This window comes from Zalophus californianus, chromosome 2 (genome assembly GCF_009762305.2).
Source record: "Zalophus californianus isolate mZalCal1 chromosome 2, mZalCal1.pri.v2, whole genome shotgun sequence".
Classification (NCBI taxonomy): Eukaryota; Metazoa; Chordata; class Mammalia; order Carnivora; family Otariidae; genus Zalophus; species Zalophus californianus.
The window spans coordinates 81,855,518-81,995,631 of record NC_045596.1 but is presented as its reverse complement, the minus strand read 5'-3'; the positions used below and the strand labels follow the sequence as shown (position 1 = coordinate 81,995,631).

Sequence of the window (140,114 nt, the reverse complement as noted above, 5' to 3'; positions counted from 1 at the left end):
CATTTGCCGGGGGGGGGGGGGGGGGGGGGCGCAGCTGCATGCTATTCCTATTTTCCAGAAGAGTATTTCTTAGCAAGTCCTGAGTTATATATTTGCATGCTAACAATAGCTTGCTTGAACCTTGTGAAAAAAACGAGTATTTTCTGGTTGGGTTGAGTGGACCATTTTGATACTTGCTTTGCGGGAAGTTCCTGTCCTAATTTTTTAAAATTTGGATGTCCTTAACCAAGCAGTAAGTGGTCCCTTCCCCCCCATCAAGGAGACCCAACATGACATGGTTCAGCATTTCACGAGGAAGTGCCATGAAAATGGGAGAAGGGAGAAAATCCAACAAGTAGTCGTTTCTGCAATGCTAATGCATTAGGAAAAGGTGGCTCCTGCCTTGTTTTGGTCACAAAGGATTAGGACTAGGGCTTTTCACCAGAATAATTTGCAAACTGCAAATAAAGTGTTCATACCTTCTGGATGTACCGAGAGACAATTTAATGGAATGTGGATCAGGAAAATGGTGTGTAGCTGAAATAAAACTACCGTGGGTAGGGTCAAACGACGGTCTAATGTGCTTCTGAACACCTGTGCCGGAAGCGCTTCATAGGGACTGACAGCGCGGTGCTCACCTGACCGAAATCTCCCAAGGCTGAGGGCCTAGAGGCGGGCCCTTCGATCCCTGGGATTTCTCCTGGAAACGAGCGTCCCCAGGCCCCATCTGTCGCCCCGGCCGCCCGGAGGGCGGGCTCCCGGCTGCGCTGGCTGCGCTGGCCGCGCTGGGAGGTCAGGGGGCACGGCGCTGCTAAGGCAGGAGGCGGGGTCCCTACCTCGACGGAATACCCCGGCGGGCAGCCGGGCTGGTATCGCCCGCCTACTCCCCCCCCCCCCCACGTTGGTCGGTTCCGAGCGTGTCGGCGCCGCGCACGGACAGCCGAGTCGGCCGCGACTCCCAGGCCCGAGAGCTCGGTCCTGGGGTCCGGAGGGATGCGGCTCGCGCCGTAGGGGCCCGCGGGGGGCGGGGAGGCCGCCGTGAGGAGGCGGAGCTGTGAGCCCGCCTGTCCGCCCGGGCCGCCGCCGCCGCCACGGTCCCCTGCTCTCCTCCCCGCTCGCCACCGCACGCCCCCACCCCGGGCCGGCTCGCCTCCGCCGCGGCCGCGGCGTCCGTCCCCCCGTAGCTGCGCTACCGGAGGAAACGGAAGAAAGCGCAAGCCATGGAGGGGAACCGGGATGAGGCGGAGAAATGTGTCGAGATCGCCCGGGAGGCCCTCAACGCCGGCAACCGTGAGAAGGCCCAGCGCTTCCTGCAGAAGGCGGAGAAGCTCTACCCGCTGCCCTCGGCCCGCGGTGAGGCCCTCACTGTCCCTTCCTTCCCTACCTGCCGGGTCCCCAGACCGCCGCGTAGCCCGCCCCTGCCCCCACCATCGCTCCTCCGGGAACCGGCGGGACCCCCGGCCTGCCAGATCCCGCCGCAGGGCTCCGGGAGGAGCATCCCGACACACCCCCGCCCCGGCCCCGACTGTCCCGGGCCGGGCCTGGGGTGGGCTGCCCGAGATTCCCTCTGCACTGGCTTGCCTTCGAGATGCCGCCTCTCAGCTGACAGACGAGTGTTGCCGGTTCTCCGGTCCTTTCTGTAAAGGTTTAGCTGTCATTCTGCCAGGAGATTTCTCTGGCCCCGTCTTACCTGAGTGGGGCTTTATATATATGGCTGTTTGGTTGTGTGGCCCCCTCCCACCGCATCTTCACCCTCAAATAAGGCCTAGGCCCCTAATGAAGTGAGAGGAATAGGGAACTCAAGTGGCTCATACACAGGTCTCCATTCCACCACCTTTGGGGTAGAACACTATTCCCAAAGCAAACATTTCAAATACCTGAGATGACATTGCTTTTCCCTGGTAGAGAGCTTTTTTTAGAAGAGAAGAGCACAAATTTGGCAAGAATGATAGAGTCAGCAATGATTTCCTAAATAGTATCTGATTTGATAACACCGTAATTATCGATTAATTAGGCAAATCACTAAGGAATGGTGTTCTAGACTGACAAGTTGAATTCACTCTGTTCAGGTCCTGCTCTGGAGGCTTTAAACTAATAATAATAGCCAACATTTACTGAACACTTAAAGTGCCAGGCCTTGTGCCTAGTGTTTTATATGAATTATTTCATTTACTCCTCAGAACAGTCCTATGTAGAGATGGAATTCGTTTAACCGGGTTTACCCATGTGTAAACATTTTTTGATGAATGAATGAATAAATGAATGAATGAATGAATGAGTGAATGAATGAAAATATTTTACCGAAGGTCACAGAGTAATTAGTAGCAAAATCAGAATAGCACTTGAGCTTTTCAGCTCCAAAAAGCCTTCAACCACTATGCTCTATTGTCTTGCCAATTGAATACTGTTTCACTGGAGGTTCAAGGTGTTTCTAGGTTAGGAAAATTAATGATAAGTTAATAAGAACGTGAGGCTGTTTTATTTTATTTTCTCAATTTTTTTATATTGTTGTATTCTTTGCTTTATCTATCATTTTCATTACACTGCTGTTGAATACTTTACCAGAGAGGACAGGAAAAGGAAGTGAAAGAAAAGAAAGGAGTTAATATTTTTTAAAATGTGGCACAAATATGTGACAAAATTTACTTAATCATTTTTAAGCATATGGGTCAGTAGTATTAACCATTTTCATACTGTTGTGTAATAGATCTCTGGAATTTTTCATCTTATGGAACTGAAATTCTGTACCAACAAAACAACTACCCATTATCCCTGCCTGCCAGCCCTTGGCAACACCATTCTTTATTTTTCTAAAACTGTACTACTTTAGATACCTTATGTAAGTGAAATTATACAGTATTTGTCTTTTTGACTGGCTTATTTCACTTAGCATAATTCCTTTAAGTGCATGTTGTAGCATGTGATATGATTTTCTTTTTTAAGGCTATATAATATTTCATTTTACACCCTTCCCCCCACATTTTCATTATTCATTCGTCTGCCAGTAGACATTTAGGTTGTTTTTATATCTTGACTATTGTGAATAATGCTGCTATGAACGTGGGTGTACAAGTATAACATTGCAAGTTTCTCCTGCTTTCAGTTCTTTCAGATACATACCAAGAAATGGGATTGCTGGATCATATTGGCAGTTCTATTTTTAATTTTTTGAGGAACTACTATACTGTTTTCCAAAGCAGTTGTACCATTTTACATTCCCAACAGTGTGCAAGAGTTACAGTTTTTCCACATCCTCACCAAAACTTGTTTGTTTTTGATAGTAGCCATTTTGAAAAGTATGAGGTGATATCCCATTGTGGTTTTGATTCGCAATTTCTTTAATGAAAAGTGATGTTGAGCATATTTTTATATGCTTGTTGACTTATTTATATCACCTTGGAGAAATGTCTATTCAAGTCCTTTGCCCATTTTTTTAAAATAACTTATTAAGGTGCTGAGTTGAGAGTAGAACTCAGGTGATTGACAGAAAGTAGTTTTTTTTTTTTTAAGATTTTATTTACTTATGGGGGGGCGTGTGCGTGCAAAGTGGGGGGAAGGGCAGAGGGAGAGAGGGAGAGGTAGACACTCCAGCAGACTCCATGCTGAACACAGAGCCTGAGTGGGGCTCTATCCCATGACCCTTAGATCATGACCTGAGCTGAAATCAAGAGTTGGATGCTTAACGGACTGAGCCACCCAGGCACCCTTGCCCATTTTTTAATTGGATTATTTGTTTTGTGGTTGAGTTGTAGAAGTTCTTTATATATTTTAGATATAAACCCCTTATCATATGATTTACACATTTTTTCGCCTATTCTGTAAGGAGTCTTTCATTCTGCTGGTTGTGTCCTTTGATGTACAGAAGTTGTTAAGCTTCATGTAGTCTCATTTGTCTGTTTTTACTTTTAATAAAAGCCTGTGCTTTTGTTGTCATATTCAAGAAATCATTGCCCAGAGTTAAAATTTGCATACTGTATGAATACATGATTTCATTTTAACCATTATCTAGTACTAGAGGGACAGTTTTAATATTAAGCAAGTAACCACTCAAAACAGAATACCTTGGCTTTTGAAGCCTATCTTCTCCACCTACTGGCTGTAATCTTAATCTTGGGCAAGTAGCATAAACCTCTCTAGCCTTTGCTCTTTGATCTGCAAAATGGGACAGTAATGTGCTGATTTCATGGGGCTCTTGTGAGGATTAAAGGAATGAATACATGGAATGCATTTAACAGTAAGCACTTGGTTTTTTGGTATCACTTCTATTTAACAAGTGTGAAGCTCTGAGAAGCTTTAAACTTGTAGCTTGTCATTCTTATATAAACAATTTGTTGTTTTTGTTGTTTGTTTAATGCTTCATTGAGAAACTTTATATTCTTTCAGTGTTTGTTTTTTTCTTAACTAAACTCTGTGCCCAACATAGCTTGAACTCACAATCCTGAGATCAAGAGTCACGTGCTCTACGGACTGAACCAGCCAGGTACCCCTATCATATAAGCAATTTGAATCAGTCTGCTAAAGGATACTGTAAGATATAAAAGCACAACACAGTTGTTGCTCTTAAAGACATGAACCTAGAGAACATTAAGAAAAATAACAATGAAAATTAATAGTACAATGTTTTGTAAAGGCAGTCTGTGATTACCAAGGAAAGTGATAGTTTACAGTTGTGGTGTGGTCAGAAAATCTTAGTTCAGATGCATACATACTTTGCCTCTGACAGTTTTGTAACCAGGGACAAGTTACTTAGCATCTCTAAGTGTTCTTTAGTTGTGAAATTAAGATTTCATCCCAGGATTGAGGTGAGCTTTGCTGAAATAAAGTTATGCTCAAATACTTGGCAGAGTGCGTTTTACATAGAATGTTCTCAGAAGGTGTTTATTTTATTTTTATTTTTTTTAAAGAGTTTATTTATTTATTTGAGAGAGAGAGAGAGAGAGAGCACATGAGAGGGGGGAGGGTCAGAGGGAGAAGCAGACTCCCCGCCGAGCAGGGAGCCCGATGCGGGACTCGATCCCGGGACTCCGGGATCATGACCTGAGCCGGAGGCAGTCCCCCGACCGACTGAGCCACCCAGGCGCCCCTCTCAGAAGGTGTTTAATGGTAGGAGGGAGGAAGGAGAAGGTCTAGGACGTTTGTGTAAGTCCTGAGAAAATAATTAGTGTAGGAAGAAATCGAAGCTAGTGGTTAAAATGAAATTTTAAAATTGTATCCCTGAATTTCTCCTATTCTAGATTACTAATAAATTCCTACGCCTCGGGGTTTTGACTGAAGGTTCCTCTGGATGTGTTTTCATACTAACATAGGCAAAAGAAAACATTGCATATTGACTTTCATTATTCTTAGACAGTGAATGGGAAAATGTGAGCTTAAATTCTAACTAAACTCCAGAATTTTTATCCTCTTCACATTTGATTTTTGCCAGGTGAGCAGTTTGATTGATAAAACACTTAAAAAAGTTGGCAAGAGTTTTCCTTGAGGAAAAGCTTGATCTTCAAATGGATCTAGGACATTGTTGCTTTCTGTGTTTTTAGTTGAGGATATTATTTTATGGATCATTTATTTCAGTGGACTTCTAAGTGAATTGAATTTTGCAAATATTCAAGTATTTTCATACTATGAGTTTGGTTTATGTTCAAAAGGATTGGTATGTGTGACTAGCTACTACATATTCTGGAAAAATAATGTCAGCAGGCAGAAAAGTAAATTACTTTTTAGTTTCTTAAACTGTATATTTATTGAATTATTGATATGTTTTGGACTTTAACAGAGGGATACAATCTCACTGTTTTAATGCTTTACATTGCTATTTACTTAGTATTAACTGTCAGTGATTCATACTGATTGGGGGGCGATTAGTATAGATTGGTTTTTTTCGAAGAAAAGCATTTTGATTGTTTTCAAGAATTTCTTAGTAACTTGAACTAAAGTGTGGCCTACAACTTCAAAAAAGGCCATCCTGTGTCTGCTTTAATGAATGGATAACTCATGTGTAATTTGCAGCATCTATCTGCACAATAACAATTAAAATAGTCCCCTATTTTTTCCCTCATGTGAAAGATATATGTATAGAATTTTCCTTTTTTTTACTACATTATTTAAAATTTAAATCTAATAAAAAATTCAAAGTTCTGTCCCTCTTTTGCCTCGCTTAAAATAGTAAAATAAAGCTTTTCAAACTGTCATTACACATCTGGAGTATTAGCTACACTGTTCCTTTTAAGGCAATTCCATTTTCTATTTCTGACTTAATTAAATTTTAGTGACAAGTACAAATTATACATTCAGAACAAATATTCCATAACATTGAATTAAGGGTTATAAAATGATCTCCAAGTTTCAGCTAATAGCCAAAGTGTTTTATAGTTAAAGGAGGAATACTGAATTTAGTTTTGAACCTTAATTTTATAGTTGTGTGACCTTACATATGTAACTATTTTTTGGGCCCTCAATTTTCTCATCTCTAAAATGGGGATACATTTATTTAACACACATTTACTGAATCCACACTTCCTTGTGGCTACGGAGGAAGTGAATAATAAGTCCTTGTCCTCTTAGAGCTTACATTCTACAGGAATGAAATATGATGTATGTGCTGGACATAATAATGGCTCAATTCCTGTAATTCTCCTTTCCTTTCTTGAAACTTAGTTATCTCATCTGTAATTTTCACAGGATTATTATAAATATATTTTATTAAGTGCTGTAAGAATGTCATGTATTATTACTAAGCCAAAAGTATTTGGATACTGCCTTGGCGTCAACAGTATAATATTTGTCTCTTTTCTGTCATTTTTAGTTACTTGTTTGAGCAGAAAACAATTGCTATAAGTTAGGATTGCTTTCCACTTAGATTCAACTGCTCATTCCGTGCTTAGTTAACATGTGGTTGTCCCTATTTTGCTGCATTCATTCCTTGTGCTATGCTGTCTGTGTATATAGCTGTCCCTCTCCTAGATTAAAAAGTCTTTTGCCATCAGGAACCATTTTAATCTTATTATCCTTTTTACTCCCCTGGTACCTGACAGTATTTGCTTTGGCATATATAAGCCTGTATTTTCTGGAACGATACCTTTTTATATAACTTTATTCCCTTCAATAAAGATGATTTGCTAAACAATTAAATGAAAATCTTAGAGCTTAACATGCTATTCACAAATGAAGCTTTTAAATAATCAGGTAAGTATTCAAAAATGTATATATAAAAATTGTCACTAGCAAAACTTGGAAAGAGTGTAAATGTTCATCAGTGGGAATTGATTAAATAAATTACATTGCATTCAGATACTATGCATCTATTAAAAATGATAATGTGCCTCAATAATTTTCCATCTGCTGATCCCCTCACCCTGCTCATTGGCCATAAATCCCCAGCTGTCTTTGCTGAATTCGGAGTTAAGCCTGATTACTCCCCTACTGCAGTAGTCCTGAATAAGATATAAATAAATAAATAAATACATAAATACATAAATAAATGATGTGGACTGATATTTATTGATAAAAAATGAAATACATGATGTCTTATGAACTAAATAAAGGTAAAGCTATCATCATATATAGATTATTCTAATTTTGTTTAAGCATACATAAAAAACTCGACAGCTAACTAGAGTAACTAGAGTCAAATATACCAAAATGGTTGAGTGATTTTCTTGTGTGGGATTTATAAGTGATTTTTACTTTGTTACGCCTTTTTTAATGAGCTGAGAAATACTACTTTTATAATCACACAAATAAAAGCTGTTTCTGGTTTGTGAAGAGGAGGAAAACATCCATTTGTTTTTCAAATTATTTATCCTTATTTTAGATTTAGCTTATAGTGGACATTCTATATAACAGGTGTATAGTAGAAACTTATGAAATAAAAACAGATCTTGGTTCTTCACTTTTGGATGATTCACATAAACATTTTTAATACTGTATTTACTTTTTTACCAGTCCTAAATACGGAGTATTCTTAAGTGCAGAGTCTGTCACAACCCCAAAAGTAAAGCAATACATGTGGAAAGTGAAGGCATAAAATGATATTGTATAATTTTGAAAACCAAAAGTAAACGTAGTCTGTTTTATAAGTTTATAAGTACTGTATTTGATTTGTAAGTACTATATTCGCCCAGCTAGTGTTTGTAATACTGCACATTATTGCTAATGAGATCTCATGTGAAAAATCCAATGTGTTCTAAATTCTGGCGGTATTTGAACTGAATCATATTACCTTCTCAGGCATTGGTTCTAGAAATTAATACACACAGGCTTGCTGAGTCCATTTTTAAGATGGCAAACCTGGATATTGAGACCCAGAGGTAATGGAACTCATCCAAATTTTCACTCTTTGGAGCCAAAGAGTGTTTGGTGTGAGTGCATGTACACACGTAGCCATTGTTAAGCAGAAGCCCCTATGCATGAAATTGTAGAATTTTCAGTATCATAAAGATGTTGAAAATATAAAACAACAGTATGGTCCTGCTTCAGCAATATTCAGTGTCTAGCTATTAACCTGGAAGATGTCCAGAAAAACACTGGAAGATAATTTTTGTGCTAAGAATGAAAGGGAATGTACAGATAACTTCTAACTAGCATGCATAGGGACTTGGTGTCCACCTATAAATGCTAAACACATAAAATCATTTTCATATCTGGCTCCACAAGTTTTTAAAAATTCTTCATTTATTAGCTGAACTACTTCTATAAAGAGGTATTTCCCCTTTCCTGTCTTGGGGTTACATAGTGGTACAGTTCATACAGGAAAGACAAGTGCTTGATTGCTTTTATCAGTTTTCAAGAAAAGGAGTTGGTTCCCTTTTTTTCCCCAAAAGCAGTTAATTAGTATAGTTGACCCTTGAATAACATGGGTTTGAACTGTGTGGATCCACTAATCAGATTTTTTTTTTTCTAATTACAATACAGTACTATAAATGTATTTTCCTTATAATTTTCTTAGTAACATTTTTTTCTCTAGCTTATTTTATTGTAAGAATACAGTATGTAATACATATACAACATAGGTGTTAATCAAGTATTTATATCATTGGTAAGGCTTCCTTCCAGTCAATAGTAGGCTATTAGTAGTTAGGCTTTTAGTGAGCCAAAAGTTATGTGGGTATTTTTAACTGCATGTGGATTGGTGCCCCTAACTGCTGGGTTGTTCAGGATCAACTGTATTATTTTTTAGGTCTTTGGCCAGTAGGGAGCCCCTTCGCATTTAGCTCCTGAGTACAGACAGATTCCCAATAGTCTTTAATAGTTGGCTTGCTGTTTGGTGTAACAGAATGTTTCAGGCTCCTCTTGTACATTTTCTGTGATAGATCTGGAACCAATCATATCTCCAGTAAGTTTCTGTTAGTGGAAAATGGTGTTTCAACATCACAATCTGGCACTAAGGATGCGGTAGCTACTAGATTGTTCATTATTTCTGGGCTTTTTCAGTGTACAGACTAGGAAATAACTTTTTTTTTCCTAAAGCTAAAACAGCTTATGAGTTTATACTTTCACTTATTCAAATTAAGCACTTTGGGGTGTTAAATTGCTCTAGTTTATATTTCTTTTTTTTTTTCTAGCTTATATTTCTATTTCCTTCCTTCCACAGTAGTATGCTGGTTCTCAAGGCCATGGTAAATGACAGAATATGTCATAATTATTTTTTTGCTTTCTGCCACATCATATACTTACATAATAGTTTCAGAGTAGTATTACCAATACTACTCCCCTAATACAGTTATTGAAAAGTTAAAATTTTTAGCATATACTCTCCCCATTTTCCCTCCCCATTTCAAGTTTTTTAACATTTTGAAATAATTTAAAATTTCTAGAAAAGTCACAAGAATAGTATAGATTTCCCTTGTGTATTTCACTCAGGCTTCTATTTGATAAAATTTTACTACATTTGCTTTATCATGCCCTTCGTCTGTCCTTCCCTGCTGTCTCCCCGTCCCATGCATACATGCATACATTCACAATTTGTTCTTACTATATTTTTTCCTGAACCAGTTAAGAGTAAGTTGTAGACATGATGTCCTGTTACCCCTCAATAATTCAGTGTATATTTTCTAAGACAGGGACACTCTTATATAACCACAGTACAACCATTAAATTAATGAAATTAATGCATGTACCTCTTTCAGATTCTACCCATCTTCCCAGTTATGTCTTTGATAACAAAAAAGACACATGTTGCATTTATTTGACATGTTTTATTGTCCAGATTATCTTTTCTTTTTTCTCTCTTGACCTTGGCATTTTTGATGAGTACAGGCCAGTTATTTTATAGAATTTCCCTCAATTTGGGTTTGACATTTCCTCATATGAATTTTTGGCAGGAACACAAAGAAGTGATGTTGTTTTCTTAGTATAACATATCAGGAGTGATCTGGTCTTTATTGATTGATGCTAATTTTCATCACTTGTTTGAGTTGCTGATTGTCAGGTTTCTCCGTTCTAAATGACTTTGTTTCCCCTTTGTAATTAATAAATTTTTGGGGAAGATACTTGAAACCGTGTAAATGTCCTGTTCCCCAACAAACTTCCCAACTCCTTTTAGCATCCATCGATGATTCTTTCCTGAACAAATTTCTAATGGTTGTCAGTGGTGGTTTTCTAATTCTGTCATTCCTTCCACAATTTATTAGTTGGCATTCAACTTTATTTATTAGTTTGGATTCATGGATTCCTATTTAATCCATTACTATCATGTTTTTGAAAGACTTATTTATTTGAGAGAGAGTGAGCATGTGGGCGAGTGGGGGGAGGGGGAGAGGGAGAGGGAGAGAATCTCAAGTAGACTCCCCACTGAGCATGGGGATGATGTGGGGCTCAATCTCATGACCCATGAGATCGTGACCTGAGCCAATACCAAGAGTAAGACACTCAACCAACTGAGCCACCCAGGCACCCCCATTGCTATCATTTTTAATTTTGATGCTCAGATTGCCTCAGATTTAGTCAGGAGTCCCTTCAGACTGACTCCTGTGTCTTTTTCACTTTAACTTTTTGACATGTCTCCATCACTCTTTGAGCTTCCTTACTTTCTGGCACAAAACAATTTTCAGGTTCACTTTTTATTTTATTGTCCTGGGAATCAGCTATTTCTCCAAGGAGCTCTTACTCTTTTCAGTGGACAATGGTACTTGGAACCTAAGATAGACATACTAGATATGCTTCTTGCTACAGGGTTGTCATTGTCTTTGGGTCCTCTCAGTCGACAGAGCTAAGAAATTATGTGTGAATGTATGTATGTATATGTATGTGTATGTATATCTGTGTGTTATATGTGTTTGTATATGGACATACGCACATTTATAGTAATTTAATCTTTATTAATTTTGATATCTGAGCAATACAAACCTCCCTTTCTGTCCAACAGAGTTCATTCTCTGTTTCCATATTTGTAATGCCATTCTGAGGCCTGTTTTTGGCTATTGCTGCCCTCTTGGTTCCAGTAAGCTTCCTTCATCCAAGTGTCAGCTGCCAAAGGTAGAAAAGGAAAGGGAAGAGAAGACCAATAATTTGTTTTTTCAAGTAAAAGACAAGCCAGAAGAAGCCCACCATTTAAAAAATATTTGAATCTGTCTACAGTGTCGGAGCATATTATTATTATTATATACTATATGTGCTTTCTTTTAATCGTCATTTAGTCTTATCTCTGTAGGTCACTATACATTTAGTTCTCACCATCAGTCCTTATATCAATGTATTTATAATTATTTTGTATTCCTGAAGCTTGTTCTCTAGTAGATTTTTAGGAAGGGCTTGTGGGAACTATGCTCTTAAGTTCTGGAATGTTGAAAAACGTTCATCTGGGGACTTAGTGCTTGAAGTTAGTTGGTGCATACCAAATACTTGACTGAAATTTTCTTTCTTTGGATATCTAAATATGTTATTCCATTGTTTTCTGCAAATACTACTGATAAAATTTGATGACAATCTAATTTTCTTTCATTTATAAGTTGTTTTATCTTTTTGCCTAGATGCTTGGTTAATTTTACTAGAATATATTTTGGTGTTGGTTATTTTGGGTCAATATTCTTAGGTATGTGATTTGCCCTTTCATTATATGACTTTAGATGTTTTTATCAGAGAAGTTTTCCCCAATTATTGTTTTATTCCCTTGCTTTATTTTTCCTTTTTAGGACTCCTATTATATGTATGTTGGATGTTCTTTAACTATTTTCAGTATTTGCCATTTTTTTCTAATTTTTTGTCTTTTTCATTTTTTAATTTAAATTTTTTTCCTCTTTTTAATATTCTCTTTTGCTTACACAAAGTTATCTGTAGTTTATTAATTCCTTATTTCTTCTAGTTTAGTCTTTTTTTTTGAATTGGTTTTTTTCTTTTATTTCTTGTTGTTTCCTGAGTTTTATCACCTAAGCTCTGAATGAATAATTCCGGGGGTTGTTCTAATTCTAATTTATGGTGTACTTTTGTATTGTGTATAACTTTTTAAAATCTTTTCAGCTTGTTTTGAAGTAGTGGTTTATAGCATTTACCTGTTCTGTTGGCAAGTCTTTGTGGTATGTTTTCATTGTCTTCAGAGATTTATTTTATTCCTATTCACTTTTTTTCTCACAATAACTTTGTATCAGATATCAGTTCTACCATTTTCTTTTACTAATTTTTTATACTCATTTTTATGTGAAGTTAATTAGCCTTTCTAAATACACAGAGATCCTGCTCCAGTTTTTGGGTAATGTTTGAAAATCTATCACCTTGCTTTATAAGCTCTCTCTCTTTTCTCCTTCCTCACTTCATCTGGAGTTTCTTATTTCTTTTACTGCCCCTGTCCTCTTCAGTATGGGTCCTGTTCCTAGCAGGTTCTTGGTGTGGCTTTTGCTCTGGATGGGAGTTTTGACTGATTAGTTTTGAGCATTTTAGTGCCGGAGTTTCTATGCCCTTAGGAGTTTATTGTGGACCCTGTCACTCACATGCTACAATAGGAGCAGAACTCATTCTTTTTTACATACTTTTCTCAGTTTTGCCTGATGTGTTGTAATACAGAAAGTCCCTGTTGGTTATTTTGGAGTTCTTTTGTTCTGTGGACTGGCAAATGCCCTGTTACTGTGCTCTACTTCTTCCCACACAGATGGTAAAACCCACATAAATCTTGTAGCTTTATTGGTGGTTCATCCCCATCTTCTGGTCCTTTGGGATTTTGTGCATGAGGTTTTGATTTTGCTATCTAATTGCTCAGATTTTATAAGGGAATTGGCAGAGATTTAAAATTTTAGCTGCTGTCACATCCTTCTTCCCAGAATTCTTACAAAATTTTTGAGAATTTTTGTGAACCACTAACCTCTAGACCATGCTGGCTTCTGCTCTCAAAGTTAACATTATGTTGCATTAAATACAAACTAAATATAGTTGAAAATTAACTATATAACATATATTATACTTGTTAATAACTAATAGGTTGCTGTCTAAGAGCCTTTCTGCATCATCTACAACTAGATATTATAAAAAAAATTTCTTATGTCTTTGGTGACCTCTTGAATGCATTAGCTAGGGAAAAGATATGGTAGAAAGAAGTGTGTGTGTATACACACACTTATATACTTATATACATACGTACATATATACACTTATATACATGTATAACTGCATATATGATATAAATAATAAACAACTATATGTTTACAAATTTGCCAACACTGCTAGGATCTTTAAAAAATATATATAATAGCCTTACTGAGATATAATTCGCATATGTATAATTCATTCTTTTAAAGTATACCATTCAGTGGGTTTTAGTACATTCACAGTTGTGCAACCATTGCAGCAAACAATTTTAGAACACTTTCTTAATCTTAGAAAGAAACCCTATACTCATTAGCAGTTAATCCTCATTTGTCCCCAATTCCACCCTTTCCTCCCCACTAGCCCTTGGCAGTGACTAATATACTTTATTCTGTGTACATTTGCCTATTTTATACATTTCATATAAATAGAATCATACAATATTTCTGACTGTTTTTTTAACTAAGCATGTTTTCAAATTCATCTGTGTTGTAGCATATATCAGCTTCATTTTTTCCCCAAATTTTTAAAAAAAGATTTTATTTATTTATTTCAGAGAGAGAGAGAGAGAGCACGCCTGTGCATGCACAAGTGGGGGGAGGGGCAGAGGGAGAAGCAGACGCCCTGCTCAGCAGGGAGCCCATTGTGAGGCTGGATCCCAGGACCCTGGAGTCATGACAAGAGCTGAAAGCAGATGCTTAACTGACTGAGCCACCCAGGTGCCCCCTCTTCCCCAAACCTTTACTTAAATTCTAGTTAGTTAATATACAGTGCAATATTGGTTTTAAGAATGGAGTTCAGTGGTTCATCACTTACATATAACACCCAGTGCTCATCATAACAAGTGGCCTCCTTAATACCCATTACCCATCTAGCCCATCCCCCACCCACCTGCCTCCATCAACCCTCAGTTTGTTCTCTATCATTAAGAGTCTCTTATGGTTTGTTTCCCTCTCTCTTTTTTTTCCTCCCCCTCCCATCTGTTCTCTTGTTTTGTTTCTTAAATTCTACATATAAGTGAAATCATATGGTGTTTGTCTTTCTCTGACTGCTTTCACTTAGCATAATACACTCTAGCTCCATGTTTTACCATGTTGTTGCAAATGGTAAGATTTTATTCTTTTTGATGGCTGAGTAATATTCCATTATAGATTAGATAGATAGATAGATAGATAGATAGATAGATAGATAGATAGATAGATAGATAGACAGACCACATCTTCTTTATCCTTCATCAGTCGATGGACATTTGGGCTCTTTCCATACTTTGGCTATTGTTAATAATGCTGCTGTAAACATCGGGGTGCATGTACCCCTTTGAATCTGTATTTTTGTATCCTTTGGGTAAACACCTAATAGTGCAATTGCTGGATCGTAGAGTAGTTCTATTTTTAACTTTTTGAGGAAGCTCCGTACTGTTTTCCAGAATGGCTGCACCAGTTTGCATTCCTATCAAGAGTGCAGGAGGGTTCCCCTTTTTCTGAATCCTCACCAACACCTGTTGTTTCTTGTGTTGTTAATTTTAGCTTTCTGACAGGTGTAACCATCATGGTTTTGATTTGTATTTCCCTGATGACGAGTGATGTTGAGCGTCTTTTCATATGTCTGTTAGCCATTTGTGTATCTTCTTTGGAAAAAATGTTGTCTTTAGAAGACTTCTTTGGATAAATGTCTATTCATGTCTTCTGCCCATTTCTTAACTGGATTATCGGTCTTTTGGGTGTTGAGTTTGATAAGTTCTTTATAGATTTTGGATACTAACCCTTTATCAGATATGTCATTTGCAATTATCTTCTCCCATTCCATAGTTTTAGTTTTTTGCCTTTTAGTTTTGTTGATTGTTTCCATAGTACTTCATTTCTTTTTATTGTTGAATAATATTCCATTGTATGGGCATACCACATTTTATCCATTCATCAACTGATGAACATTTGGAGTGTTTCCAATGTTTTTCTATTATGAACAATGCTATTGTGAACATTTCTGAACCAGTTTTTGTGTAGATGTGTGTTTTTATTTCTCTTGGGTATATGTCTTTTTCAGATGTATGATTTCCTAAATATGTTCTCCCTTTCTGTGGATTGTCTTCTTACTTTACTAATAATATAATAATATTCCTTGAAGGGACAAAGTTTTTAATTTTTTTTAAAGATTTTATTTATTTAATTGACAGAGAGAGAGACAGTGTGAGAGGGAACACAAGCAGGGGGAGTGGGAGAGGGAGAGGCAGGCTTCCAGCCGGGCAGGGAGCCTGATGGAAGGCTCGATCCCAGGACCCCGGGATCATGACCTGAGCTGAAGGCAGTCGCTTAACCAACTGAGCCACCCAGGCGCCCCCAAAGTTTTTAATTTTGATGAAGTCTAGTTTCTCTATTTTTCTTTGTCACCTGTACTTTTATCTAAAAATGTTTTGCCTGACTCAAGGTCACAAAGATGTATTCCTATCTTTTCTTCTAGGAAGAAATTTTTCTTTACTTCTGTATTTTCTTCACACACACATTTAGGTGTATGATCTGTTTTAAGCTAATTTTTGTATATGGTCTAACAAAGGGGTCCAAATTCATTTTTTTGCATGTGGATATTCACTTGTCCCAGCACCATTTGTTGACCCACATTTTCTGATATGTAGTACATTCATTTTTCTTCAGTTCTACTTTTTCATTTCTATTATGATTATTTCTTTGGTATACGAGTTGTCTCAGTTTTTTTTCCTAACCCATTTGTGATCTTTCTACTTAAGTTTTTAAACTGGTTTCTTATTTAAATGCATTGTGCTCATTTGTAGAATATATGACTACTTCTTAGAAATTCAAAGAGAATAATATTATGGTTTAGCTATAATGTAGTCAGTGTTTTCATTCCTTGTGTGCCTGAAAGGATGAATATTCACCAGTTGTTGGACATAATGTTATATCTCTTAGATCAAGCTTGATAAATTAGACATTTATATCATTTGTATCCTGGTGATTTTTTTCATCTACCCAATGTTAGTTAATAAATGACATTGCATTGTGTTATATTGAAATGTGTTAAAATTTTCTCCCACCATGGCGAATTTCTCTGTTTCTTCCTTTTAGTTCCTTTTTCTGTGTTTAGTTTTTCTTAAACATTTATTAAAAGATTTTATTTATTTATTTGTGAGAGAGAGAGAGAGCGAGCATGTGCAAGTGGAGGGAGAGAGATAGAGGGAGAGGGAGAAGCAGACTCTCCGCTGATCAGGGACCCTGAGATCATGACCTGAGCTGAAGGCAGATGCTTAACTGACCCAGCCACCCAGTCCCCCCTTATGTTTAGTTTTAACTTAATGGAAAGTTTCAAGCATACACAAAAGAAAGAATAGTGTAATTAATTCCTATTGCCCTCTCATCTTTAACCCTTATGAATGTATATGGCCAATCTTATTTTATATATATTTTATCTACCCTTTCTTTTATGTTCCTCCAGTATTTTAAAGCAAATCCTAGACATAACTGTATTACTGTTTTATAGACTCAATGTTTAGATTTACTCATACATTTACCACAGAATTTGCTCACCATTCCCTTTTACATTTTCACCTATCCGGAAGCATTTTCCTTCTGCCCAAAACCTATATATTACAGTATCCTTTAGTGAAATCTTAGTGGTAAATTTTATCCATTTTTGTTTCTTTGAAATGTTTTTAATCTTGAGCATTTTTAGAAAATAAGTGCAGAATTCAAGTTGACAGTTATTCTTTCTGACCATTTTGAAGGTATTATTTCCATGCCTTTTAGCTGCCATTGTTGTTGAGAAATAGAAAGTCTAATTTCTGTTTCTTTGTAGATAATCTCATTGGCTTTTTTAATGACTCTCTCTTTTTCTTTGGTATTCTGTAGTTTCACCATGATACGACAAATGAAAGTGTGTCATAGGAATTAAATGATAGTATTTTTGAGTTATTAGATTTAACTTCTTAATATTCTAAGTGATGTGGTCTTAAACAGGCATATAAGGGAATATATTTTATTTTAAAAAGCCATATGGTGAAGACTTTTAGAGTACATGATTCTTAATTTTTCAGCTTTATAACTTTCTTCTCAAGATCATGTGTATATACATGATGTAACATGGTATAGTATGCTTTCTGTATCTTTCTACAGCACTGTTGGAGATAATTATGAAAAATGGAAGCACTGCTGGAAATAGCCCTCATTGCCGAAAACCATCAGGTTGTGGTGATCAAAACAAGCCTAATTGTACAAAGGACAGCACATCTGGTAGCGGTGAAAGTGGAAAGGGCTACACCAAAGACCAAGTAGATGGAGTTCTCAGGTAGGGATAAATATGACATATCTCAACTAGAATTGATACTAACGTCATTTTTTAATGTTATAACACCTAAAAAAATGTGTGAACTATAATTCAGTGGAAGAACAAACCCAGAAGAGTTGAACTCTGGGTGTCTTATGCTTTATGTTATTTATCAGATCAGTCTGTAAAGTACCAACTCTATGGAAGGTTCCATCTTTTAAAGTAACTATAAGGCAAAAGTTGCTTCCAGATATTTTTTCTTGGGGAATATTATTTCAATTTTTTGACGCAGTGTAATATTTAGATAACTATATTAGGAGAGGATAATAGAGGAGAAAGAATTGTTTTGTCTTTGTATACAGGAAAGTAGGAGAATTTCATATGAGAGGAAAATTGAGGGCAATAGCAGCAACATGTTCAAATTCACTTGTATTAATGTAGCACAATTTTTTTCTATTTCTTTAAAGACATCTTTATATATATATATATGCAAACATATAATAATGTCCTCTTCTTTTAATATTTTTCATACTCTAATTATTCTGCCTCTGTGTTTTTAGTTTTACCTCATGTTATACTTCTACTTTAAGTAAAAGAATTAGGTAGAGTTGGAAAATTGTGAACTAGATTTTGGGTCTCTGATGTAACTGATTTTATAATTAAGAAAAGCTTTTCTGGAAATAAAATGAACCTTTGAGTATGAAACACTACAGAAAATGCTGTTTTGTTTTCTGCTACAGCTTAGGGAAACTTTATTGATATTTTACTGATGTTGCTCTCTAGCAAGGTTGAAGGACTCTAAACAGTGATTAATCAGATAATTCACATGGAGAATGAATTATATTACAGTGAACTAGCTCAAGTGAAGAGCAGATAAAACTAGATTGTCTTTCTCTTAATGTTTTCTTACCTACTTTTCTTCTGATCTTATTTCCTTTTTTTCCTCATCCTTTTTTCTCCATTGCTTTTTAGTTCATTCTTTTTTTCTTACCATAATTTAGAATTGAAGTCAGTTTATTTTTTTATTTTTTTAAAGATTTTATTTATTTATTTGACAGAGAGAGACACAGCAAGAGCAGGAACACAAGCAGGGGGAGTGGAAGAGGGAGAAGCAGGCTTCCCGCAGAGCAGGGAGCCTGATGCGGGGCTCAATGCCAGGACCCCAGGATCATGACCGGAGCCGAAGGCAGATGCTTAATGACTGAGCCACCCAGGCGCCCCCTAGAATTGAAGTCATTTTAAATAAAATATCAATTGATTTACATTTTTCTTTTTTCCCTACATATTTAGATGCTAAGCTTGATTGTAATATTTTATCTGAGGGTGGCCACAGATGTTGGTGTTGGTGGAAGAAAAGAAAAAAAAGACTACCTAATCATGGTGAAGCCATGCTAAAGGCTATTTGATTAGCATGAATGGTAGTGAAGCACTTTTGGGATATAACTTTGCTAACTACTTTTATAACTAGTATTGTGTGATTGAGAGTTGGCTGACTATGTGAGATAGGTGAATGAATAAATGAGAGACTTCCTTTTGAATTTCTTCAAGAAAAAGCTTTAATTAAATGGTGTAGTGAAATGTGTTCCAGAAAACCACATCTATTTGAAAACAAATTGTATTTTCTTGTAGAATTGACTTTCTATTGGGAGAATGTGTTCTTAATGAAAGACCTAAATAAAGTTAATTGCATTATATGTGATTTCTGTTTAGAAGCATTTTGTGATTAAAGAAAAGACTATAGAACTACTTATGTATTTTGGAAATATCACCAAAGAATAGAGTTGAAAGTTTTGGAGAATAGGTATGCCCTAAATCTGGTGCTATTTTTAAAAAAATTTTTTTTCTTTGTTTCCTCTGTCCTCCCCTTAAAAGGAAAAGAGGAGTAGCTCGAGGTATGGTAGAAATAAGGAACGAAGAGCAGTGCTTTGTTTTACTATCTCTTGGAGTATTTAGGCAGGGTATCTTGAGAATGGAAGAATGAAAGATGATGGTGGGTACAGATACACTTTGTGTATGGCCAGATTTGGAAAGATGGAAACAGGAGATTGAGGGAGTTTCTGTCTGTTGGCTTCTATATTCTCTGGGAAATTGGAGAGGAGGTTATCCTCTGAGAGTTAGAAGAAAAGAGATGAGATTGGAAACTTGAGGAGAGTTGTAAAAGTATGGAAAATTTACAGAGTGGAAAGGCAAAGGGAATGGAAGGATTGCTGGTTAGCTTTGAGGACCCAGCCAAGTTTCAGACCATGAATTCTTATTGGGTATAAGTATTAGCTTAGTAGTACAGCTGTATTAGAAATTGTTTCTCTGGTCAATAATTTTCTTATCCCTTTTTTATTAAATTCAGTTTTTTTTCCTCTGAGGACTAAATGTGATTGGAATGTTCTTTAATAGAATCCCTAAGTTATTCAGAGTACTTAAGTGGATAACTTATATGAGTTGCTTAGCTGAATTATGTAACATTTACTCATTATATTAGCCTTCGTTAGTGTTGCTTTAGTGAGGTAACAGATCACCAGCAAACACTTAGATGCTGTATGTTTTTGCTTTTTGTTTTACCTGTACACAGGGGATTTTTTTGAAGAAAACCATGTTATCTTGTGTTAGCAGGATTATGTAAACAAGTTGCTCAGTGACAATTTGGCTCAATGGGAGAAGCCATGCAATAATACTGCATCCATTGCATAAGTAAGAGCTAGCTTACAATAAGACTGAAGAAAAAGTATAACTTTGTAAAGTTATATTGTAATATTCTGTGTAACTAAACACTATTTTTGAATTGAAATATATTGAAAAATTATTGAGAAGTGTCCTGGATCTAATTTGAAGTTTTTAATTTCTCATTGAAAAAAAAAGCCCATCTTTTATTTTAAAAACTTACAAGATCATTGTAAAGCATTAACTGGGTCATCATTATATTTATCAGTTAGTATAAGTCATTTGAATTATGGGGATTTGATTAGGATTTGATTTAAGCTGTAGTTCTTGAAATGAAATCATTTTACTAAACTTACAAAATAAATAATCCTTTGTCTAAGGAATAAATATTTCCCTAAACACCAGTTAAATTTGGATTCTATTTAAATAATCAGCTATAACGTGCAAAAAAGATGGGACGCCTGGGTGGCTCAGCCAGTTAAGCGTCTGCTTTCGGCCAAGGTCATGATCCCAGGGTCTTGGGATCAAGTGCTGCATCGAGCTCCTTGCTTGGCAGGGAGTCTGTTTCTCCCTCTGCCTCTGCCCCTCTCCCTGTTTGTGTTCTCTTTCTCTCTCTCTGACAAATAAATAAATAAAATCTTTAAAAAAAAAAAACAAAACAAAACAGGAGTGCCTGGGTGGCTCAGTTGGTTAAGCAACTGCCTTTGGCTCAGGTCATGATCCTGGAGTCCCAGGATTGAGTCCCGCATCGGGCTCCCTGCTCAGCGGGGAGTCTGCTTCTCCCTCTGACCTCCTTCCCTCTCGTGCTCTCTCTCTACCATATTCTCTCTCTCAATAAATAAAAATCTTTAAAAAATAAAAATTAAAAAAAAAACATGCAAAAAAGAATTGAAAAAGGACCTTCCTGTCCTATCCACTATGCTTTCATTCACGTAAAGGAAGACATAGGGACTGAACTAGATGTATTTCTCCATTGTTGAGCTTGAAGTCAGTCTTTCTGGACTGGTTGTACGATATTTCCTTCTGGGGTAGGTAATAGGTTACCTCTTTTTAATTCATTTTCTTTTTTATCTCTTTTAAAAAAATTCTTTGGTGAAGATGGAGAAGAAGGTTTGAATCTTTCAGTAGGGAGTGAACTGTAGAAACTATGACAAATGCATTTAATTGGTGAAGGAATGATGAATAAAAATATGAATTAAAATAAATATATGAATGGTAATTTTTGATTCAGGTGTGAAAAATTAGGTAAATGAGTATATCTGGAGCATTACTTGAGATACATAGTGGTCTTCAGCTGGTACATTGGTGATGTCAACTTTATACCTCTCTGCTGGCTTCCCCGTCTTTGTGACAATTCTTAGCTTTATGACCCATTTCTAGAGGATTGTGAATTCCAACCTCTAATTTCCCTACAGTATCCAACAGTCCTCTCTTGGGCTGCCTTTTTCTATTGCCTAGCCTTTTATGCTCAGGAAATCTTGACAATTTTGGAGGGTTAATCTGGTATATAATTAATCATCTTATGCATACAAACCAAGTAATAATGACTTTAGGATTGTTTAGTGTTTTATCACTTCCTTTTGTTTTCTGCATTCAGATACTATCTATCATACTCATAGCTCTATTCCTTGTCCTACAGTCTGTTCTCCTCTATTCCAAATTGACTTTTGGTGCCAACTACATTTTTATTATAGCACTTACCACCTTTGACTTTTAGATCCTAACCATTTCTGCCCTTACATTGGACTTAGTCATCCATCTGTCCATTCATCATCCACCCATTCAACAGATATGGTGAACAAGACATAATCCTTGCCTTCAAGTGGCCTGTAGTCTAGAAGAGTAGTCAGACAAGGTAGCTGCAGTACACTGTGGTAGTTGCTGGGAGAGGGCTGACGTCCAGGGGGCTTTGCGGGGGATATAAGAGGAACGCCAAACCTAGTCTTGAGGAATTTGAGTTCTTGAGAAAAGGAAAAGCTAAGTTGAGGTCTGAAGAAATTGTAGAAACTAACTAAGCAAGAAAGGAGGCAGAGAAGGCATGTTTTGGGCACCAAAACCAACATTTGAAAATACCTACAAGAGAAGAGTCCATTTAAACACTGGAAAAGCAACAGAAAGGAAGAGCTGGGTTACTCTGGTATCTGAAGGACTCCTTTTCCTTGTTCTGATTCTGAGATAACAGGATTTTCAAGTCAGACAGACTGAGGTTTGAATCCTTACTTGTGAGACCTTTCCTAATTATCCTATTTAGAAAGCTGGCCTCCCTGTCCATTCTCTTGTCTCCTTTGTCATTTTAGTTTTCTCTGAATATTTACCACCGTATGATGTACTTTTTATTTTACTTGTATAATTTGTCCATTGCTCATCCCTCTCCCAATTGTAAATTTAGTGTGAACAGGGTTTTTTTTTTTTTGACTGTTTTATTCACCATACCATCTGAAACTGTCTAGCAGAAAGTAGATGATCTGTAAATTTTTGTTGAAGAAATAAATTTCAGTTCCCATCTATTACTTGGTTATAGGACTTAACCATTTCCAGCCTCAATTTTCTCATTGGTTAGATGAGGAGTAAATGAGACAATTTGTATAAAATAACCAACATAATAAGATTCTGCAACTCTCTGTTGTGAAATCTTTGTAGACTAGATGTAGTTTGGAATTCAGAACTGTTCATATTTTAGAAAGGTAATAAGGGGCATATATTATACATAACATAGTAACACTTAACATCTGGCGAGCAGCCCATTACTTAATAGTAACATTTCCGCAGCAACATGGAGAAATATTCACACTTAAATGGGATAAATGAAAACTCTAGCAGCTTCACACCCATTCAGGTCAAATTTTGCCTCTAAAAGAGTTCAAGTCAGGTTTTTGCAGTCAAATTATAGAATAACTTTCATTTTTCAGAGCTTTATGGATATTGGAACATGGATATGTGATTGTGGACCTTGCCTGACACACAGTAGGTGTTCTATAAATGTCCCCTTTCCCTTTTTCTCTATCACACAGTTTCTAAATATATCTGGGAGAGTGGGTCTCTACAAAGGCAGGAATCATTCTGTTTTATTCACTAATATATGTCAAGTGCCCAGAGCACTGTCTATGACATAATTGGTGCTCCATAAATATTGTTGATTAAATAAAGGAAATATCATGTTTATGAAATAATTGACTGTTGACTGTTAATATTTATTAAGTATCTAAAGTAGGAAAATCCAATTTTAATTATTATTTTTTTAAAGATTTTATTTATTTATTTGACAGAGAGAGAGAGACAGCGAGAGAGGGAACACAGCAGTGGGAGTGGGAGAGGGAAAAGCAGGCTTCCCATGGAGCAGGGAGCCTGATGCGGGGCTCGATCCCAGGACCCTGGGATCATTACCTGAGCCGAAGGCAGACGCCCAACGACTGAGCCACCCAGGCGCCCCCCATTTTTAATTATTACCATAAAGAAGACTGCATAACAGATTTTTGTTGATATGTGATTATAAAAAAATTTCTATAATCTTAAACCTGTCTTTTTTTTTTAACTTTGTTCATTTAACAAATGTTGAATGTTTTCATTATAAAAAGAGAGCTAAGGCTCATTTATTCCAGAAATATTTACTGAGAACCTATCCTATACCAAGCACTATCATGGCTTATAGTTTCAGTAGTAAAATAAGATCAGTCTTGTCTTGTTCCTTTGAGAACTTTGAGTCACTGCAATTCTTCAGCTGCCGGTGAACAATTATGCCTTAGATCTTTTCTCCTGTTACTACCTTAAGCCACTCACCCATGGAATACATCTAAGGTCGTAAAGTACTCTACAGAAAATGTTTAAAATGTTACTGTATTTTAGTGAAGGAAAAGTATTTAGGTTTTAGGAGAATATTAGCATTTAGAAGTATTAATTTTCTCTGCTCCATTCAAGTATTTTTTTTTCTTAATATACTTCAAAGACTCTGGGCCTAAATCCGTTAACATCTTTAATTAGCTATATAAGTAATCTTTAGAAGCATGCTAATCATAATGAAAATTGGGTGTAACAAGCATTTTTGAGTCCTGTGATATTTATTATTATGAGATTTTCTTTTTCTTAGACTGACAGACAAGTTCTCGTTAGTATAGCAGAGCTGAGTTAACTTGCCTTGGCATTTAAACCATAGGTTACTTGTAATTGTTTTACATGCACTAAACTGTTGCTTTGATATTTGGTAGGTCTACGTTATGTGACAACAAAAATCTTGGAATGCAATGCGTATTAATTAATCTTTAGCTACGACATACTGTAACATACTTGTGAAGAGTTCTGGAATTTCTCTGTGCACTTAAGAGTACTGTACAATTGTTCTTGTCCTCTCATTTTAGTTTCAGTGTGTGCTCTGTCCTTCATCCATGATTGTTATGGGCTTTGCTTTACTTCTCTAGTTGTGATAAAAAGCACCAAGGACATTCTCATGGTCAACTCTCCTTAGACTGGAAAGAGGTTAAAAAATGGTCTGTGGTCAAAAAAGAGAATGAAGCAATAACCTTTAATGGGATAAGCTATCATTTGACACTGAGAAAACAATCCACAGTTCTTTCTACTCTTCTAATAAATAAAAAATGAGAGATATTATTACATGAAGTTCTTCCTTGAAATTTACATTATAACACACTCTTTTGTTTACAGCATAAACAAATGTAAAAATTACTATGAAGTACTTGGAGTTACCAAAGATGCTGGTGATGAAGATTTGAAAAAAGCTTATAGAAAGCTTGCTTTGAAGTTTCATCCAGACAAAAACCATGCACCTGGAGCAACAGATGCTTTTAAAAGTAAAGTAAACCTTTTAAAGCAATTGTACTAAGCTCTTTTTAGAATCCACTTTACAATGTTTTAGAATATTAAATTCTGCCTTTAGACTGGTACATTTAGAAGCCAGCATAAGTAAGGTCCTCAAAATCCTTTAAAATTTTACTATTAATTATGCCAAGAGACAAACAAATGCACTGTGGCTTCACAAAAGCAAAATGCCAGTTTTGGCAAAGTCCTAAGTAACTTTTCTAGATAATCATGTGTACTTTCTAGTTTACCACACACTAGTAGTGTGGTGATTATACATGAGCTTCTAAACTAAAACAAAATATAGCTTTTGCAAGTTTTTAGGGTAATAGAGACTGTCTAGAATTGGGAAATTGCTTGGAATTTTCTGCTTGTGTTCTTATATTTCTGTTAACTGGCCAACTTTTGCATTTTCTTATATGTGGTTCTAACTAATGTGACGTTTTTTCTTTTTAAGAATTAGTTTCTTTGGGCGCCTGGCTGGCTTAGTCAGTGGAGCATGCAGCTCTTGATCTCAGGGTCATGAGTTTGAGCCCCACATTGGGTGTAGAGCTTACTTTAAAAAAAAAAAAAGAATTCGTTTTTTTCCTTTTGCCTCCTATTTATTTTTCTTCATTTTCTTTCTTAATATTATTTCAGGGTTGGGTTTTGTTTTGTTTTGTTTTTTGCCAATTTAGTAAATACATGTCAGAGAGTTGATTTTTTATAATTTTGTATTTTATTACATACAATTTATTCATAATAGTTAATTTCTAATTCATAGGAAAATGCTTATATTTGTGATTGTTCCTTCTTTTGAATTTGGCACTTACAGAGCCAACATACAATGTTTGCAGTGAAATGTTGGGGTCTTGGAATAACAGGAAGGAGATACTCATTTTTAAAATGCTCCTGGGGCATCTGGGTGGCTCAATCAGTTAGGCATCTGACTTTTGACTTCAGCTCAGCTCATGATCCAGGGTCCTCAGATGTAGCCCCGCATCTGGCTCTGCATTGGATGTGAAACGTGCTTAAGATTCTCTCTCTGCCAGCCTCTTCCTCTGCCCCTCCCCCCACCTCACGCACTCTTTTTCTCTAAAAAAAAATAAAATAAAATGCTCTTAAAGGTATATGATTTCATTGGTCTTTCACAAAATAATGTTTAAATTGTTTCCAAAACAGTTTTATATCTTGAAGGAAGTTGCCAACTAAAATATATTCAGGCAATTATTAATATGTTTCAATTAAAGCAACTGCCAAGTGGTGCTGGTGAAAGTAAAATATCACTGTGATAGTGAGAGCCTTCTCTATTTGTTTCCTTAAGTTAAAAGTGGCATGGTGAAAGTACAGAAAATGTTTCTTTACTCAAAAACACTAATTTTAGCACATTCCCCCAAAAGTTAAAAAAAATTTTTTTTACATTATGAATTAAAATCATTTAATTTAAAATTGTTGGTGTTTTTAAATAGTGAAAAACATTTCGGCAGTGAGTTTTTGCATATTTGTGATTTGCTAAGTGATTTTGGTATTAATTCTCCATTAATGTTAAAAATGTTAAACTGCTTTCTCTGACTTCTGTATTGAAGTCATTTAGCATTATTAGTCTTGGAATAACAGTAAGTGGACTTCCCAATATTTTTACATCCTATGTATTTTGAAGAGGTGAGCAGCATAAATGTCACGCCAGCTAGATATTCAGACGGGGCTTTACAAAGGTGATTACACTTTGATGTGGTACATTTCAGAGTGTAATGCTCTACTTTGCACACTAGAAACTTAATATTTATCAACATGCTGGGAGGTAGTTCATCTCTAGAGAAGAGGCTCACATTATTCAATACACAGGAGGTTATCTATAAATCAGAATGCCAATTTATTAATCCCAAAGAGGATCAGAATAGGGAGTTGGTTGATGAGCCCATTTTTCATTGAGTGGAAACTACATAGAAAACTAGATTGTAATCCACAGATGCTTGGTGAGCAAAGGTAGTTAATTAGAAAATATTACAGTTAGTGTCATCATTCAGAAATGGCAGGTTTCATTTATTCAGCTCACAGAGTCTTTTCTTTATCTTTTGAATCATTTTATTTTTAACCAATTGATCCTAACATCTGTTTTTGGGATACCAAGCTGTTTATTTTAAGCAAATACTATAGTTTTTTTTTCTTTTGTATGAAAATTAAGTATAGATTGATTGCTCTGTAACTACCAAAACACTTTTTACAGAAGATGGAAACCATTTGCTTTTTATTTCTTCCAAGAATAGAAAAAGAGAAGGTAATTGGTTTAAGGAATTAAATTACATAGAAGAGATATTTTCATTTGTGTGTGTGTTTGTTTTGTTTTGTTCTTTAAGTAAGCTCAGTGCCCAAAGTGGAGCTTGAACTCACAATCAAGAGTCATGTGAAAAAAAAAAAAAAATTGCTGAGCCAGCCAGGTGTCTTTTCATTTATGTGTTTTGTAAAGATTTAAAAATTAAGAGGTTGCTATCAAGGAAGATAGACTAAATGAACTCTTAAGTTCATGTGGCTGCTTGTTCTTTAAAGTTAAGGTTGTAACTCAGGTTTCTCAAAGCAGGGAATATTTTATTTACATCTAGAGAGTGACTTGCACAGTATATATGAACATACTTTTAAAAAATATTTGAATGAAATGGATCCCTTTCCTTCTGTCTGACATGGATGTCTTCAAAATATACCTGGTTTCCTTTATCTTCAAAGACAAATACTTCAAAGTATTTCAGAGACCATTTGAAGAGTACGTGTGCCTATTGACATACACGTGAGAGTAATAAGGGGCGTGGTTTAGCTGTTTACGTGTTTACTTGATAAAAATGGATCAGATGCTATTACCTGTGTTAGGTCTGGTAGTTCAATATTCTTAACATCTGGGCTAGTTTTTATAGAGAAATACAACAAGAGCATATGAGATATCCTCTTACTCAAAGAATTTGTAATTCAGTAAGGAGAGAAAGTATCACACAGAATATTTGGAATAATAGTAATTCCTAACATTTGATAAGCATTTTATAGTTTTTCATTCCTATTTTTTCATTTAATGCTTATTAAAATCTTATGACATAGTCAGGGGACTAGTGTCATCTGCCTTTCCCCAGTAAGAAAATTGAGGCTCAGAGAGATTAACTGGTTTACCCAAGATCTCCCAGAAGACTGAATATAATTAAATACCAAAACATTGAATAAAGATGTTGGAAGAAAAGTCAGGAGGATAAAGTAGATTATAATCAGAGTAATTAGAGAAGCCTTCATATAATAGGTGAGAATTAAGAGTTTTCTGGACATGAGTATGATTAGAGAAAAGAGAAAATGGCAAAAATTTGGGTATGAGAATGAGACAAGTGATCTAAGAATCAATGAGGACTTCCACTTTCAAGAAGATGGAATAGATGTACTTTTCCTTATTCCTTGCATAAAATATAATTGAATATTATGTATAAAACAAAACAAACATTAAAAAAAACTTTGAAAGGTGGAAAGAAGAAGGTAGATGAGCTAGGGACCTTGGGACCCAAAGAACTACATGGCAGTAAGTTGCTTGGGTTTTCATTTTGCTTTTTATATCTTAGACTAGGTGCTGGAGAAGCAGACAGCCCAGAAATACCAATAAGCACAGATAAACAATCCCCAAGAAAAGCCTACTTTCTCTAGCTAAACACCCAGGAAGGGGGCAACCTAGTAAGACAGAAAATTTTTAAGCAATAACCATCCAATATAGCCAAATATCAAAGAAAAAAACTGTGGTCCCATCCCACCCACCCCCACATCAGCAAAGGCTGAATAAAGAACATAACCTGTCACCCTCTCTGGGCTGCAATAAGATGCTTTGACATGCCTACCTTCTTTACTGGGGCTGTAACAGAGATGATCAAGTAGGGAGTGGGTGCTTCTGCTTGACAGTAATAAGGTGTCCCTTCCCCCCCCCCCCCCCACTGGGGAAGTGTCATAAGTGGCCTAGTGGAGAATTAGGACTTTTACCACTATTTAGAGGTAAACAAAGCCATATCCTTGTGGTGTCAGTGAAGCTTCCTGGGGGGCAGTAATGCAGCACCCCTACCTACTCTTTCCAGCCACAGAGATGTCATTGGAGACTTGATGGGAGACTAGGAATCTCATCCCTGCTCAGCAGTAATGAGGAGCTCCTCCTTTCAGATGTCATCAGAGGCCAAGGGGGAAACCTGAACTTTTATTCCCATCTGGAAGTAACAAGGTGGTATTTCCTCTTCCTGTACCAGAATAATGTCAGAGGAGGACAATTAAGAAACAGGAGTTTTAGCTAGGTCCAGAGTCTCATAAGGTAATAGCTCAAATGACCGCATTTCAGTAGAAAATCACTTGCATACTGAGAATGAGGAAAACCTCAAACTAAATATAAAAAGTCATAGATGTCTACATGGAGATCACAGAGAAGTTAGAAGTGTCTAACAAAGATATTAAAGCATCCATCATAAAAATGCTTCAATGATGAATTACAAATATGCTTTAAGTAAATTTTGAAAAATAAGAGTCTCAGGGGACACCTGGGTGGCTCAGTTGGTTAGGCAGCTCCCTTCGGCTCAGGTCATGATCCCAGGGTCCTGGGATTGAGTCCCACATAGGGCTCCCTGTTCAGTGGGGAGTCTGCTTCTCCCTCTGCCTGCCACTTCCCCTGCTTGTGCTCTTTCGCTCTCTCTCTCTCTCTGACAAATAAATAAAAATCTTAAAAAAAAGAAAAAGAAAAATAAGAGTCTCAGTAATGAAATAGAAAATCTGAGCAAATAAAAGGTATAAAGAATCAGATGGAAATTTTACAACTTAAAAATACAAAAACCAAAATAAAATCTAGCAATGAATGGAATAAACAGGAAAATGACAGAGGAAAGAATCAGTGAACTGGAAAATAGAAAAATAGACATTATCTAATCTGAACAGCTCCAGGGGCAAGTGGGACTATGATAAGATTTAGTGTTTATATCATTAAGGTCTTAAAAGGAGAGGAAGAAGAGAGTATAGCTGGAAAAGTATGCAAAAATAAGTAAATAAAGATTGGATACTTCCTGTACTTGGTAAAAGAAATAAGCTTACATAATTCAAGAAGTTGAGTGAACCCCAAATAGATAAACCCAAAAAAATCCACACCAAGACACATCATAGTCAAACTTCTGAAAACTAAAGACAAAAAGAAAATTTTTAAAGAAGCAAAAGAGAAATGACACCTTACCTACCAGGGAAAAACAATTCAAATGACAGTGAATTTCACATTAGAGACCATGCAGGCCAGGAGACAGTGGCCCATTTTTCAAATACCTTTTGAAAGGAAAGAACTTTTGCCCAGAATTGTATACCCAGCAAAAACATCCTTTGGGAATGAAGGGGAAATCAGGACATTTTCAGATGAAGGAAAAAAGAGAATTTGTTATTTGCACACATACCCTAAAAGAATAGCTAAAGAAAGTTTTCTAACCAAAATAAAACAGTAAAAGAAGAAATCTTGAAATATGAAAAAGGAAGAAAGAATGTGGTAAGCAAAAATATGGGTAAATGCAGTATACTTTGCTTCTCCTCTTGAATTTCTAAGTCGTTTGATATTTGAAGCAAAAATTTTAACATTGTCTGATAATGGTTCTAAATGCATGCCAAGAAAATATATAAGACAATTATGTTATAAATGAAGGATAAAAGAAAGTAAAAAAGTAAGGGTTTCACAGTACACTGGACTAGTAAAATGATGACAGCTGTAGGCTGTGATAAGTTGTGTATGTATAATATAATACCTAGAGCAACCACTAAAAAGTTGTACAAATACACCAGAAAACACTAGATAAATCAAAATGGAATCCTAAAAAATATGTTTAAGTAACTCACAGGAAGTCAGGAAAAAACAGAAAACAAAAAATAAAATGGCAGACATAAACCCTAATTTATCAGTAACTACATTAAATGTAAATGATCTAAATATGCTGATTAAAAGACAGATTGGCAGAGTAATTAAAAAAACATGACTGTGTGTTATCTATAAGAAACTCACTTCATTTATAACAGTATAGACAGGCTGAAGGTAAAGAGATGGAAAAAGATGTATCATGAAAACATTAATTAAAAGAAAGCAAGAGTGGCTATATTAATATTACATAAGGTAGACGTACACTAAAAATGTTACCAGAGAAGGAATTATATTATGATGAAAGGGTCAATCCTTCAAGAAGACGTAACAATATACATGTGTTCACATCAAAAAACATGCAAAATATATAAATCAAAAACTGATAGAACTGAAGAAGAAATAGACAAATTCATAATTATAGTTAGAAACTTCAACACCTCTCTGTCAACAACTGATAGAAGAGCTTGACAGAAAATCAGCAAGAATATGGAAGAATTAAACATCACCCAACAAGATCTAATCAACGTTTATAGAACACTCTATCCAACAACAGGAGACTATAAATTATTTTCAAGTACTCACAGAACATACACTGAGATAGATCATATCTTGGGTCATAAAGTAAACCTCCACCAAGTTAAAAGACTGAAGTCATGCAAAGTGTGTTTTCTGACCACAATGAAATCAAAGTAAACTTAATGACAGAAAGATAATTGGAATATGTCTTATCACTTGGAAACTGGACAACACACTTCTAAGAAATTTATGGGTCAAAGAAGTCTCAAGAAATGTTTAAAATAATACACTAATCTGAATAAAAATGCAACATATCAAAATTTGAGGGGAGCAGCAAAAGCAATGTTGAGAGGAATCATATAACACTAAATGCATATATTAGAAAAGAGGAATGGGCTTAAGTCAGTCATCTAGGCGTCTACCTTATAAGCCTAGAAAAAGAAGAGCAAAATAGACTCAAAGCAAGAGTTTACAGCCCTATAACTGTTAAGTAAATTAAATTAGTAATCAAGAAACTCCCCAAAAAGAAGTCTCCAGGCTCAGATGTCTTTGCTAGAAAATCCTACTAAACTTTTAAAGAAAAATTAAAACTACTCCTACAGTCTCTTCTTGAAAATAAAAGGAAATATTCCCCAATCGATATTATAAAATAACTGTTACCCTGCTATCAAAACCAGTCAAAGACACTACAAAAAAAGAAAACCATAGACCAGTCTTTCATGAAATAAACCCAGATTTTCTTAACAGGATAATTAGAATTCAGTAATATATATATATCAAGTAGAGTTTATTCCAAGGTTGCAAAGCTGGTTCACTATTTGAATATCAGTCAGTGTGATCCACTATATTAATAGGCTAAAGAAGAAAAATCTCATGATTGTATCCATCAATGCAGTAAAAGCATTTGAAAAATGTCACCATTCATTCATGATAAAACTAGCAGAAAAAAAAAAAAAAAAAACCTGACGGATAAATAGGAATAGAAAGGCATTGCCTCAAATTGATAAAAGAGCAACTATAGAAAATACTATACTTAATGGTAAGAGACTAAACGCTATCCCCCTAAGATTGAGAACAAAGTAAGAATGTTTCCTTTCATCACATTTATTCAGTATAGTGTTGGCAATTCCAATCAGTGCATTAAGATGAAAAAAGGAAAAGACACAGAAAGGAAGAGATAAAACTATCCCTGCTTACAAATGATATAATAATGTATAAAATCCCAAGGAATGCATCTTCCCCCCCTAAATTTTTGGAATCAATAAATATATTCTGTAATATTTTAGGATACAAGGTAAGTGTACAAACATTAATTTTTATATTTAGAAATATTTAGGACATTTCTGTATACTAGCAGTGAATATATAGACAGAAACTAAAAAAGCATTACCGTTTATAATCACACATATACACACAAGAAATACTTAGTTGTAAATGTAACAGCCCTTGTACAGGATTTTTATGCTGAATGCTGTAGAATACTAGTGAAAGAAATCAGAGAAGATCTAAATAAATGGAACAATATATCATGTTCATGGATTGGACAGCATAGTAAAGATGAGTGTCCTCACGTGTCAAGTGTCCTCAAATTGATCTTCATATTTAATATAATTCCTGTCAAAATCCTAGGAAGACTTTTTTGTAGATAAAAGCAAGTTTATTCTAGAACTCAGAAGGAAAGATAAAGAACCTGAATAAATAAAAACAATTTATTAAAAGAATGGAGTAGGAGTCATCAGTTTACCTGATTTCAGGACTGACTTTATAGCTACGGTTATCAAAACATATAGTATTGGCAGAGGGATAGACAAATAGATTGATGAAACAGAATAGGGAACCCAGATATGGACCCATACAAATATACCCAACTGATTTTTGACATAGGTGCAAAAGCAATTTAATAGAGGAAGGATAGACTTTTCAGCAAATGGTTTTAGAACAGTTAAGATATTCATAGGTGAAAAAAGTTAACCTTGACCTAAATCTTATGCTTTTTACAAGAATGAACTTGAAATGAATCATGACATATAAAACACTTTTTAACTCTTAGCAAAAATCATGGGAACAAATCTTTAGGAGGAAATCTTTAGGATCTTGAGCTAGACAATAATTTCTTATACTTAACACTAAAAGCACAATTCATAAAAGGAAAGTTGATAAGTTCGATTTCATCAAAATTTTTTTGGTTTGCTCTGCATAGACCTTATGAAGAGGATGAAAAGACAAGTAACAGAGTGGGAGAGAATATTTGCCAAACACATATCTGAAAAGGACTAGTATCTGGAATATATAAAGAACTCCCCAAACTGAAAATTTAAAAAACAGACAATTCAGTTAGAAAATGAGTAAAAGACATTCCACTGAAGATGACATACAAATGGAAAATAAGCCATGAAAAGATTTTTAACATCATTCATTAACCATTAGATATAATGTAAAGTAAAACCCAATGAGCTATCACTACATACCTATTAAATAGCTAAGATAAAAAATAGCAACAACACCAAATAGCCTGTATGGATGCAGAGAAACTGGATCACTCATACATTATTGATGAGATGTAAAATGACACAGTCACTCTGTAAAACAGTTTAGCAGTTTCTCAAAAAACTAAATATTCAGCTACCATACAACTTAGCAATTACATTCCTGAATATTTATCTTAGAGGTAAAAGTTGATGTTTATACACCTGCACATGAATGTAAATAGCAGTTTTATTCATAATACCAAAAGCTAGAAACAACCCAGATGTTCATTGGGTGAATGGTGAAACAAACAGTGGTAAAATCCATACCATGGAATACTACTCAGCAATAAAAAGGAATGAACTACAGTAGTGCCCCCCCCTTATTTGCAGAGGAAATGTTCCAAAACCCGCAGTGGATTCCTGAAACCACAGATAGTACTGCACCCTATATATACCGTGTTTTTTGCCTATACGTACATACCTATGATAAAGGGTAATTTTTAAATTAGACACAGTAAGATATTAACAATAATAATAAAATATGACAATTACAACAATATATATAATAAAAGTTATGTAAAAGGTCTGTCTCTCAAAATATCTTGTACTTCATTCACCCTTGTGATGATGTGAGATGATAAAATGCCTACCTGATGAGATGAAGTGAGGTGAATGATGTAGGCACTGTGACATAGCTTTAGGCTACTATTGACCTATGGATGATAGGTCAGAAGGAGGATCATCTGCTTCCAGACCATGGTTGATTGAGGGTAACTGAAACCATGAATTGGGGGTGAAGGCAGGGACTACTGTTTTGGTTTACATAACAATCTGGATTGATCACCAAAGAATTATGCTGATTGAAAAAACCCAATCCCAAATAGCTTCATTCCATTTATATATTTTATTATTTTATTTATATAATATTCTTGAAATGCCAAAAATATAGAAATAGAGATTAGATTAGTGGTTGTCAGGGGTTAAAGAGGGGAGGAAAGGGAAGGAAGTGGGTGTAGTTATATAAGAGCAACAGAGGATTGCAATGGAAATGTCCCATATCCTGATTATATCAATGTCAATATCCTATTTGTGAGAGTACTTTAATTTTACAAGAAATTGCCGTTGGAGAAATTAGGTAACAGGTACAGAGGATCTCTCTGTATTATTTATTACAACTTCATGTACATTTAAAGTTACCTCAAAATAAAAGTTTAATTAAAGAAAAAAGAATATGGTGGAAGGTACTTTTGGTGAAATAAGTGAGACTGAGGTAGAAATGTATTTTGTAAAGCTTTTGAATACCAAAATGAATTTTGGATTTAATTTTTTAGGTAATAAGGAACTGAAAAAAAATTTTGATTATGGGTGTAGCACAAAGTAAATATAAAATTACTCTAGTCACAGTAGATAAAATAAATTGTCTTGCATATACAATTATGGATTATAACAATATTTCACAGAGATCTTCTAAAATACCTTAATGTTTGGAAGTTATCTTTTTAAATAGCAAAGCCTTAAAATAAAACCTTAAACCAATATATCAATAGTTTAAAAAGTAACAGCATTGTGAAATTACCTGGAATACTCTATTTAGTATATAGAGGTAAATCCTAAAACTGATATTATTGGAATTACAACTCTGGCAGATATTGATAGATACACTTCTTTTTTAGGTATTGGTTAATACCTTGGTGTTGTTTGTAAGTACATTGTTTGGATCTCTGATCATACTTTCCGGTTAGAGCAACATTATAAATGATTGCTATATTTCTGAATCATAGATCTGTTTGAGAATCTAAAGAAAGTTTTGGACCATCTCCTCAGATAAATGGATCATCCAACTAATTTTTCATACCTTGGGGTTCACAGACCATCTGAAAGCTATCTCTGAATCCCAGGTTTTAGAATCTCCATCAGAAGAAAAGTTCGAGTATATGGGTATAATTAATTTCAGCGTGATACGTAATCATCCAAAAACAACTACCTAATGAGCATCTGTTTGCTTGTATAGTACCTATGGCAGCTACCACATGGGATCCAAAAAGTATTTTTAAAATATCCCATATTACAAAAGGCTTACAAACTACTTTAAGAAGTAAGCTATATTTATGAAATGAAATGATTATTAGAAGTGTCAGAATGAGAATAGGGTAATTCCTACTTTTAGATCAAAACATTACAACTTTTGTTAATTGCCTCAAGAAGACATTTTGGTAACCAATGTAGCACTGCCTCTTTTGGACACAGGAGTATGAGATGGGAAATAGAATTCTTTATAAGTAAATATCACAAAACTAACAAAGTGAGATAGGAATATTAGAGACTATCTGGATCCATTCACAAGCAAATTCAGACTTTATACTGGACCATGGAGATATTTCAGTGAAGACATAGACACCCTCCCTACCCTCATGGAGTTTACAGTTTTAAGAGGAATAAATTGTTAATGAATAAAATGAAAAATAGCTCACTCTGGGCTGGAGTGTACAAAAACAGTTTTACAATGTCTGTTGAATAGAGTATACTTACTATGCTAAAAAATTTTTGACCTTGAACAAGTATCCTAACCTTTTTGAACCTCAGGAGGCTCATCTGTAAAGTAGGAATAATAATAAATAATGTAATAACATACTGGGTTCAGAGCCTGGCAGTTGGTAGCTACTGCTATTATTATTGGTTTGAGTAGCACTAATGAATGACTAGATTAGGATATTCAAAAGAAGCAGGATATTAAAGGATGGAACACAATAGTAAGAAAGCAAGATGAACATTCCTTTATGTTCAAGATAGTAGGGAGACTTAGCAGTCTCATATAAAAATTTGTATCAGGAGATAATATGTATAATTGCAAGCAATGTATAAATTTAATGTATAAACCTTTTTTAAGGGGGAAGGGGCAGAGGGAGAGGGAGAGAGAGAATCTTAAGCAGGCTCCACAGCCAGCACGGAGCCCTCCACAGGCTCGATCTCATGACCCTAAGATCATGACCTGAGCCGAAATCAAGAGTCTGACGCTTAACCAACTGAGTCACCCAGGTGCCATTAATGTATAAACCTTTAAGAGAAATTGTTACTGTTTTACTATTTTCTTGATTAGCCTGAAGTAGGATTTGTTTTGTTTTATTTTGTTTTTTGGGGTTTTTTTGTTGTTGTTGTTAATAGGACAGTAGCTTTTATATGGGGAAGTCTTTTTATAATATAAAAACTTTGCTTACCAACTTTTACTCTTTACCCTTTCAGAGATTGGAAATGCTTATGCTGTTTTAAGCAATCCAGAAAAACGAAAACAGTATGACCTCACAGGCAATGAAGAACAAGCATGTAATCACCAAAACAATGGTAGATTTAATTTCCATCGAGGTTGTGAAGCTGATATAACTCCCGAAGACTTATTTAATATATTCTTTGGTGGTGGATTTCCCTCAGGTATTTTAATGTTAGTCGTAAATATTATATTTTATGAAGCTAGAGATTCTCACCTCCAGTTAGGCTATTTAGAGATTTATCTACCTTCTCCACTACATTTCTTTTTTTTTTTTTAAAGATTTTATTTATTTATTTGAGAGAGGATGAGAGAGAGAGAGAGAGCACATGAGAGGGGGGAGGGTCAGAGGGAGAAGCAGACTCCCTGCTGAGCAGGGAGCCCGATGCGGGACTCAATCCCGGGACTCTGGGATCATGACCTGAGCCGAAGGCAGTCACCTAACCAACTGAGCCACCCAGGTGCCCCCTCCACTACATTTCTTATAGTATTATGATCCTCTGATGATTTTTCATGAAGATCGAAAAAAGTGTTAGACTTATGACCTTTACTGTAAGTTTGCCTTTTTTCTAGAACATGTTTTAATTTTTTTAAAAAAGAAATGAGTACAGATATTCTCTATTTTATATAAAGCTGAAGAAAGGATGTATAAGGAGGAAATCCAGTAGCAATGTCTTAGTTAAGTGCTATTACAATCACAGGAGGTATCCCATACCCTAGATGATAATTTGACATTGGTTCTCTGAAGAGCTAGGTAGGTACTTCATTCATAACATTGTAATTGCTAATTTGGATGCATATGGAGGTACTTTCCATTGAAATATTAAAATGTCTGATTCATAGGTTATATATAAAGTAAAGGTTTTTAAAATTATATTGAGACAGAAATAATTAGTTGAACTAGGCTATCAAAGTAAAATACTGTGGAGGTACTACTAAATGAACTGGTTTTATAGTACCAGCATAAGTTGTATTGAACTCTACTTATATTTACTATGAGTTCTGTGAAAATTAATTTTCTTTAAGAATAGCTCCTATAGATAGTTAAAATTATCGCTCCAGTCATGTTTACAACGTTTATTTAAATGCTAAGTTAAGCATTCGATTCAAAATTAGGAGAATCTTTATGAATGTGGCAATATACTTTGGTCTAATGGCTCTATCAGAGTATTATTGAGAAAGATTATGGTCATTGATAGGACATATTGTAAAGCATCCTTGAAGGAAAGAGAATGTGTAAATACAAATTAATGACTGAAAATATAGCATATATTTTGACATATTAAGGTATATAATTACTTCTCACAGAAAAATTATTGAAACTAGTAGTTTTGACGGAAAATATGCTAGGAACAATCAGAAATCTTTCAGGTAGTAGTGAATTTTGAGTTACAGTTCTTTTGCTTATTGTAACATAATTTACTTTGTGTCAGTATTTCTAATTGCTCACCTTATTTGAAAACAACCTAAAAGTCTATCAGCAGCAGAATGTTTGTATAAATTGTCCATCTCTACCATAGTATATTATACGAGTATTTTATACTCATTTTTTTTAAATGAGTTAGAGCACAGTCTTGATTTCTAGAGGTATTGGTGATTCATTGATAAATGAGGAAAGCAGAGTTTCAGAGTGATGACCCAAGATTTGTAAAAACAACCAACCACAACTAAAGTCCTTTATGGATGCCATATCAGGTAGGAACTCTTATTCAAGTTTTCGTAAAGAAAGAACTTCTACTTTTTAATTTTTTTAATTTTTATTTTTTTAAAGATTTTATTTATTTATTTACTTACTTACTTACTTACTTCCTTACTTCCCTTTTGTTCTTTCCCATCTGTTCCTCTATTTTGTTTCTTAAATTCTACATATGAGAACTTCTACTTTAAAGGAAGCAAAGTCTGGGAAGAATGATTTCTGTTTCCATCCACCCTTTACTCACAGGAGGAAAGGGCAATAAGCATTCACTACTCTAACTCACAAAACATGCATTATTTTAGTAGTTTAAACAAATTAATAAAAATGTAAAAGAAGGGGTACCTGGGTGGCTCAGTTGGTTAAGCTTCTGCCTTTGGCTCAGGTCATGATCCCAGGGTCCTGGGATTGAGCTGCACTGAGCTCCCTGCTCAGCGGGGAGTCTTGCTTCTCCCTCTGCCCCTTCCCCTGCTTGTGTTCTCTCTCTTGCTCACTCTCAAATAAATAAATAAAATCTTTTAAAAAATGTAAAAGAAAATATGGTTTTTCTGATCACAGTTACTCTCCTTAATTTAACCTTGCTTTTAATTTTTTAGGTAGTGTACATTCATTTTCAAATGGACGAGCTGGTTATAGCCATCAACATCAGCATCGACATAGTGGACATGAAAGAGAAGAAGAAAGAGGAGATGTATGTTTATGATATCATTAGAAATCTCAAAATGGCAAATTTCAGCTCAGGAAAAGCAATTAGAGGTGTCTGAAAATAGGGCAAGTTGTTTTAAAAGGAAATAAGGAGTTTTCTCATACTAGATGTATTCAATAGAGACTAGACAGTTTTTAGGGTTACTAAGGGAGCAGGGATAGAAGTCAAGGTGGAGGGTGGTGGGCAAAATGATACCTCTGGGTTTGGTGTTCTGTGATTCTGATGAAGATACCCCTGCAGTATGCATGCTTTGAAGTTCTCATTGTTGGTCCTAAAACATTTAGAACTAATACTGAAGAACTTAAGTTGGAAGTTACTTTCCTTGTTCTAATGCAGTTGTACCCAATTGCACATAGCACTTAAATGACATGGAGTAGAAAGAAGGTAAATGGAAAGAACACTGGACCAAAAAATGAAAGGCCTGGGTCCCACCTCTGCCACTCATCTGCTCCCGTGTATCGTCCTCAAAGTCAAGGGAAAGATAGTTTTGCGAGAGAGACAGAGAAGTTCCTCATTTGTAACATGAGATCAGTTTGTATCAGTGTTTTCCAAATCGGGATCTCTGCATAAAGCACCTGGAAAGTGGTAATTTTAAGAATCACTCCAGGAAGCTGGTATGATCAGATTTGAAAGCACTGAACCAGATGATCTCAAATGTCCTTTCTGTCTCTAAAAATATATGACAACTGTTGGATTATTAACAACTACACTTATATTACAATTTATTGTTTTTTGATGATTTTTTGTAGGGAGGTTTTTCTGTGTTTATCCAGCTGATGCCCATTATTGTATTGATCCTCGTGTCATTATTAAGCCAGTTGATGGTCTCTAATCCTCCTTATTCCCTATACCCCAGATCGTAAGTAGCCAAGTGAAGTTTACAAAACCTGTTGCTTCCTATCTAGCTTCCTTTAAAGGGCCAGGTGCTCTCTCCAACTTTTAAGTAATCTTCTGTAAGTGTGTCAGATTTTTAAATTTCTAATTTAAAAGATAGTTACTCAAGTGATAAGTTTGTATTATCTTGTTAGTTACATTTCTGTGCCATTGTGGATAAAGACAGAAGTACTATTTTTGAACCTGATAGCAACTTAATGTGATAGGTAATATGTTGAAATCAAAGGCAAAAAATAGTTTAAAAGACAAAAATACTTCAAAGACAAAAGTAGAATTGTAATTGATGTTATATAGATTTATATGATTGAGGGGTATATGACTTCATTCTTTTCTTTGTAAAATATTGGTTAAAGAAAAGCAATTAGTTTTTTGTTATAGGAAGTATTTTTCCACAATACATTTAACCATAAGAGATCAGGACAAAAAGGAAATTTAACACAATACGCATTCTAGAAAACTTTAGTGAATATAGTGAACATAAAGAAAACTTGGTAAAATCATATTGCCAGTGATTTTACAGTATTAAAAACAGATTGGTCTAAAAATAAGAAATAACTTTTTATTTCTAAATAAGATTTTTATTAAATAAAAATTGAAAGAACTTATAAGAACACACTATATTAAAATATTACTTTTTATGACATGGATGGTGGTTTTAGGCAATTTGAAATAATGTAAATACATGATTATCAATATTAACTCTTTAATTATTTTTAATTGTTTTTGTTAGCTTGGTTTGTAGTAGCAGGATCAAATTGTACAATTTTAATTCAAAAATAATGATCAAGCATTTCTTTTACAGTGGATCAGGGCAAACTATTAAAATGCAAACAGAAAACTTGGGTGTCGTTTACTATGTCAACAAGGACTTTAAAAATGAATATAAAGGAATGTTATTACAAAAAGTAGAAAAGAGTGTGGAGGAAGATTATGTGACTAATATTCGAAATAATTGCTGGAAAGAAAGACAGCAAAGTAAGTTTATGAAATGTTTAACATTTAAAAACTTATTCAAAGTCTTCAGAGTCTTCAGAATTGATTATTGTAGATTTCTCTATTCAAGAAATGTTCTAGAATTTCCTGGCACATAATTGGAGCTCAATACTTAAGACACTATGTTTTATGTGGCCTTAAGACAGTATTCAGCACATAGCAAGCATTTAATCAATGGTATTTGTAGTGGTGTTATCGATAAATATTTGGTTGAATGAGTGAATAATACCAAATTCCATTTTATTAAGATGTTGTCAAATGTAACATGCATCATTATTTTATGTACCACTAAGAAAAAAAAATTCTGGCCCATTAGCTATGTCACCAGTTTTAATATGCATCCTGTTTCAGAGTGAAGTTTGAAACTCTTCATTAATTTAGCTTAAACATTTAACACTTAATGTATAATGAGTTCTGTTGACATTCCATTTTCCTTTATTCTGTACATAACTGGGAACACTTAGTGAATTTGTTTAGTCTTTTCCAGCCTCAACTTCTGTAACTTAAGAAGCAGTTCCACCTATAAAAGCTTGACCATAAGAATCTACGGGGATGCTGCATGTGAAGCTAGTGTTGTTATGGTTATTGTTTTTCTGACTGTTAAAATAATAATGTAGACAATATAGTGTAGACTTTGGAATTAAACTAATGTTGAATCCTAGCTCTGAAATTTTTAGCTGAGTGATTAGGGCCAAATATTGTAACCTGTTTGCGTTTACTCCCTCAAGTGTAAAATGGATGATGATGAGGAGTGGGAGGAGGAGATCACTGTCATTTATATAATACCTCTTATTTCAGTCACTGTCCCAAGCACTTTACATATATTAACTCATTTAATCTCCACAACGACACTGTGAAGTTATACCCATTTTATATACAAGGAAACTGAGGCAAAGAGAATTTAGTAACTTGCCCAGGGCCATAGAGGTAGTCCATGATTCAAACAGTCCATTTGTCTCCAGAATCCAGGCACTGTGCTCCACAGTCTTCTCAATAATACCCAACTTTGCCAGTTTGTTGTGAAAACTAAATCAGACAATAAAGTGTTTCACAGGTAGTAAAATGCCCCGAAAATGGTAGCCGTTATCATCATCTCTCATCCACTAGGGAAAATCCGATAAAACATAATTTTTATATAGTTCCAAGAAAGTTCTTATCTCTGGCCTCGGTTTCCTCATCTATATTCTATATGGTGGCAGTTAGAAGAGATACAACCTCCTTGGTGTCTCAGTCTCTGAGTCTGTGAAATCAGTCTGTTCTCAGTGTGGAGAAGGTTACATTAGACTAGTGGTTTTCAACTGGGAATGATTTGCCTCTGCTTCACATTACATCTGGTAATGTGGAAGGTAAAGGGATTGAGGCCAGGGTGCTGCTAAACATCCCACAATGCAAAGGAGAGCCCCCACAACAAGATTTGTCTGGCCCCAAATGCCGACATTGCTGAGGCTGAGAACCCGCGTTAGCAGAAGGTCTTAAGGGCAGTGAATATCAAATTTTACTTATTTCATTTCATTTCACTTTTTGATGTCTAGTGCCTTACACGATCCTTGGCCTATCATAGGCATATGGTAAACTTTTGATGGATATATGAATAATTGGGTGAAGGATTAATGAATTTATAAGAATGAACGTATGAAAGACCTGCATATTTTGTGTTAAAAGAATGACTAACACATTAGATATATCACCTTTCAAATACAAATTCTAATCTTCAGCCAAATAGGGGTGAGTTTTGGATTATGCATACTTAAATTCTATTACCTTAAATTATTGGGAGATTGTATAAATAGAAAGAAGGAAGGAAAAGATATTCATATTTAGGGAAGATAGTATGTTACGGCTAAAGTGCAGGCTCTGAGGCTGCCTTGCAAGATAAGACCCTGGCTCGATCAACATGTTACCTAGGCCAAGTTAGTTAACCTCTCCAGATCTCACTTATGTCATCATTAAAATGTGGACCATAACAGATAATACATGCTAACACTTAGCATAATATCTTGCATCAGTAAGTGTTCAATATTATTACTTACTATAATTATTTTTTTTTCTATCCATACTATAAGCCAAGTGTTTTTGCTTGGTATACTTTAATCTTTTAATCATTTGGCAAGATTGGTGTTAATATTTCACAGACTTTTAGTCTGTGTTCTGTTTACTATACCAAGTTGTCAACAGCTATATTTAGACAGTTTTATGTGTGTCTTTTAAAGTTACTATCAGAAGTCTTAACTAAATCTGAATTTAATAAGTCATTATTTATAAAACAATGTGCTCATGTTCAACAATGTCAGTGGAACAAGACAAAACTCTTAAAGACTAAAAAGAAGTGACAACTAAGTACAATGTATGATCCTGAATTGGATCCTAGATGGGGAGGGGAGGAAATGGCTATAAAGGACATCACTGGGGCCACTGGCAAAATGTGAATATGAACTATATATTAGATAATAGGATTATAGTATTGTTAAATTTCTGAATTTGAAAATTGTATTGTGGTTATGTAAGACAATGCCCTTGTTCTTATGAGAAACATGCTGAAGTAATTAGGAATGAAAGGTCATGATGTCTGCACCTTATTCTCAAAAGGTTTTGCAAAATAATAATCACCACCACAACAATAACAGCTTTTGTTCTAGAAACAGCTAAAGCAAATTTGACAAAATGTGAAGAATTGATCAATCAAGGTGTAAAACCTTTTAGTGTTCATTGTAGTACTCCTAACTTTGTGTAGGTTTGGAAATTTTTTTTTAAGATTTTATTTATTTATTTGAGAGCAAGAGAGATGGAACACGAGTGGGGGGAGGGGCTGAGGGACAAGCTGACTCCCCGCTGAGCACAGGGCTCCTCCCAGGCCCCCGTCCCAGGACCCTGGGATCATGACAGGAGCCGAAGTCAGACACTTAACCAGCTGAGCCACCCAGGCGCCTCTAGAGGTTTGGGGTTTTAAATGAAGATGGAAGTGAGAAGAGCTCAGTATAACATTAATTAATCCACTGATTGAATGCTTTACTTGTTGATTAGGATAACTCCTCTTGTTTTATAAAAAAATGCCATCAAAAAGGTTTTTTTTTTTTAACCAGGATTTTTCTGTTTTGCAGTCATTTCTAGCACTCTAATGTCTAGATTGATACAATAGGTTTTTATAAACTAGAAGCAGTAATTTGAAGTAATGGAAAGAATATTAGGCTAAGAGTTGGAAGTTTGGCTTAGAATCTAGATTGTCATTGACAAGCGCTGTGAACTTGGGTTTATCTACCTCATCTGGGAAGACATATCTGGTATATGTGCTGCTGAAGCGAGCACTGGGAAGACATATCTAAAAGGATTTTACAAGTGCCTCATTTGTAAATAAAGGGGATGGAGCAGTTTTGATTGAGTTGTTAAATTCTAGCTAGATTGACTGAATAAAAGGTTATTTCTGAAGATCTTTAAAAAGAGGGTATACTTTTGCTGTGAGTATGTTTTGAATGTGGTCCTGACTGGATATCCTTTACTTTGGCCATTGTTTTCCAGAAAACATCTTTTCCAGTTACATCTTTTCTAAGTGCCCCCAACCTTTGGAAGTGTTAATAAACACTGAAATGACTGAGAGTAACAGGAAGATAACAAGGAACAGTTACCTAAAGATTCATAGTCCATTTATTTTTCTTTAGTAATGCTACCCACAAACTGAAGGAAGTCTCAGAAGTACTTATTTGCTAAATAACACTACTGTGATTCTATAGCAAGCTTTCTTCCCTTTTGTGTTCCTTCAGTAAGATTTTCTTTTTTAATTTAAGCAAACTCAGGACAAGATTTCAAATTTTTCTACTCCAGTCTTGGCATAATTAATTAATCTGAAACCTTAACAAGAGGTCACAGATAAAACAACCACTAGCAGGATTGAATAGCATGTAATTTATCTTTAGTATGAAAGAACAAGATGATGCTTTAGAGCAGTAGTTTTTAAACCATTGGGGACAGGAGTGAGGGAAAGGGATAGGATTTTATTTTAATTTGTTTCCCAGAATAGCTCTGTGTTTGCTTTACATGCTAGGCTTCCAGAGGCTTTTAGGAGTAAGACTTGGATTTCTTTCTTTTTTAAAAAAAGTCAGTTAATAGAAATAATATTGAAGTGCTTCTATTGAATATCATTTCAGCTTAAATAAGTAGGTGACCTAAATTATTATCTACTTAGCAAAATATTTTTGTTTGTTAACAGAAACAGATATGCAGTATGCAGCAAAAGTATACCGTGATGATCGGCTCCGAAGAAAGGCAGACGCCTTGAGCATGGACAACTGTAAAGAATTGGAGCGGCTGACCAGTATTTATAAAGGAGGATGAACAAGGATTGTATTTATACCTTTTAGTGTACTCTTTATTTTTTCTGTAAGTAAGTTTAGTTTCATCATGAGAGCTAAAGAAAAAGATTGGATGTTAAAAACTAAACTGAATAGTTGGTCCCTGAAATCTTGGACTGTTTATGACCTAACTGGCTCCTTTAAATAGTAGGGAACTGAAAACTAAAATTAATATTTTACTTATGCTTCTGGCAATTATTTTCACTTTAAAAGCTTATATTATTCCTAACTAAAAATGTCTTGAGAAAGGATTATCACACCTGTAGCAGTTTCCAGTTTTAGTGATTCTCCATGTTTCCTTTGGTCATGTAAATATTTATGGAATGATCACTTTGTGTACATATGGGTTACTGCATTTTTATTTAAATTCTTTTAGCATTTAACTCCATGAGACACTTTAGTTTAAACTGATAGAATACATGTTCTGTGACAAAATTACGTTTCTCTTGTCAGATGTCGAATGTGGAGTTTAAGCAATGAAACTTTTTCAAAAAGAAAAGAAAAAACAAAAAGCTGTTTAACTGTGTAAATCTTGTAGCATTATCAGCTTAGAGGGAATTGATATTTTTAATATTGCCATTATATTCCAGAATATATATTGAGATAAATGAACTGGTGTAGAGTATCAGTTTGCTATTTAGTTTTATGAATTGCTAAGCCATGCATAGAAATGAAATGCTATACTGATAGATTTTAAAGAAAATACGAGGAAATGGCTATGTAGATATTAAACCAAAAGGGTCTTCAACAGTAAATTGCAGTTATGTCATTTGCAATTCCAGTAATTCAAAGGCCCCCACATGTTTATATTTCTGTCTTTGAAGGCTGCTAACATTTATGAAGAAGAGGACCCAACTGTTTCGCCCCCCATGGAAATTTTAGTCTCTTCTTAGTGATCATTTGAGCAGGATCCAAAGTAAATGGGTTCTTCTACAAATGAGTAATAAGAGAAAAATACTACAAAAATGAAGCTTTGTGCCTTTTAACCTGATTGCCAACTCTTAAACATATAAGTAGATTACAGCACACTTACATGATCAGAGCATGATCTGTTTGGCCACATGCAACAGTGAGCAGCAGGTAGAATAGTGATTTATGGCAAGTTATCCTTACAAAATTCTGAGCTAAAAACTATTCACCATTGAGTAATTCAATTATCTTATAGGAATAAGCTCTCTGTAATTCAATCCATAATATAAATTAGAAAAATAAGCTGGAAATTGAAGTTTCTGGTGCCTGTATATTGAGTATGAAAACTATTTGATTTCTAGTGTTCTCTGTTTAACAGTTGTAATATTTTAATGATTTTGCTTCATACTCAGTTAATGGAACACGAATGCATCTTTGGTAGTTTTGTGTGTGTGTGAGAGCATGCTAGTTCTAGTGGCAGTGTTCTTTTGTTTAAGGATTTTTTTTTCTGACTGTGGTTGATTATTATAGCATCTGTTGAAAAAAACTGCTAAAATGACCAATCTTTTTAAAATGTTCTCTTGTATCCCCTTTTCCAGATGAATCAGTAGAAATATCCGAATGAATTAGTGAGTTAAACTAAACAACATACTGCCCTAGGAAAACTGGACATCTTCACCAGTTTTCTTTTAGAAATGCAACTTTTAAATAAAACAAAATAGCAGTGCTTAAAAGAAAATACAAATTTAAATATCTTCTTGAGCCTGCAGAATGAATTTTTAGAAAATAAGGTCATAGCATTCTAATTAATTTTGAAAGTTCATATACATCCGAAAACTTACAAAACTTTAAATGAAAAAATTTTGTCCATTTATTTTTCCAGTTTTAATGAGAAATTTACGCTATTGTGATTGACGCTAATGTGAATTGAGCTCTTGTTGAGTGATTCTTTTTCCCTTAATCTTGGCTTTATGGGGATAGATGAAGTTATCAAGTTAAGTGAAGTTATATTTTATGAAGTATATGGCTTTTGGACAGTATTATATTTCAGTTGCATTGCTGCATTCCATCACATTTTGTAAAATGTTCGGGGGAAATGTGTTCGATAAAATAAAATTTTCAGACAACTGTGAGAAATAACTGATCGAGTGCCTGATAATTTAAGCCACATATAAAGTATGCAAGAAAAGACTAAGTCCTTAATGTCATCTATATTTTGGTGTAAAGGCCCAATCAAGTGTCTTAGAATTTTGGGTTAGTTCTACAAAGTAAGAAGATTTGAACTGTCTTGAGATGTAAGATTTTCATGTTTGCTACTCTTACAATAAAAATCCCAACATTTTGCCATCTTATTTTTACTACACGAGCTTTGCAATTTCATTTGATAACTTGTACTGTTCATTTTAATTGCCTGAAAGTTGAATCTTTGAATACTGCTTTACTAGCTTTTCTAACTGGTATTTTAGAAGTTTGGCAGCAACTATATTTATTAATGCTTTACATTTTTATCTCTTTTTACACATACATATAAATGTTGTCCTTGTGAGGATTTGGGGGAAAGTAAATAGTACCTTTTCTCCTCCTTTTTTGATTGCTTAGTTCCGAAGTAGACTGGTGCTAGTCGCTTATAAGCTTCAGAATTTATTTTGACCAAATCTGAGAATTTCATTCTCAATGAGAAAATTCAAGTTTTAATCCATCTAATAAATAAAAACAATATATTTTGGGAACAGATTGCATTTGAATGCTTAAATAAGAATTTGTTTCATAATCACTACAGTTTTTTTTTTTTATAATTTACAGAGATTTGGTAGAGAAGAGTAAATCCTTAAGGCATAAATATGCCAGTGCATTAAGCGACTCTGCTTTTGTGTCAGCTCAGGTGTTCACAGGAACAGGAATGTGGAGTTCCAGCCCTTAACTGTGATTGCACTTTTATGCTTTAGTTTTCTTCCTGTTAAATCTTCAGTTCCGCTAGTATGTAAAATAGTGTATAGTGAGAGAAATGATTACCCTCTTCAATTTTTCTTTGTTGATCTGTAATAGTTTTAAATGCAGCTGTTATTTAATAACTGTGACATTATTAATAATGTATTCCCATGTATTTCCCTAAAAAAAACAAATCTCCGACCTGTGTTAAGGCAGTGAAATATTTTTTGATGTTGACCTGAGAACCAAATGAGCCATCTTTCCAGTTAAGTAAGTGTTATGTTGAAGGACCATATGGTTCAAAAGGAGAATTTGTGCATTTATTCAGCTTCCCCACATGAAGCTTAGGTTCCTATTACCATCTGTCTTCATCCTGAGTGAAGCAGACCCGAAAGGGCATTCATAATCCTTTTTCTTATCTGAAGAGGAAAACTTCTGAAAATGAACAATAAATCTGAATTTTAATCTTTACTAAGTAGGTAAAAAACCGTGTCCATTGGCCACATTGGACTATTGCCTAGTTAAAATCCATAAAATTCTCTATAAATAATGAAAAAGGAAAGAGTAGTATAACAATAACTCACAAAACTTTTTAAATCTTTTAAAATTCTAATTTGTAATTACAAAGAAAAAGTGAGTAGAATGAGGATCTTCAAGGAATTCTTGCACATCCCCTTAATAATCTGACAGGCAACACAGTCCTAGAATTCAGACTTCCTTTTTGGTTTCCATTACTGTTAAATAAACACTTTCATATAAATGGAAACATTTTCCCTCAAAACATTAATTCAAAACATACTCCTTATATTAAGGATTATATAACCACATTTTTTGTAAGTTCCCTGTGTGTAACTTTTTCCTCTTGGTATGTGATTCGTTCTCATTTAATTTATCTGCTGGTTTTGGGGCCAATGGACTTGTGAATATTCTGTGGATGTGTCCATGTATAGGTGTACATATATATATTTTTCCAGCTAATACCTCAAATGTGTGTTTGTTTAATATATGCCACACTATGTTTGCACAGAGCAGGGCTTCCATTAGCAGTGGATATTCTTAATTCTAACTTTGAAAAATCATTCCACAGAATTTCATTGGTGTGAATTTTTTCCTTGGATCCTTTTCAAATTTTAAAACAGATTCCTATTAGAAGGCCCACACTTCAAATATTATTGTATCTTTCTGTCTCTAGCAGTGGAACTATGTAGGGGTAAGAAGTGTTTCTCAAAAGTGTCTAGTTGAGTAAGTTCTTATGAACTGTTGGGGTGACTGGTTGCCGAGCTATGTCGTAACTGCACAGCGATGACACCCGGCATGAATTTGAGCAACTCTTACTCATTTTGGCACAGGAGTCGGGACATTCCAGTCTGATTCTACTTTGCCATTTAAGAGTATCACTAAAGTAATAGAAGTTTTCCGGTGACACTGGAGTATTTTAAGCATCAGTTTCAAAATGAACTGTTTTTGAGTTGGCTGACTATACCAATGAGAAGAAAGAAACTCACACATAAATGATACTTTGTAATTATATTAAGAAATGCTTCTTACCTATTTTTGTTTTGTTTTCATTTTTCGGATGGCTACATAAGACTTTCTTCCATTTAAGGTTTAAATCACGTGTTTTTTAAAAGCTGCAAGTAATTTTCAAGGTGTGATGGAATTTTAATGGAAGCCTTGTATAAGTTAAATGAAGTGAAACTGGTAAAGGAGATCTTACTTTATTTGTCTATACTGCATTCAAGATTATACAATTAGATTTAAAAATGTCTGATTTGTAAAATACTTAATATGATATCAGACTTATAAAATAAAATTTTCTGTGTGAGAATTCTGTTAAAGAAAATGCATTTGATTTTTAATGAATGTTCTGCTGAATGATTTGTGATGAATTTTTGTCTTTCAGTCTCTGCAATTTATCTCAATATATGAATAAAAAGAAGGTCTGTTCTCACTGTAAAGGGTGTTTTTTTTTTTTATTTAAACATTTAATTTGACAGAGAGAGACACAGAAAGAGGGAACACAAGCAGGGGGAGTGGGAGAGGGAGAAGCAGGCTCCCCGCTGAGCAGGGAGCCTGATGCAGGACCCTGGGATCACGACCTGAGCCAAAGGCAGACACTCAATGACTGAGCCACGCAGGCGGCCCTAAAGGATGTGTTTTTATCATGTTTTATATTCTTAATATGCACTTTCTTCCATTCATTCAACCATTCAACAAATGTATGAATGCCTGCTTTATCCCAGGCAGTGAGCTCAGTGCTGGGAATTAATCACTGAACAAGACAGAAATCCTTATGGAGTTTACATCTAGCCAGGAAAATAAATGTAAAGTAAATAACTAATTATAATTGTGGTGAATGCTACAAAGAAAATTACAAGGTTCAATGAGAGCACATCTAGAAGACTTAACCTACTGTGGGAGGATCAGGGAAAGTTTCTCCGAGAAAGTGAGCTTAAGTTGAAACTCAAAAGACAAGATAAGTAGGACTGAGGTGAATGCTAGAGATATATTTCAGGCAGAGTGTGCTAAGTTGATAAAGCCATAGCAACTTTGTGGAAGTGAAAACAAACTTGCATGAGAACAAACTCATATGATTATAGCATAGGAAAGGCAGGGTAAGTTAGAGAACTAAAATAAGATAGGGACCAAGTTCCATAAGACCATATATAAATTATGATGATGATAATTGGACTTTATCCTAAGCCAGTAGAAAACCTTTGAGATTTTTGAGGAGGGAGTTACATAATGAGACTTGAGTTTTTGAAGTATCATTTTAGTTATTGTGCAGAGAAGACTGGAGGGCAAACATGAATATAGGAAGGATAGGACGTTATTGGCAAAGGAGAGATGATCATGGCTTGGACTAGAGTAGGAATACAGATAAATGAATGATTTTGAGAGATATTCAGGAAGTAGAGTCAAGAGAATTATTTGATTGATTGGATTTGGGATAAACAGAGGCAGCAATTAAAAACTTTCCAAAAATTTGGTTGTGAAAGGGAGTAGAGAAGGATGTTAGCTGAAAGAGGATGTGGTTTCTAAAGAAGGCTTTTGTTTTTTCAATTATTAATTATATGAGATCGTGTTTATTGCATGAGAGATCTGTTTTATTCTGTTGTTTTTCATTCTGTTGTAAAGGGGCAGGTAGAAAGTGAAAGAGTAAAGACAGAGAAAAAGAGGGATAATAGCAGTAAGTGCCTGATATGTCCAGGAGGATATTATGTCATTGGACAGATGGAAGAATTACTTTAGCTAACTGACCACCAGCATTCTTTCAGAAAGGAATGCATGGAGGATGGGTGCTGCAAAGGCAGGTAGATTTGTAGTGTTGGTGGTAAGATGTCATGGCTTTCATTGGCTTAATGAATAGGCAGTTTATCTGTGTAAAGTGGGGGAGGGGAAAAGAAAAAGAAACAGGCTTAGAGGAGAGTTTGAAGGAATTTTTTTTTTATCACTGAGTCAGCTGATGAGTGAAAAAGTAGGATTTTTACAAGTCCCAGATTGGTGACAGAGTTTACAATCTGTTTAGTTGTATGTGTTTTCTCCAGCCTAACCCATCAACCTAGGTATAGGCAGTGGAATACAACTCATTGAACTCATCCAAAGTTGGGGTTCTGTCAGGCAGGAAAGAAGGTAGGGGAGTTTAAGTTGTTGACATGTGAGTGACTCATTGATTATCTATAGTATGCAAGCCAGAGATCAGAGGAATTAGTCATTTCTCAGGTCACTGCCTAAATCTAGGGTGTGATGACAATGAGTGGTAGTATAAAAGTTATTGCATATGACCTTATAATTGTATTCTCAATGGGCCAAATCCCAAACCATAGCCAGAATCAGTATTAGCAAGACATTTTCCAACTTGGCCAATCTAAGTGATAAAATTTTCATATTTGTATGTTGGAAAATCAGCAAGACTCTCCTCCCCATGAGTTTGAATACCAATTAGAATTTTCACAGAAATAGTGGAGCCAACCTAAACTGAGATGATTGGTAGATTTTTATGGAAAAGAATAAAAAAATTGAGACATCTCTGGCATATACAAAAGCTAAGAGAAACTTAAGCTAAAAATAGCAGAAACAAAGGCTTTTGATACAACCAATAAAGTTAGAATTTAATAACATGTACATGTTTTAACTGTTTCATGTATTATATATACTAGCATACTATTTCTCTGGTATGCTGTGTACTAGAAAATTTGAATGGGTGAGATAAAAACTTTGTGTGTATATGTCTACAATTTCTACTAGTTTCTTCCTGAACCTCAGGGATCATCTGGTACATTCCACTTTGAAGAACTGGTACCTAATGCTGATAATCTTTTAGGCCAGTAAATATTTCCCCTAGTCCTATACCAGCGGCAGTGAGTAAATTCAGACAGATCAGTCTCCCACTGACTGCCTTAATTCAGAAACCACCACACTTGGAAACTAGAAATCTTCCTAGTTTTTTCACCTTGAGGCCATAGTGGTATTTGGAGAGCTTGGAAAGCTATGCTCTCCTTTTTTTGCCACTCAAGAAGAATGAAAATCAGTATTTTCCAGGTCAACTATCATTTATGGATAGTTTTTAGGATGGAACGTGTTAAAATGAAAGTGGAGAAGGAGAAGCAGACCCCCCACTGAGCAGGGAGCCCGATGCGGAGCTCAATCCCAGGACCCTGAGATCATGACCTGAGCAGAAGGCAGACGCTTAACCGATGGAGCCACCCAGGCGCCCCCACCACTTAGGCATATTGATTATTTTGAGGTGAAGGCACTAAGAAAACAGATGCAGGAAGGACTCTTTGACCTCCCCTTTTACCAAAAAGCAGGTCATAAAATTTCCTGTGAGAAAGGTACCCTCCCTCTACCAGGAAGAGAACATTCTTATCACCAGAGGCGAGACTGACGCCAAAATGGACCCGTACAAACAAGCCTACTAAAATAATCCTATCTTCCATTGGTTTCACCCATATGTTTCATAATCACTGTCCCACAATTTACTGTCCCTTACCCAAGCCCCTTTTCTTGTCACATCCCCACAATTTGTTGTTCTTTGTATAAAAGACATGTAACTTTTTGGCCTAATGACTTCTTTGGACCTTATTTCCTTCTGAATACTCCCATATACACATAAAAATATTAAATAAATGTGTATGGTTTTTCACCGGATAATCTGTCAATTAATTCTTGGACCCAGCCATAGAACCTAAGGGGGTAGAAGGGTAGAAGTATGTTTTTCCTCCGCTACAAGAGAAATAAGCACTTCAGTTTAAAGGACCCTCCAGAACCAGTGTGGAGAAATAACCAGTGATGGAAGGGTGAAGTTATCAACTTGGGTGGAGTATAGGATTCACATTAGAATGTGTTCAGAAGTAAAATAGAATATGTTTGTGCCAGATTAAAGACTCAACTTTATCAGTCTGCAATGGTACATCACTAAAGATTTTTTTGAGCATCAGTAATGTGCATTGTTTTGGGAAGGTTTATCCGGCCATTAGTAAGTGGCTATTGATATCATCTTGCTAAATAATGGTTTGAATGAAGAATTGAAAAAAATATATAGATGAAAAAAATCATTGCTAGGTTAGAAAAGTGGACACGAGGAACAAAAGATAGCAAACATGACACATGACTAGTAAAATCATGGAAACAACAGACACATTAGGAAAAAGGTTTATTGGAGTTTTTGGAGCTTTTGAGTCAGAGCTGACTTCAAGACATGTATGTAGACGTACCCAACAACCGACAAGCAGCCGAAAATGTGAACCTAGAACTCTGAGGAAAGGTGCAGACTTAGGCCTCACGTTCTCAGGAAAATGTGGAAAGAGAAAAACGAAACCAAAGACAAGCTTTAAATGCCATGATCTAAAGAATTAGGAAACTAGAATGGGTGGGGACCTAAAGTAAGTAATGCAGTATCCCAGAAGCTAAGAAATCAAAGGATTTAAATAAGGAAAAGGAAGCGAACTTCAATGATGTGAGTTGCTATGGAACCATCAACTTCACTTGTAATAATCAGGAGATCATTTCTAACAGTTGGGAGAGCTGTAGTTTACCATTTCGTCTTCTCAAGGATAACAAATTAGTATCCAACTCTTCACCATGTCTTGAACTAGAGTTAATTCCTTTTGCTCTCCTACTTTTAAGGATTAGGAGTTGAAGATGAGTCGTTAACAAGTTCCCACAGTCTTCGTTTTCTTAGCACCTACTGTAGGTTTTTGTTACACGTGCAAACGAGCAAGACACCAAACAAAAAATAATATGGTTGCAAATTAGAAGGCATAGCCTTCTAAATCATGAGCCAACGAAAGAAGGTTGTCCGGTATCTGTGTATGTTGAGTTGCGCGACTAACTGTGAAAACTCCAGAAAGCCCACGGCTCCTCTATTCAATCTAGACAAGACCTCAAGTAAGAGCACGTGGGTGGCACCCTTGCAAAAGCCAAGGCAGTGGGGGTCATCGGGGTCAGAAAACTATGAACCTGGGCCTTTTTTTTTTTTTAAGATTTTATTTTTAAGTAATCTCTTCACCCAGCGGGGTTGGAACTCACCACCCCGAGATCAGGTCATAAGCTCCACTGACTCAGCCAGCCAGGCGTCCCATGAACCTGGGACTTCTGGGCACAGGCAATCCTGCTTGCAGTTCAGCTCCTAAACAACACCCCTTCAAACTTTTTCATCTCCAAGAAAAGGTCTTAAGATAACAGGCCTTGAAAAACTAATGAAATTTATGCACCCTCCCCACACAACAACGTCTCCTTGCCTACATTTCCGGCGGGTCTTTTAACGCCGGACGACATCCAAGAAACCCTCTTTTCACCGGGCTGTGTCCCCACGGCCCTACGTCTGCGCAGGCGCAGGGAGCAGCCCGCGAGGGGCGGGGCGGTGCGCGCCCGACGCAAAAAGGCCTCCGCGCCTCCCCGGAAATCTCCTATCATCGGGCCCCGAAGGCGCAGAAAGTGCTTCCTGGAACACGGAGGAGGTCACAAATCATGTGACGACGGCTTTCCAAGGAGGCTGTCTGTCAGGCTGTCCCTGGATCTATAGCTGAGGGAACACCGCAGCCCAGAAAGCAAGGTAACTCGAGCCGCTTTGCTCGGTATTCAGCCCGGGGCCGCAGGTGGCGCGGGCGGTGAGACGCAAGGGAGGGAGAGGACTCCCCTTACCCTCTCCTTTGGGCCTAGGTCTTCGCGGGTGCAGGGTGGAGTGGGCTGAGGTAGGGCGTCCCAGCTACCGTCTGGGTATTTGGGCACTCCCGCCTCACTTCGGCTTCCCCGGTGCGAGCCCTAGAGCCGCGGATTCTTGCCTGGCCTTGATGAGAGCTGACCCCGCTTGTTAGGTTGGAGGTGGGAAGAAGTCTTGAGGGGAGAATCACCCGGAGTTTCTCTTCCAGGAGTGGAGATTGATCCTGCGGGAGAAAGGGGTTCGTCATGGCGGATGTGAGTTAACACCCACACAAGAGGAAGGGGAGGGTGGGGAGTTTGGTGGAGGCCTACTGGGCCGGGAGAGGTAAAGCTTCCCAAGGAGAAATTGGATTCCCTTTTAGCCCGCCCACCCCCACATAGTTTCGGTAGGCTCTGGAGTGAGTGACTAGTACGAAGAGATTTGCGGGGTACACTCTGCCCACAGTGGGGGTGGAGGACGCTAAGGTGTCTGAGGTTGAGAAAATTGTATTCTTCCCACTCCCCAGTCCGGCGGGCATGAGAGAGGCTCGGAATACCATTTGAATTTCTAAATGTTTTGCTGCTGTGAATCTACTTTTTTCCAGCAAGTGGTCATGATGTCTCTAGATTCATTGGAGCAAATTGAGATGATTTCTGACTGATACCTCTTTAGCACAGCAATAAAACCCAAATTGTAAGTTTAGGAAACTTAATTGTACTAGTTACTAGAAACAGGAATTGATACTACTACTGTTTATGTGTCTATATTTTACATCCTGTTGTTCTTTTACCTACATGCTGGGCATTCTTCTAAACATTGAACATTTAATTCTTACAGCTTTTATGAAGTAGGCACTGTTATTGTCCTTGTGTTCTAGCTGAGGAGGCTAAGGCCTAGAAAGATCATGTCAATTGCCTCAGGTTACACAGCTGGTAAGTTGTAGAGTCAACATACCAACCCAGGCAGTCTGACTCCAGAGTTTATGCTCTTAACCACTAGGCTGAATGATCATTCAACATTAATATGAACGTGATTTTTCTTTTTAGGTTTAGGAACTTTGTATGCTTTTATCACTCCATTTATGAGTGTCTGCCATTATGTTCTTGAGAACTTCTTCTCCAGGCACAGTCAAATCGCTATATATCCATTGAGCATCACCTTGCGAAAGTTGTTGTAATAAGGGCTGTGGGTGAAATAAAGATGATTAAGGTATATTCCTCTCCATAAGGTGTTTTGTTTTGTTTTGTTTAAGATTTTATTTATTTATTTGTCAGAGAGAGTGAGCGCGTGTGTGCGAGCACACGAACAGGGGAGCGGCAGGCAGAGGGCAGACACTTAACCGACTCAGCCACTCAGGCATCCTTCCATAAGGGTTTTAAAAAATTTTTTTAAAGTATAATAGGCAGGTGATCATAAGTGTATATATATAACTCAGTGAAAATTCAAAAGAGAGAGGGGTCACATCTGGTTTGTGTTTATCAGGAACGCTTATTTGGAGTATTTGGTGGTTGAGAGTAGCTCTAAATAAGGAGTGGCAGTTTTTCTCAAAGTAAGATTGATAGAGAATTACTATTAAAATGAGTAGTGTAAGCAAAGTTTGAGAGATGGAAAAGGGAAAGATGTGTGTGGAGGAGCTGTGAGTAGTCCACTCTTGCTGGGGCTGAGTTAATGTATGAGGGAGTGGTAGGAAGCAGGACTGTAAAATGAGGTGTAGACCATATTGTAGAGAAGCTCAAATGTTAAAAGAATTTGTAGAGAATTTATTAAACAGTGGAGAGCCATGCAGACATTGGTTCACAACCCCGACTGCACAGGGAATCATCTGGGAAGCACCTCAAACCCAGATAGAGAAGGAGAATAATATGGTTATTGGCATTGTGTAGAACTGTATGGGATAGAAGTGGGAGACCAGATTACCAGTTGGGAGGCCAGCACGAGTCATCAATAATTATTAAAGTGAAGCTAAATTGTAATGTCAGTTGAAAAGGAAAGGAAGAGGGGCACCTGGGTGACTCAGTCTGTTAAACATCTGCCTTCAGCTCAGGTCATGATCCGAGGGTCCTGGGATCGAGCCCCGCATCAGGCTGCTTGCTCAGCTGCTTCCCCCTCTCCCTCTGCCTGCCGCTCCCCCCTTGATTGTTGCTCTCTCTCTCTCTCTGTCAAATAAATAAAATCTTTAAGAAAAAGAAAAGGAGAGGAGGAGATCATTTTAAAAACATTTGACTTCACAAATCATTTAGAAGTGATAAAGGTGAGGTTAGGGTTAAATGTCACTCTGTGTTTCAGACCTGAATAATGGGATTGGTAGTGCCATTAGAGGAGACAAGAGATTGAGGAAATCTGGATTTCACATGAAACATGATGAGTTGAGTTTTAATGTATGTGTTCAAGATAAGAGCAGAGGTAAGATGGTGGTCCTAACGTGAAATAAAATGAACATCCAGGGGTGGAGAATAGTAGGGATTAGAGGTTCAAAACAACAGATTCCTCCTGTACCTATGTAGGCCTCATAATTGATACCTGGATTGTCAATGAAATTCCCTAGGTGAGAGAGTGTAATGAGAGGAAATAAAATAGTCTTTTATTTCTTCAGTACTAATTATGTTCCATGCTTAACACTTGATACAGGTTGTCATTTATCTTTAGTTATGAAAAGAAATGGAGTTTCAGAGAAGTTAATTTACCCAGCATTGTTAAAGTGATGTGAGAAAGTTTATCTGTAGACAAGGAAAGATGTTTATAATATACCCTCAAGTGAATAGGACAATAGCAACAGGATGTAAAATAGTATGAAAAATATGATCTAATTTTACAGCTAATATGTATTTGCTATGTATTTGTCCAGATATGCTAATCCGTTTACGTACATCTCAATAAATTTTAACAATAGTCTTATGACATAGGTTCTGTGGTTATCCCTTCTCAACAAATAATGAAACTGGGGCTTAGAGAAAAAGGTTAAATAACTTGTTCCAAGTCACACAACTAGTATCAAAAAGAAAAAGAACACAAGCAAGAAAGATTATGAGTGATGATTTAAAGTACCTGAAATGTGGATAGGACTATCTAGATAACCAGTACAAGGCATATTGTTATAATATGATTTTTTTATATTCTCTTTCAGGACCTAAAGCGATTCCTGTATAAGAAATTACCAAGGTAAAAAATTGCTAATTTATTATTAAATAAGTTCTGCATTATATACGTTGATTTTATGTAGCATTTTGTTTCTGTTTATTTTAGACTAATAGTATGTGTATATTGTTATTTAGCATTTTCAAATAACGCTAGGCAGGACAAGCAATGTCCTTTGAATTTGCAGATAAATAATATCAGGCCTAGAGAAGTTGTATATGACTTGTTGTCTGAGGTTAAACAGCTCGTGAATGCCAGAGGGTTAGAACCCGTATTTCTTGGCACTTTATTTAGAGTTTTTTCAAATATACTAACATAGCAGTTTTTACTGGATTATACTTTGAAGAAGTTAGAGCAATTTTTTTTAAAGATTTTATTTATTTATTCATGAGAGACAGAGAGAGAGAGACAGAGGGAGAAGCAGGCTCCCCACTGAGCAGGGAACCTGATGCGGGACTCGATCCCAGGACCCTGGGATCATGACCTGAGCCGAAGGCAGACGCTTAACCATCTGAGCCACCCAGGCCCTGAAGTTAGAACAATTTTAAGGGGAAAAACCCTAGAACTTGCCTTTCCCTTAGTATTACTTTTCAGACCTAATTTCTGAGTCTGCATAACCCAAAAATGCTATATGTAGACAGCAATCCATACTTGGAAAAATCGCAAGGCTTCTTTTGCCTGCACCCAGTCCATTTGATGCTTCATTATCAATTAGGCTCTGTGGAAGGACAGCAAACTTCCTTTTAGATATTTTTGTGGTTCAAAGGACTTTGTCACTTTAGTTGTGTTAAAATTCACATTTAGTTTAGTGTAAAGTTAATACCTTAGAGTTAAGGACAGGCGAGAGAGGAATACAACTGGAGACATCCATTTCCACATTCCAGCATAATTGAATAACCTTTGAGGTGTAATGTAGCAGAATGTATGGTGAGATCCTTTTTTTTACTTCTTTTTTATTATCCAAATGTGTGAATTTAAAAAGGTTTTGTATGTCAGTTTATTTCTGTAGGTAGGTAAAAAGAAGAAAAAGAAAAAAAATTCCCTTGTTTGGATTTTTGCCTGAATTGTTTGATGTGGTTTGCCTATTGACTTGTGCCTTTACCCTGACCACAAACCAGTAGAAATTAATGATATTATCTCCTTGGTTTGATATATGTATATTTGTCTATAATTCAGGAAGAAGATATTGAAGCATTAAGTAATTGTTACCTTTGGTTTCATGTTAATGTAATACTTAAATTCATTTTTACTCTCTTCCTTCTAGTGCAAACTAGAACACTGATTCTGTTCTCATCCTAATGACGAGCAGTCAGTCCTAGCTTTGCACAGTAGTGCAGGGCCGTGAAAATGACTGTACACGCTGAAACCATCCAAAGCAATTTTAGTAATCCCTGGGAAAAATGACAGTTGTTTTGTGATCTTTAGAAAATTTTTGTCAAAACCTTAAAACCTCTTTTGTTGGTTCTATTTGAGGGAATGGAAACAGATGCTAAAAGCAATATTTGTTTAATACACTGCAATTTAGAAACAGTGGAAATAGTACTAGTGTTTATATCTTTGTAGAAAACTTCTCGAGTGTAGTTGGAACAGTGCCTACTTGTTTGCAGACATGGTAAAATAATACCAAAGGTATAACCTTAAGCTAAGGAGCAGGCATCTTTCCTGTGCCTTCAAATTGGCACACTCCTAAGTTTGGATCAGCTTCCACCATTTTGTCCTTTGTACTGTCGATGTGGGAAGTTTTTTGCCCACATCACTTCCTGTGGGATATCTTCATCCTCTTCATCCCAACCGCTTGCCTAATTTCTGTCAGTGAGTGCACTTGTACAAACTTCCTCTGGCTGCACGTCTTATGCGCAAGAGTGAAAGTGTCCACATGCTTTCGGCCAGTTATTTCTTCTCTGAGTGTTTACTTTCTGTTTGAATTTCACTTCCAGCATTGTCACCTTCCCTTCCTTTGCTCTATTTCATCTTGATTAGCCAGTTCCCTATTTCAGTTCTGTTTTTCTTTTTAATGTCATATGCTTTATTTATCATTGGAAGACTAGGAGATAACACTGTGTACTTTACCGTCCCTGCATACCCTGAGGAACAGATGCTCGGTGACCAGTCACCAACATGCTTTGAAAGAAGTGATGTGGTTGGTTCCTGACACGGTGCGATCTGTCATTTGCAAAGTTACTCACATGGTGATTTGTGTGAAGAGTTGGTGAGGTTTGTACTGTATGCAGTTACTCACTTAATATACCATACTTCCTGAAATTTGAGCCATGCTGTCAGGAGGAGTGGTGTTATTTAATTCAACTGTGAGAACTAAAATGCGTCCGTATTGGAACTGTACAAAGTGAAGGTTCTCTGTGTTTCTCTGTATCTGCCTTTTTGGAGGGTTAGCATATTGAAAGGATGGTAAAATTGACCAGTAGGATTGGGGGGAAATACCACACTAGCAACAGAGTGGAGGAGCAGAAGCATAGTTGATATTTGTAAAAAGGGTATTTGTAGAAGTGTGATGACAATCTTTCTATGGTGGAAGAAAGGGCTTAGAGCCATGTGTTTTGTTCTAGTTTGGTTTTTTCCCCCATAATGACCAAGGCCAGTTTGATTCATACTCCTTCATGACTTTTTCTTGAAAGTAGGATATTGTATCCCAAAAGCTAAAGGAATGAAGAAATGATATTGAACACTTACAAAGAAAAGTAGTAAAATGAGCATTTTGATTTGTTGCTAGATGTCTGTAAAACGAAGGGCCTTGGACGAGGGCAGCCTGGCTTCAGATCTGTGGGTTCGTGCTCTCAGTTGTTGGAGCCGTGCCTCTCAACACCCAGCCAATGAATGGAACATGTTTTTGTTCATTTGTAAATTCCCTGCTAAATAAAGTTCTTGAATTTGTATTTAAGTCTAGTTGTGACCCAAAGCAGGCTTAGGCTTTAATAATCACAACTTTTTCTGTGCTGAAATAACCAAATGTTTCATTATTATATGTATAGAATGAAGTGTGATGTCTGATTACAAATGCAACATTTGCTTTTTTGGAATAAAAGTGTTTGTTTTATTAAGCTTAAGGTTTTGATGTCTGCAGAGTATTTCATAACATTAACTTCCTTCTAGACGTGCAGCGTACCTATTAACGCATCATGCTTATTTTCGGTTGTTAGTAAAATGTATTCATGTTATTTTTTGTTCACTCTGTGTAGAATTGGAAACACCTTTTATATTTGTGACCTAATTTCTTTAAGTGGGTATTTTAAGTATGTGAGTAATTTTTCTACTTTGTTGGGCATTTATCTCTGTGAATTTAAAATCCATTAAAAAGAAAGTCTTTATTTCTGCCTCCTCTTTTGGTGCATTAGTTGGCATTTAAGTTAACTATCTTGGAAATAAGAGAAAAGAAACTGTGGAGACACAGATATTTCTAAACATTTTTTTGTAGAACTCTTTACCTGCTTTTTAATTTGATTATCTTTTGAGTAGGCAGTACATTCATAAAGTTCAAGATTCAGAAATTAACTGAAGGACATAGTGAGAACTTTCCTATCCCTGCCCCCCAGCCGCACAGTTCCCCTCTCAGAGGCACCCAGTACCTTCAAAGATATTTTACACACCTGCAAACAAGCATGTATATAAACACACATATTTACACGTAGACACATAGGTCTTAGTTGAGGTTGTTAAAACAAAATACCATAGATTGGATTTCCTATAAATAACCAAAATTTATTTCTCACAGTTCTGGAGGCTGGAACTCCAAGATCAGGGTGCCAGCATGGTTCACTTCTGGTCGAGGCCCCTTTCTGAGTTGCAGATGCGGACTTCCCATATCTTCATATGGTAGAAGGAGGGCTCTCTAGCCTCAAGTAAGGGCACTATTCTGATATCTGAGGGCTCCACCCCCATATCCTAATGACCTGCCAAAGGCCTCGCCTCCAAATACCATCATATTGGGATTAGGGTTTCAACATAGGAATTTTGGGGATGACACAAACATTCAGTCCATCACAACATATACATACATGTGCCTACACTTGTTATTGTATAAGTTTTGCTTCCTGTACACATTATTCAAAACTCTTGTGTTTTCACTTCACAATATACTTTTGAGATCAGTCCTTCCCAGGACATACAAAGAGCTGTTTCTTTTTTTTTAATGGCTGCAGAGTATTCCATTGTGTATGTGTGTCATAATTTATTGGACTCGTTCTTCTTGATAGACAGGTTTCTAGTGTTTTCCTATTTCAGGTGATGTTGCTGTTGATAACTGTATAAAGTAGTTTGTGCAGGTATCAGTAGGATATACTTTTAGATAACCTAGTTTTTAACTAAGAAGAATTTGTTTTATACATTAACCTTACAGAGCACATTTTAATTTATAGATAATTCCAGGATTGAATGATAATAGAAAATAATACCAGTAAGTGTTTATACAGGTTATTTCATCATTCTTACTTTTAATGTGAGGTTCATAAATGGTAATGTTTATAACATTTTCTCAAAATTTAGTAACACTTGTCTGACTTAAAAGTTTTTGCCACTGGGATTTTAAAATTTAATCTCAGTATCTTAATATGACTGTTCCTCATTTCTAACCTAAAACGTTAAGGTTAACACAATAAGGAATGGATAATCTGGGTTATAGTAGGAACGTTGAACATACTTCTGAGTAGCAATCTTGGATATTACGAGATTATGGGGCTGAAAATTTGAGAATGTTTTCCCATTCTAATTTTTGGCACTTTAGTTCTGTGCTCTAGGAATTCTCTAATGAGTTAATACTTAAACTGCACTAATAAATTGTCAGTGTGCGCAGATGACACTCTGATGCTAATTAGTAATAATTAATATTTTTGAATTTTAACTACGTACCAGCCTCGACTTTACATGCATTATCTTATTACATTTTACAATAGTTACATAAGTACAATTATTCCCATTTTCATATCGTTAACGGAGGCTAACAGAGGTTTCATAACTGGCCCAGGGTAGCGTAAATAGTAAATGTAGGAGAGCCTAGACTGGACTAGATGGTTATAGTCTTGACCATTCCCCTTACTGCTTCTTATGTAGGCATAGCTGAAAAGATTGCTACATGACCTTCATTCTTTCCGTTGTGTTCCTTCATCCTAGAACAACAATCTTTCTGCCCCTCTTCTCTTGACCAATGCCATAACATCTCAGCTTAGCTGTCACTAGCCTTCCCTGACCCACTTGTCTAAATCAACCCCCCTTTTGTAGGCTCTCATAACCCACAGATATCTTGATGGCACTTGATACCATTGTCACTATAGCTTCTGCTGTTAACCTGTCATACTTTCATAAATAATGGAAAAACAATTAGCAACTATAATGGAGAATTGTCTGTGTTTTAGATCTTTATCAGTAAATTGTATAAATTTGTAAAGATTATAAGCATGTCAGTAATACACACGTTTATTCAATTTCTGGAAGTTTTGCAGACATCTAGGAAATTATGGGGTCAGTAACTGAGTTGACATAGTTTTTCAGAAATATATATATGAAAATCCCCAGAATGACTTTGAGGTGCATATTTTGAGAAAATGAAATGTTTCGTAATATTTTAACTTTTTTTCTTTCTAGTGTTGAAGGGCTCCATGCTATTGTTGTGTCAGATAGAGATGGAGTCCCAGTTATTAAAGGTAAAACTGAGTGCCTGTATGCCAGTGTCATGTTTGCTTTTGACTAAAAACGTTACTTAGGTCTGAGTAGTGCAGAAGGCAAGCATATAAAAGCTATTTTAATAAATCCAGGAGACGGTCTTAGTTTGGGAGGAGACGTTTGCTTTTGTATGTTGAAGACTGGGTTGGAGCATATAACTTACGACATGTTAAATGGATTGTGTGACTGATTTATCACAAGCCCAGTGTTTCATGAAAGACATTAGTAAATGTCAGTGCTGAGACTGGGCCTGTATGCAGCTACATATATTATACACACAGACTTCCCCCGTTGTCTTATTTTTCAATCAGTACTGCTAGTGGTTTGGGGATAAACTTCCATACATTTGAATTAACATATATTGATTGTTTTGTTGAATCTTTATTGATTTTCTCCTTCTTTACTGGAAATAAGATATTTTTTAAACTTTTAACTTCACAATTACTTTAGTTAACCAGACTCTAACAAGACTTTACCTAAAGAAGAGCTTGTTAACCTAAAAAAAGAAAAAAAAATTGCCCGGTTTTCAGTTTTTTTTTTTTTTTTTAAGAATTTAGTTATTTATTTGAGAGAGAGTGCAGGCCAGCAGGGGGAGGGAGAGGGACAAGCCGACTCTGGCTCAAGCCAGAGCCCAATCCCAGTGTGTGGGGCTCTATCTCAGGGCCCTGAGGTCATGACATGAGCCAAAATCAAGAGTTGGTCACTTAGCCGACTGAACCACCCAGGTGCCCCTCAGTTTTTGTCTTTTTTTAAGTATATATGATGTCACTGAGTCAGTGTGTATTAAGACCATTTTTACTGCTTGTGTCTTGAGGTATCATCACGTGGATTAGTTCTATAGGGATGCTGTAATAGCTTTACCAAAGAAAGATTAAATGATTTTCTTTACATTTTGTTTACAGTTTATTTTCCACCTGAGGTTATCATACATGTCAGATAATTTTAGACCTTAGAATTGAAAGGAAGTTTAGAAATGACCTAATTTAATTCTTTCATTTTGTAAACAAAGATGGTCAAGTGCAAAGAGTACATTGTTAGTGCGAAGTTGCACATGAGTCAGTGACAAGATAATAATAGAACCCATTATCTGTGTGGTTCAGTGTGCATTCTCACCCACCATAAAACATAGGTGGCCGTGGGCAAGTAAGTCGCTTGCCTTTTTGCATTTACTCAGTTCTGTAATGAGGGCTTTGAACAAAATTAAAATAATCTCCAGCTCTAATGTTCTTTCTTAGGATCTCTGTGTTAAAGCTGTTGGTACAACTAACTCCATTCAGGCCTTTTAATGAGTGAAAGAGACTTAAAACAGTCAGCTGCAAAATTATTAACATCTATAAGTGATACTGCTATAAGTTTTATGAGCGCAAATGTTTTCTGGAAGTTTTTTTCATGATTTTATTCTAGCATGGCTCTCAGTTAACGAGAATATTCAGTTTATTAAACATACTGATTAATTTGTTTTAAAGCAGATATTAAGAAAATATAAATGTTTAGTATTCATTAAAAAAAGTTGTGAGAATCAGTATTTCTTCCCTTAGTTATGATCACTCAGTTTCTGATTGAGCAGTTTTTCTCATCTAAATTGACAGGACCCAATTAGTGATACGATTTTCAGTATTGTGAAGTATAATAACCCTTGTGCTCAAAATTTTTACTGATTTATGTTAGAAAAAAAAGTGCAGTTAAGGTTCTATCATATCCACTGCATGATTTTTATTTAAGTCATTTGTATTTCCAGTGGCCAATGATAATGCCCCAGAACATGCTTTGAGACCTGGTTTCTTATCTACTTTTGCCCTTGCAACAGACCAAGGGAGCAAACTTGGACTTTCAAAAAATAAAAGTATCATCTGTTACTATAACACCTACCAGGTAGGTTCATAATTGTTGAATGGTTTGCTGCTTTCACCTATTAATATGTCTTCTATATAAAATAGCTTATGTTGTTATTCTCAATTTTAGTTTTGAAGTGTGGATGGCATTTTAAAATCTTAGCCTTCAAATTGGTTGTGTTGAATTGTAGTAATTGTCTTCACATTTTATACCAGGAATTAATTGATGTGGAAAAGTAATTAAAAGATTTATTAATAAAATACATTATCCTAAAAAGGGAAGTCAGGTAATAGTGACTATTACCTCCAGTAGATGGTGCCCTTAGCTTAACAAATGTGATTTCTCAAATAACACACTTTTTTTGTTGTGACAGATAAAAATTTCCCTTGATGGTTAAATGATAAGTTATTGAAATTTGTTATTGCTGCTAATTCCTTCATTTGGTTTGGAAGATATATATCATGAGTGAGTTATTATGAAAGAATTTCATTGCTGCATACCTCTCGATCTCTAGCTGCATTTTCTTGTTTAGAATAAATTACTAGCTTCTGCTTTAGAGCAGTGTTTCCCAGAGTTTGATTCCTGTACTGCTGATGTCACACAAGGGATGTTTTTATTTTAAAAGTTCATATTTTCATGTGTATTGGGCAAAAGATAACCAACCTTTTGACCTTTAATTTCATCGATAAGGATTAGTTTGAAGCTAAGTTCTTTTAAACAGTTGATTTGAAGTTAACTTAAATTTAAATTAATAGTGGTACACAGGAAGCAGGAAAATCATGAAGGTATAACTACTTGAATGAGACATACTGACTTCAGCCATTTAATTTAATTAACAAGTGTTTCTGGAGCCCCTGCCATGTAATAATTGACACACCACTGGGCTTTGGGAGCTAAAGAGGTGAAGATAACATAGCCCTGCCTTCAGCTCTGCAGGCTGAGTAATGATAATGTCTCTTAAGAGATACTCAGTAAGTCTCTTGTACGGAAATACTTATTTTTAGCTCTTTCATATTACATGATGGTAGGTAGTATCTTACACATTGGCCATTTAAATAAAAGTTTTGGAAAGATCGAGGTATTTCATTTGAATACATATTATTTAAATCTTACTTTCTTTTTAGGTGGTTCAATTCAATCGTTTACCTTTGGTGGTGAGTTTCATAGCCAGCAGCAATGCCAATACAGGTGTGTTTTAACTATCTTAGATACATCTTTTAATTTCTTCTAACACCATACAGTCTAATATGCTAGGAGTAGTAGATTTAGAGTCAGAAAACCTGACTTCGTGGCCCAGCTCCACCATCTATTCCCTGGTCTCCAGAAGAGTAACGTATGTGGATTCCATTTTCCCTAGCTGTATAGTGGAGCCAATATCTGCTCTTTCTGTCTCATGGGCTTATTTTCTAGTTCAAATGAGACATTTTATGGGTAAGTGATCCTTTAAGATAGAAAGGAAAATTTAAATTATCTTCACCCTTGAATGCTACATCTTGTTCACATTAAAACAGCTTAAGAAAACAAAAAGAGGGGGCACCTGGGTGGCTCAGTTGTTGAGCGTCTGCCTTCGGCTCAGGTCATGATCCCGGGGTCCTGGGATCGAGTCCTGCATCAGGCTCCCTGCTCAGCAGGAAGCCTGCTTCTCCCTCTCCCACTCCCCCTGCTTGTGTTCCCTCTTTCACTATCTCTCTCTCTGTCAAATAAATAAAATCTTTAAAAAAAGAAAACACAAAAAGAGTAGAGAAGATAACCAAGCACATAAAACGGTCAATGGATAAGTTCAATTCTTTTTTTTTTAATTTTTTAAAAGATTTTATTTATTTATTTGACACAGAGAGAGAGAGAGAGAGAGGCAGAGAGCAAGTACAAGCAGGGGACAGAGGGAGACAGAGGGAGAGGGAGAAGCAGACTCCCTGTGGAGCAGGGAGCCCGATCCCAGGACCCCAGGATCATGACCTGAGCTGAAGGCAGACGCTTAACGACTGAGCCACCCAAGCACCCAGGATGAGTTCAATTCTATGTAGACCCATCTATTAGAGTTTGTAAAATCTTCAGTGATAGTGGGCAAGATTAATGTGATTGAAAATTCTAAGAGCGGGACTTAGGATGAACTTAGATGTGTTCTTCCTGAGGGTTGAAGAATTTGAGAACAAATGCCAGGATGCTGTACTTTCTGTAGCAGATTGTAAGATCCCGTTTTATCCAGTAGACTTCACTGGATATTTATGTTTGAATCAATGACTGTATTCTGTAATTTGCATACTCCCTTTTGGATAAAGTGGGTTTTTTTTTTTTTTTTTTTAAGTCTTGTCTTCTTTAGATTTGGCTGCCGTTTAGAACTGTTATGCATTCTTTTTCTGTTTTTTTTATTTCCAAGTTGTTTGAGCAAGTCATTTTCCAGCTATGTCACTGAAACCTGTCTTTAGATTCCTCATCTTTAAAATGAGGGGTTTAGATTTAATGATGTAGAAGGTTTCTTCCGTTAATGTTTTAAAGCTGTAAAATGCTCTATGTGAAAACACTTTGTAAATTATATAGGATAGTAGTGGTGTTGATATTTAAAGTATATTAAACCTCAATTGTGATAAATCACCATCATGTACTAAATCATCAGTTGTTATAAATTTTGATAATGTACGGAATTATATTTTAGTATCTAGAACATTTTTTTTGAGGATCCCAGATGCTTTTAATATACTGTGAAATAGAGGAAGATCTTTGAGCATAAAACAAACTAAGATGTATAAGATTATATCTTACTATATATTATATAAGATATATAAGCTTTTCACTCTGGTAAACTAAGGAGAAGCTAGATATGCTCATTTCTAGACTACTTTGTCTCCCAGATTCAGCACTGAATTTTATTTTATTTTATTTATTTTTTTAATTTCTTTTTTATTTTATTTTGTTTTGTTTTGTTTGTCACCATACAGTACATCATTAGTTTTTGATGTAGTGTTCCATGATTCATTGTTTGTGTATAACACCCATGCAGTACATCAGCACTGAATTTTAAACATGGAAGTGTATGTTTTATACTCCTACCATTCATCTTTAAAATTAATTTTTTCACTTGAAATACCCATTTATACTTTAGCTTCACCAAATTTATAAAATAAGTTTATAATATTTCTTTGCTCAAGGTTGAAGCAGGCGGTCTACCTCTATTTTGATAAAGTCCATTAAAATTTATTCGGGAAAAATGTACCTTTTTAAGTAAAAATCTTATATCATTTCTGAATCAGTACAGATTTTGTTTTTGGTTTTTTGGTGGTTTTTTTTTTTAAGATTTATTTATTTGATCGCTTCTCGGCCTTTTGGCTAAGATCAAGTGTAAGATTTATTTATTTGACGGTACAAGCAGGGGAAGTGGCAGGCAGAGGGAGAGGGAGAAGCAGACTCCCTGCTGAGCAGGGAGCCCGATGTGGGGCTCGGTCACAGGACCCCAGGATCATGACCTGAGCCGAAGGCAGTCACTTCACCAACTGAGCCACCCAGGCGCCCTCAGTACAGATTTTGAAACAATAAAGTATAAATTAAAGTTTTCCTTTCAAAACTAACAAAATTACGGTGCATATAATTCATTTCTTATCTTCTAATACATATAAATATTTTTCACTTTAATAATAGATGATGAAAATAAACTTCATAATGAAAAGAGCTTTTGATTAGTTAGAATTACAGTATTTTGCTTTATTTTGGGGGAATAAAGATCTTGTTTGCTTTTTAGAAACTAAATTTTGACAGGAGGAGATCTAAGTCAAAGACTTTTTCAGGAACATTTTTCTGATGTTCTAATTTTCTTAATCTCTGTTTTAGGACTCATTGTCAGCCTGGAAAAGGAACTTGCTCCATTATTTGAAGAATTGAGACAAGTTGTGGAAGTTTCTTAATCTGACAGTGGTTTTGATGTACACTTTATTTCCATTATAACAGACAAAATATCAGTCCAGCAATCTTTAGACCACAACAGTCCTTGTATCCATGTACTCAAGAAAGGGCCCTTTTTCCCACCTGACACTAAAGAAGGAGCCCATAGATATAATTTATGGACAGATTGATTGTTATCTTTTCTTGTATAGGGTCTTTTCTTGATGTAGTGAGATCTGGGGATACCACAGAGATGGTTCGGTACATCACAGCTCCCATGGAGTTAGTCCAGTCACAAATATGCATGAGATACTATTCAGTGGGTCAGAACCAAAATGGTACTTTGATCCACTTGAGCCATTAAGTGCTCCCTATTATATAGTATGCCCAGGCCTGCAGAATTAAGCAGACCCTTTTTATTGTGAATAATAATGAGGACATATTTTTCTTTATATTTTATTTCTTTGCATTGAGTGTGAGGAAGATAAAATGGCTTAGTAAAAGTAATAAAATCAGTACAATCACTAACTTTTCTATGTATATATTATTTTGCAATACAGATGATATTACTAATTGACTTGATTATTCTCAGAGGGTGCTGCTCTTTAATGAAATTGAAATGATAGCTAATGGTTTTTTTTCTCCACTCTGCTTTCTATAACCAATCAGTCTTTTAATGTTTGTGTGTTCTTTATAAAATTTAGATGTGATTCTTGATTGGGTTCTGCTTCCAATATTGGTATGTATGTAAACATGGTAGTACAGCCATTTTTTTCCATACATGAGTATAAATAAAATAGTATTTTTTAAAGTATAGTTTGAGCACTAAATAGGTTTCTTTTCCGGCTTCTTTCAAAAGTTTAAAGAATATAATTAAGTGAAGTCACTCTTTCAACTACATGAATAAGCAGTGAGTGTTGCTTATAGATACCAGTTTGGAGACTGTTTTACCTAGTGTCAGTAGGAATGCAAACCTTATCCATGAGCCTCATTTAATCTCTACAAAAGAAGTATCTCGGTTCTAGAATGTGCCCTTTATATTTAGGAAGGCAGTCCATCATTCAGAGTTGTTGGTTTCCTCCTAGGTTGTTTGACAATCAGTTTGTCACTGGTGGAGGTCAGTGCGCGTGCACTGAACAGCTGGTGTGTGCCATGTACGAGAGCTGCCACATTGCAGAACTCTAAGGAGGACAGCTCACATCCTATTTCTGTGCTCCTGGGGAGCCTTTCATGTGCAGCGTGTGAGTGCTGTCCCTGGATCTGTGCAGTGAGGAGTCAGCCAGCACAGGTGCCCGCTTGTTGGCTTCTCCTTCCCTCCCTCCCTCCTCTTCCCCTCTCCCTGCTTCCTCTTTCTATACAAATATGAAACTAAATTGTAGTACTGTCCTTTAAAGAACTTAGAGCTCGGTAAATAAAAACGGGTATAGGAAGTGCTGTGATAACAGCTCTACAGCTATGAAGCTGTAGAAACCCAGAAAGGGGGAGCATTGAAATTGGGCAAGAGCAACAGCCTTTATGTGGACATAGAGGCAAGAGGGCATGGTTGACCCACAGGGAGCTAGAAATAGTTCGTAAAACCTAATAACGCACAAGCTGCGCCCGGTAACAACCTAGAACTACCCCCAAAATCAAATCAAATCTAGAATTCCCATTGTCTGGATTCTTACTGAATAGTGTCCAGGAGATTTTTGCTAATGTGAAATGTAGAACTTTAATTTCAGGTAAAAATAATTGTATGCCTAAAAAAAATCCCAGGAAAGGAAACTCGTAAATGGAGATACGTTTAACCTTGGCATGGTGAACACTACCTTTGCGTGGTGAATACTGCTACTATTGAAATTTCTGTTTGAAGGAGATAGATAAATTGCTCAACAGTTTATCTGGAAAAGTAAGTAGAGGAAGATCACTAAGAAATGTTTGCACAGCTAATGTAAAACTAGATGAACTATTACTTTTTTTTAAAGATTATTTGTCAGAGACACAGCGAGAGAGGGAACAGAAGCAGGGGGAGTGGGGGAGGGAGAAGCAGGCTTCCCGCGGAGCAGGGAGCCCGATGTGGGGCTCAATCCCAGGACCCCGGGATCATGACCCGAGCCGAAGGCAGACGCTTAATGACTAAGTCACCCAGGCGTCCCGATGAACTACTTTTAAAAGGTAGTATAAACTTGATTAGGTATACAATTAGACAGATCAGTGGAACAGACTAACCCAGAAACAAACTTCAGTACATACATGAGGACTTAAAACAATTTGAGGAGGACATAAGTCAGTGGGAAAAGGATTATTCAGTGAGTAGGACAGGCATTTTTTAGCCTTGCTGGTAGAAGTGCATATTGTTATATACCCTTTATATAGGACTGTTTGGCAATCTCTGAAACTTCCAAATGCACATAACTTTGGCCTAGTGTATTAGGATTCCCCAGGGAAACAGAACCAGTAGGATACACATTTTTTATTATGTATAAATATAAATGTTACACAAATATAAAAGCCTTATTGTGAGGAATTGGCTCTCATAATTCCTGGAAGCCGAGAACTGCCATGGGCTGCCATCTGCAAGCCGGAGAACCAGGGGAGCCAATGGCGTGAATCCCACTGAGGGCAGTTGAGATAAGATGTCCTAACGCGACGCAAACAAAAGCGGCAGATTCCTTCTTGCCCCAGCTTTTGTTTTATTTGGGCTTTCAGTAGATTGGATGATGCCCACCCCCACTGCAGAGGGCAGTCCACTTAGTCCACAGGTCGAATGATAGGGGAACATCCTCACAGACACGAAATAATGTTTATTTGGGCACCCTGTGGCCAGTCATGTTGATAAAAAAATTAGTTATCACACCCAGCAATTCCACTTTAGAAATTTCTACTGATACAAATGGACATGTGCAAATTATATATTTGTAGGTCTGTATTCATTGCAACTTGGTGATATCAAAGGACTGGAAACAACCTAAATATCCCATCATAGATAGGGTGAGCCCTATGTTCTGTGCTTCCTAACAGTACCAGGTTATACCTGCTATTTTTTGTGTAATTATTAATGCTCTTTTTTTTTTTAAGATTTTTATTTATTTTAGAGGGGGAGGACTAGAGGGGGAAGGAGTAGGAGGGGAAAGAATCCCAAACAGACTCTGTGCCAAGCCCGCAGTGGGCTCCACGACCCTGACCTGAGCCAAAACCGAGAGTGGGTCACTCAGCTGACTGAGCCACGCAGGCGCCCCTATGAATGCTCCTTTCAACTCTCAAGTGTCCCACTTTAGATAAGAGATTACTTAGTCACCCTAATCATAAAGGACTGGTTAAAGAAATTACTACATTTGCCCAATGAGAAAAGAATGGAGAAGTGCTTTAGTTACTGACATAGAGATCCAAGACATGATGTTCGATGAGAAAAGCATGGTGTGAAATTGCATGGTGTGCTGCAGTTCATATATGAAAAAATATACGTGTACATTCATGTTTGATTGTTTATAGTAGAGCAGGACCTGGTAACACTGGTAGCTTCCAAGGAGTGGAGCTAGGTACCTGGGGCACAGGGATCCCAGAAATGAGCCTTTTCACTGTAAACTGCATTGGTGGTTTTTGAATTTTTCACTTCAAAAGTCATAAAATAGGGGTGCCGGGGTGGCTCAGTTGGTTAAGCGACTGCCTTCAGCTCAGGTCATGATCCTGGAGTCCCGGGATCGAGTCCCACATCAGGCTCCCTGCTCAGCAGGGAGTCTGCTTCTCCCTCTGACCCTCCCCCCTTGCATGTGCTCTCTCTCTCTCTCTCTCATTCTCTCTCTCAAATAAAATCTTTAAAAAAAATTCATAAAATATTCCAGCAAACAAAATAATATGGTGATGTATTTGGAGAGGGAAATCATATCAGAAGCAGGAGGATAGATGTGTATGAAGTGTATTTCACTGGGTTATGTGATTGTGAAGGCCGGGGTTAACCCCGGCCAGGAGGCTGGGCCAGAAGACTGGGCAACCTCAGGCAGGAGCTGAACTGCAGTCTTCAGGCAGAAGACCTGATTTCTCGTGGAAACTTCAGTTTTGCTCTTAAGGCCGGCCTTTCAACTGATTGGATGAGGCCTGCTCATATTACGGAGGATAATCTCTTACTTAGATTCAATGGATTGTAGATGGACGTTAAGCACACCTACAGAACACACAGCAACATATAGATTCATGGTCTCTTGAATAATGGGGGACTGCAGCCTTGCTAAGTTGACACCTAGAACTAACCTTCACAGTCTACCCTTGTCAGCTTGGCGTCATAGACATGTTCCTAAAGCACACTTAGCCTCCAAATAAAGTCAGTAACCAAGTTGTATTTCTGTCAATCAAACATCAAACAACTAACCCACATGCAGAGAACGTGTTCACTCTCCCCAGAGGAGGATGCAGAGTTCTTGGGGGATGTTCACTTTTCTCCTTCGTATATTACTAATTTTAAATGCTGTGATGTAAGGTTAAGCACGTTTAAAACATCTTAATGTTAGATGATAGGTTACAAGAGGGAAGAAAAAAATTGCTTGATATGTGTGTATTTATAATACATATTTGTTATGTACACACAAAACAAGGAAGAAGTGTAATAATCACAGGCCTTGTTTCTCAACTGAGTATGTAGTTGTAGCTGATGTTTATAACTGCCTTCCATTACTCATTCCATACTCCCTCTGCCCTCAGCGAGCACCTCAGCTGGTCACGGCTCTGCCTGTGGGGTGACCCAAACCTTTATTCCTGAAGAATCCAAGCCATTGGTTGTCCTGCCTGAATTGAATTGTAGTTTTCCATTGACTTTAGTCACAGGACTCGGTGGCACTGAGATCCCCTAGAGGTTGTGCTGTGTTGTGAACATACTCTCCCCTCCATGGTGCAGTCGCAGCCCAGTTTCCCCCTGGTAATCAAGATCAGTCACCCGGGCCAGTACAGCCATTCCCTTCCTTATCTGTTGTATCAGAGACAGGAGCCCAAAGTAGCTGGTAGCAGTCTTAATGTCCCGTTGAGTAGGTCACTGTTGTGTCTCCTGGTGGGAGCATTCCTCCCTTTGGAACAAGAACCTCTAGGCTAGCACAGCCTAAGAACCTGGGGACACCGCCCCAGCCCAGCTAGGTACTGCCGCGTCCAGGGAGTGCTGTAACTGAGTCTTCAAAAGTCCGTTCCGCCATTCTATCGGGCCTGCTGCTTCAGGACGATGGGGAACATGGTAAAACCAACAAATTCCATGAGCAATATGAGAAATCTATTGCCTCCAAAATCCAAAGAGGCCCTTTAGGTATTGTGCCTCTTCTTTGGCTGTGAAAGGGGCCAGATGCAACCAGTTAGCCTTCACCTCAGGAAAGCGCTCTCGAGCTGTCCCATACCACCGGAGCTCTAGAATTTCAGTGAGGTGGAAAGCTCCCGAGTTTTTGCTGAATTTCCCACCCTCAAACAAACGTCTCACCACTAAGTCTAGAACAGTTGCTACTTCTTGCTCCTTAGGCCTGATCCGCGTAATGTCATCAACGCAGTGGACCCATGCAACGTCTTACGAGAAATGCGATCAAGGTCAGTGTGGACGAAATTATGGCATAGGGCCAAACTGAAGTAGGATTAACCTCCGAGGAAGGAGAGCGAAAGGTGGATCGCTGGCCTTGCCAGATAAAGCCAGCTGCTTCTGGTAGTCTTTACTAACAGCGAAAAACATTTGCCAGATCAATAGCTGCATGTGGGGACCACGGGCTGTGTTAACCTCCTCAGGCAACAGAATCACGCCTAGAACCGTAGCTGCAGTGTAGTCACCCCCTGATTGATAAGCCACAGTCAGTTCTCTAAGATCCATCTGTTTTCTACACAGGCCAAATAGGTGGGCTGCGTGAGGATGCGGTGCAAGTCACCAGCCCTTCATCCTTCAAGTCCTTGATGGTGATGCTAAGCTCTGAGACCCTTCCAGAAGTATGGTATTGCTTCTGGCCTATCTCCATAGGCAGAGGCAGTTCCAGTGACTTACGTAGTATATGTTACGTTGTATTATAGGTTAGCTTGACCTCTTCATGTCAGAACCCCTCCAAAAATGACTCTGTCCCTGCTGAGGTGTACCCTCCCATCATAGAGCTTTGTGTGCCTCGCATGCAGAATTTGTCTTACTTCTATACGTTATCATGTAGGTATTATCTTTTCCTTATTTATTTATTTATTTTTTTTTAAGATTTTATTTATTTATCAGAGAGAGAGAGACAGAGGTAGGCAGAGGGAGAAGCAGGCTCCTTGCTCAGCAAGGAGCCCGATGTGGGACTTGATCCCAGAACCCTGGGATCATGACCTGAGCCGAAGGCAGACGCTTAACCGACTGAGCCACCCAGGCGTCCCTCTTTTCCTTATTTAATTAAGAACTCCCTCAGGACCGGCACTATCTCTAACGGAAGTGGGTTCTTCATGGCCATTGATGACATTAATCTGGTGTATTTCTTTTTAAATTACAGATATTAAAAATATATTTTAATAGCAAAATATTACAGGCACAGCAAAATGCTCTTTTTAATAAACTTAACCAAAGAATATAAATAAACATGACATATTTTACAAAAGGTAAGAATGGTATTACCTACACAAAGAAAAACTCTTGGTTCTAAGAAAACAAAACCTAAACTGCACATCTCAGTGAGGATTCATTTTCAACTCCTTACTTGGTGAACCTGACAGAATACATTTTAACTTGACGTTTGGTTTATCTCATATGATACACACATAACAAAATACATTAAAAACCTTGTTGAAATACACAAAAATGTAATATAACTAATGAGTCCTGGATGTTTAAATAACAGAAGAAACTTATTTATCAAGGTATGCTCTTGGACTGCAAAAGCAGTGTTATATCAGAGCTTTGCACCATACTCTTTTTTTATTTTGGGGTCTCCACTTTTATCTCCCTTCAAACGTCTACCTAAAAAAGCAGTATTCATAAAGATAAGGCAAGGAAGGGGTTAGAATCTATGAGCTCTGGATGCCAGCATCTTGTTTCCCGATTTCAACCCCCTTATTCTAGCTTGAAGATGCGGTGTAACACATCATCATATATTTCACGTGGATTTAGTGTTGCTCCTTCAACCGGCAACAGAAGTTGCTCCTGAAGAAGGGCTCAGGGTGCTCGGTGATCGCAGCGCAAGGGGAATCTTACTTCCCCTGGGCCAACAGGGGCAGCTCACCCTGGGGGCGAGATTGGCATAGCACATTCTTCTCTGCTTGAAAAGTCTCTCCGTCTGTGTGCAGAAATGTTGGATGCAGACAACTTGGTGCTTCCAAGTGCTCTATTATTGTTATAGTGATAATAATAACATCCCAATTATTATTATTAAACTCCAAGTTATCTACTATTTTATTCCCTTTTCTCACTTTATGTTTTTTTACTCTTTAAAACCTTTCCCCCCAAAAATGATTAAGAGATGTTTTTTAGGTTTTACCTTCCTTTATCTTTATCATCCTACCTGATGTCCTACAGGACATTTAGTTCTCACAGGCTTATTATTAGAAGGGAAGGCAGGATCCACTACATTTCTGAGCCTTTAACGAAGAGAAAATAGGTAACCGTGAACATTTCCCATTTTAGTTTTGGAAATTGTTTTGTTTTCTGTATAAAGGAAAAAAAAAAAAAGCAAAAACAATGCACCCCCACCCCCAGTCTTTGGTGTTTGCAATTTCCATACGCTTTCTGTAGAAGCAGTCAGAGGACGCAGCTGTCCCCTTCCCAGTGGACAGCAAGACCCCGATTATCAGATGGGCTGACCAGGATGCAGAATGGGACTCCAGGCAGGTAATGTCAACCAGCTTGGGGACCTCAGTGAGGGAAAACAAAAACCCTTGATCTTCTCTGGCGCGCTCTAAGAGTGAGCATGCCTGGGCTGGTGGTCTCATTGGTTTCCATCAGATCGGTGACGCTTTGGTCTTCTCCAGGAGACGACAATATCTTGAAAGGCAGGCAGTGACCTGTGAGACTGCAAATGTGGTGGGTTCTGAAAGGTCCAAATCCACATCTGCTTTTGATTTGTTTTGAAAGAAAAATCCTTAGCTTTCCTCTGGGTCACAGCGTCAGAGACCATGCTACCCTGCTCCTGGGTCAGGGCGTGCTGGGTCAGGAAAGGTCTACTTAAAGATGAATGACCGAGACCGGATTGTGCCTTCCCTTTGATCAAGCTGCTTTCTTATTTGAGACTGTAATAAAGCAAACGCACATGCCTATTGATTATTGAGCAATTTTAAGATAATGAACTTAACAGATATTAAATAAGACCTGCTGTTACTGAGGACACCGTGCAACTATGAATTAATCAACATGTGACAATTTTCAGTATGGTTTTCTGTATTTTTCTCAGGATAAATACTGTGAAGTCGTTGCTAAAACGTGCAAATTGGGAATCTAAATTTATTGATAGGGAAAAATGTTTATGATACATCGTCAGTGGAGTGCACAGGTAAAGAACACTAAAGAGTGATAAATTTTTTGTTTTTGAATATTTATTTGCACAGGGAGAAGTCTGCAAGTGTGTGAATTTGATATAGTTTTGCCTTAACTTTTCCTCTAATAATGATGTGTTACTTGCATAATTACAAAATACGAAGAATAAAAAGTTGACTCATATCTGAGCAAATGTTTCACGTGGCAAAGTATTTCCCCACTGAATATCAAATACATTGGGGCTATCTCAGAATGAGTGGTCTTTTCAAACTGAAAAGATAACGAAAAGCAAAAGCCCCAGCATCTGGAAAAAGAATACTCAACAAGTTTCTACATATCAGCTAATTACATAAAAACAAATTAGGAAAAATTGTTTACGTTCAAAAACATCAAGGGTTTCAAGATGGTATTTATGGAAAATTTTAGAAGGCTTTAAGGACAAGTTCTTGATTAACAACTCACTAAGTTGCAAACACATACACAAAAAAAATGTATGAGACTGGTAAATTTTTATAAGCACTTCTTCTCTCCCCCCTCCACCCCCAGGAGGTATATAGGAAGCAGATCAAATAAACTACATTTTGTCCTTGATCTTCACAAAGTAACACACTACAAGCTAAGTTAAGTTCCTCTGGCAAGCTTCCTCCTCTATTTAAAAGGATTTTCTACTATAGAAATATGTTAACTTTCCTCTGTCTGAACTTCTGATCCCACGCGTCCTCCTCCAGGCAAGACTGGACGGACCAGGCTGCACACTCAACGAAGACTAATGTACTTGAGGGCCCGAGGCTAAGGTTCTGGCGCTGAGATCCCAGTGTAGCTCTGTCCTTTCTCTTTTACCCCCGTCTGCGTGCCTTCTGTGTCTCACAAGAATGAGCAGACTATTCCATAAGCCTGTCAGTGGACATCCCATTGACTCTTGGGAATAGTCCGACACTTTCAACAGAAATATGTTTGAATTTGTCAACATGTTATTTTTGAGTACTGGGCATCCAGAGGACTTGGTACAACTCACCAGTTTCCAGCGTAATATCTTGATCCACTCATCAGCTTCTACTCCTGTCTTTGCACAGAGATAAAACGTCCTGAATGGAAACACTAAGCTGAGAAGACAAAAGAAAAACTTAAGATAGTCCAGGTGGTTGGTTGAATATATTAGTTGAACAGTAATTAGAATATTCAACAGGAAAAAAAGACTCAACGAAGAGCAACTTGAAGACTTGTCAGATACAGAGCGATTCCTGCCAGCAAACAGCAGAAATGTTGAGGAAGCTGGAGATTCATATTATCACCAGCCAGATTTGTATTTTCTAATGAGAATTCAAAAAAGAAAAAAACCCATGTCCAGGACACCCCCCCAGATCCCTTTATCGCTTCTGTCTTAGACTGAATACAACACTTGGGTGTTTATTCAGCTGATGTGTTAAATGACTCAGAACCTGTGCCATGAGTCAAAGAATAAGCAAGACAGATAAGAATTTGCTGAAGAAACTCATTTGTGTCGGCTTGATTCGATGAGAAACAAGTTACCCTCTGTGGATGTAGGCAGTTTTAACTATTTGGGACAGGAAAAATAAGATAAATCTCAACTATTCATTTTGCCCGCTCTGTCATGAATTACTCTCTGCTGGAAGAAGACAAACTTTCCTACTGGCATGAACAACTCTTCATGGACTGTATCTCTGGCTATATAGTCAAATCTTTTGACTAATGAGGTCAGCACATCGTGCCCATACTTCCTGTCCTTACAGTTGACATGCAAAACACTATAAATCCTTTCTCCCCCCCTCTCATGAAGAAAAAAAAAAAAAAGCCTTGACCTGAAATTCAGAAGGGTTTCTATATCCCTAGAGCCAAAGCAGCATATCATGTTCATATCAGTAATGACTGTTGAATAGACAAGACGTAAGTCCCTGTGTATAGAAGGTAAACCTTGATGTGAGGTCCTATTGGGCAGTGAGGGGACAGTGGGGCGGGGGTGGTGTTACCGTGCTCACACTGTACAAAACTGCTTTCTGGAATTGTCATTGTTTGGTACTCCCTGTGAGAGACATTGTTAATTGCCTATTAATGCAGATAATGTTTCCTTTCTCCTTGCTAACAGAACCAGGCAATAAATGATAATTAGTCGGAGCCAATCATGATCTTAACTAGTTTTCTAGCTTCCCCTGCTGCTAGCGATGGCCATGGAACCCAGCCTTGGCCAATGAAATAGGAGGGGAAATCTGATAGAAGATTTCTGAGAAGATGTCTGCCTTCCTGATAAAAAGGGACAGACATGGCTGATACCACCCCTACAACCTTCTTTATGACTGACATGAAAATCGGAGGCCTAACGCTGGAGTAGCTCTTGGACACTAAAGTAGCAAGTGAACTGCTAAAGGCCAAGAGGATTGTAGAGATGCCAGTGCTGGTCTTGCCAAGCTAGCTACCTGCCTCTTGATATTTTGTTACATAGGAAATAACCTCCCCCTGCTGGCTCGTATGGTACATTTAAGTGAATTTTAAAAAGATTTCCATTATTGGTTGCTGTTAATGTTAATTAATGTTAACTTTGGGGGCGATGTAATGGTGACATTTTTATTCTTAGGAAGTGCGTACTCAGGTATATAGGGGTAAAGTGCCGCAATATCTCCAACTTACTTTCAATGGGTTCAGGAGAAAAGTGAATAGAGATAAAGCAGATATGGCAAATATTAATGATGCATATAGCTGAAAGGTATACGGGTATTTAAGTCTTTCAACATTTGTTATGTTTGAAAAACATTAAAATAAAACTTTGTGGGAAATAAGACACTCCTTTTTCAAGACACTACTTCTCCTAGTTAGAAAATTGCCATGATATACTCATGAGGTTAGAACAAAAACACTTTTTTGTGCCATCTGCCAGAAACTGTCATAATAATACAAATCACCCATTGTTGGAGTCAAAATTAAAATTGAGTAAAAAACTTCAAAGGAATAAGACATGAATGGAATCCTATTATGTATATACTTACGCAGTGTACAACATAAACAATTGTAGCCACTGGACCTGCCTATTTGTTTAAGTCACTTTATTTATTTTTAAGGATTTTATTATTTATTTGAGAGAGAGCATGAGCAGGGGGACAGGGGGAGTGGGAGAGGGAGAAGCAGACTCCCCGCTGAGCAGGGAGTCCGATGCGGGACTCGATCCCAGGACCCCAGGATCATGACCTGAGCCGAAGGCAGACGCTTACCAACTGAGCACCCCAGGCGCCCCCCAGCTGAAGTCACTTTAAATGAGGTATTACGTCACACTCAGCTGGAAGCACTGCTGACTACGTGCCCTGTGTGTTAGTTAAATCCATGCCCCTCAGATCAAGACACTCGTACACATTAAGACATACAGGTCTTTTTTGTTTTTGTTTTTTTTTCTTAATTCCCCAGCTAAAATAATTGGCAAGAAGACTTTTAAAATCATTTTCTTTACAAAACAACTTACCAAAAACAATTTACTCTTTCCTGTGAATAATCAAATTGCACAGCCGAACATTCTGTCAAATCTAGGATCCGAATTGGTTCTGGTGACTTTAAAAAAAAAAAAAAGGCAACCTATGTCATCACAAAAAAACGCACAAATTTGTTAATCACTTAGTCTCCTAAAAATCTTCCACTGCATGCACCTGTCAATTTTACTTTCACTAAAGGTACTGATCATAGAGAAGCTTACTCAGGGAAGTCATAACCCCCGGTTTGGGGATTGGCTATTCATGAGACTGGATGTTAGGAAGATTGTCTTAATCAATTTAAATTTAGTAGAGGTATTTTAAACATGGAAAGGAGTCATATTTTTCTTTCGTGTTTTTAAACTTCGACTTTCTCGGAAATTTGGTATAGGGAAAGTGAGAAGAAATAAAATAATTTCAAATTGGCTTAATGAAATGGGCACGGGAAATGGACACGGTTTTTTGTTTGTTTTATTTTTTTTATTTTTATTTATTTATTTTTTTAAGTAGGCTCCATCCCCAGCGTGGAGCCCAATGCGGGGCTTGAACTCACAACCCTGAGATCAAGACCTGAGCTGAGATCAACAGTGGGATGCTTAACTGACTGAGCCACCCAGGCACCCCACAAATGGACATATTTTTAAAAAAAATTTTTTAAAGATTTTATTTATTTATTTGACAGAGAGAGAGAGAGACAGTGAGAGAGAGAACACAAGCAGGGGGAGTGGGAGAGGGAGAAGCAGGCTTCCCGCCGAGCAGGGAGCCTGATGTGGGGCTCGATCCCAGGACCCTGGGATCATGACCTGAGCTGAAGACAGACAGTTAACTGACTGAGCCACCCAGGCTTCCCATGGACATATTTTTAATAAAGGGAGAAACTGCTGCAGAGAGAGCTCATACATCATGACAAGAGAACAATCCCATTGCCCTAAACAAGGAGATGATGTGCCCTGGGGAGCTAGTTTAGCCAGTTTCTGGGACACACATCTCATCCTTGCAAAAACACTCTGCTCAAGGCTCCTGGCTGGCTCAGTAGGCAGATCATGCAGCTCTTGATGTTGGGGTCATGAGTTTGAGCCCCATGTTGGGTGTAAAGCTTACTTAAAAAGAAAAAAAACTCTGCCCCTTTCAGGAATCAAGAATTCACATTTCCAATCATTTATTGGTGTTTCAGGTGCTCATAAGGAAAATTTCAGAGATTTCAAAGGCAGATGTTCCTTCCATCTAGAGAGCTGATCTTTTATTATGTTCAGTTAGAGCTGATGTTTAAAGGGAAAATGTATTATCATGTTTCTTACCATCTGGTCTTTGAAGTATTTCAGTTCATTCCTGTGCAACGTGAACCATCTTGTTTTCCAGGTCTGAGAAAAAAAATAATTAAAACGTGTAGGTTTTGGATCGAGGAAGGTAATGTTTGAACTGGACAATTTCCTTTCATTTGAAAACTATCTAAAAGATTAGGTACAATAAAATATTGTTGCGGTAAGTCATTGCTGAAGAAAAGCTTCAAAATATCTACAAAAACTAAAATGATTCCATGCATGAAGTTCATAATGAAGGCAGAGATATTGACATGTTTAAACAAATAAGAGTAAATAGTCTATCATAAATATCCAAGTTGATTTATAACAAACCACTAGGTGTCTGTCTTATTAACTCTCTAATAAGAATAGATACCATTTTGTGAGCACCTACTATGGGCTAGGTACCATCCTTGAGGTTTATGGGTATGATAGCCAATGTTTACACAATGCCAAATATTCTCATTTCACAAATACGCAAATTGAAGTTTAGGAACCTCAAACCACAGGATTTTCTAAGACTTGCCTAAGAATGCCATGGTATTGGTGGCGGGCACTGTTGCCCACCTTCTCCCTCTTACGTACTAACAGAACCCCCCTCTTATCTTGGGCAGCAATGTGCCCAGTTAAAAGAAGTAACAGAGAACTCGAAAATAAATATGCTATGAGTATAAATACTTCTTATCCTTAGGGAGCATCCTGTCTAGTAGGGACACAAAATAACCAAATATTTAGGTTGAATTCAAGTGGGCCGGTACCCATGAGACAGGTTAAGACCCCTGACTCTTAAAATAGGGAGGAGTGGACACATTCCATGAAGGCCTTCTTGAATATTAAAATGAAGCAGCATAACTTGAAAAGTACAATTACGTCCATGGAGGGACAGTCGGATACCCCAGACTAGTAAAGTTTTAAATTGTGTTTTCTTTGGGATTTGATAAGTTACATTAATGCCAGTGATGTTTTGGCCTCCTTTTAGTAAACATTTTATGCAATTTTGACTTCTTCTTTGTTTAAAAAAAAAGAAAAGAAATATTCTAGAGTTAACTTGCTACTTTTCATCCAGCTTGTTCCATTAAAAGGACTGTATGTTTTGGGAGGTCTTAACGGGAGGCTACTCTCACACACATTTGACTTTGCCAAAGAAAAGTCAAGAGATTTTCCAGAATTTTGACTAATATTAGTCGTAAAGATCAACTCTTGAAACAGAAAGATATTATAGTGGGTCAAAATGAGTAGGCAAATAATGCTTTTAAAAAATGTCAAAGCAAGAATTGAGTCTACATGAGATGTCTCTGTGGCCGGGGATAGCAGAAACATGCTTTCTTACCTTGACCAGGCCCCCCTGTTTGGTGAGGTAACCTTCTTTGGTGCCCAGCTGAAAAAGAAAAGCACCAAGTGAAGCCCAGAACTATCGCAACACGATTTTTGTCTTTCTATTTCTGTCCTATTTTAAAATGAAACACTGATTTGCCTTTGATCTTTAAATAATCGCCTTACATTCTTCACCTAGGCACTTGAAAATCCTCCCTACGTTGTGGGAGACTGCTTTCAGACTGGGTCGTTGGGGGGAATTCTGTAGCAAGAGGCAACAACTGAAAGACTCTCTTCTAACCTGAGTTAGCAATTTTCAAGCAATAAGCCACATCCCATCACTTGTAAAAGTCAGTGTTGGGCAGCGTGTGTTGTGTGAAACCCAGTTGATGAAACCGTTGCAGGGGTATTACGTACAAATATGTGCACATGTGTGCGTGCACAGCACACGCATACACACACACACATTGACGTTGGGTCAATACATTTGGGAAACACTGGATGAAGTAGAGGGATTTCTTTACTTCCCAGAGAATGTATTATGCCAGTATGCCTTGTGAATTTTAAGAAGGGACATGAGAAATAGCATTTCCAATATTTATTTTATCACGTGATCCTCCCCCATTCCAGGTTCCCCCCCACCCTGCTCCCTTTTTCCAGGTTCCCCCCCACCCTGCTCCCTTTTTCAGAGACCATCTCTTGCGACCTCTGTTCTGTGGAAAAGACTTTCAGGAACGTAGATTTATTTACACTTGATTTATCTAAAAGGGATTTGAAGTGACAATGAGTCATTTCTTAACTCACATAGCATTAGTTCAAGGGTAACAACATCACACACGTAGCTAGTGCCTATAAAATGTAAGGAATGGTGGGGAACTGGGCAAATAGAAATAATGCATAAAACAAGAACCCTAAGATGAAGAAATTTAGAACCTCATACATTCCCAAAGAAACTGAATTCTGGGGCACCTGGGTGGCTCAGTTGTTAAGTGTCTGCCTTCGGCTCAGGTCGTGATCCCAGGGTCCTGGGATCAGCCCACATCGGGCTCCCTGCTCAGCGGGAAGCCTGCTTCTCCCTCTCCTACTCCCCCTGCTTGTGTTTCGTCTTTCGCTATCTCTGTCTGTCAAACAAATAAAATCTTAAAAAAAAGGAAACAACTCCTTGTAGGACATTTCGTTCTAGAACGATGTTACATTGGTAAGATAACAGAACAAAGAAAAATGTTGCAGAAGCAAAGGGAACAGAAATCTCACAACAGGGAAGCTAAGGAAACTGACATTTTAGATTGGGACCTATTCTACCTCAGGCTTGTGAAATAGATTATCTCACTGAATCTCCACCAACACAACAAATTGGTATTTCACGTTTCCCAGGTCCAGAACAGAACTGCTCATTCCCATCCCCCAAACCCACCTCTCCCGCCACCTTGGCCATCTTGGTAAACGTCAGGAGGACCACTGTGTGACTCTCTTACACGTCCCACATGCAATCTGTTGTAAGTCTCATCTCTTCTACCGCACAACACACCCTGAAGTTCACCAGTTCTGATCCCCACTCCCCAGTTTCAACTACCACCATCTCTCACTGGACCGCTGCAACAGCCCCCTCACCGGGCTCCTTGCTCCAACTTTGGCCACATTCCGTTTTCCACTTAGTGGGGATAATGGGCTTTTTAAAAATTTTAAGACTTGGGCGCCTGGGTGGCTCAGTCGGTCGGGCGACTGCCTTCGGCTCAGGTCATGATCCTGGAGTCCCGGGATCGAGTCCCACATCGGGCTCCCTGCTCGGCAGGGAGCCCGCTTCTCCCTCTGACCCTCCCCCCTCTCATGTGCTCTCTCTATCTCATTCTATCTCTCAAATAAACAAAATCTTTAAAAAAAATTTTAAGACTTAAATTATGTTGCTCAAAACTCTTCATAATTTCTCCTGGACACTTAGAACAAAAATCAGTCCTTTACCTTGTCCTACAAGGCCTTTCATGTTGTTTAAAGGAGACACAGCTGACATTTTGGACAGGAGAATTCTTCCCCATGTGTGGCAGCATATTTAGCCTCCATGGCCCCTGCCCATTGCTGGGAAATAATTCTCCAGGGGCTCTCATGTTTCTGTATATCTTAGGAGCAAGGCACCAACAGCCCTTTGTTCCAGACCCGTATATATATATTTTTTAAGATTGTTTATTTATTTGAGAGAGAAAGAGAGGGAGAGTGTGCATGAGCGGGGGTGGGGGGGTTAAGTGGGGCGGCAGAGGCAGAGGGAAAGAGAGAAGCAGACTCCCCGCTGAGCAGGGAGCCCAACTCCCAGCACCTTGAGATCATGACCTGAGCTGAAGGCAGACGTTTAACCGACTGAGCCACACAGGCGCCTTTCAGACCCATTTTTAAAGCATGTTCGTAGAGCAAACAATCTTAGAAGATGGAGATCGTGTCTCCCTCCAGAGGAAAAGGCAGCCGACCAGCAGTGTTCCATGAAGCCGTGCAGCTTTGTTAGTCTACAAGCAGGGTAAAGTGTCAGGCTATTCACAGTTCCTGACACCCACTAATGCCACCAGGAGCACCCTCAAAGCACTGCAAATTTCCCAGCACTCAGCTGGGCAGCAGGCACTTTAAGAACTCCACCGCCTTCCATGATCGACCCCTCCTTCCCTCAGGAATCTCATCTCCTACCACACTGCCCCTCGCTCACTTCATGCCCAATCATTATGATCTTCTTGCTAGTCTTCAAAACATCTCAGTTTAGTTCCCACCTCAGGGCACTTGTACTGTTCTCTGCCTGCAACACTAGAAAACGCTGATAGTTTTCTGTCTGTATTAATGCACAATAAACTCCGTGGATTTGTCATAATACAGTGTGGGTGCAGCCAGGCCCCACCAATCCCTCACCACTGTTTTAAAAACTCCATTATACAGAACCTTCTGTGTACAGGCATATTGAGATACTTGGGCAGGAGAATCCGTCCTGTCCTTGGAGTGAACAAAGAAGGCAGGCAGTAAGGCTTGCAGAATTTGGCTTAAAGAGGCCTATTTCCACCCAAGGATGCTAGCTTCCTGCTCACACCAGCTCTACAGATCAGGTCCTACATTTTACCGTGGATAAAGAGCACACGTAGTAGGTATATGGTACAACTGTCCCTGGTGGGGATCTTTAGGGGGAGTGTAGCCGAGGAGAGTGTGAAGTTACATGGAAAGGACAGATGAAAGAGACGTTGAGGGGCGCCTGGGTGGCTCAGTCGGTTAAGGCGACTGACTTCGGCTCAGGTCATGATCGCAGGGTCCTGGGATCGAGCCCCGCATCGGGCTCCCTGCTCAGCAGGGGGCCTGCTTCTCCCTCTCCCACAGCCCCTGCTTCTGTTCCCTCTCTCGCTATCTCTCTGTCAAATAAATAAAATCTTTAAAAAAAAAGAAAGAAGAAAGAAAGAAAAGAAAAAGAAAGAAAGAAAGAAAGAAAGAAAGAAAGAAAGAAAGAAAGAAAGAAAGAAAGAAAGAAAGAAAGGAAGAAAGAAAGAAAGAAAAAGAAAGAAAGAGAAAGAAGAAAGAAAGAAAGGAAGAAAAAGAAAGAAAGGAAGGAAGAAAAAGAAAGGAAGGAAGACGCTGGGGTGACTGGTGGCGTGAGCATGGGTAAAGAGGAAAGTCGGGGAGGGGTGGGTTGGCTGGAAATCAAAGATTGATTAGGAGGTATGTCTTGATTTGTTCTTTGGTCTGTTTTGACTCGGGACTATTTCTGGTCTTGCTTTCCACAATTTTGCTAGTTCTGGGGTTTGATGCTTCCTCCCCTAGCTCTAACAAAGCTAAAATACCTCTTTCAACCATTTCCAGGATTTTTATTTTTGAGTCGATGGAGCACAGAAACAAAAATGTAACGTGCTCCGTGAACCAGGCGACACTCCAAAGCCACAAAGACAAGTTATGATTCGTGTCCCCAGAAGTGTCAGCCCCCCCCAGGGGGGGTGTTGGGCAGACACCTGTACAGGTAGTTAGCAACCCCCCCGCGCCCCCTCCCCGCCCCATGATTGCAGGATAAAGGCAAGCAGAAAGTGCATGGAGCACAAAAGAGGGCCATTTTATTTTATTTTATTTAAAGATTTTATTTATTTATTCGACAGAGAGAGAGAGAGAGAGAGCAAGAGAGGGAACACAAGCAGGGGGAGTGGGAGAGGGAGAAGCAGGCTTCCCGCCGAGCAGGGAGCCCGATGCCGGGCTCGATCCCAGGACCCTGGGATCATGACCTGAGCTGAAGGCAGATGCTTAACGACCGAGCCACCCAGGCGCCCCAAGAGGGCCATTTTAAAGTTAGGAGGGGCCCAGGAAGGCTTCCCGAGAGACACTGGTCTCTGATGCCCGTCTTGAAGGATGACGAGGGGACCGCAGCAGCGTTGGCAGCATGTCAGAGGCAGGGAGGGGAGAAGGAGCACGGTCAGGAGAATGCACGTTGGGGTGAGCGTGGGAGTAGCACGGGTGAGGCCAAGGGACAAGCAGGCCAGATGGGCCAGGAGGACAGCAGGCACCGCCGAAGGTTAAGCAGGGAGGTCATGTGACCCATCTTTTTAAGAAAGGTCTCTGTGGTGGCAGGGTAGAAACTGTCCTGCAGAGACAGGAAGGCCACACATTTATAAACGTCACTTGTAGCTGAATATCTTCAAGGGATGATTTTTTTCCTAGTGTAATAGCTGCTGTCTAGAATTAGTTCTTTGTACTGCGTTTGTGTGTTGTCTTTATTATGCGCACGAGTCCTGGTGTCTTGCACCAGGAGTATTCGGCAAACAAGGAAGAGAGAAAGAACAGGAGAGCCGTGAGCACAGTGCAGGGGTGGGGGAAGCGGTGTCGGGAGGAATGTTTGCAGGTCACAGCTCACAGAACAAACAGAAATGGGCTCTTGAGGAGCAATGAGTACTGGGGCTGCGCTGAAACTGAACAATGGTCCGCGCTGCAAAGCAGTGCAAATGTTTTCTGTCTGTTCCCTTCCTTCAGTGAAGGAGAGAAAGAATAGGAAAAAATAACATCCTGAGGTTTTACAGTCAAAGTGGGGAATATTTTTCCTCCACAGACAATTGAAATGTTAAAAAAATTTTTTTTTCTTAATACAAGAAACTCGTGGAAGAATAACAGTGTAGCCAACTATGTGAACATCAACACTCTCGCCCATCCTAAGGAAGGACAGGAATGTAAGCGCCATTTTCGAAGTATTTAGAATCCTATTTCTACGGCGCCCTAGTTTTTGATGATTTACCCTGGATCAGAGGAACTGAGTCATGGGCTTCACACTGGATGTTCCTTTACAGGTTTTATATCCCAAGGTAGAATTTTCGCATGAACAGAAGTACTTGTAAAAGTATCTAACTCTTCCTTGCATGGTAGGCAATGACCTACGGGTCAGCCACTTACAGAAGGTGCGGTGGGCACGAGGTCACTTTCCGTTCTGCCCGTCTGCATTGCTGTGTGAACCCGGACAGACTCGTAAATGGAAGGTTCTTCCACTTTTCTTGGGTAGGGATGTTTCAGGACAATCAGAGTGCCTGAGTGAAGACAAAAGAACATCATCAGAGAACAGCCCCTGAAAGAAGGCCCACGTGCTGACGACCAGAGAACTGTGGCTAGATTTTAGCCTCTTGTGTTCCCATCTTTTCACTTGTTCATTTTCTCGATGTTTCTCGAGTTCCAGCTATGTGCCAGGCACTTAAGATGGACGCTGGAGATATAAAGCATGGTGAGCTGATTTCTGTCCTCCTAGGGCTCAGACAGAACTAGCAATGGATATCACTTAATGGGTCGCCATTTAAATGAACAGGGTGAGGAGACCAGGGTCAGAGATACGGGCGACGCATGCTGGGGGTACCCGGGGCCACCCGGAGACCCCTCTATGGAACACTTCGGAAAAGCTTTCAAGGAGGAGGCCACATGGATCCAGACCTTAAGCTGTAACTGGAAGTTTTCCAGGTAGGCTTTATAAAAGCCATGAAAGTAAAACCCAACAAATGCACTGAGGTATGAGAGGATTTAGTCCATAGTCCTTACTTCTCACTGGTTTCAGAACAAACTTGTAACAAATCAGTGGGTCTCAGAAACAGCCGACTCGTTGCATTATCCCTACTGTCTCCTACCACCTAATTAACAAAATAAGCTACATGAAAATTTGCTTTGCTCAAGTGAATGTGACCTGAACTGGCTTATGAGTGATTGCTTTCACTTCCATCTGGAGTAGAAGATCAGGCAGAAAAAGGGTTCCAAAAGGGGCCAGTCTTTGGGGGCTTGGGCGCGTCCCTCCAAGGCTGAGGGCACTTCTCACTCAACACTTCTGACCATCCCCCCTCTACACCCTTCCTTTCCCCCAGTCGCCCAGCTGCTCAGGACTAGATACTTTACAAAAAGAGTAAGTTAAGTGTTTCTTCCCCCTTGCTATGGTCTTTTGCTTTTTATTTCACTGGGGTATTGTAAAAGCAGGCCCAATATTGTACCAGACATTCGGGGAGATGTAAAGAATTTAGTAATACATTCAACAAATACTTATGGGGCTCTACTATGTGCCAGACACCTGTCCAGGCAGTGGGAAGACAACAGCAAACAAAGAAGGTATAGCACCTACTCCTCTGGGAGGGGAGCCAGGAAAAAAAAAATGAAAAGAAATATAATATGTCAGGTGAGAGCAGTGTTATGGAAACCTTAACAGAGCAAGATAAAGGCATAGCAGGTGATGAGGGTGACGTTGGGGAGAGGGTGATATTTCATAGGGGTGGTCAGGAAGGTTTCTTTGAAAAGATACTTCAAAAGATTATAGAAAGTGTGGACCCTGGGCGCCTGGGTGGCTCAGTCGGTTAAGTGTCTGCCTTCAGTACAGGTCATGATCTCAGTATCCTGGGACAGAGTCCCACATGGGGCTCCCTGCTCAGCGGGGAGTCTGCTTCTCCCTCTGCCTCTCCCCCCCTGCTCATGCTCTGTCTCTCTCTCTCAAATAAATAAAAAAAAACTAAAAAAAAAAGTATAGACCTTGAAGTGGAGTAAGAGGGACAGTGAGGACAGAGAGCGATGACCTCTGTAGTTAAAAAGCACATGATAATAATAATACACCTACAAACAAAGCCAAACGATTCTACGGTGCTCGGTGCTCAAGTATGCACGAAGTACTGACTGCGAAAACCAAACAGTGGCCCCTGATAGCGGGCCCACGGGACGCCCCACTGTCACTTGAAAAGGAGCACTGAGAAAAGCCAGGAGAGGGTCTCTGATCTTGGAGACTCCGGCCTCCTTCTTCTGCATCCAGTTCACACCCGTAGCATTGGGATCGCAATGAAAAAATGGCTTTCACAGGTATCTGAAGCCTAGGTCCCGCACTTGCCATTGTCAGCGCTCTCTTGTCAATGTGATCCTTTCATGAGAACAGTTCCAGTCATATCAGGACAAGGGGCCAGCGACAGGTTTACAGTGTTAGAGTCATAATGAAAGCAGAGACGCCTAAATCAAGAGCAGCCGTTGTACGGGTTCAGGGGCTGTGGGACACCATCACAACGTGCCAGATGCTCGTGCACGTGGGTCTGGCTCCATGGTGCCCCCGCCCCAGAGATCTCCCCGCCCCCGCCATGATGTGCCCGGCGGTCACCATGGCCTCACAGAAAGAGCCACCACTGCCACTCAGTACCTGTTGACCCTGGACAGTCATTCTAGCTTCTGTTTCCTCCTCGGACACCTGAGAATAATTACCCTTTCTTCACAAGGCTGTTCGAAGCACCGGATAAAAAGTGTTTGTGAAAGGATTATGAAAATGTGAGATGTTATTATGCGTTGATATAGAGTATTTTTAAATTCTTAAATAAAAACCCAATGATTGCATCTCTGGAACATGCATTTTTAAATGTCGAGTTAAAAAAGACCTGTGTGTGACATTCTGCCAAGAATGAAAATGGCAGAGTCTCGTAGCCACGGACGGCAGCTCTTAAGGACACATGGGCGCCTCCTAAACACTTCCAACTGACAGTGGAGGAGAGGGGCCTGGAGCCCAGGGCTCAAAGCAGTTTCCAAGTTAGAAAAAATGTGAACTCTCATGCTTTCTCTTCAAAGATGATGCAAAAATTTTCATCCTTTTCCATATGTTTAACATGAAAATAATTTTTTTTAAAGATTTTATGTATTTATTTGAGAGAAAATGAGAGAGAGAGAGCACATGAGAGGGGGGAGGGTCGGAGGGAGAAGCAGACTCCCCGCTGAGCAGGGAGCCCGATGCGGGACTCGATCCCGGGACTCCAGGATCATGACCTGAGCCGAAGGCAGTCGCTTAACCAACTGAGCCACCCAGGCGCCCTGAAAATAATTTTTTAAATGATGCTTTGGAAAGATGTACCTAGTCGATCCTGGTTTTGCACGTAACAGAGCAAACTACCTGTAGTGGCTTCCCACTGCTTCTGTAACAAATCATCACCACTGTAGGGACTTAAAAAAACAACTCAAATTTATTACCTCACACTTCTGGAAGTCAGAAGTCTGAAATGGGTCTCACTAACCTAAAATCAAGGTATTGGCAGTGCTGCTTTCCTTCTGGAAAGGCTCTAGGGGAGAATCCACTCCCTGTCTTTTCTAGCTTCTAGAGGCTGCCGCCATTCCTTCCCTGGTGGCCCCATTTCTTCAACTTCAAAGCCAGCAATAGTGCATGTGAGGCCTGCCACACTGCCATGTCTCTGGGTCTCCCCCTACTACCCCCGTCTTTCACTTATAAGGACCCTCATGATTACAGTGGGCCCACCTGGAAAACCCAGGCTCACCTCCCCATCCAAAGTCAGCTGTCTAGTAGTCTTAATTCCATCTACAAACTGAATTCCCTCTTGCCATGTAACATACATATTCACAGGTGCAGGGAGAGAGATGGGCATCTTTTTGAGGGGGGGAGGCATTTTCTTGACTACCCCATATCAGTGCCTGGGAGATAAGCATAGCCTTGGGGGCCAGTTGTGTTCAGTATAAGGATCTCCGGGCAGGGGTGCTACCTGAGCCACAGTGCTAGACCCGCTTGGTATTATAAAGCCATTGCCTTTTCAACAGGTGCATTTCCCACCCCTGAGAGTCCCTTCAGAGCAGGTATGGTGCCAAGTTTATCTTTCTATCCTCACCTCCCAACAGAGATGCTGACATAACTTGATCAGTGAGTGGATAAATGAATGCCACCGTAATTCAGGGTTAGGTCAGAGAAGAGCTTGGGAGGAGGCAGCCTCCCAGGGCCACAATCACCCTGCCCTGGGACAAGCACAGGACCACAACGTCAAGTACAGCTGTCCGAATCTCCACTGGGAGGAACCATATTCTATTTCGAAAACCTCTTCTAAAGTTTAACCAACAAAAAGCTAAACTGAGGGAAATGATAATGAGTCAACAGGAAAGCAGAACAGAGTATCGATCGATTTTAACTAGTAAGACCATGAATGAGGCTAGACTGAATGGTGGAACCAAGAAAATGGCAGTCTACTTATAAAATGATAGCTTCCACCGATAGTCCCGCCTCCTAAAGACCGGTCTTCTTACCTGACGGTTTTGCACAAGAAAACGATACATGCACTTCTTGGCATGGCTGCTGGGCTTACAATGATTTCCCCTTCTATAGAGACTGCCCCATCCTTGTACACCGGGGTAGATCCCCACAGACCCTGGGTGTCCCCCACAAACACCTCACCCGGGTGCACTCACGGGACTCACTTCTCCGGGGATCTACTTAGTTACTTCTCTGGAGAGAAGACCCACTAACTTCAGTTTCTGAGCTACATGAAGGAGACTGTTTTTTCCTGCCTTTGACATAAAACGTCATCTCAGAAACTCTCTGTGGAGGTACATTTTTGAGGTGATCAGAGCAGGACCAAGCTTTTCAGTTCGCTGAAAGCTTCAAAGTTGCCATGATCATGAGGCTGATTCTTTATTGTCTCTTGGTGTTCATTCTGCTTTTATTTTCTGGGACAGAATACTAATAACCTTACCAAAAAAAAAAAAAAAAAAATCCACTTCTCTCCCTGTACTACTCTCCTCCTGTTTTTTTGTGTTTGGTTTTTTAAATTCAACTAGCCAAGGTTAGTTTCTGTCATTTGCAATCAGAAGAAACTTAGAAAATGTAGCCACCACAGACTCATATTTCCACCTAAGGTCCAAGGTAGGGCCTTGGCTCTGTCCGGGAGGAACTCGGGGTGAGTGATACTCAGGCCAAATTAACTCTAGGATTTGGTGGGAAAATTCAGATACAAAGTCACAGGAGGCAGGGGCTGGTAGAGGGAGGAGAGAGGAAACCTGGCTGCAAGTTTCACTTCAGTTTCTGAGCTACATGAAGGAGATTGTTGTTTCCTGCCTTTGACATGAAACCTGGTTTCAGAAGCACTCCATGGAGGTACCTTTTTGAGGTGATCAGAGCAGGACCAAGGCAGGCTTTTCAGTTTGCTTTGGCTGCACTGTTAACTTACAGGACACCCACTCTGTATGCGACATTGTGACATTGCATGGAAGCACTCCCTGGCTTGTATCCCTGTAGGATCTCAGCAACACAGTAAGAACAGCCTCAAACCTCAGGCACTGGGGTGATATCTGCAATAGAGAGTAATTCAAGAGCACACGTAGCTCTTAAAAGGGAAACTTTTATGCACTAAAGCACCTGCTTACCCATCAGGTTTCTCAGTCAGATGGTAAGGTGTTTGAGGGTGAGGATGATAACTGATTCATCACTCTATTGTCAGTACTAATAGTGTGCAGCTCATAGTTGGCACTCAATACATATTTGTTGAATTAAATTAAAATAAGACCACATCCACCCATGTTTTGTTATTGCCCTCGGGTTCAGAAAACAAGCTTGGCAACTGGCATGTCCATGGCAGTTTCCTTGGTCACCTCCTGCCAGTGGGAAGTGGCTTTCTAGAGGGAATGACAGGAATATTCAAGATCTTTCTCCTTTCTTCTTTGCAACCTGCTCCACAAAGGAACTTGAACCCATCAAAAAATGGTGCTGGTGAAACGATATTCATTTACATATACAGGGGCTTTTAAGTTTCCATTTCCAGTCTCCCAGGGAGAGCAACACAGAGGAATGAGAAGCAGGTCAGTCACCCAGGTCAGAAGATTCTGTTAAAATACCCAAGTCAAGTCAGGTCACTCTTTTTGGAGTGGTCATTTGATCTGACCTTTCATCTGAATCCACTGTGGAACTGGCTTAAAATTTGGAGATGACATAAACATTTGATAAACACACATTCAGTTGTCTCTCACTAACTCTTCATGATCTATCAAAGAAGGTACAGCTCTTGCATATAGTATGATGGAGTGAATTACCATAAAAAATGCTTCATTAAAAGACAATAATAATAATTATTTATGCCATGCTAAAAATTATTTTTATAGTCTTACATACCTAATCTCATTCAATCTTCACCAGCAAGTCATGACCTATTAAGACATGAACTATTAGATCATCAGCTCTACTTTATAAGATGATGAAACTGAGTCTCAGAGAGGTTACATAATTTGCCCAAGGACATCCAGCTGGGGAGTGGCCGACACTGGTGTTGAACAGGGAGTTCGTGTGTTTACTCATTATACCATATTATTCTCAGCCACAGTGGCCACACCATGGAAACTCTCTATGGCCTGTGAAATATACTCCGTTGTGGGCAAGAGAGCATATATAGGAATCAAAATTCAAAGAAATGGGTTCTTTAGGAGGCAGCTTGAGGAATGGAGATGTGAGTTTTCGCCTCAACATTTCTCACCAGGCCTCAGTTTCTTCATTTGTAGAGGAAAAATGAGATGGTCTGTGGGCTCCCTTCCCATTCTAATAGCCTATAAATCTAGATGAACACCCAGGCCCAAGGCAGGAGCAAGAAATACCAGGACGCTTAGTAACCAGAGGTGTGGCCTGTTTCCTGTAAAAGTATACTATCCATTTGAAGTACTTTCCTCCTGGGGTCACTGTATCTTTGTTTCCTCAGTTTCCCTTTCTTCCACCTTCCCATTCAAACTTTACATTTTATTTTACCTGACTGTATTTACAGAGGCTGTTTTGTATCCTTTCTGGAGGGACATAAATAAGATGGGCCTACGTATGTTTTCTAGTTGACCTTTTTCTAAGATTTCCTCCACTGTAATTTCTCAAAAGGCCATTCATGTAAATAAAATAAGAACAGCAGTAAATACAAAGACAGACGCTCAAACTGATTCACATTCTTTGGGACGACAGCTTTACATCACATACCAAAAATATCGTTACAGACCTTAAAGAAGAGCCTGGGGGAGAGCCCCACCATGTCCTACAAACATTCTCCTAGGTCACAGTGGCCGGGATCTTCCCATCCAAACCCACTCGAGGTCACACTGTGCCGCGGCGACCACGTGCTGCCGTGTCACGGGTAGACCAGGAGACGTAGGGTGAATGGAAAGCCCCTACGCTTCAGAGCAAGGTTGGCCTGGATCCCACTGGCAGCTCTGATGCTTGCCAGCTGGGCCTCCTTGGCCAAATAACTCAGAATGTCTAAGTTCTGATTGCCTCCTCTGAAAATGGGACCACTTTCACATGATGGCGGGTGGTTCAGAAGATTCAAGAATTTGATATATGTGAAAACATCTGATAGAACGCTAAGAACTCAGTGAGCACTCCACGGATGTCGCTTCCCTTCCCTGTCTGCTTTTTCCTTTTCGATCACGCCTCACTACAGAGCAAGAAAATTTCCTTTTTTGGCAAACATAAACTAAAGAAGTGATTCTTGGTTGTGGTTTGGCAGAATTCTGAGTTGTCATCAATTATTTTCAGAAATGTCACACAAGTCTCAAACTATAATTAATTTCAACTTAATTATTCTTAAATGCCACCTGGGTAAAAAGGCTGGTGTTACAAAATAAAATAATAATAACTATAGCAGTTATCAAGAGGTTGGGAATTCCCACATCAAGACAAAAAGAGAAGTGGAAATTTGACATTTAAGAGAGAACCAGATAGGATCTTCAAAACTGAGAACCAATTATTATAAAGAGTAAGCACAAAGATAGCACTCGACTTGTATGGTTCGTTTTCATGCTGGGTAGGTGATTAAAGTCACAGCGCAGTAATTCCTATAACACATTGTATATAACTGTTACATATACAGAAGTATTCTAATAGAAACAAAAGGTAATAGGAAAGGTAAGTTTTGTTCTAATAATATTTGGACATTTAAGGATAAAGATAAATGCTATCTAGGGCCGCCTGGGTGGCTCAGGCCATTAAGTGTCTGACTTGGGCTCAGAACCTCAGGGTTCTGGGATAGAGTCCCACATCGGGCTGTGCACTCCACACTCAGCGAGGAGTCTGTTTCTCCCTCTCCCTTTCCCCCCCTCCCTCCCCTGCTCCTTTGTGCGTGCGTGCTCTCTCTCTCAAATAAATAAAATTAAATTAAATTAAAATAAATGCTGTCTAAATTTTCAAGATTATATATATGAAACTTAGCTAATTACAAGAGGATTCAGTAAAAATGTTCAGTAAAACCAAACATATCCATGCTAATAAAAAAGTCTCAAATTTCCAAGTCTATTTGAGTTGAATTTAGAAGCCTGTACCCATATGAAGGAAGTTTTACATAGCAGCCTATGATTACAAGTGAAAGTCAAATTCTGAACTTAATCATTACTGAACATACATACAACACCTAGCATCATTTCAAACAATGCTCTGTATAAACTTTGGAGGCAAAAATTAATTGCCAGAAGTTCATTGGTTGCAGTGTCGCTATGTGCATTGCAATGCAGCCTTGGGCAATAGGATGAATGGGAAACCAACATGACGTGATGACATGTTGTGGATAATTAGTAGCATTTATTCTTTTACGAACTGGGATGTAGGATCAGGGTATGAAACTGACAAAAATCCCTCTTTTCATAGGATTTACATACTAGAGCAAAGATTTTTTTATTTATTTATTTTTTGCAAAGATTTTTTTAAAAAGTGAATTATGCAATATGTTAGAAGATAAAAGCCACTGAGGAAAGTAAAGGAAGAGAACATGTTAGAAGTTTCTATGATATACTTGGGGAATGATTGGAATTTGACAGTCAGAAATATCTTAAGAGTGTTTATGGGTGTCAATAGAGAGAAATTAGAGGGAACAAAAACTTTCATGGAGATTGGAAAGGTTAAATGCAGATTATAGCAAGGGAAATTATAATAATAGAATATTGAGGCTGTCAGGAGGCTTAGATCTTGCTTAGGAAATCTTCACTCTTCTGATTAGGAAACAGAAATCCTGAGAGTTTATAGAGTAGAGAATAGGAATAGAATAGGAAAAAAGATATCTTAAAATAGTATTCTTCCCTTGAGGTTAACCCTTTTACGTCTCCTGAATACAAAGATTTTCTTAGGACCTAGAGCCTAAGGGAAACTTGGGTTTCCCTCTATATTATGTATAACTGTAAGGAGAAGTGAAAGGCTATTGGTTATTTGGAGGTTCCCGTCCCCCTCACCCCCCCTACCTCGTTGCCCTAGAAGGTAAGGCCGTCCCGGCCAGTGGGTAAGTGTGGGGAAATCTCTCTTAAAAAAAAACTCACTCCCCAGGCACTTCAGGGGGATGCTGGCTTGATGGGGGTCTGGGCGAAAAGGAGTGGGCTGACATACCCAGTTCGAGTCCTTTCCATTCCTAGGATCTGGAGATGAGAACCCTGGCAGGCCTCATCCATCATGCAGGCAAATACTTCCCATGGTAATCTTTAATCGAATGAAAACTTTAGGAATTTGCACGTCATCTGATGGTGAACAAGAAATCATCAGCCTGGAGGTTTCCTGATCACTGGGGGGTCAACACCAGGAGCCAATACTTACATGAGTAAGAAGAGACCTATTTTTAGAAGGTGGCATCCTGGTTTCCATTCACTGTTATTCACAGGTCACAGCGCTGACTGTGGCTTCTGAAAATCTGCTGGGCTTAAGAGTCATCATGACTTCAGCACCTTATCTTGTTTCCTAAGGCCTATTACTCCCAGAGGGGCAAAACTAGAACACTCACTTGTCATGGGTTTTTCCCCTTGTCCCCAGCCTCAGTGGCTTTGCCTTCATCTGGCTGGGACAGATAACTGTCTTGGTGTTTAAAAAAAGGACTATTTCAGAGGCAGTGGAATCTAACTCAAGGGCTGGAAGTTAGTAAGCCAAGTACATACCCATAAGCATCAGGAACCTGTGGCAGGGGTTCAAATAATGGCAAATTCCCTGTTGGATAATGATGGAACAGAGAAGATGCAGCAGAGAGGATAAAAATCTTAGTTTCCTGAGTTTTAGTGCAATACATAAAATAGTTATGGTTAATGTTAATGATACAGCAAAGTTTAGCTTTGGATAAAACTACCATAGGAGTCAAGATTATACTTTTTTTTTTTTTTTTTTACAATCCCTAATGGATTAATGGTAAATCTTCTTTAGTTAGATTAATGTATTTACAGGGAAACTGAACGTATTTACAGGAAATTTCATTGTCCTGAATTCAACGTCAAGGAGCCTTTACTTTGGCAAAGTCTTAGGTGATCCTCTTGCTTGGAGAGTGGACCTGTGCCAGAAAGGTTCAACCAGAAACCACGACATTCACTTTGGTCTTAAAATTTTTTGAAACGTTTTGATAGACAGATTGTGCACCTTTTCCCTAACTTGGAGAAACTTCAGGAAGAAACACAGAGAATGATCCAAGGGGTTAAAAACAGAGTCTAGGAGGAGAGTTTAAAAGGAGGAAGCTGACATTGCTTGGAGGAAGAAAGAAGGCTGCAAGATAACATTTATCATGGCTTTGAGGCTACACAGAGTTCCCTCTCAGAGTTATCCAGCCACTCATCCGTTCATTCACCCAAAGTGTCATGCACCGTCTCAGGACCTGGGGGATGTGGAGAAGGACACCAATAGAAGCAGATAAAACAAAGTCTTTAGCTTCAAAAATCTCTTCTCAATTTCTAGTGACTGAGAAGTGAATAAAATTGAGCGTAGGGTTGGAAACAAGTACAAAGTAAGTCTGCAGTGAAGGGATTTGAGAAACTGAAAAACTTGCCAATGCCAAAGGAACGATGGAAATTAAATAATACATTCCCACCTGCCATGTGTTTATGAGAACCACTGCTGGTTAAATGGTGAAGTTACTTTCACAGCCGACTGGAAGAATTTCCAACAGAAAAAAAAAAAAAATTAGAGCTTCAATTTTGTAGTCTGCAGTCTTCTATTATAGGCCTTGTGCAGTCAGTATAAAGCAAGGCAACTATTTTGTGGTTTCCACTGTGCTTTTCATCTACACTTGATACTGTATGATTCATATCAGGGTCTATCCAGGCCACAGAGACAGCAGAGAAGGAAAAACCAGTGGTGGCATCTCTCCCCACAGTGAAGTTAACAAAGAGCCCACTGACCATGTTTACCAAGAAAACAAGTATGTACAAATTCACGGTAAAGCAGTGGTGCTGCTAAGTCGAGTTCCTCTTCTGCCACAAGTTCTGGAATTGCCCAACTTTTGATTAACTGAGAGTTATCATCACTTAGGTCACATAAAATTGTGATTCTGTACCACAAATATAGGGCTGATCTGCTTACTTTATTGAACTGGTACAGAAAATCAAGTTAGATAATTCAAATACCAAGCTAGTGTGTTTTTTGGGGGTTTTTTTGAACTTGAATATTCTAGTTTGACTTTAACCACTCAAACAGGGAAATTCAAATTTTTCCCTCTGTCTTTAAGTCCAGTGTAAAAACTTACAAAAAACATGACAACAGAAACAGAATCTTATGGTAAAATAAAGGCCTCGCTCAAGAGAGCAATTTCTAGTCAATATTTGCAATATTCAGTGATCTTTGTGGAAATTTAAATAAGAATTTTATTTTTAAAATGCTCAAAATTATGTTATGGGTTTCCCCAATATGCAAACTGCCCATACCTGAAATTATGAGGAATCAAAAAGTTGTTCTAACCTTTCTTCTTTCTTTGTTGATTATTGTTATAAAATGAATAGACTATTTTTAAAAAATTGGTACTTTCAATCAGTCCATTAAATAACACATTCTAAGAAAACTATCTACTTTGTACAAAGCACACTGTTTTCTCCTAATGATAATACTGATATATATATATCAGTATTCATATATATGGATATATGTATATATATACATATACCCATATATATCTATGGATATTATAGGGAATGCCCTATGTATTTTGGATATCAACCCCTTATCAGATAAATGGTTTGCAAATATTTCCTCCCCTTCGGTAGGTTTCCTTTTCGCTGTATACATAAATGGAATATTATTCGGCCTATATCCATATATATATATATGGATATATGTATATATATACATATATCCATATATATAATTTATTAATGTAGCATATGGCACGATAATTGGAAAAAATTGTTTCTAAACATATATCATTATGTATCATAAGCACATAATTCCACAGAAGTGACAGCTACTTAATGAAATCCTCCCTGTCCCTCCTCCAACCTGAAACAATGTCTCCTAGGTGAAGTATCTATCTGTTCATTGCTTACCTGTCTCACTTCCAATCAAAGGCTGATTTGCAAAATGCTTGACAAAATCCTTCAAAGATGAGAATTCATTAAAGCCAAATTTAAATGAATATCCGGTATATTCAACATGAAAGTGTTTGACAGAGTCTTTGGCTCTGAAAGGGAAAAAGAAATACTTAAGGTTATTTAACAAATGAATATCAACGAATGAGTAAAATCAGCCATTCTTTTGATCCAGGCTATGGTTCCTGTCACCTCTGCTGGTGGACATTTTTTTTTTTCTAACAGCATTTCCAAGTGCTTGTCTTGGAAATTAGTGAGTTATATTTTGCAATTTTGTACAGATGTGATATATATATGCCACCTAATTGTAAGAAGCTTCTGATCTAATTGTTCAGATGAGACATCTACAGGTGAAAAGTTAACATTCTTTGATCCAATACTTCCATGGGTTTGTTTGTGATTTGGGGGAGATCTATGCATTAAAGGATTTGCAGCCTAACCACCTGATGAGATTTTCACCTTTGCTATCAGGGAAAGCACCATTCCTGCTTCTACCCAAGCAGAATTTCATGTCTGATTAATACTTTTCCCTAAATGTTATTTAGAAAAATCTTAAGCAAAATGTAGCAGAGTAACATGAAAAATGTTAATGAATGTGTGCTACCACGTGTGTGTGTTTTCTCAGCGACCCTCTTATTTCCCCCATCACCCTCCCACTGATTTCTCCCACTGCCCTTAGTGTCGGCCTCTACACTTCTGCTCCCAGGAGTGAAGGTGTGGCAGGCAGCCATCTATCATGACCCCGATTCTCAGTCCCTAGACTACATCCACCTTTTCCCATTTATTCAATAAAATGCTAGTGTAGATGCTGCTATGAAGGGATTTTGCAGATAACTCAGGCTCCACATTAGCCGACCTGACAATAGGGAGATTGTCCAGGTGGGCCCGACTTAATCACGTGAGAGTCTTGGTACAAGCAAAGAGTTCTTTCTGGCTGACAGGAGAGGAGATCAGAGAGACACGTTCTCGCTGGTCTAGAAGGAAGCTAACGTCTACGCTGTGGACGGCCTGTGGAGGCCACTTGGCAGGGGGCTGTGGGTGGATTCCAGAAGCTGACCCTGGTCCCTGGCCAATAGCTAGATGGAAAACAGGGAGCTCAGTCCTACAGCCGGGAAATGAATGAAAAGGAGTGAAGCAAAAAAGAGAATGAGGGAAGAGGACTCAGAGTCCCCGCTGAAACCCAGCCTCAGCCAGCACCTCAGTTTCGGCCTGGTAGGAGCCTGAGCAGAAAAACTGGAGAGCCCGCCTGGGCTTCTGACACACAGAAACTGTGAGATAATCAATGTAGTTGTTTAAAGCCACCAAGTTTGGGGGAATTTGTTAAGTGGCATAGAAAATACGGAAGTCCAGAAGCACAAAGAGAAGATTAAAAACAATTAATTCTTGGGTTTTGAGCTCATAGACTCCTGCCATCAACTATGTAGGGAAATGTTTTGAAGCCAGTTTCTCCCCCTCTCTGATGGAGAGGAGAAGTAAAAAAACAAAACAGAACAAAAATGGTCTCTAAACTGGATGAAAAAGAGGATGCAGAGAGAAAGGAGTGTAGATGTTGCTACTGAGTTAGTGACCAGGAGGCCTAGACCAGGTGGGGCAGAAAAGAATAGGAAAAACCTCCTTATGCAGGATCAGCGTGACGGGTGCAACACCAGGGGACTCTTTTCAGGGGAATATGGAGGCGCCACCAGAACAACAGCAAAACGGTAATGGTTGGAGGTTAATGAGGTTAACGAGTGGGTGCCTGAGGGCAATTTCATGGGGTCCTCACATCCCTAGTCTAAGCAGAGGGCAACGTCCCATAAACCCAGAAAGACTTGCCACATGCCCGCAGAAGCCAAGGTGACAGATGCTGACCGAGAACCAACGCCTCCCCCTGGTTATCACCTGGCGAGGTCAGCTTTCCTGATCGGGAGGCCAGCCAGGAGGAAGCAGGGGAGGAGAAAGATCCTGGAGGATTGGGCCATCACAGGTTTGGGTTGCACAGGGACTGGATTAATTTCATTAACATTCAGAGGAAGTGGAACTTGGAGAAAGGTCGGGCCATTTATAGGGAAAAAAACTTAAAATTTGCCCTACTGCTTGCTTGAGTTTGCGATTATGAACGCTGCACAGTCACAGATCATTCTGATTTTCCAGGGGAAGCGAGGAATATTAAAAGGGCACTGGGCCAGTTTTCAGGGATTTGGATTCCGGCGCTGTTTCTATCTCGGACTTATGGGGTACAAAGACACTTTAGCACTTTGGGTTTCAGTTTCTCCACCAGGCAAGCGAGACATTAAACAATTCATAAAGTGTCCTTCAGCTCTCACATTTTCTTCCCTGCTGAGAGAAGGAGGAAGAATGTTTCTTACAGTCTGCCATTCAGAACTTGGAATCCTTAGAGCTGCAGGTCTACCAGGAGTCAAGAGAAACTTTTTCTGGCAATGTAAGAATGTTGTTATCTGGCAATGTGAGTGTGATGATAAAGTCAATGGCCAGGTAAGGAAGAGATGGGACGATGCTGAATTCATAGAGTTCGTAAGCAACCTACCTCACAGAGAGAGAGTACAGCCCGATCCTTTCATTGCTGTCCCTCAGAAGGTAGCTGCCGTCACATCCGTTTGAGAGGAGAAGAGCCTCGGCTGCATGGCGTGTGAGGTTGCCGTGATACCACCTAGGAAGGAGAGAACCACGCTTTCACTCAGGACTCACCGCAGGTGACTCTTCTTTCACTTGGTTTTCCTCTCCAAGATGACCTCAGCAATATTCTCCACCATAGGTAGCCCAGAAACCAAACTCTCAGCCCAAACATCAGGACAAGGAACTCTCTGGGCCACGCTGAGAGGAGAGTAGAGAGAATTGGCGAACAGGAGGGTTATGGGTTGAATTGTGTCCTGAAAATCCGTATGTTGAATTTTCCCAGTACCTCAGCATGAGACCTTATTTGGAGATAGGGTTGCTTTCAGCAAGTCATAATGAGGTCATTTAGGGTGGGCCCTAATCCAGTCTTCGTATAAAAAGGGCATATCTGGAGACGGACTTGCCAACAGGGAAAATGCCCTAGGAACATGAAGACGGCCACCTCCAAGTCAAGAAGAAAGGGCTGGAACAGATCCCTCCATTAGAACCCTTGGAAGGAACTGATACTTGGCTTTCTGGCTTCAATCCTCCAGAACTTTGAGACAATACCTTTCTGCTGTTGAAACCACCCATTTTGTGGCACTTTGTCATGGCAGCCCTAGCAAACAGACATACGAGGTTACTGTGTAAACAATTTTTTTTTTCAAAGTCCAAGTCAAAAATAACTGTAAGAATAAGGTTTGGCCAATTTTCTCTCTTTCTTTTGATCTCTTTCTCATACCCTCTTTGCAGTGTTGGAAAACCACTGAGCTACTACACTGGAGGCCACGGTCATGAGTGAGATGAAGTTGAACACAAGGAATTCAGATGTTTTATACTGACATGTAAACCCCATCAGATAGTGTTTCAAACTGACAAATATCTGAGGAGCCAGAGAAGTCCCAAGGAGATTCAAATTGATCTATAGGTTTAGAAAAAAGTTTGTTTTAGAAAAAGTAACACGGATCCAGGGTAGAAGAAAAAAAAAAAAAAACCCAAGTAGTTCAAAAAGAAGACTCAGTAAAGATAAAGCCTTGTTCTCACCCTGAATCCCCAGTCCCCCTGTTTTCTTCCCCAGAGGATACCAAAGTCAACCATTTTCCCATGTTTCCTCCTCAGAGACATCTATGCATCTAAAGGCATTCTAGTACGTCCTACCACCTCCTAATTCTGTGGAAATAAGAGCATTCTAGGCACACTGATTTGCACCTAGCTCCTTTCCCCTAATTACAGATCTTTCACGTCTTTTTAAGGACTCGCCAGAGGCGGTCCAGTGTGCTGGGTTGGGATTGCAGCCCCTGGAGTTGGCTTGCCTGAGTCCTATCCAGGTGACAGACACCTCTACCAGCTGCACAACCTTGGGCAAGTTACATAACCAGGCAGAGCCTCAGCTTTCTCACTTCCAAAACAGGATTCACACTAGCCATATCCCATAGGCCGGTTGTAAGTACTGCACACATTAACACACATGAAATGGCCAAAACAGGCCTGGCAAACAGAAGAACTCAGGACATGGCAGTTGTTACGTAAAACCACTGAGACCCACAAAGCCATAACTTGTGATACACTCTCAGTGGTGTGATTTTCTTGTGGCACAGATATAATTTTTTATTACCTTGAATTTATTTGGGATAACAGGAAGCTAGGTCCTGGGGACAGTTACTGCTGCAAGGGACCCCCAGCTCAGGGCAGCGGAGAAGAATGGGACACAGGCAACTACACTATGCCAGTGATCAAAGAGCCAATGAAGAGGTATGGATAGTGTATGAGAACTTCAAGGAAGAGGGGCACCTGGGTGGCTCAGTTGTTAAGCGTCTGCCTTCGGCTCAGGTCATGATCTCAGGGTCCTGGGATCGAGCCCCGAATCGGGAGCTCACTTCTCCCTCTGAGCAGGGAGCCCGCTTCTCCCTCTCCCTCTGCAACCCCCCAACTTGTGCTCACTCGCTCTCTCTCTCTCAAATAAATAAATAAAATCTTAAAAAAAAAAAAAGAACGTCAAGGAAGAGCCCTACTCTGAGGGTGAGGGCTCCTGCTCTCATGAACCACCCTGGCGTCTACTGGGACATCCCTCTGACATGAAACTTTAGCCTAATAATAAACAATACACGTAAGACCATCTGTGGAAGGAAGTTTCTACATAGGTCTCCAAGCTATCTGTTTTCTAAAACTGCCATTTCCCAATATGTGTTTCTTTAGCACAGTTCCTCTGTGAGGCACAGATGCCCCAATTCTGTATTAGAAATGTATTTGCTGGCTGGAAGCAATGGCAAGGAGAAACATTTTTATAAGAACACCGACTAAGTTGTTTACATGCCAAGCAACCCCCTTCATTGAACTGAGTCAGACAAGTTCAAATCTTCTCATTACAAAATGGTTTCAAAGGACAATTGGAACCTGAAACTAATACAATGTTGTATGTCAGTTATGCCCAATAAAAAAAAGGACAATTGGAGGAATCAAAAATGAAGCTACAGGGGTGCCTGGGTGGTTCAGTCATTAAGCGTCTGCCTTTGGCTCAGGTCATGATCCCAGGGTCCTGGGATCCAGCCACGAGTCGGGATCCCTGCTCGGCGGGAAGCCTGCTTCTCCCTCTCCCACTCCCCCTGCTTGCGTTCCCTCTCTCACTGTGTCTCTCTCTGCAAAGAAATAAAATCTTTAAAAAAAAAAGGGAAGCTACAAAAAACTTCAGGTTCGGTTACAACCAAAATTCTAATTCTTTTTGATAAGTGAAATCTCCACAAGGTCACAAGTCCTTAAATACATTATGCCAATAATTAATTTTTAGATGAACACTTTGGCATAAGATTCAGTTTGAGACAATAGATCACTTATCTGAAGTGATAAAACTTGATTAACGAAATTCTAAAACATAAAGGGTTTGGACATTTTTTTGGATTTTTTTCAGGGAGACCTGAAGTCTGTGTTGAAAACATGTACAGAATTCTTCTGATCCTGGGCCTGGACCAATCTAAGACAGAGACTGCCAGGCAGCCTCTTACATTTCATGATGTCTCTGGGGCAATGGGATCCTCATTCCCCAAAGTTCTCTTCCACAAACATCTGACCTTCCTCTTTTGGTTGAACTAAGTATTCCTTTCCTAGAAATTTTGATGAACATATCTTCCAGGAAAGTGACTCTAGATCCAAATAACATTACATGTCCTTTATAGGACTATATCCACTTTTGGTAAGGATCATTCAAGACCACGTCCACAAAGAGCTAAAGGCTGAAAATAGAACAAAGTTGATAGTTTTCTCATAATCAACCTTCTCTACTTTTTATCATTCCAATCTTTATTTATTAAGCTTCAAATCTGTGCCAGACATTACACAAGGCATATACTAGGCAGGTCAAAGGGAATAAAAATGGAAAAGCCCCAGTCTAGTCTCCATTAATCTAGTTGGGAGGGTAAGACAAGTACTTTGTAAACTACGTCCAAGAGAATGGTTCCAGGAAGAAAGATCAAGACTGTTGTTTGAATGAGCCAATATCTGAGTAGGCCTTGAAGGACACATAAGTTATTTGGTAAATTGTGTATTATTTTTTCTGAAATCATATGTAGTAAAAATTAAAATATGTATACATACAGAAGAGAAAGTCAAAGTCTTTCATAAAAGAGGAAATACGAATTATAAATAGTTTCAATACTAATCAGAAATGCAAATTAAGACAACAATGTGATATTTTCTTTACTTGCCAGAGTGGCTAACCTTGAAGAATTAGACAGTATTAAGTATTGAAGAATACAGGGCCATGGGTATTACCATCCACTATTGGTAAGGGTAGAAGGTTGGAGGGTAATCTAGCACATGTGGGCTGAACAGGTGCATGTGACCAGCGATTCCTGTTCTAGAGTCTGCCTGGTGAAACACTCAAAAGTAAGCTGAAGGAAATAGGAACAAAGGTGTTTACTGCAGAGTTGTTGGTGAGAAATATTTGGAGCCATCCTAAATATCTACCATCAACAAAGTGGAGAGCTCATAGAAAAAGATTATGTAAGAAGTTAACTGAAGGTGAAAAGGCATTGAGAGCACTTTGTTGATGAGGGCAAGGAATGAGGGCAAGGGGTCAAATGCTACCAGCATTTGTGCGGGGTGGGGGGGAGTGGGGGGGTGGGGGGGAGTGGGGGGGGGTGGGGGGGAGTGGGGGGGTGGGGGGGGGGGTGGGGGGGTGGGGGGGGAGTGGGGAGGGGAATGGTGGCAGAGGGTGGGAGGGTGTCCGGAAAGCTTAACTTCCAACAAAGAACAATGCAGTCCTGACCACCTGAAAATTGTCCTTATCAGAAGGCAAGTGCACCCCCACTGAAGATGTCTGTGTACCACACACACCAAGGTTGACAGATCCCAAACATGTTATTAAGTTAGAGGAACTAGTGGCAGGTTTGACACCACTTCTTTTTTAAAAATCTTCCCCCTCCAGGGGCGTGGCGGCCCTGGCAAGATGGCGGCGCCTGAGAAGATGATGTTTCCGGAGAAACCGAGCCACAAAAAGTACAGGGCCGCCCTGAAGAAGGCGAAACGAAAGAAACGACGGCAGGAACTGGCTCGACTGAGGGAATCAGGACTCTCACAGAAGGAGGAGGAGGATGCTTTTATTGAAGAACAACACCTAGAAGAAGAGAAGCTAGCTGTTGGAGACAGAGAGGCAAAAATTACATGAGGCGTGGTTACTTCGGGAACAGACGGCACAAGAAGAATTCAGAAGAAAGAGGGAAAAGGAAGAGGCAGCTAGAAAACGGCAGGAAGAACAAGAGAGAAAATTAAAGGAAGAATGGGAAGAGCAGCAGAGAAAGGAGAGAGAAGAGGAGGAACAGAAACTACAGGAGAAGAGAGAAAGAGAGGAAGCTGTGCAGAAGATGCTGGAGCAGGCTGAAAATGAGTTGGAAAATGGTGCCACATGGCAAAACCCAGAGCCACCCATGAACTTAAGGATAATGGAGAACGATCGAGCCAATTGTCCATTTTACAGTAAAACAGGAGCGTGCAGATTTGGAGATAGGTGTTCACGTAAACACAATTTCCCAACCTCGAGCCCCACACTCCTTATTAAAAGCATGTTCACAACGTTTGGAATGGCGCAGTGCAGAAGGGATGACTATGACCCGGATGCCAGCCTAGCGTACAGTGAAGAGGAAACCTACCAGCAGTTCCTGGACTTCTATGACGACGTGCTTCCCGAGTTCAAGAACGTGGGGAAAGTGATCCAGTTCAAGGTCAGCTGCAACTTGGAACCTCATCTGAGGGGCAATGTGTATGTTCAGTATCAATCGGAAGAAGAATGTCAAGCAGCCCTTTCCCTGTTTAACGGACGATGGTACGCAGGACGGCAGCTCTAGTGCGAATTCTGCCCAGTGACCCGATGGAAAATGGCAATTTGTGGTTTGTTTGAAATACAACAGTGCCCACGAGGAAAACACTGCAACTTCCTGCCTGTGTTCCGAAATCCCAACAATGAGTTTTGGGAGGCCAACAGAGACATCTACCTGTCTCCTGATCGGACTGGCCCCTCCTTCGGTAAGGGCCCAGAGAGGAGAGACATGACGGGCCACCACGAGGAGTACTATGGGAGGCCCAGGAGGAGACGGAGCCCTAGCCCATTGCACTCCTACAAGAGGGACGGAGAAGCAGAGAGGAAAAGGAGAAACAGGCGCCGGGGCCAGAAGTCTCACAAACACATGGCAAAGAGTCCCGAGAGGCACAGTTCACGAAGTAGAGCAAGGAAAAGGGCCCGCAGCAGGGGCTGGGGCAGTGGGAGCCAGAGCTCCTCTAGGTCCAGGAGCCGCGGCAGGAGGAGGTCAGGCAGCAGAGACAGAACTCTTCAGAGCCCCAAATGCAAATAAACGTACTTTGTTCTTTAAAAAAAAAAAAAAAAAATCTTTCCCCTCCACCCAAACAATACAACACATACACATTTATATATAAAGATATGTAAAAGCATAAAACAGAAGTCTGAAAAAAATACACACCAAACTCAAATCCTGGAAGGAACCAAGATGAAGGGTGTTGTTAAAGGAGACTGTAGCTCCATCAGATTTTCCTAATTTGGCTTGATCTTATATAAAAAACACTAATAAAATAGATTCATCTACCAACTGGGAATCTAAAATTTGAAAAAAAAGAAAACAGTTAATTTCTTCTTTAATCCAACCTCCAGAGATAGCCCTGTTAATGATTTGTTTTATCCTTTCATTCATTCCACTGGTGTTTATTGAACACTGGAACTGACCTAGCACTTGGGGAGAGGGTGAGGGAGGAAGAAGGGCACGGAGAGAGAGAGAAACTTCTCCATTTAAAGCCTGGTGAGATTTGGAGTGACAGTTGTTCAGGGACGGGAATAACAGGAGTGCAGACCTCGCAACAAGGGAATGGTTAAGTGTGTCTAGCATCAGAGCACTGCTTGGTGGTGTGAGTTACTCGGGGTGAGTGCCCGCAAGGAGCCATGGTGCGATGAAGCTGCGAGGTTGGCCGTGTTACAAAGGGCACTGGATATTGACAGGTCCTTGGCTGACGGCTACAGGGATTTTTATGGCTTAATATGCACATCTGACTGCTCATTATGTAGAGTCCTGACTGCATGGAACTGTGTTCCAACTAAGTTCCTATCATTGGAACTGTTTAAAACAATTTTTTTTTGTTATTCTGATTATTAGGGGGGAGAGTCAGATTTTCGAGAGCTTGAAGCTTGTAAAATTTGGAATTCTCTTTAAGAAAATTGATTTAAAATTACAAAAAATTAATTATTTAGAATGAGAAATCACAAAAAAATTACACATTGTGACAAATATCACAAACATCACAAAACCCAGAAAAATAACTTATTTTCATTAACTGTGTCACATACTCTTATACTTTTTTCCTCTGTATTTTTGGTCCGATTATCTTTGACTATTTCTTCATATGACAAAAATTTTGTAATATAGTTTTCTAGAGAGAGACTAGAACAATAATTCAGTCTTTCATCTAGACTATTTTTAAAAATTGTTGACAGCATAGGCTTATCGGTAATGAAGTTTTTTAAATTGTTGGCAAATTCTGGGACCTCTATCAAATTTCTCTCAAATATGAGCTCTAAGATTCCAGGGCATTTTACATTTTCATGCATAGGAAGTAATCTTAAATTCTCTGAATGGATGACATTTATTAACTATATGGCTAGGGTCTGTACCAGGGAGGAGCCCTGAAGCTGAGGCCTCATTGGCTTCACAGTAAACTTATTTCTGGTGACTATAAAAAATCATGTATGCTTCTAAGCTCTAAAAAACTAAACAATTAAAAATGTTTAGCTTAGGGGTGCCTGGGTGGCTCAGTTGGTTAAACGTCCGCCTCTTGTTTTCAGCTCAGGTCATGATCTCAGGGTCATGAGATCGAGCCCCACGTTGGGCTACGTGCTCAGCAGGGAGTCTGCTTAAGATTCTCTCTCTCTCCCTCTCCCTCTGCGCCTCCTCCTGCTCCCGCATTCACATGCATTCTCTCTTTCTCTCTCAAATAAATAAATAGATCTTCACAAAAATGTTTAGCTTAGTAAATAAAATCCACGTATAATCACCCCCCAATCAGGTTAGTTTATAATTCTTTTTAAAAATTCTTTTGTGCAGTGGGTGAATAAAGCCTCAACCCTAACAAGACTCATATCCAATCTTTGCTACATATTGATAATGATGGGCCCTCACTACTTTATAGGCAAACTCTTTCCATACTGCCATAGTTCATGATGGCCAGAAAACTCTTGCCTACGTTGAATTGCTGTTTCTTGCTGTCTAGCTTTCCACAGATGGTCCCAGAGCTACTTCTTGGTGTTCTATACACGATATTTAAACAAACAGTTAAAGCAGTTAGATTGTATTTTTCTCTTTCCATCAACTTCAACTTCTCTTTTTATGACAGGCTTTCGGTCCCTTTATCACCCAGAGACTTTATCTTCTCTGAATAGCCTCCAAATTTTTAAAACCTCTCTTAAAGGTAAGAGCTGATGTGGAAAACTAAGCCTCAAAGGATCCCCCTTATTCTAGCTGCTAGGTATACAGTAAAGCGACCCAAGATTGCATTAGTTTCTTGACAATTGCATCACGCTGGGGATTCACACTGCACCTACTGTTTGTTGATTAAAACTCCCAAGTCAGTCATTTTCCTCTGCTGTCCTGTCACGTCTTCCCCTGCATTAGGAAGCTGATGCTTTTAGAATTAAGTGCAGTAAGAAGCCTTTTTACAACAGGGAAATGCCAACTGAAAAGAAATGCGAATAAGCAGCAAATGTTTATCACAAACGTCTATGTAGCTTGGAGCGTCAGTGAGAGTTCTGTTGAGAAGAGACCATGCCTTTGTCTCTGGTCATTTCCTTAGCTCCTCTTTTGCTCCAACTTCCTACTTGTGAACTATGTGACCCCACACAAATAGCAACTTTAGTTTTCTCAGCAGTCAAGGTGACTAATAACAATGCTACCGTAACAAAACCCTGTTGTTTTCATATATTGGAACACTGTCTTCTTTTACAAACTTTTTTTTTAGATTTTATTTATTCATTTAAGAGAGACAGAGACAGAGAGAGCACAAGCAGGGGGAGGGGCAGAGGGAAAGGGAGAAGCAGACTCCCTGCTGACTAGGGAACCCCCTTGAGGGCTTGATCCCAGGATCTCAGGATCATGACCCCAGCTGAAGGCAGACACTTAACTGACCGAGCCACCCAGGCGCCCTTTTACAAACTATTTTTATGATTCTTTAACTTTTGCAGAAGAGAACAAGATACAAGATTTGCTAAATATAAAACATATTATAAATAGCAAATCTTATATCTTATGCTAGATAAGATATGCTAGGTATTGTGCTAGGTATGGGAATACTTTGGAATAAGGTTCATCTTCCTGAAACAAAAAATTAAAAAAAATTCTTTTGGTCTCATTTTTTCTGAAGAAGTGAAAAAGAGCAAGAAACTACTATTTATAACATACATTCAAGCAATGTTATATTCTTCTTTTTCCCCAAGGCCCACACATTGCTATAAATAAGTCTCAAGGCTAATGCAGGTAACAGAGCAAAGACTCATCAAGCTTCAAAAGAATATTTGCACTGGGTTTATGAGATTACCAAAACCAGCAGTTGACCTTGAAGGAAACAGTGGTATTATCCCTTCCATTATATAGTAACAAATTAGGAAACACCCACCCACTAAAGAATTTTCATCGTTGCCTCTCAGTTAGGTACAGGAAGCGAGCTCAACCACAGAGAAAGGCAGACCAGCTAGCTCCAGCAGGATGGTCCTCAAGTCAGCCCCTTCTCCCATTCCAGTGCAGTGCCCCTTTGTGCTAGAACCTTCCGGGAAATTGCTCCGGCATATTGGAGTCTTCATAGTTTTTATCCCATTGGGTTTTATTGCCTTAACTTAATCCATTGATATAAATTGATATTTCATTTTGCTCTATCCTTTAAAGGAGAGGCTTTCAAACTTTTTAAATCAGTATAAAATGCATTTTTATTTCTCTCTCTACACACACACACACACACACACACACACACACACACACACACTCCAGAATATTATAGGAAACAATAACACTACTCTTCCACAGGATACTTACTATTTACTATTTTCTTTTCTCCACTTATTTTTGACAAACATTGATTGTGACCCACTAAACTGACTTTATGGACACTAATGAGATGCACCTGGTGTTTGAAAAATAATGCAACTCAGTGCCTGACAATCTTGTTAGAAATGTACATTCTCAGGCCCCCTACACCTGTTGAACTGTAATTTGTATTTATCAAGAGTCCCAGACAATTGCTAATGCAGTTTAGAGTTTCAGAAGCACAGAGGTCAAGGACTGTTGGTCCTAAAAACTTCAATTTGTTTCAGTAACTTTGATGGTTTGAGTTCACAGTGTGTCTCATCTAAAGAAGAGTACACTGAGGGTAAAGAAAGTACTAAGTGGCTTTAAAGTACCAATGGGGAGGAAAAGAGAAGGATTTGTAGGCTAACATGGTCAGAAATTTCCCCAATAGCTGCAATGTTAGTAATATGGACAGTAAATGGTGTAGGAGGGGGAGTTTCCAGGGGGCTGGCATGTCAGGGAAAGTTTCGTGGAGGAGGAAGATCATGAATTGGAGCTTCAGGAATAAATATAGGTTTCATTAAGCAGTGAGAGAAAAGGTAATTTCAATGGGAGAAATGGCATAAGCAAAGGCACTGTGGTTAACACATGCATGGCATATATAGGGAACAGAATGCCTAGTTGAAACAGAGGCTTTAAACTGAGGAGTAATGCAAAATAACACTGGAAGAACAAGTGGACACAGGAAGTGATCTTGCAGGTTAAAACATGAGCCACACACCCATTTAGACTATATATTTCTTGGTGAAAAATTTCTTAGTAATCCACATCTACAGATTATTCATGTATTTAATGACTTATTCTTCCCCTTCCTGGCAAAGAGAAGTGACACAGAACCTACATTTGGTCCCATCAGGGTTATAAAGAGAACACAGATTTCAATATAAAGCAAGAACAGAGACTCCTGATTGTGTGACAGTAGCTGAAAGTCCTTGGAGTTGAATAGCTAATACAAACCCTCTTTAGAGAATTTTCTCTTTTTTCTTCATTTTCAAAATTATTCTCACTTTTGGGGAGCCTGGGTGGCTCAGTTGGTTAAGCGACCGCCTTCGGCTCAGGCCATGATCCTGGAGTCCCGGGATCGAGTCCCACATCGGGCTCCCTGCTCAGCAGGGAGTCTGCTTCTCACTCTGACCCTCTTCCCTCTCGTGCTCTCTATCTCTCATTCTCTCTCTCTCAAATAAATAAATAAAATCTAAAAAAAAAATTATTCTCACTTTTGAATGACATGGACACACCCTTTCTACCCTCTAGACCAAAGACAGCAAATGCATAACAGATGACTCCATTCCCCTTTTTAAAGGCCATGGATAATATCACTAATTGATCTGTTTTCTTTCTTGCCAAGGCTATATACTTGGCCTCAGAATCCTTCTGAACACAATGGTGATAGAACATAAGATGAAATGATAAGGCAGGCCTACTCCAAGCAATCTTAACTTGGGTTAATCTGTCCTTAGCACTTGAGTCATTCTGCAGGCTTGCTCAGAGGCTGATTTCCTTCACATTCATTTGGTCCTATGGCTGGTGCTAAATACTATGACTTTTTGTGAAAAATAAAGCTCTTGGCCCTCTATGCCATCAGAAATCATGGGTTTAGGGTAAGGAAAAACCTTGTCAGCTCAAGAGCTATCAGTACTGCAATTTATATTATACTAAAGTCACGACAATATCTAAGCTAAGACAGTGTTGTCCACATAAATACATGAAGTCCCCTATTCACAGATGTGAGCTTATTTTTCCATAATCAATGGAAAAATTGACCAGCAATGGACCCTGTCCAAGCGGGAGAACCAAACAGGCCTTGCAAAGTTTTTGAACATTCAAATGAGGCCTAAGAAAGCCATTAAATGTGTTGCTGAGGTTAGGCAGAAGATCAGCTCATCACAGTCCTTCCAATAAGGAGGTTTCTGTCATGGAACCCGCTGGTCTGTGGCTTTTCATATTGCCATTCTGAATGCCCACATTTACATGTGGTAACAGCAGAGCTAAATGGTGAGGCCAGCTGCCCCAGGCATTAAGACACATATCTGAGTGATGACAGAGGCAGGGTTCTGGCTAGCCGGTCAAATGAGGAACTGAGGGTGGGCCCCAAGGTTTGTTGGTTTTTTTTGGGGGGGGGGGTGGGAGTCAAGGCTCAGCTAAAGGAAAACAGTGCGGAAAGGAACCGCAGAGAATTCTGTGGGAGTTGGAGATCAGGGCAAACCTGTTCTCGAAGGAGTCCGAGGAATGAGGCAAGCAATTCTGAGAGATGGAAGACACACAGAGACAGAGGCAGAGACTCAGATCTTCAGAGACACAGATGGGCACGAAGAGTCAGAGACACAAAAGGGAAGGACCATGGACAGAGAGACAAAAGACAGAGCTGCAAAACTCAGAGCCAGTTAGAAAGGCACAGTGGCTCACCCAGATAGCAGAAGCACACAGGGCAGTGGCTTAGGGCACACGAAACAGAGGGACCCAGGGTATGGAGGAGACTGAGGCAGAGAAACCAAAGAGAAAAGGACGCAGACACATAGATACCTGCAGAGCCTGACTCGTAGGTGGGTCGACACACCAGGACATGCAGACAAGGACTTGCAGAGACCAGAGGGGCCATGCCATGGACTGTGAGGGGGGAAGGGGGGCAACTTGCATATCATTCCAGCACAGGTCCTTCAGTCTGGTCCTCAGGTCAGCCATCACGGGGCAGGAATGGTCTCAAGACTACAAGAGTGTTATTGGTTCCCCAGGGGTTGGGGCTTAGCGACTGTTGGATTTGGACCAGGAGCCAAAGCTCAGAGACACACTGGTAAAACTATTTCAGTTTCAGGACAAGAACTTGCAGAGGCCTGGAATGGCTGGGCAGAGACCCACACCAGAGATTTTCTCAGGAGGGTTTATTCCCGAGTGGAATCAAGCTTGACTCTGCACTTGTTCTCATTACTCTTGTCGTCTGTACTGCATAAAATGCTGCTCCTGGGTCATTTTCCTTGGGCTGTAGTCGCTGCTGGCCAGCTGCCATTTCGGGCGGCTACAGGAGACAGAGAGGGCCACTTTCAGCAAGCTACAGCTAGGGGAAAGAGCCCCAAACTTTGGAGGATGAAAAAAATACAGATAGATCCTTTTATTAGTTATCTCCTCTGGGTTGTGTGGTTCAGATGAGGCCTCTCACCAGTGTTGATTTATCCCACCAGTAAAAACTTTTGGGCATAAGGGGGCAGAGTGAGTCTGAGGATAATAAATGCAAATATGTCATCAGGGTTGGTGTGGTAGAGGGCTGAAGTCAAGGACCTTAAATTATGGTCTTGCCTTTGACTCAACTTGGGGCACTTCAAACCTTCAGACAGCTGCTCTTTGCCAAGTGATGGGCTGGGGTAGAGCAGACAAAGATGAAGAAGCTACATTCCTGCCCCAAGGAGCTCGCCATGAAAAGGAGTTTACTATACTCAACTTAGAGCAAGTGGACAAACCTCTTCGTGCTTTAGGGTTGACATTTGCAAAATGTTCTATTATTTGGAGAATCAAACCCAAAACATAGACTCTACTGGTGGTGAGTCAGAACCCTACAAGCAAAACGATGAACCCCAGACAACTCTAGAAATGGATAGTGGTAAAGTAAACAAAGGATGAATTAAAAGACCCTTGTGACATTAAGGTTTCCAAAATTCCTCTGACGTTATTTTGAAAAACCATACAAAAGCAGAACTCCTTATTTGGATGTGAATCACTAACTGTGCTTCGCAAAGTGGAATGACTGGTTTCCACCTCTGTTCCTTTCTTGCTACTCCCAGGTCATCACTCTAGTTTCTTATTCACAGGCTGTAAAGTCCCTGACCAATTAGCTTTTTTGGCTCTGGTCCCATTGCTACCTATCATGGTCAACTACCAGATTAATCCACCAGATTAATCTAAAAACAAAACATGATGACCATGTAATTCCACATTCCTATAAGCATTCAATAAGTCCATATTGTCAAATGGAGTTTGACCAAGGCCCAAACTCTTAATCCATGTAAAGCCTTCTGGAATTTGTACCAACCTACATATCTAAACTTTAATAGATGGAAACAGGCTGACCTGGGAAAAAAGATCCAGAACATGTTTTGACACAGACTAAAAAGTATATGATGGAAAAATCCTACCAGAAAGTAAGAGAAAAAGTATATACATGGTATGGCCACAATTCAATCTGAGTGCGCGCGCACGTGCGTGCGTGCGTGTGTGTGTGTGTGTGTATTTACAGAAAAATATTTTTAAAAGACTGGAGACGGGTGCCTGGGTGGCTCAGTTGGTTAAGCGACTGCCTTTGGCTCAGGTCATGATCCTGGGGTCCCAGGATCGAGTCTGGCATTGGGCTCCCTGCTCAGCAGGGAGTCTGCTTCTCCCTCTGACCCTCACCCCTCTCATGCTCTCTCTCTTCTCAAATACATAAATAAAATCTTTAAAAATAAATAAATAAATAAAAGACTGGAGACAAGTTGAACAATATGTCATTCTGCGTGGTTGTACATGGCTGACTTTTTGGGTGCTTTTATTTCCCAAATTTTCAATAATTAATACATATGATTATTATTTTTAACTGTTTACTGTGAATAACTTCAGAAAGTAGAAAAATAGCATAAATAATAGAAAAAGTAATACACATATTTAAATAATACCCATATTTTAGGTAGAATAATTTTCAAACTTTTGCCATATATTCTTTATATATTTTTGCAGGAACATTTTAAAAGTTAATTATAGATATCATGACACTTTAAGTAGTTTAGCATGTGTCTCAAAAAAGTGACATTCCCTTACTTAACCATATTTCTGTCAAAACAAATTAACTTGTTGCTCTTATGTTTTTAAAGTTATAAATTTTTTAAGTTATAAATTTTTTTAAAAGATTTTATTTATTTATTTGAGAGCGTGAGAGTGCGGTGGTAGATGGGTGGAAGGCAGAGGAAAAGGGAAAAGCAGACTCCTCGCTGAGTGCAGAGCCTGACGTGGGGCTTGATCCCACGACCCTGAGATCATGACCTGAGCCGAAATCAAAAGTCCACTGCTTAACCAACTGAGCCACCCAGGCACCCCTAAAGTTATCAATATTTTTAAACAAAAAGGTCTGAAAACAGAAAATGGGGGCAGGCTCTAGTGGGCAGGTGGGCAGGGAGAACATATGACTACAGAGACTCTGGAGGTGAGGGAGCAACACGGTTAAAGAGTCCACCAGGTGGGTTGTGCTGCTATTAGACAGGTCCCTTTCAAGGAGAAGGAGTCAGAGCCTGTGGGCTCTGAATAGGAATTTATCCTCTATAGGAGTTGGAAGAAACAAGAAATTAATGCAGGCTTTTTTTTTTTTTTTTTTTTAAAGGCTAAGCCTATGGCTATGACACTAGAAACTAGAAGAGGAAAGGCAGGTGGCCGTTTCTCAGACAATGAGGCTGTCAGTGGGGACTCTGAGAGGTAGAGCCCAGAACCAACCACTGGGTCCCTGGGATGAGAGGCTCTGAGTCATATGGGCTTCTTAGATTTTCTGAATACTCCTGTGTTTTGCCACTTTCCCTTTACTCATGCCATTTTCTCTTTAGCAAATGTCATCTTTTCTGACATCAACTGACAAAAACCTATCAGTTCCAAAGCCATATTGTCCACAACCAGTGATCTCCTTCTTTGCTGCCCTATGCTGTGTGCTTTGTCTAGACATACTCATGGCCCTCAGCCCCTCCACCCTGCATTCTAACTACACGTGTGTGTGTGCATTCTCTGTCCTCTGTGCCATAAACTCTTTGAGGGGACAGCCATTTCTTCTTCATTTCAGTGTCCCCACACTGCCTTGTCATCATTCAACAGCTGGATCTGTGAATGGATGGAAGAATGAATGAATGAAACAAAGTGACCCCATTCTATGTGGAGAACATTTGTGGACAGATTTCCACATGTAAGTAGAAGGAAGTCACCATCACCCACAGAGGAACAGAAAACACAACAACCGAAGAGGAAATTCATTTGAGTCAAGGAGAGACTGAACTTCACACCAGTTACATACTCTCACACAGCCACAAGAGAATCACCTTCCATTTTTAGAATCCAAGATTATGGAGTTGTGCAAAGAAGAGGAACAAGCTTGGGGCGCCTGGGCGGCTCAGATGGTTAAGCGTCTGCCTCGGCTCAGGTCATGATTGAAGGGTCCTGGGATCGAACCCCACATCGGGCTCCTGGCTCAGCAGGGAGCCTGCTTCTCCCTCTCCCTCTGCCTCTCTCTCTGCTCATGCTCTCTCTCTCTGTATCTCTGTGTCTCAAATGAATTAAAAAAAAAAAGACGAACAAGCTTTATCGCTCTACTTGGTATCACAGCTCTGTAAACAGATGCCTTTAAAACGTTGACTTTAGGGGCACCTGGGTGGCTCAGTTTTTTGAGCCTCCGACTCTTGATTTCGGCTCGGTTCGTGATCTCACGGTTGTGAGATGGAGCCCCCATCAGGCTCTGTGCTGGGCGTGGAGCCTGCTTAGGATTCTCCCTCCCCCTCTCCCTCTGCCCCTCCCCACCCACTCACTCTTTCTCTCTACAAACAAACAAAACAAAAGCAAAACTTTGACCTTACTACACTTTTCTTAGCCTATTCTGTTTGTCTAGCTCTGAAAAATGGAATCTACAAAAAATTCAATAAAGTTTTGCTTAATTAGGGTATTGGCCTGGCTTTGTGTGCATGAGCATGCATATTATGTGAAGAACATGAAAGAATAATGTCTTTATGATAACATTTCTTGGTTGTAGTAATCACAAAACTTTCTTTTTGTCTCTAAGTTCATACTAGTACTAACAAATAATGCTAATATAATAAGAGACAAGTGTGATGAGAACTAGCAAGTTGCATTAGTGGATAGGCATGTGGGCCCCAGAGAGAGAGAGCACAGCAGGGGGAGCGGCAGGCAGAGGGAGAGGGAAAAGCAGGCTCCCCGCTTATCAAGAAGTCTGATGTGGGACTCCATCCCAGGATCCTGGGATCATGACCTGAGCCGAAGGCAGACACTTAACCAACTGAGCCACCCAGGCACCCACTTTTCTCATTTATAAATGGAGATGATTCAGTAATAGTATCTACCTCACAGTGACGTGTGAATTTAATAAATGATACATGCAAAGGGCTTAAAATAGTGCCTGGCACATAGTGACATCCAATAATTACTAGTTGCCATTATTAGAGCATATAGCTTCTCCGATCAGTGTAAGAGCATCAGCTTTGGGGTAGGCTCGCAGGCGTGTCCCTCAGCTGCACCACTATGAGTGAGCTGCACGGTTCACCGAACCTCTCTGAGCTCACTCTCTGTCTCTATGAAATGGGTGTAATCATACCACACTGAAAGTACTGGGAAAGCTTAGTGACATAATGGGCGTAAATGGCATGGTGCTAGCACATAGTATGTGGTCAGTAAATAGTGAATTATCACAACAGATACCCTGGGACTACAGGCAACCTGATTTTTCTGCTAGTGAGTCTCCTTGTATATGAAGTTGGAATGCCAGTACCTTCTGAAGACCGGAGCTAGTGTATGCAAAATGTCTGCCTGCTTCATAATGAGGACTCATTTTGGTTATGATCATCTGTTCCCTGAGTCAGCAAACCACCACCTTTAGGGCCGACTCCTGCCAGGGTACAAGTCTTTGTATTTCCTGCCAGGGTACAAGTTTCTGTATAGACTAAGAAACAAGAATGGTTTTACATTTTTAAATGGCTATGGAAAAAAATAGAATATTTTGTGACTCATGAAAATAATATGAAATTCAAATTTCAGTGTCCACAAATAACATTTTGTCTGAACCCACTGTCATGGTCATTTATTTCTGTGTTATCTATGGCTGTTTTTGCATGTCAGTGGCAGATGTAAGTACTTGTGGCCGAAATCATAAAGCCTGCAAAGCTGGAAAATTTATTATCTGGTATTTTACAAAAAAAAACTTGCTGACCGCTGATCTATTCTAACCTTCTCTTATATGTACAGGATAGAGAAATTAGAGACTTTAGTTAGTTAGTTAGTTAGTTAGTTAGTTAGTTAGTTAGTTAGCTAGTTATTACACTGTCTTGTAGGAACCTTTGTTATAATCAAAGAACAGCTGGAACTTTAAATTATCAACTAACTAGCAGTTTTAGAACTAGTTTTTTTATTTAGGGGACCTGTCTAGCATTCACTACTTGTTTCATTTCCCCATTGCTTCATTTTGAAAGCAACAAACAACCTGACTGTTCCCAGCCCACCTCTTCCTTATCACTGACCAGTCTCCGCACCCTTTGCCCCCGCGTTCTTCCCCACCGTCCACCTCCTCCCCCAGTCCCATCCCACCAAAGGTTTGGTGAAGCTGAGCAACAATCACAGATGGTTTTATTTCTCCTTTGCTTTGGACACATTAATACATTTAGGATTAAAGAAAATAAATGTTTTTATTTTTTTAATTTTTAAAAAAGATTTTATTTATTTATTTGAGAGAGAGAGAGAGAGAGTGCTCGTGCATCCCCCCCTCCCCCACCGGGGGAGAGAGAAGCAGACTCCCTGCTGAGCAGGGAGCCCAAGGTGGGATCATTACCTGAGCCAAAGCCAGACGTTTAACCTACTGAGCCACCCAGGCACCCCAGAAAATAAGTGTTTTTAGATTGAGGGTTTATAAATGAGACTCAGAAATGCATCTGAGTTGTTTGATTTAGGTACTTTAGAAAAGAATAAACTGATGCTCTGAGTAAGCCATGTGTGTCCTAGAAAGGCAAGTGATGAATTAATTTGCTACAGCTCAGGGTTTAATTTTCAAAACCTTACATATTCCCAAGCCAGAATAAAAATAGAGACCAAAGAACAAGGATGTATGATATCTCTCTAACCACCACATTATCTGTTTATATCCACCCAAAATACAAACATCAGAATCTACCTAACAACTCAAGTAATATATTTAAAATAATTTTAAAATTAAGTCATTAAAACCAGCCACCTACTATTTATCAATTACATGAAATCATTTTGTTTTTATGGCGCTTTTTAAAAACTGAATTAAGCTGAAGGTTTGGTACAGATCGCACCTAACCAGTGACAAATTTTCAAAGAAAAAGTTTCATTTATGTTCAGAATTCTGCCAGGGGCAACCAGTCATTTTCAAGTATTCTCAGATATTATCACCTGCAAAAGGTATGTCAGCAATGTCCCGATGGGGCAAGTAATACTTGCTCAAGTCCATTACTAAATTTTCAGGAATTTTACAGGTAGGTTGTTAAACCTTCCCCCGCAGCTTGAAATTGCCCATGGTATCAGTATTTATACCAAGGAAATAAGCAGACTCTAGAAATCACCACTCGTCCAAGTGGTTTCTCAGCACCCCATTGAGTATACTTAAAACAACTATGCTGAACTGAAAGCTCTTATCGGGGGGATGAAAATGTTCTAAAATTGATTTACGGTGACGTTTGAACCACTCTTTAAAGTCACTAGAAATTGTGGATTTGTACACTTGAAATGAGTGAGTTTTATCTGTAAAGTACACCTCAATAAAATTGTTAAGTAAACTGCTTCCAAACCAACAAACAAAATGTCAACATTTATTAATGGCTTTAAGATTCAGGGACATACCCAATAAAAGAAAAATAAAGCCACATTTTTTTCAGCACTTCTGATGGATTTATATTCTATGCAGTGACTCCCAACCTTGGTCTCTCCCCAGAATCATTTGGGGAGTGTAACAAGAAAACGCTCACTCCCAAGATACTAATGTCATTTGTCTGGCATGTGGCCTGGACAGGAATTTTTAAAAACTCTTGTGTGACACTAGTGCACAGCTAAGGTTGAGAACCTGCACCGTAGAGCAATTTTTCCAGATCATTGTAGCTTGTCTGTTATTATGGAAACCATCCCCAAATGTATAGTAAATTTCCCAGCCTTCTGAAATACAGAAGTCTGGACATAAATGCACCTGTTTTGGGTGTTTCTAGGTTGTACCGGACGTCCATTCTTTGACCACGGAGGGAAGGCACAATTCTGTTTTCCTTGCGGGTTTTACCCATAGTCGCTTCCTGTTGCGGGCATATGGTGGAGAGAAGAGACATCATCTAGCTCATCCTTGTCATCCAAGGAGGTGACAACGTTACCTGTGGGCTCAGGATGGTTTAATTAAAGAACCAGAATTGAATACCTCCTTTGTTTCTCTTCTCCTTTGGGGCTTCCTGCTGATCATGGGCTGGGAATATTGATAATGAAGCATGTAAAGAATTATACCTTAATAATTTAATAAGGCTATAAGTGAGAGCCCAAGGGTCTAGCCTGGACTCCGTGACACCCATTTGGATGCTCAGGGGCATTTTACCCTCTCTCTTTGGAGATTCAACCTAGAAGAACGGTGGTATCCTAGAACTCTGAATTCCCAGTAAGGGGAGTTGACTTTATAGAAAATTCTAGCTGTTATTTCTGGTTTACCTTGTGAAAGTGGAGTTCAATTCTGAGACCTCCATTTTAAAATCTGAAGACAGGACTTTATTGAGAACTTTTACAGTAATATGACACCAAAAGCTACAATCTCTGCCATCTTAATGCAGAGATTTCATCCCCGTTTTAGTTTTTCTCTGGCAAAGAACATAGGCCTTTGCAGGTTGAAATCCCAGCTTTGCCATTTGTTGTGTGACATAGGCAAGTTTTTCAACCCCTTTGGTGCCATTTTCTTCCTTTGTAAGATGGAGATCACAGTTTCTAGGTCAGTGGGTTGCTGTGGAGATAGTCCTGTTTATGAAGAGGCGCTGGTCTTGTCACTTGTGAAGCACAGGTGTCAAAACCAGCCTCGTTAGGATATTTCTGGTGCTTCAGGGTAAAGGTCCAGTTTCTCTAGGAAACCCCCTACACCTGTCTTGTGTAATACTTGCTTCTTTTATTAAATACCCCGATGGGTTGTCTCATCTGGTCCCTTCCTAAAGACAGGACTACGATGACTCCACCTACCTAAACTTAAAACCTGCTTGAGGCAGAAACGTTATCCTCCTCCAGCCTCGTTAGTATTTAAAAGGCTCCAAGTGGTGCCTACCGATGTGTATACAAACAAGAGCTCGCAAACGCGGTGTCAGGAGAGAGAAACCCAGATGGGACAGTGCAGACACTTCCTCATTCTTTCGTTTTGAGAAAGTCCCTCTCCCGTGCAGCCGGCTAGGCTTTCTGCTTATCTTACTGGCAAGACAGCCCTCTTACTGTCAATAGCTTAGAGCCTCAAGTGTTTGAACAGCGTTTTTATTCATCAACCAGATTCATATCCAGGAAAACAAGCAACACCAACTCACACACCTCGATTCTGTCCCTAGTCCCAAAGAATGCCCAACATTTGATTTTCATCCCCTTTTCTCCACTTAACATGTTTTCACACCTGGGAAAACACCGTATGCTTTTAAAATGCAATTGGCCCCAAGCAGGAGGATGCCTTCACAGATGAGTGAAGTGGAAGGCAGCGAAGCCCGAGATGGCAGGGTGCTAAAGAAAATCAACCAAAGCGAGCATTTGGGTGGCGGTTGGGAGTCAACGCTCACCAGAGCAGTACTGTGAAAAGAAGACCTGCTTTCTTACCCCAAGTCCTGGAGCAGCTCAGCTTCTCCATCTGATCTGCTCCACAGATCTGAAGGATCCTGGGCGCTCATCTTCCCTTCTAGGGATTCTGCTCTGCCCATTCGCGCGCCTCACGACCGCTGAGCCCCTGCCAGGTGCTACGACGGGAAGAGGCAGCGAGAGAGAGAGAGAGAGCGCGCGTGAGAGAGAGAGAGAGAGAGAGAGAGAGAGAGAGAGAGAGATGGGCCCTCCTGCTCCTCACTCTCTTCTCCTCTGAGAGAGAAACCCGCTGTGGCTGTGAGTCTCCAAGCAGCAAGGAAGTGAAACTTGGTTACTCCTCCCACTGCCCCTCACCACCCTGGCCCCAAGGCACGGGCAGGAGTGCTCTGTCAGCCAGGAAGTATGCAAACTTAGGTAGCTACCTCTGAGGACACCCACACTGCCTCATGCCACGCGCAGTTTCTGTCAAAGGAAATAAAGATGAGGTCGCACCAGCCAGGACTGGACTATCCATTCACACTCTTCCCACGAGGCCATCCAGAGTTCCTCTGAGGGGCTAATTCAACTTGGAGCAGAGGGTACGAGCACCCCCACCTTCTGTCTCCCACACAAACGCAAGGGGCTCCGAGGAAGCTTCTGTATCAGGATCATCTTTACGGTGGGTGGAGAAATCAGTCAAACCCCTAGCCTCGATACCGAAGTCTGGTTTTTCGCACCCTCTCAATATTTCTGCCTCGATTACCCAAGCTTTCCACTACGCCTGTGGCGTTCAGATCGGCATGATTCAGAGACAGTTACTGTTTTCTCCGAGGGGGTAGGATTGGGTGAGAAGGCAGGAAAAGTCGGAGAGGCCAGCCTTGGTGCCCAGAGTCCTTGAGCTCGGTGTCCTTCCCTGCGGACTCACCGTGGGCTTTGCTTCGGGGCCGGCTCGGGGGAGAAGCCCACCCGCCTGCGAGTGCTCACGGGAATCTGCGGTCACTCTGAATGCTGGGGAGTCCGGCAAAGGGCAGCAATAAATGGACTAAGAACCTGTGCGGCTGCCCGCCTTTTCTCTCTGTGTACCTGCAGGAGAAAATGTGCTTCTGGATTCTTTCCCTTCTCTCTCTCTCTTACACACACACACACACACACACACACACACACACACACACACACATCCTGACTCACTCAGGGGTCACGGGGGTGTGCTCTGGGACTGAACACCAGCAGCACTGGCATCACCAGGGGCTTGTTACAATGCACAGTTTCTGTCCCAGCCCGTCTGACCGACACCCGAGTTCAGACAAGACCGCCAAGGTGACTCCCGTGCCCTTTAAGGTCTGAGGAGACCGCCTTGTGGGATACGGAGGCCACGGAGCTGTTCCTAAAGGAGAGCACCTGTTGCGGGCACCGTTTCACCTTTCCTTAAGGTTCTTCCGTAGCATCTCTGTTGGTCAGGGGCTTGTGAGACCCTGCGTTACTCTGATTGCCGGTGAGAAATTCCTGCTGTCTACAGACAGCCTGGGGGAGACTGAGCCCTGATAACAAGCCAGTAACTGATTGTACAGGAACATTTAAAACTCTTTCTGCTACAGCTTGTAGGAGAGGAGCACAGGGTCCACTTGCAAACAGATGCCAGCCCCGGCCTGGGAGGGGGGGCTGAGTGTACCCGCGGCAGAGATAGGAGCAGCTGGGCGGAGATTTCCTGTTCTCCTTCTAGAGCGTTTTGTTCAGTGTTTCAGTATCTATTTTGTTCCCATTTTAGCAAATTCTGGTTTTTCTTTTACTTAACCTCTCCTCCCCCTTTTTTTTGGGAAAGATGCAAAACTTACTAAGATCACCCTCTTCCCATTTTCAGTCTTCCTGCCCTTCTCCTTTTCTCATTTTGCTTTCCTGTCTGTGAGGTCTCCCTCCCACATTTTGCTCTCCCTCTCCTCTGAGGTCATTCTTTCTGTCATTTACCCCATTTCCCCTAGGTTCCCTCCCTTCCCTACTGCCCTCCTTGCTCCACTAACTACACATTCAGTATTGGAGTGGTACCAGTTGCTGCAGCATTAAAAGACAGTTTCAACAAAATGCTGGGTATTCATAAAAATATTTGGTAATATATTTTACATTAGATTGTTTGGATATTATATATATACGCACGTGCACACACACACACATATATACATATACATATATATTATTAAAGAAACTGCAACTTTTGCTTCCAAACAAATTTGGTACTGGTTCCTAGCACTGAATTCTTTCCATACGGGTTTTGAATGTAGAAATGGATACAAACAATCAAGCTGTTTTAACAATTCTGGAACATCTTATGCTTCATTGGAAAAATTTTTATTTGTCAAGAAATCTTGGGCCTTTATTGGAATGACTATCACATCCAGACCATCAATTGTCTCATGAAGAGAATCTGGGGAGACCTATTGTATCTAGTTTTGAATCTCTTTATTAGAAGAATGGGCTCACTGAGTTAACCATAGCTTGGGGTTGAGAGAGCCTTACTCTGTTTCCCACTGTCTGCTCTTCCGTCTCATTAAAAAAAAAAAAATCACCATTTCATATTTAATTAGAGCACAGAGACAGCAGAGAAAGAAAAGAAAGAACTGACCATGTTTTTCAGCTGGAGGCCAGCTCTCCAACAGGAAGACTTCCATCTCTCCTTTTAATTCTGTGGCAGGTTCAGAGCTGCCATATTGCTTTTAAAAATATGCCAGTTTAGTTTTGCTTGAAGCTACCACCTCTGTGTTCTCTGTCACAATTATGTGATCATTTAATCCAGTATCAAAGGCTGAGGCAATTGTGTCATCTTGAATTAATTGAGACCCTATTTTATTTTCTTCTCACCCCTCTAAGCAGTCCTAGCTTCTTTGTTGAATAGGCTGTCTAGATATGGCTATAACTCACCAACTCAGCGTGTAAAATTTACTCCAGCCTTCCCGACCCTTCCGCTTCCCTCTTTCTTATTTCCCCTTTTCTCTGTTGCTTTCCCACTTTTCATTTTCAATAGTCAATCTTGAATTCCGTTCTCTGCCTTCTTTATCTAATGTGAAATGTTGGTTCCTTTTGCTAAGCCGGTGATGTGGTTTAATTCCCTCATATCATCTACCAGTGTTTGAAAGTTCTGCAGAAGTAGTATAGCAGCGCACTTCCCAAAACCCATCAGGGAAGGTGGAGAATCAAGAGTTCCCTGCAGCGGTGGGAAATCCTTGTCCTGCACTGAGGCTCCCTGGGACTCACACTGTCGTACGTCACCCAGGAAAGCTCCATTCTTTCAGAACTTCTATCATGAGGGCCATACGTGTGCCCACATCCACTGTAATCCATAGTACAGCTAAGTCCCAGGCTCCCTCAGGTCAGAGGAAGGGCGTGCCAAGGATCAAGTTCATGGCTGCTGTGGACTTTATCTCTATTTGTACGAGTATCTTCAGCTGCTGTGTTATTGAAGCAGGGATAGGGTATCTCCTAGATTACAGGACATAGACATCTGGCAGTCTCCTCACTCTTTTCAACCTAGCTTTGCTGTCCTCCTTGCTCCTCCTTGAACTTGGCTCATTTTTGCCTCAGGGCCTTTTAATCGCTTTTCCTTTTTCCCCGTTTTTCTCTCCCTCTAGATCTCATGGGGTTTCCTCTTTCACTTCACTCAGGTGTTTTGTTCAAAGGTCACCTTCTCAGAAGGAGCTTCCCTTGCTACCATCTTAAAGTGCTTCTCCTCCGTCCCTGGCCTTTCCTTCCAGTTCCTTTACACTCTGCCTTATGCTTCTCAAAGCACTCAATGTTGGTTGTTAAAATACTACAATACTTCCATCCAAGTTTGTAAATAGTCACTGCCCTGCAACCCTGAGTGTCCCCCAGTTATCTTGGTCACCCCTGTTCCTAGACACCTGAGACCTTTCCACTACCCTGTACATGAAGGGGATCTCTAGAACTCTGTTCTAGCACTAGGGTCAGCACCCGTGGCTATTCTGATTCTTCAATGCTTGTGGCATGCCAACGGTGTATATAACAGGTGTCCGATTCCTGTAAGTATACATTCAATGATTTTTAATGAATTTACAGAACCGTGCACCCATCATCACAATTCAGTTTTAGAATGTGTGCATCACCCCAAAAGATTCCTTGCATCCATTTGCAATCTAAATATTTTCGGTACCATTACTGTTTAGCTCTACTTGAATTAATGATATAGGATTTTTGCTTACTTGTTGCAGCAAATAAATTATATAATATATAAAGTTATATATTCCATATGTTCTATATCTATCTTTATCTCTCACCCGAAATGGTCTTCTGCAATGTGACCTTGTCACTCCCCCATCAAGAGGTGGTACCTAATTCCCCTCCTTTGAGTTTGGCCCGTCCTTGGTGATCACCTGTGACCAATAGAACATGGTGGAGGTGACACTGCATGACTTTCAGGGCTAGGTTGCAAGAAGCCTTGCCGCTTCTGCCTGATGTCTTGGAACACTCACTCTCCAGACATTCCATCCAAGGTGTTCCCTTTTGGAAGCCAGCTGTGATGTCAAGAGAAGCCCAAGTCATATGGAAGGTTTCATGTGTATGCTCTGGGTGACAGTTCCAGATGAGCCCAGCTCAAGTCATCGAAGTTCAGGTTCCAGACGCACGATTGAAGAAGCCTCCAGATGATTCCAGCCTCCAACCATTTAAATAACTCCTAGTAGTTTGAGTGTTATCAACTGAGGTCTCCGACTCTGCACAGCAGAGACAAGCCATCCCCTCTGTGCCCTGTGTGAATTTTGGATCTAGAAAAACACATGCACATAATAAAATGGTTGCTCTTCTGTGCCACAAAGTTTGGAATGGTCTGTTACCCAGTGCTAGACAACTGAAACACTTGTTTATCATTTGGGTCACTGCCTCGACTGTGAGCTTCAGGAAGAAGTGACCTTGATAGCTATGTATCTATAATGGCTAATTTTATGTAACAACTTGACTGGGCCACAGGGTGCCCAGCTATTTGGTCAAACGTTATTCTGGGTATTTTAGTGAGGGTGTTTCTGAATGAGATTTACATCTAAATTAATGGATTCTGAGTAAAGCAAATTGCTCTTCATAATTGGGGGGGGGGGGGGGCTCCTCTAATCGGTTGAAGCCCGAATAGAACAAAAAGACCAGCCTCCCCTGAGCAAGAGAATTCTCCAGCAGAATGCCTTCGGACTTCATCTGCAACATCCGTCTTCGATTCTACAGCAGACAGCCTTTGGCCTCAAAAGAACATCAAGTCTCCTGGGTCTCTAGCCCACCAGCCCACCCTGCAGATTTTGTACTTGTCAGCCTCCATAATCACGTGAGCCTATTCCTTATAACAAATCTCATTTCTCTACATACATATCCTTTTGGTTCTGTTTCTCTGGGGAATTCTTTTTTTCTTTTAAGATTTTATTATCTTTAAGCAATCTCTACACCCAACGTGGGGCTCAAACTCACAACCCTGAGATCAAGAGTTGCACGCTCCACCGACTGAGCCAACCAAGCACCCCTCTCTGGGGAATCCTATTACAGTATATACTCCATAGACCCTAAGACAGTAGTTCTCATTTGGGAGCAATTTTGTCCTCCAGGGGACATTTGGTAGTGTCTGGAGACATCCTTGGTTTCACAATGTGAGGCACCTACCGGCATGTGGTGTGTCATGCTACCGAACATCCTAAAGTGCACATAACACTTCACCCCAAAGTATTGCCTAGCCCCCAAACATCAAAAGGGCCAGTCTACTTCAAGCACAATTTTTTTTCTCACCCTAAGAACATCATAAAAACTATGATATCATAAATCCACTAAAGGCAGCTATAGAAAGTCACCTACCTGAGGAGCGAACCGTAGTGGGATCAAAAGCCAGCCCTTTCCTGCTTCTGTCCACTTTACCTGAACTGTGTCCACAGAGCTGGGGGAGTGGGGTGGAGCTCTGTACCCTGCAGAGAACGGCCTCATGGAGGACAAGAAGGACATAGGACTCTTGGCACAAAGGTTAGAGCAAAGAACAAGAGGGGACGTGGTCTTCAGCCCATGTGAGGTGATGTTTTGGGGAACTCCCAGAAATAATTGGGGAGGACATGAGGGATAATGGGCTGAGGTCCTGCTTCTTCTAAGAGGGGCCTAAGTGTATGTAAGTAAAGTCAAGGAACGTTCACCTGGGATACTGAGGTCCGTCTTCCTTTGGTCTACCATGTATCCTGCACCCAAGCCCATCTTTGGCATTCAATCAGTTCGGCATAGTTATAGCAAGCCAGGCTCATTGGTTCACTGGTGACATTTGCCAATAGGTGGTGGGAAAGAACTGAAGCTTTGCCCTCAGTGGTTATAGAAGAACAGTTCTCCCTGTTGGCAGTGGGTTATGTTAGCTTTTTTCAGAGGAGGAAATAATTAATATATTTAACTGGATCAAGATTTAGAAATATTCAAGAGGGTCCTAAAATTCTAGAAAGAGGGAGATGTGACCAACAAGAGGAAACTTAACCAGGTTCCATAAAAAAAAAGTAATGCAGGTATAAATTACAATGAGTTTCATGCCGCTTTCCTTTGGATATCATGAATATTATGTTAATTGGGCAGAACGTTTTCATTATTCTCATTATTTTTTTTTTTTTGAGTAGGCTCCCCACCCAGCATGGTCCCCAAGACAGGGCTTGAACTCATGACCCTGAGATCAAGACCTGAGCTGAGATCAAGGGTCAGCTGTTTAACTGACCAAGCCACCCAGGTGCCTCTCTTGTTATTTTTTAATAGGTGAGAAAATTGGGGCTCAGAAATGATAAGGGATATGTTAGTAATTAGCAGCTCCAGGAATAGAACTTGTGTGTATTGTCAGTCAGTGTCCAGGTTAGAAAAAAGAAACCAATCTAGATACTTCATCCAGGGAGGACTATAACACAGGGAATTGGCTACGAAGATGTCAGAAGAGCAAGAGCAGTAAGAGGGAGATCGTGAAGCTGTGACCTCCTCTGATCCAGGCACCCAAGTCCGCATTGCTGATGAACTGAGGCAGACACTGCCCCTGCTGGTCTGGGGGCACGAGGAGGACACACCTTTGTTGATGCAGCTGAAAACAGGCACTAATACTTCTCGAGCTTGCAGATGTTCCACTGGTGCTGGATGTACTGCCTAAAGCAGAAAGGAAAAAACAAAAACAAAACAAAACAACAACAACAACAAAAAACCAACAAAAAAAAAAAGGTTCCTTCCTTTCTCTAGTCTCCCAACTAACAGATTCTTTCTGGAAGACAGTTGGCAAGGGAATCAACAAAATGTAGTTGGTGGGTTTCCAGCCCCCTGTGATATAAGGAGAGCAGAGGTCAGGAATGGACCTGCCACATAATATTTTCATTGTAGACTCTTTCCACTGTACCTCACTTTCTCCTGCATTAATTAGGGTATGCTAAATCACTGCTTCAGGTAGACTCAACATTTAATACTTCAACACATAAGAAATTTAATTCTTATTCATGTAATTGTCCGGTGAGTGTATTCAAGTCAGTGGGGACAGCCTCTACCTCATAGTCATTTACAAACCAGGCCATCAGTGGTCATGCTGTCCTTAACACATGGATTTCAAAGTTGCTCTCAGTTTCATAAAGCCAGTCAGCATGGAGGAGCAGTTGAGGGAGGTTTGGATGGGCTGAACCAATAAGAGATCCATATAACCTCCCCAATTCCACTGAACACAACTTACCCTGTGGCTCTACCCAACTGCAACAGAGCCTAGAAAATCTATTAAAAACAAAACAAAACAAAACAAAACAAAAAACAGTGTGCCAAAATAAGAGAAGAACGGATTTTTTTTTTTTTTTTGCATTGCTACTAGTGTCTGCCACACCTCCCATGAATGTAAAGATCTGCTTTTAGAGCCTTCAAATCAATCCTTTGAGCACAGAATAAAGAGACCTGGCTTGAGAAAAGTCATTTGAAAAATGGGAGTTTTGATAAATTTCTTACTTGTTGTGAAACATCCATGAGATAGTGCAGCAGACAGAGAGAGAGAGAGAGATAAAGGGTTAAGGACTTTAGGCAGTATTAACAAAAAACAGCGCCAAGGCCAGTGGAGGTCCAAGTCCTGCCCCATCATCCTGGTGAGACCATAGCTTGATTTTTGTATCCTTCTCTGTCCACCGCTCTAGTGGACTCCAACAAACTAAAATGTGACCGAATAGGATGATGGAAGAGTTGATCAGTCAGGGAAGAAAAGCACAGAGGGGACTGTGATGGTTATCTGCAAGGGCCACGGGAAAGAGAGGATGGCTTCTTAGTATGTGTGTGTCCCCAGGAGGCGGGACCTGGTCGTTGGGGTCAAGGTTACACGGCAGCAGAAAAAGCATTTCAATATGAGAGTTACCCAGGCAGGCAAACGGATAAAAAACTGTGCTTCTTTATGCATTTTTTTAAGTAAAAAAATAAGTTCCAAAGGGGGGCTATCTATATGAGAAAAGGACTTGAAGAGAAATTCATAAATGAGAAAATGCAAAATCCCACTGGTAATCAAAGAAGTATAAATTGTATTAGTAAAAGATACTTGTTTTGCTTATGAAATTAGCAAAAATGAAAATAAACAAACCACCCTCTCTCCCTTGTACCTAATGGCCTGATAATGCTCAATGTCAGTGAGGTCTGGTGTGATCATCATTTTTATGCACTGCTGTACATATGCAAACTAGCCATTTAGCAGTATAATTGCTACGGTTTTTGTAAGAAGTGCTTAATCTTTGATCCAGTAATTCCATTTCTAGGAATTTTAACCGAAATACTTAGAGACAAATACAATAATATTGAAGTCATCTTCTTCATTACGTTATCTTGTAAGAGTGACAGGCTAGGAACAGCTTAAATGTATAACATTAACAGAATAGTTAAAAAATGTTTAGCACAGCCCAATAGAGTTGGATTATTATGCAGCCTTTAAAAATGTGATTTATCAAGTTTCTTTAGTATAGATATACACATGACCTCAAACATGTGAAGAAAAATTGATAGAAGAGGACATGCAGGAAATATGCCTTTCATAGGTTGGAAGCCTCTCTGGATAGTGGAATTATGGACAAATTTTTAAATGCTTGTTTATGTTGTTTTTATATCTTCTAAGTTATAAAATATCATTTTGATAATTAGGAGATATAAAGTAGAAAATTTATTTAAACAAACAGAAAGGAGTATACTCTTAGTTATGTAATATTAAGTCAGAGGCCAGAGAGTATAGAAAGCCTGGGAGTCAACAGGGCGGGGGCAGGGTGGGCGAGTGAAGGTGGTCTGCCCCTGCCTGGATGAGTATCTTAGCATTGACATTGTTTGGAATTGCTGGTTGCTGGTGATAAATAAAAACACATGGACTTCTCGACGGGTTTATTCTTGTTTCTCAATCTTCGTGGCTATCCTCGGGGTTAGATCGCTCCCAGACCTTCCTTTCCCCTGCCTTTGTAGCTACTAGTGAAGGATTCTTATATTTGGAGGAAATAGCTTTTAAGATCCCTTTTAACTGTGAGATATTAGGACTTTGGGGAAAAGACGCAGCGCTGTGGAAGCTATCCCACACATGCTGAGTATGTGTTCTACTTTGTGTTGAAGCTGGGGATCACCTACATTTCACAAAACACCTCTTACCACAGTGAATCAGCATGCCTTCAGATGAAGCAGGGTTTGTATGTGATTCCAATAATTTTAAGAGAACACATGCGTGTGGTTTAAGAGGAGTGCTTCGTTTTACTTGTCTCCTAATTTCCTAGAACTGCAGCGTGGCTTTCTTATCAAGTCATTGGAACAGATTACGTGATATGAAGCTCCCTTCCGCAAAGGCTTGACTCCAGCACTCATTTTACCATTTTAAGACACTATGTCTTACAAATATGCAAACATCTGCATTTGAGGGTTGGTGTGACAGGTGCTGTTTGCGCCGGCGAAGGGAGGCACCATCTGTATGGAAAGGTCATGCTTAATCGTCTTGGCACTGATTTCTGAATACTGAAAGCACGGACTGAAATGAAACCTCGAACACACCAGCGTTTGATTTTAAGTTTGCAAAAGTAGCTGCTAACTCAACAAAATGAAACTATGTCAGGTTACACACTTTTGAATCATGTGGGCTTTATTCAAAGCCTTTTTGTCTTCTTGGTCAACTTCATTTGGAAAGACCATAGGTTCAAATGACAAAGAGCAAAGATGATTTGACCAACTGGCCCGCTGAGATATTTCTGTGACACTCCATTTCCCGGAAGGGATAGAGTCAGTTTATGAAAATGGGTCAGCCTTGAAATCACCCACAATAATGTGTGTGGAGGGGGTGGGGTGGGAGCTGGTGCAGGGCGAATGGAGCAGCTAAGCTGAAGTTTCAAAATGTTTTGGTCCACCGTAGGGTGGAAATTAAGTAAGAGGAGAAGTCTTGGAACTTTTCACGGAGAGCATCTTAGAGAGAATCTATTTGAACTCCTCTGCTTAAAAGGTTGGGCAAATGGGTTGACAAGTAATAAAATACTTGCCTAAGGTCCCACAGCGGGTCCACGGTGGAGCTGAGTGAATCTGACTTAGCCCACCGTCTTTTCCTTACTGATTCCAATGCTACAAAAATCGGCAAACCTTGCTGCTTTTTAAATTTTTAAATCACTGAGTGTTTTCTGGGCTAGAATGAAATTGAGAGGAAATTTGAACCTCAGATATATGTTACTTGTCTATTTGGAGCCTGAGTGAAATAAGATAAACTTCTGAGAGCCAAGACCATGATTTACATGTCCCTATGTAACTTTCTTTGAAACTGTATCAACACATGTATATTTCTTAAAGTAGCCCTAAAAGCTCTAAGTGTTGACATGATGGAAAATAAAACTTTACTGTAGTCACCTGGTGGTTTTCATTTGTAAATTAGCCTTGCAGTCCGGGCACCCGAGGTAGCCCTCTCCTCTGCTTCCACGAGGCAGGGCTTCTGTGATGAGGATATTCTGCCACTAGGTGGCAGTCATACCGCACTGGTTTGGGCGCTCTGACTGTTTTATCTGGAGTGGAGATTAGCTCCATTGCTTTTTTTCCCTCCTATCTACAGAAGTTTAGCTCTTGATTAAAAAAGCGGAGTATTACTCAACACCACATTTATAGAAGATACATTAAAAACCAAACTTTTAAATGATTTAGATGTAATTCCTTATCTGTCGCATCAAGTTTTAAACAGTTCAATTCTTAATTCGGCTAGCTGTCCTCTCCTTTAAAGCTTTGAGACCTTACCAAAAGGATCTGAATGAATAAAAAGTGATTTGAATCTAAAACTTCAATTTTAAACCTAAAAAATGATTTCTTTGTTCCTGCAATTATAACATATTTTAAGCACTTTTTCCATTCATTTAGTAAATCTAAATCTTCAAAGCATTTTATTTTTCATTTAAAATAAGGAACCTAGGTACTATTAAACTGCTAAAGTAGCATCCTTTCATTGTAATGGTGACTGGGAAGTGCGACCTCCCTCTTTGGGTGCTTGGTCTCACGGTCTCACGGTGAAAGCGGCCGGAGAGCGGGCCCCCTGTTTACAGGGAATGTCATTTGGCCACAGCAACACTTTTGAGGTGGGTTAAGTTTGTCACTATTCCTTCCACACCCATAGGTCTGGAATCATATAAAGATGGAGTCTTTGGCATTCCAAATATGTTAATGAGAGTAAAGAGAAGTTTTATTTAAAATGTAAATGTGTTTAGTTCTGTTCTGTGGTCTGTATAAAAGGGACTATTACCAAGGTGAATTATTTCCAGAAGGTTAAGTGGAGAGAGGAAGCAGAAGGAAGGACAGAATTATAAGGAACTAGGAGAGGGGTTTTAGGGGGAAACATTGAGAAGGGGTCAGAGAAACTGAAAAAGAGGAACTCGACTACGCTGGGGAAATAGGTAGCTCTTAAAGCAGGAATATTCCAGAAGCAAAAAGGATGAGCCCAGCCCTGAGGGGAGTTTAAGCATCCGAAGTCCATGAAGGAGCAGAAATTAATGACTCTGGAAGGGGGAGCTTGGAGTTAGAACCCTGGAAAACCAAAGGCCAAGCACAGGAGCAGGGCTTCTCCCAGTGGTTCCACGGACCACCAACCTCCACATCCCAACTGGGCTCAGGGCACAGGAATTTGCATCTTTGACAGTCACCCCAGTTGATTCTCATGGTCTCCAAAGGTTGAGGACCACTGGAGATGGTGGAAGAGCCTGCAGACCATGAGTGGTGTGGTGATAGATTTTTCAGGCTTCTAGGTAAATGAGTGCAGTAAGCCCGAACGAAGAAAACCAAGCATCTCATGACCTAACCAGCTGTATCTGTTTGCACCAGTCAACACTCCCGCACCAAAGAAGGCTCAGTCATTCCTTTGAAGCATCTGCTGTGTGCTGGCAGGCAATGGGCTGGGTAGGTAGAGCGAGGAGATCTTCCAGAAACAGGAAAGGCAGGGATCTTTCCATGCTTGCAAGGTGGCAGCTAAGTAAACTCAAGCTCTCTTGTCCCTGTGTCTCTACAGCTCAGCTGAGACTCAGCGAGGCAGGTGTCAGGACGTGGTGGTTCCTGTGGAGATCCTCCAAGTGTGTTCTGCAGACAAAATCTACTTAGGGGTTATGGGTTACTCAATATCACTGATGATTCTGGGATCCTGGGGTCCCAGGGAGGGAACTAGAACTTCGGGTTCAGACAGACACGTGTCTGACAGATAAGGGGCAGAGAGAGAAGGGTAGAAGCGGGATTTCAGAGAGTGACAGTGATGGTCCCCAGGGCTAGATGCAGGCAGGCCGCGGTGGCTTTGCCTGATCTCAATTCAATCTAATCTCTCTTCCGCTCCAGAACCTTTGTGTCCTGGCAGGAAGTGTAACTGTTCAGTAGTGTAACTATTTCCTAGGTGATCCAAGTCCCTTTTAGGGGCACTCATTCATTTAATTAAAAAAAAGTAATTGGTCCAGCCTCCCCCATTCCATATTCTGTGGCAAATACAGTGTTTCCCCCCAAGATTTCTATGAATCTGGGTGGCTTACACTTTCATAGTTACAGGTCTCAACTTCTTGCTTTCCCTGAAATCTAGGTCACTTAGGCAGCTGGTGTGCCTTCTGGGGTGAGGGAATATCTCCTCTCACCACACCACCTGACCGCAGGCCAGACATGGTCCCCGAACCTCAGCTCTCCTGCCAAGGAGAGGGAGACAGCAGACTTTGCTAAAAGCCTTGCCTGAGAAATGGAGGGAGGCTCTTATTATTAGCACAGAAATAAACTTCACATGGAATAGCAGACTCTGCTGAATTTCTTCATACCCATCTCCACAGAGCATCCTCTGGGGACCAACTTTGCCCTCTGGCCACCACTTCCCGCCATCTTGCATGGGGCCCCTTTCTTCTCCCAACCTTGTCACTTCCTGGCCCCCTCTGCAGAAAAGAGGTGGCCACTTGAAAGGAAATGTTCTTACTTGAAAGAGAGGTGACTATCAGAGCCCAGGAAGCAGATAGCCCAGAGCTCCAGCTAACAAACAGTAGACCAGAGTGGGGCTGCTCTGGGCCTCGGAGGTCTGGAATATACCCTCTTTTTCTGTGGGTGGTTGGAGACTGTCTGCGGCAGCTGGGCAGAGGGGAAGCAGCGCGGCTCCATCCCCCTTCCGGCATCCCCTAGACGGGCTCCAGAAGGGGGATGGTGGAGACCTAGTCACGGGCAGGTGGAGCATATAGATCCAGGAAGCACAGGGACAAACTAGTAAAGTACCCGTGCTGAGTCCTGACAGGAGGAGGGCCCCCGAGACACGAGACACGCAAGTGAATCCTTCAGGGAACAGCATGGGATGCTGCTTCTTGTGACCTCATACCCTCTTTCAACATCCAGAAATGACCCATTGTCTTTCTAATGTGCAAACCAAAATTGAATAAATCTACATGAAGATCTGAGCCAGTGCTTCTTAAACTTGAATGTGCACATACATCATCTGGGGACC

The 140,114-nt window shown here is 39.4% G+C and overlaps 3 protein-coding genes and 1 pseudogene across 4 annotated transcripts; 3 read left to right on the top strand and 1 right to left on the bottom strand.

The window, feature by feature from the left end:
* The first annotated feature begins 860 nt into the window (after window positions 1-860).
* On the top strand, window positions 861-48,217 carry DNAJB14 (DnaJ heat shock protein family (Hsp40) member B14). Of its 2 annotated transcripts, XM_027599128.2 has the most exons (8): window positions 885-1,332; window positions 17,607-17,778; window positions 25,069-25,214; window positions 37,306-37,491; window positions 39,617-39,711; window positions 40,476-40,585; window positions 41,423-41,595; window positions 45,815-48,217. In XM_027599128.2, exons 1-8 carry the CDS (start codon window positions 1,200-1,202, stop codon window positions 45,937-45,939), a joined length of 1,140 nt encoding a protein of 379 aa, XP_027454929.1. In that variant the 5' UTR covers window positions 885-1,199; the 3' UTR covers window positions 45,940-48,217. The 2 variants fall into 2 exon arrangements, with proteins under 2 accessions (XP_027454930.1, XP_027454929.1); XM_027599129.2 differs by lacking the exons at window positions 25,069-25,214; window positions 37,306-37,491; window positions 39,617-39,711; ... (1 more) ...; window positions 41,423-41,595; window positions 45,815-48,217 and adding an exon at window positions 23,322-23,376 and having other exon boundaries at window positions 861-1,332.
* Window positions 48,218-55,693: 7,476 nt separating this feature from the next.
* LAMTOR3 (late endosomal/lysosomal adaptor, MAPK and MTOR activator 3) lies at window positions 55,694-71,263 on the top strand. The gene is made up of 7 exons (XM_027600133.2): window positions 55,694-55,851; window positions 56,168-56,213; window positions 59,063-59,097; window positions 64,666-64,724; window positions 66,482-66,615; window positions 67,701-67,764; window positions 70,399-71,263. Exons 2-7 carry the CDS (start codon window positions 56,205-56,207, stop codon window positions 70,470-70,472), a joined length of 375 nt encoding a protein of 124 aa, XP_027455934.1. The 5' UTR covers window positions 55,694-55,851; window positions 56,168-56,204; the 3' UTR covers window positions 70,473-71,263.
* A 5,497-nt stretch (window positions 71,264-76,760) lies between these two features.
* Window positions 76,761-126,499, bottom strand: DAPP1 (dual adaptor of phosphotyrosine and 3-phosphoinositides 1). Its single transcript, XM_027600393.2, has 9 exons — window positions 126,233-126,499; window positions 105,013-105,135; window positions 102,444-102,577; window positions 90,339-90,469; window positions 84,973-85,020; window positions 83,640-83,702; window positions 82,338-82,423; window positions 79,887-79,974; window positions 76,761-78,627 (listed from the first exon to the last, which is right to left on the bottom strand). Exons 1-9 carry the CDS (start codon window positions 126,331-126,333, stop codon window positions 78,559-78,561), a joined length of 843 nt encoding a protein of 280 aa, XP_027456194.1. The 5' UTR covers window positions 126,334-126,499; the 3' UTR covers window positions 76,761-78,558.
* Window positions 109,522-110,920, top strand: LOC113925788 (annotated as a pseudogene).
* Window positions 126,500-140,114: the final 13,615 nt, after the last annotated feature.

What these genes read in the sequence shown, in the direction of transcription:
- DAPP1 (XM_027600393.2), bottom strand. Translation starts at nt 126,333, where the DNA reads ATGGGCAGAGCAGAATCCCTAGAAGGGAAGATGAGCGCCCAGGATCCT. An exon ending in TCGTGCCCACCGCACCTTCT is followed by an intron (nt 85,021 to 90,338) that starts GTAAGTGGCTGA and finishes TTTCTTTTTCAG; the next exon opens with CTGGGCACCAAAGAAGGTTA. An exon ending in AATACTTCAAAGACCAGATG is followed by an intron (nt 82,424 to 83,639) that starts GTAAGAAACATG and finishes TTTTTTTTAAAG; the next exon opens with TCACCAGAACCAATTCGGAT.
- LAMTOR3 (XM_027600133.2), top strand. An exon ending in CTGTATAAGAAATTACCAAG is followed by an intron (nt 59,098 to 64,665) that starts GTAAAAAATTGC and finishes TTTTCTTTCTAG; the next exon opens with TGTTGAAGGGCTCCATGCTA. An exon ending in CAGCAGCAATGCCAATACAG is followed by an intron (nt 67,765 to 70,398) that starts GTGTGTTTTAAC and finishes TCTCTGTTTTAG; the next exon opens with GACTCATTGTCAGCCTGGAA.
- DNAJB14 (XM_027599128.2), top strand. Translation starts at nt 1,200, where the DNA reads ATGGAGGGGAACCGGGATGAGGCGGAGAAATGTGTCGAGATCGCCCGG. An exon ending in GAGAAGAAGAAAGAGGAGAT is followed by an intron (nt 39,712 to 40,475) that starts GTATGTTTATGA and finishes GATTTTTTGTAG; the next exon opens with GGAGGTTTTTCTGTGTTTAT. An exon ending in CTGGAAAGAAAGACAGCAAA is followed by an intron (nt 41,596 to 45,814) that starts GTAAGTTTATGA and finishes GTTTGTTAACAG; the next exon opens with AAACAGATATGCAGTATGCA.